The sequence below is a fragment of the Carassius auratus genome, chromosome 17 (genome assembly GCF_003368295.1).
Source record: "Carassius auratus strain Wakin chromosome 17, ASM336829v1, whole genome shotgun sequence".
NCBI lineage: Eukaryota > Metazoa > Chordata > Actinopteri > Cypriniformes > Cyprinidae > Carassius > Carassius auratus.
The window spans coordinates 5477177-5621355 of NC_039259.1; the positions used below are offsets into that span (position 1 = coordinate 5477177).

Sequence of the window (144179 nt, forward strand, 5' to 3'; positions counted from 1 at the left end):
AGGTAATTTTCATCATGCTGATGTATATCCAAGTGTTCATTTTTCGAATAAGTTTGCTTTTAGTTAATAATTTGATCCTAAAAAAAAAACCCTGATTGTGAGCTTGCAATTGGGTCTGAGGGAATTTGGGTGGGATACCCCTGCCCACCTCATGATCACTACTACGCAGACTCAGACTGCAAATGAATCACTTCCTCAACAACTCTGGCTCCAAATGATGTAATTTTTAAAAGATGACAGCAACCATACTGAGATGTTTTGGCTTTACTTTTCTATAGTGGAAGGAAATGGAGGCGAGTCACTCTTCTTTTTTTTTCTTTTTTTTTCTGCAGTCTATAGTCGTAATAGGTTGCTTGAATTTCCTTTTATAAGGCATTTCCAGTGAACTAGATCAGTCACTTTTAATTTATCCTAACTTCATCTACCCTGACCCTAATGTACCTCTCTAAAAGGGATTGACGGTTAGGACCCAAGAGAGACAGATCTGGTTGCTGGGTGTAGATTCAACATTTAGTTATTTTACTAAATTTAGATAGAAAAGAACATCTGAATGTTTTATATAATGAGTAAACCATGCAGATTAAGTAATGCATCTCAAATGAACTAGGTCAGTCACTTTCTATAAACCATTTAAGTAAACTTGTCTCTTTAATTCTAACCTGGCGGGAAAGAATAATTAAGTTATTCTAGCAATAGACTCCTATTTTAAATGAGTAGTTATTATTTTATAATACTTCTACTTCTTTTAACACAAAGCCAAGCCACATGCATGCAATTAATCACAATGTTCATTTAGTGACTAATTTAGTTATCAAGGATCAAGTTAAGGCTTAATAGAACATGAATCACCTATGAAAAATAGCTATCTTTCCATTCTTGCATACGTCGTACATGGACTGAGTTTCCCCGTTTGTGTCTTTACATAATTCTTGCTACTTTCATTTTCCAGTGTTTTTCACTCTCTGATCTGTGACTAGAGTTAATAAGTCACTATACTCTGCTGCTGTCTACTGTTGGCATTCATAATGTCTCTTCTTTTTTTCTGGGCATGTGTTTTTTTTACACAGAGCCAGCTATTACCGGAAAGGAGGCCGAGCTATGCTGCCAGTCAAATGGATGCCTCCCGAGGCCTTTATGGAGGGAATCTTTACCTCAAAAACTGATACATGGTGAGCGCTGTAATATAATTACATATTTAAGAGATTAATTTGCTTCAAGTTCTGTCACATGCTATTGCAACCCCACTGTTTTTTTCACACTCTAATACTATTCTTTCCATAATTACTATGCTTTCATTTCTCCACTCTACTCTTGACTTTCTCTCCTTTCGACTTGCTTTTCAGGTCATTTGGTGTACTGCTGTGGGAGATCTTCTCTCTGGGGTATATGCCATACCCCAGCCGAAGTAACCAAGAGGTGTTGGAGTTTGTTACTAATGGAGGCCGGATGGACCCACCTAAGAACTGCCCCGGGCCAGTGTGAGTGGACTCTTAAATTTAAATATGCAAAATATTTCCACAGCACTTCCATATAACAGAAACAGATTGTTGGCCAGCGATAATGTTTATTCTAAATGTCAAGATTTTTGTCAATGTCAATTTTGATTCTCATTTTTTCAGTCCTCATTAAAGGGGGGGTGAAATGCTATTTCATGCATACTGAGTTTTTTTACACTGTTAAAGAGTTGGATTCCCATGCTAAACATGGACAAAGTTTCAAAAATTAAGTTGTACGTTTGAATGCGTATTTTTGTTCCCAAAATACTCCTTCCGGTTTGTCACAAGTTTCGGAAAGTTTTTTTCGAGTATGGCTCTGTGTGACGTTAGATGGAGTGGAATTTCCTTATATGGGTCCTGAGGGCACTTCTGCCGGAAGAGCGCGCGCTCCCGTATAGCAAGGCTGAGCAGCACAGACATTTCACTGATCAGAGCGATTCACTGATCAGAGCGAGAGAGCCTCGCGAAAAGTCACAAAAGAAGTGTGTTTTTGGTTGCCAGGGAAAGACAACCCTGCACAGATTACCAAAAAAAAACAGCATTAAGGGACCAGTGGATGGAGTTTATTTTTACAGAGCATCAACGGAGTTGTGCAAGTGTTTTTGTTTGTTCCCTGCATTTCGAAGATGCTTGTTCACAAGGCCCAGTTTGACGACGGATTTGCGTATCGTTTATTTCTTAAGGATGATGCAATCCCAAGGAAAAAGGGTCACGATCGTGTGTTGGAACCGCAGGCGGTGAGTAAAACTGCTTCAAATATCTCTCCCTCCTTGTTAGTGAGTCCCCTCCCATGCCAGAGACTCAGGTTTGAGCCCCGCTCGGAGCGAGTCGTTGCTGCTGCTGCTCTCGTTCAGTTTCAGCCTCTGGATCTGATTCTGGATCATAAATAAATGGCTGAATCTGACTGTAAGCCATGGTTTGTTTTGGATGATGGGTTTTCCCTCACGGTAATGTCACAGCTTCCACATGCTCTCAATGCAAAAGCCTATTCGCGCTCGTGATTCTTTAGCTCCGCCCACACGTCACGCCTCCAGCCGGTCGTGTTTTTCCAGGAAAAATCGGTACAGACTATCTTTCTCTTATGAATATAATAGAACTAAAGACTTTTTGGATTTATGAAGGATGAAAACGAGCATTTCACCCCCCCCCCCCCCTTAACTATTCCACTGTTATATGTATTCTGTCTCTTAAAATAAAGTCTTCAAATAATTATAATCAAACTTCTGAAGTTTTGATGTAATTAAGTTCCTAATCTAACCTGGGGACGATCTTGCAGAGCTGCTTATTGAAATGAAAACAAATATTTTGTTTGTAAAATAGGTACCGGATAATGACACAGAGTTGGCAGCATCAACCAGAAGACAGACCAAACTTCTCAACTATTCTGGAAAGGATTGACTATTGTCTGCAGGTACTACATCTTATAACCTTGTCTGTTCATTCTGGGCAACAGTAGATTTGTCAGAAGCTGCATTTTCACATTTCAGTACTGCAATATGAATTATGTATACTGTGCACAGGGAATTTGCCAAAGCATGCAGAAAACAGCCGTGCACATCAGACAATATTCTTCTGTTTAATCAGCTTAACTCATTTATATAATTTGTGTAAAATATTTTATTTCAAATAAGGTACAATACTATCTTTTAAGTGTTTTTAATCTAATTCATTATTATGTTAGGATTTACTATTATTTTATTTTGTAACTGCTCTGATAACTAACAGATTTTCCAATTACCCCAGGACCCAGATGTGGTGAATGTGCCTTTGCCTGTCGAGTACGGCCCCATCCCTGAGGAAGAGGAAAGGGTTCCCATGCGTCCTGATGACCCATCGGCCCCCTCCTTGCTTGTAACCCCTCAGGGCACAGAGGAAGCTACATCTTCTGCCCACTCTGATCAACCTAAGAGAGATGGGGAGGCTGTTCTCATGGCCAGCCACTCCTGTGAGAGCAAACTCTCATCCGCTCCCCAATCTCAGCCTCAACCCCATCCCCACCACCAACCCCAAGTAGTCACTGCCCCCATACCAGCTGCCAAACCTTCCTCTGCAACTCCCTTGACCACCCAAGATGGAGGGCATGTGAATTTAGGCTTCATGCAGGCCCACCCGTCGGAGAAGGAAAGCCGTAATGGGAAGCCCACCAACCTGTGGAACCCCACCTATGGCTCGTGGTTTCTGCAGCAGCAACAGAAGAGACAGCAGGCCCAGGCACAAAGGCAGACAAGCGGCCCACGGATCCCAGGTGAAGGGCAGGAACAAGCAGGCCGGACTGTGACAGTAGCTGAAGCTCTGGGCCTGCAGCAACAGCACAAACAGCAGCAGTACCAACAGCAGCTCCAACGCCAACAGCAGCAGCAGCAACAACAACAAGGCCTGTGTCGACCACTTTTGCCCCCTCCTCCCCCACCTGCCCCGACCCCTTTACTTCTAGATTCGGCCAGCCTAGCACCGGTTCCACTCTACAGACTACGGCGCTTCCCATGTGGGAATATCGGGTATGGCTACCAGGAGCAGGGCTTGCCCATGGAGCCCATGGCAGGGCCCCAGCCTCCTCCGCCTCATCCTGGCCAGCAGAGGCCCATCACTATAGCTCGGGCCAGTGGCCCTGAGGACAGCCGCCCGCTTTTGGTCACCATGGGTACAGTGCAGGACTCCAGACTGCCGAAAATGGAAGGGCACAATGCCACTGTGCTGTAACCGTGCACGTTCTCTATCAGTGCCCACTTTGAAAAACACTGTACTTTCCATTTATGTCCACCTTTGGCAAGCCCCTTTGTGCTTTATCTTTGTGCTTTTCAGCCATGAGACTGGGACCAGAAAGGTTCTGCGCTGGACACTCAGAGAAATTACATTTCACTGAAAGAGAACGATTGTCCCTTGGATAAGATAACAAGACTGTTGAGTTTCTGAAAGCCACAATTGAGAGACAAAAATAAACTGATTAAGCCCTCACAAGGACTAATTCTGTAAAAAAAAAAAAAAAAAAAAAAAGACTAAATTATATCAGTGATATTTTTCCATAATGGGGGAGAAAAAAAATTAAACGGGTTTGTTGATGTTTGCTTGCCTGCTTGTTTATTTATTCATTTGTTAATTTATTATTTGGAGGTCATGTAAATTATTAATGGGTGTGCTTCAGAAAGCAAACTGCCCCCATTCATTATGGATCGTTTGTTCATTCTTGGACTTGGTTGGCTTTTAAACGCAGCTGTTTTCATGCATCATCAAACAACATGAATAACAGAAAACTCTAATGGCTCATGTATGTGAAAATTATGAGTGTTTATGGCTTTTGGTGATCAGATAACCTGTTGCTATGGTGTTGGAACTGAAACATGTAGCAAACTGGTCAGTGACTATTGAATGAAGGCTCTTTCACAGGACTCGTCTAAGGGATTTAAACCATGAAAATACCATTTAAACAACATTTATTCATTTAAACCCCGTCAGTTGCTTTGAAATATTACAAAAACTAGTCAATGGTCAAGCTTTTTTAAGGGGATGCTGTGAACCTGTTTTGGATCTGCAAAGCCAGCATAACCAAGCGGTTCACCAGCACATCTTAGCTGGCGAAGATTATTAAACAGCAAGGTATTTCTGGTAAAGTTGCTTAGCTAATGAGGTTTTGTTGGTTAAGTTATGAAGATTGGTTGGAGCATCAGCCTACCAAAACATCAAGTGATGTTCTTTTAGTATGGAACAGCCTTTGGAATTTTGCTGTACTTGATGTATCTAGTATGCCTAAACCACCCACATAATGATATATCTTGCAAATAGTTCAGTAACCATGAACTGCATTTTGAAATGCCAGCAGAAAGTGGCTTTAAAATTGTTTCGACACTCAGCATCAGAAAAAAGTCTGTCTTGCACACAACACAAGACCAGTATGACGCTGTAGACTTTAAGAGTTCAATGCATTAGAAAATGTTGATGAGTCATGTGAAAGGGCTTTGTGTTGTATGAAACTTTAGCTTTGGCTGCATAATAATACATTTCAGCATTTTATTTTAATATCCATCATTCCATTAGTTTTCAATTTGGCATTAGCATTGACAAAGAAAAAAAAAATCTGTGTAAATAAGAGCCTTACACCAGTTTGCACATAATAATAGTGTTTCATGCTCTCTTGGTTCCTGTTTCTTTAATTGTTTTAGTCCTATTGCTTACTGTTTAGTTCTATCAAGCTGCTATTTCAAAAGCAAATGTTGAATGGTCTTTTTATACTATCAGAAAGAACTCCTGTAGTGTCTTTGATAGTGAGGGTTTTACAAAGGAATATCTTTTGGCGATTTTTTTACACTATTTTTTTGTTAAATAGTGGTCTCATTGTGAAAAAAAAGAAAGAAATTGTTTTATCTTTATTTTAATTTAAATTTAATGAGAATTTTGTCTTTATTTTTAACAGTCATATAAAGTTCTATATTAATATCATTACAGAATATTAACTGAAATGTGTTTAAAATATTTGACATTTATATCCCTCTTTATAATATAATTTACAGTGTCATAGACACTTTGTTAGCATTGATTCTACACTGTTTACCATAAATGGTATATTTAAATATAAAATGCTACATTTTTTTGAAAGATAAATATGTTGACAAAAATTACATGTTCGGTTCACAGCTGAGGTTTGAAGATGTCTGATAAGGTTTTTGGAAGATTCATGAATCTGAGTGTTATTGCATGTAGAAGAAGAAAAATGTTTTTTTTTTATTTTGTTATTGCTATTATGGTTTATTTTATTTATTTTGCTTATTGCAATGACAAAATGACCACACTTGTAAAAATGTTGTAAAACCTTATTGTATCATGTATCTGTTAATCTCTGTAATTTGACATTCAATGATGAGATCTGAGAACTTAATAAATCACTATTTAATAAGTTTGGCATTGCTCTCAAAACACAACATGTGTATACAAATAAATAAATAAATTAATAATCAGAAGTATCTCACAGAAGACAATGTTGACAAGCTGAAACGGTTTTGAGTCGAAGTCATGACTTTTGGCATAAAGTGATAAATAATTAGGTAGCATCATTTACAGAAAAAAAAAATTAAATAAAAATCAGTCTATTTTGGTCAAGAAAAATAAATATATGGTATCGGGTGATTTGAAGTATGACATATTAAGACACTAGTTGTGATCAAGGCTAAGCCGTTTCATTAATTTTAGAAGGCATCATTTCAAGACGTAACTGTTAAAAAACATTACAGGTGCTTCCCAGTAAATTAGAATGTCAGGGAAAAGTTAATTTATTTCAGTTTGTGTATTAAACTTGTGTGTTAAATAAATTCAATGCACACAGACTTAAGTAGTTTAAGTCTTTGGTTCTTTAAATTTTACTTAATTGAACAACTGGCAGTGTGGATTTTCTGGAGAGGCAAACAGGTCTACCTGAGCATCTCCGAAGCATTCCCAAATCGGCTGAAACGACTGGGGGTGAAGTCTCCATACCCCGGGGCGAGACTGCTGCCATGAGAGCTCGTCGGCTGCACGATTGAGCCTGCCCGGGATGTGAATGGCACAAAGCGACCTCAGATGCTTCTGACTCCACAAGAAGAGATGGCGAGCAAGTTGCAAGATGCGGCGGGAGCATAGACCACCCTGATGGTTGATATACGCTACAGTCGCATTGTTGTCTGTATGGACCAGAACGTGCTTGTCCTTCAGCGGTGAAGGCTGCTGCTGTGGCCGAGCAGGAGTGGAGGAGACCGCAGGGGGGCGCCCTTGGCGACTAGTAGGCTGAGGTGGCTGCGCCGGCGGTAGTGTGGAGGCAGCAACAGGTCACCGGGGCAGGATGTGTTTGATGGCCTCAGACTGCTTCTCGGCGGCAGAGAACTCCTGGGCAAAATTCTCCACCACGTCGCTGAAGAGGCCAGGCTCAGAGACCGGGAAGTTGAGGAGCTGAGTCCGATCGGACTCCCATCATGTCTGCCAGGTTTAGCCATAGGTGGCACTCCTGGACCACCAAAGTGGACATCACCTGATCCAAGGAGCGCGTAGTAACCTTCGTCGCCCGGAGAGCGAGGTCGTTAGAAGTGCGCGTCTCCTGCAAAACCCCAGGGTCAGCACTGCCACCGTGCAGCTCTTTGAGCACCTTGGCCTGGTAGACCTGAAAGGTGGCCATGGTGTTTAGGGCAGAAGCAGCATGAATGAGAACTTACAGGCCTTGGAGGGAAGCTTGGGACCACCACGCCATTTGGAAGGGGCTCTGAGGACAGAGTTGCATCACAACAGACACTGGGGGAATCCCAACGGACCCCTTGGCCGCTCTGCCATCAAAGGCAGTGATTGCAGAGGAAGAACCAGAACGATTTCAGGCAGTCAAAGGAGCACTTCCTGGGGCACTTCCGGAAAGAAAGGAACCAGCGGGGGGTGCTGGCGATCAGCAAGAGGAACCAATCATCCAGCCTTGAGTGCTCGGGACAGGGTGGAGGATTCCACTCAAGCCCTCAAGAGCATGAGAGGGTCCAGCAAACTCATCCGGAAACTTAATTGGCTGCGGCATTTGTGAGGGGGGTGTGGCACGAGGAGGCTGGCTCATCGGGGAAGCCCACACAGTAACCCTCAGATCACCCTGGCCACCAGCTGAAGTAGCCCTCTTACGAGAAGAGGAGCTATAACTGGGTGTGGCAGAGGGGACTCTATGTTTTTTAAGGTAATCGAGTCTCGATCTTAACGCAGAGATGGTCATGTCCCCGCAATGAGAACATGTGTCATCCACTGAAAGACACAGCGATCGTGGCCGTCACAAGGAGCCATATATCGACCACACCCAGAGACACATGGGCGAAATTACATCTTTAAAAAGACGCAAACTCAACCCGTTTACTCTTTTAGAAATGGAAAAAGCTATTTCAGTAGTGCTGAAGCACTCAGGGGAAAACGGGAACTGAATGCAGGAAACCCAGACTAAACACTGAATTGGGCCGTCCTACCAACACCAGCTGACTCATTTGTAAACACTCCGGTGAAAGCAGCAAATGATGTGTTGGCTCCGAAGCGAACGCTTTAGTGTAAGTTGCTCGCGCTGCTCCTTATAAACCCGCACAGTGGGGCGGAGCTCGCGAAGCAAATTCTGGAGACCGAGGTACTCTGTGTACCATTGGCTCGTTTTGTTACCACTCGTAGGTTATTGGGCTCTTGGGCGAGATCACCATTCATCAGTCTCTTTCTGATGTAACATAGAATGTGACAGACTGAAAGGGAACAATGATACCTGGTTGAAAACAACTCATTTGAGCGGTTTCACTATGAGTGGAAGGAGAGAGACAGGTCTGTAGCTATATATAAGTGAAGTGTTTAATGTAAGTTTTTTGAGCAGTGGGGTTACCCGAGTCTGCCTGAGTGCAGTGGGGAAGGTGCCTGTGAGGAAAGATGTGATGATGTGTGTTAGTGCTGGTAAGAGTGCAGGAGAGATTGCTTGGAGAAGGTGTGATTGGGTCTAGACGGGCATGTTGTAGGATGGCTGGAGAGAAATTTCGATACTTCTGCCACAGTGGGTGTGGCATGTCTAAAGCATTGTTAATCTTGTTGTGGGAATATGAAGATTTGGCTGTATGGACTTCAGCAGAGAAATATAAAAGAGAGGACAATACTACAAAGGAAAGATGGGAGGGAGATGGACAGTAGGTTTTGTCTAATAGTAACCAGTATATGGTGTTGGTGGCACACAGTTAGCAAAATATTGTTTAAATGGAAAGAAATGGTCAGGGATTATGTTGGGATTCTACCAAAATGTTATCTGCAATACAATTTGCATGTGTAAATTAAGTCAAGTTGGTTGCCTGATTTGTGCATGCTTGAAGTGCTAAGGCATTTGAGATCAAATGCAGCAAGGAGTGAATTAAGTCTGTAGCATAAGGCTTGCCCAGATAAATGTTGAAGTCGCCAAATACTAAAAGTGGACTGCAACCAATTCAGCTCTTCTAGGATCTTTGCTCTACCTAGAATTTTATTATTAATATTAAATGCCCATAACCCCCTCAACCATAGGTGGTTGTTGTTGTTGACTGGTTCAGGTGTGTTTGATTGGGGTTGGAGCTGACCTCGTAGCTTTCCAGGAGCAGACAATTTAGAAAATCATATAGGCAAATGCACGTCATATTCACAATATGTCTTAGTCTCTGGAAAAAAGATTTGGATGTTTACATTTTTGCATAGTCAATGCCTTGAAAGTTTCAGAAGTTGGTGTAGAAGGTACTGACTATCTGTAACATGCAGATGGAAAAGCCTTGGGAAAGTTTGCTTTTATACATGATGTCATGTCTAGTTACTTTTTGCAAACTCCTCAAACTTTTCTTCTTTCAGAGCTCTTAGCTTTCGACTCTTTGTTTTCAGAAATAACCTCTTAATCCATCCTGAGTAGAAGGTTCTTGTGAACTGACAGCCTCCTTTTTCAGTGATCTGACTGGCTATTGATGTCAGAGCTATCTACTTGACTCACTGTGGTGTTGGACTTCTTTGCATAGCCACCTTTCACAGTGTCTTTAAGGTTTTATTCACTTTCCATTCTGACTCAGCTGGTAGCACTGTTACCTTATACAGTACCTTGATTTGAATTCCTGCTAAGCTTGGAGGCCTTAATGTGTGGAGTTTGCATATCCTCCCCATGTTGAAGTTTCTTCTGGGTGCTCTGGTGTTCCCCAGAATACAAAGACAAACAGCATAAGTGGTACACAAAGTTGTCCTTAAAACCTACCATAAGCAGAGATCTTCAACCCTGATCCTGGAGAGCTACCATCCTGCATACATCAGTTCCCAAACACCTGTCTGTAATTATCAAGTAACTCTAAACACCTTGATTAGCTCGTTCAGGTGTGTTTTATTGGGATTCGAGCTGAACTCTGCAGGGTTGGAGACCTCTGTACTAAGGACCTTCTCTAAAATGGCCCCTAATTTAAATGTGAGTGTGTATCTGTGTTAACCCTGTGATGAACTGGCAATGTCCTGCATTTCCCTGCCTTAGCTGTTATAGGCTCCAGCATCCCTACAAACCCTGAACATAGGACTGATGTAGGGTGACCATATGTTCATACAGGACACGTCCCAGCAAGGATTTTAATAATGCCTAAAACATCCAGAGCAGTTTGACCAATAACATGCAGGTATTGTACATAATCGACCAATCATAGGGCTGTGTGTGAGAAGGTGAGATCTAGAGGGAACGATCAAAGTGATGCAAATATGCGCACATGTTTGTTCGTTCGTTCGATTGACTTGAAGCTGCGCACAAATCCCCCCCCCCCCCCCCCCCCCCAAAAAAAAAAAAGAAGAAAAATCAAGAAAAATTCCACCTTCCTCCTCTAAATTATGTGAAACCATCAACTTTGGAAAAATATCTTTATCATTGAGAGTAATTTCTCCCTCGCCATGTCTTTTCCACTGTAAGGATAGTCTGTATCTTTCGTAATACTTTTTTCAATCACTCGAGTGGATCTAAACCCCAATTGTGTTGCCACCGCACCCACTTCAATAAAATATTGTCCTGCCAGACTCGTTAATTGACAAAAAGTCACCACTTCAGCCTTTACAAAGGCTTTTGTCAGTGAAATTGATGTTTTAGTAATGTCCAGTCTTGCACCATAAAGCAATGGCGCTTCCAAAAGCCAATACAACGATGTGGGATTGCTTATCCTTTGGAGTTTAAGAAGGCTCCATACTTTAAAAAGATTCAGATAAAACAAATTACATTTATCCGCATTTAAAGTTTTTGGATTCAATAAAAATAAGGATTTGTCCAGAGTTAGACCTGCAGAAGGTTTTTTTTTTTTTTTTTTTTTTTTTTTTTTAAGTAGCAATTGCCACTGGTCTCCAACTTACAGACTCTGGGCCTGTCAGGAAACGTTGTATAAATTCTACACAAACTGTTGCTGTACTACTTTGTAGATGCACAAGTCCTTGACCACCTTCTTCCTTTGGTAAGTACAAGATGTTATGAATCACCCAGCGCATCTTATCCCAGAAGAAGCCTATCAACACTGATTGTATCTTAGCTAAAAAAAAAGTGGTGGTGGGTCAACACAAGTCAGTCGATGCCAAAGAGAAGCAACAAGGTTATTAATAATAAGGGTTAGACCGCTATAGGACAATATTTGTTTGCACTTTATTTTACAGTACGTGTACTAACATGTACTTAGAGTGTACTCACCGTGTATTTATCTAAGAAAGTTCTGGTAATACAAGGTAACTACATGGGGTAGGGTTAGGTTTAGGGGTAGGTTCAGGGTTAGTACCTAGTTATTAAATAGTTATTGTAATTACTATATTAAGTACATAGTATGTACATGAGGAACAGGACTGTAAAATAAAGTGCTACCCAATATTTTCTTAATCCACTTCCATTTATCCAATGGACCCTTTATTTTTTCAATCATCCCCTCCCAATTTTTTTTTTAACTGAAAAGACAAAATAAATTCCCAAATAGTTTAACCCATCTTTTTTCCATGTCAAACCACCAGGGATTCTGGTGGACACTGTTATCCACTCTCCCACCAAAACAGATTCACTTTTTGACCAATTCACTTTTGCAGCTGATACCATTTCAAAATCATCCAAAGTTGTCATTAAAAGTTTCACATCATTTTGCTCTTTTACAATTCCAACAACATCATCAGCATGAGCTGATAGAAACAAAAGTACTTTCACAGTTCATCAATGTGAGGCCTTTCAATACCCTTCTCAACCTTTGCAAAAGTGGTTCTATTGCCAAAGTATAGAGCATACCTGATAATGAACAACCTTGCCTCACTCCATGCTGAATTTTAAAAAAGAAAACACAAGCCACCATTAAATTTCAACACACTCTCAATGTCATTATATAATACTTTAATATAACCTTTAAAAAACTAATTAAAACCAAAGGCATCTTGAGTCTTCCATAAATAATCATGCTCTACACGGTCAAATGCCTTTTCTTGATCAATGGAAATCAAGTCAAAATTAACACCACAAATCTTTGAAAAATCCACCAAATCATTTTTTGTTTTATTTTTCAAATTATATATATATATATATATATATATATATATATATATATATATATATATATATATATATATATATATATATAATTTTTTTTTTTTCAAATATAGATCTTCCAGGCACACTTTAGAACATTAAGGACACTGATCTCCAATTTTTAATACCACACAAATCTCCATTCTCTGGGAGGAGTGTAAGAACTGCTCTCCGACTACTAAGTGGTAAATAACCACCGACCAAACTATCACTAAAAACTGCAAGCAAGTCTTCTCCTATAATGCCCCAGGATGCTTTATAGAATTCAAAAGGAATCCAATCTATCCCTGGAACTTTCCCGTTTTGCGTACTCTGGAGAGCTTCATACAGTTCAAATAAAGTAATATCTTCACTAAGTTTTGCATTGGCACTTTCTGATAATTTTGACAGAACTTCAAAGAAAAAAACATCAACCTCTTGATCTATCCTATTATCAGAACTATAAAGATTTTTATAAAATGTTACTGCTCTTTTTCTCATTTCGACTGGGTCTGACAACAGAACCCCAGCTTCAGACCTTAAATTCTTAATATACCGTCTTTGACCATTCTTTTTTTTCTAATCTGAACTTTGATGGAACATCCACCTGCTCTACATCCTGGAAACATGATCTGACAAATGCCCTTTGTGCCTTTCTTTTATAGAATTCAGACAAGGCTGATCTTTTCATAAAAAGGAAATCTAAATGGTGTCGATTTCCTTTTTTTTTTTTATTAAAACTTGAATTTCAATAATTTCCTCTTCTAACTTATTTATATACTGAGTAAAAAAAAAAAAAACTAAATAATAATAATAATTGTGAGATTTAGAGAATATTGTTGACAGTTTCCTAATATTTACTTTCCCAATGTCGCACCATTCCTGTAAAGAGGTTTTTTTTTTTTTTATCTTTGTTCTCTAAAAGACTCCTAATAAAACCTAAAAACATCTTTAAACTGTAAATCTGACAACGTCACATTAAAATGCCAATAAGAACTACTTATTTTAACAGAACTAACAATCATTCTACACACAACCAAACTATGAGAGAAACCAACAGGAAAAATTGAGCCACTTACAAAATATAAAATCTATCTAATCATGCCACTGTCAACACATTTTCACGAACATTCATCCATGTGTATTGTTTAACATCATGATTAAAATTTCTCCATACGTCACCAAGCTCATTCCCTTCTATCATTTGTATCAGTTTTCGGAGTGAAGCCATATGTGGTTTTAAATGATTCCTATCTATATTTCTTTTGACACAATTAAAATCTCCTGCCACAATCAAACATTCTTCATTATGACGTTTCTATTACTGTATTCAGCTGATCTAAAAACAACATTCTTTCTAACTGTGAGGTTGGTGCATATACACAAATATAAACAAAAACATGCTCCTCAAATTTAGCTTTTATCTATAAGAATCTACCTTTCACAATCTCCTCTAATGAACAAGATGAGGGAGCAAAAATTGTTGTTAAACATAACTGCAACTCCTCCACTGAGTGAAGTATTGTGGCTTAGAAAAGAAAGAACGCTCCATTCTTTAGCCCATTCAACAGCAATTTTCACGTCACTATGTGTCTCCTGTAAAAACAGGACATCAATTTTATTCTCTTTCGCTACTTCATATATCTGAGCTCTCTTTCTGCAATCTCTAGCCCCATTCACATTTAAAGATGCAATGCGGATGTCACTCATAAATAAAAATGAAAAAGAAACTACAGCAAAGAGAGCAAAACATCCAATGAGGGCATAAATACTACTCCATTTCATCATCATTATTCAATTGGAGTTTAATTTTTGTGATGATTTTTTGTTTAAATGATATACTTCTTTATCTGTAAATCTTCCTTCACTCATTAAACACTTAATATTTTCCAGAAGTCTTCTGAGATCTGGAAAATATTCATAAATTTTCACTCCTCTCATATTTTTGGTCACCTTAAAGAATTGTTTGATCTGATCCACTCCATATTTAAGACATGGCCAATTGGACTGAGAACTAATGGAGCCACTGGAATCAGATCACTCACTCTCACTGCTTTCATTGTCCACTTTATTCTCTTCTTGGTTCTTTCTAGCCTGTTTCAGAATCATGCTCTTGTCATTTTTTTTCTTCTTCAGAGGTGTTTTAAAAACTCCCTTATCCATATCCATTAATGTGTCCTCATTTTGAATTACACTCTCCACTTGTGACTCATTATCAGAAAACTGGCTTAACCTCATTTGTATGTTACCAAGAGCTTCTCCACAATCAATACTGTTGCTTTCAACACTCTCACAGATCACAATTTTGGATTTTTTTGCGTTTCCTTCATTAAATTCAATGCTTTGTCTAGTTAGCTCAGATTCATCATTTTTTCTACAGACACTACTTTGGACCACTAGAATTCGGTGCATTTGAAGTACTTGCAACTTCTTCGTCTTCATTCTGCTCAGCGTTACCTTTTTCACCATCATTCTGCCCACTGTGATGAGCGCTGTTCCCTTTCAGTCGGTCACGTTCGACGTTACGAATGGGATCTCGCCCGAGAGCCCCATCACCTTCGAGAGGTACAAAACGAGCCAATGGTACACAAGTACCTTGGTCTGCGGAATTTGCATCGCGAGCTCCGCCCCGCAGAGCGGGTATATAAGGAGCAACGCGAGCAACTCGCATTCAAGCTTTCGCTTCGGAGCCGAGCACATCGCTTGCTGCAATCACCGGAGTGTTTACAAGCAAGAGCTGGTGTTGGTGTGACGGCGCGATTCAGCGGTTCGTCTGGGTTTCCTGCGACAGCTCCCGCGTTCCCCTGAGCGCTTCAACACCTCTAAAAGAGACAAATTTCTCTCACAAAAGAGATACGGGCCGATTTGCGTCTTTTTAAAGATGTCATTTCGCCCGTGTGTTTCTGGGTGCGGTCGATATATCGCTCCTCGTGACGGTCACGATCGCTGTGTCACGTGTCTGGGCTTCCAGCACGCTGAGACTGCGTTCGTGGATGGCTTATGTTCTCATTGCGGGGACATGACCATCTCGGCGTTGAGATCGAGACTCGATTACCTTAAAAGGTATAGAGTCCCCTCTGCCACACCCCGTTCTAGCTCTTCTTCTCGTAAGAGAGCTACTTCGGCTGGTGGCCAGGGTGATCTGAGGGTTACCGTGTGGGCTTCCCCGACGAGCGAACCTCCTCGGGCCACACCCCCCTCACATACGCCGCAGCCGGTTGAGTTCCCGGATGAGTTTGCTGGACCCTCTCAGGCTCCTGACATCTCATTCGGGGCTCGCGAAGAGGACCGTATGTCGATCGCTGCATCACAAGGCGGGCTTGAGTCCTCGGGAGATGAGGGTTCGGCTGCGTTGCCTCCCTCGGGAGTGCCAGCGTTGTCCGAGTCTGATCCCGAGCTGACGGAAGTGCTTTCCCGGGCAGCGGAGAGCATCGGGCTTGAGTGGAATCCTCCAGTCCACAGAGCGCCTCCGCTTGGCGTGGTGGTCCCAAGCTGCCCTCCAAAGCCTGTAAGTTCTCATCCACGCTTGTGGCCAAGGCTTACAGAGCTGCGGGCCAGGCCGCTTCTGCCCTGCATGCCATGGCCTCTCTGCAGGTCTATCAGGCCAAGCTGCTCCGGCAGCTGCACGAGGGCAGTGCTGACCCAGGGGTTTTGCAGGAGGCGCGCACTGCAACCGACCTCGCTCTCCGGGCGACGAAGGTCACTGCGCGCTCCTTGGGTCAGGTGATGTCCACTTTGGTGGTCCAGGAGCGCCACCTATGGCTGAACCTGGCCATAGGCTCTCTACCGACGCGGTAGAGAGCTTTGCCCAGCAGTTCTCTGCCGCCCAGAAGCAGTCTAAGGCCTTCAGACACATCCTGCCCCGGCGGCCCTCTGCTGCTTCCACCCCGCCGCCGGCGCAACCTCAGCCTGCTCGTCGCCGAGGGCGCCCCCCTGCGGCCTCCTCCACTCCCGCTCGGCCACAGCAGCAGCCTTCACCCCGGCCGCAGCGAGGAGATGGCCGCAGAAGGGCGGCGCAACCCGTCTCTGCCCCTAAACCTGCCAAACGCCAGGCCAAGCGGCGTTCCTGAGACGGGCGACCTGGAGTTGGAGACGTCAGCTCATCAGGAGATGGTAGCAGGACCACTCCTTCCCCCGTTTTCCTTTTGTTCTCGTTTTCCTTTTGTTCCGCCACTGGCCCTGCGGCCAGTGGTACCCAAATCTTCACTAAAAGAGCTGTTTCCTCTACCTCCGGGTCCCAAGAGGCCACGAATGACAGCTGGCGACGTGCTTCCTCGCCGCTCTCGTTCCCCTCTCCCCTTGCCAATTTCCATGCAAAGACGGCTCAAGAACGCTTCGCCTTCTCATGCCCTCTTTGCCACTTGGAGTCAGACGAGTGCCCGCACTCCGCCCCCGCTAAGGGACGCTATGCCTCCCATGCCGGGGCTGTCTGCTCCACCACGCTGCCCCACTGTGGGTACGCCTGTAGTCCCCTTGACCCTGCTGGTTCGGTTCCTGGGAGCCTGGCTAGAGCTCCCCAGGCCTTCCCGCTGGCTCATCCGGACGCTCAGGCTCGGCTACGCGATTCAGTTCGCCCGGCGTCCCCCCAGGTTTCGGGGTGTCCACGCGATGATGGTGGGCAAAGATGCCCCTGTCATGCGCGCGGAGGTCGCGACCCTGCTGGCAAAGGGCGCGATAGAGCCGGTCCCTCCAGCCGACATGAAGTCCGGCTTTTACAGCCCTTACTTCATAGTACCCAAGAAGACAGGTGGGATATGGCCAATCCTGGACCTGCGTGCCTTGAACCGAGCTCTGCACAGACTCCCGTTCAAGATGCTAACGCCCAAGCGCATTTTCGAATGCATTCGTCCGATGGATTGGTTTGCAGCGATCGACCTGAAGGACGCGTACTTTCATGTCTCCATTCTTCCTCGACACAGACCGTTTCTTCGGTTTGCTTTCGAGGGGCAGGCATATCAGTACAAGGTTCTCCCATTCGGGTTGGCCCTCTCTCCCCGCGTCTTTATGAAGGTTGCGGAGGGGGCCCTGGCTCCTCTCAGGGAACAGGGTGTCCGTATCCTCAACTACCTCGACGACTGGCTGATCCTAGCTCACTCTCGAGAGCGGTTGTGCGAGCACAGGGATCTGGTGCTCAGACACCTCGCCCGACTGGGTCTTCAGGTCAACTGGGAAAAGAGCAAACTCTCCCCTGTGCAGAGGATCTCTTTTCTCGGTATGGAAATAGACTCAGTCGCCATGTTCGCGCAGCTTACAAATGAGCGCGCGCAGTCACTGCTGAGTTGCCTGAGACAATTCGAGGGCAAGAGAGCGGTTCCACTGAAACTGTTTCAGAGGCTCCTGGGGCATATGGCATCCGCGGCGGCAGTCATACCGCTCGGGCTACTCCATATGAGACCGCTTCAGCACTGGCTTCACGACCGAGTCCCGAGATGGGCATGGCAACGGGGCACGCTCCGAGTGACCATCACTCCGGCCTGCCGTCGATACTTCACCCCGTGGTTGGACCCCTCGTTTCTACGGGCCGGCGTGCCCCTAGAACCGGTGTCCAGGCATGTTGTTGTGTCAACAGATGCCTCTGCCACGGGCTGGGGTGCCATGTACAATGGGCATGCTGCGTCAGGCTCCTGGCCAGGACCCCGACTTCAGTGGCATGTCAATTACCTCGAGTTGCTAGCAGTACGTCTTGCTCTGCACCGCTTCAGGGCCCTGCTGAAGGGCAAGCACATTCTGGTCCGTACGGACAACACTGCGACCGTAGCGTACATCAACCATCAGGGTGGTCTACGCTCCCGCCGCATGTCGCAACTCGCTCGCCATCTCCTCCTGTGGAGTCACAAGCATCTGAGGTCGCTTCGTGCCATTCACATTCCAGGCAGGCTCAATCGTGCAGCCGACGAGCTCTCACGACAGCAGTCTCGCCCCGGGGAATGGAGACTCCACCCCCAGTCAGTTCAGCTGATTTGGGAACACTTCGGAGACGCCCAGGTAGACCTGTTTGCCTCTCCAGAAAATTCCAACTGCCAGTTGTTTTACTCCCTGACCGAGGGCACCCTCGGCACGGACGCCCTGGCACACAGCTGGCCGCTGGGCCTGCGCAAGTATGCGTTTCCCCCAGTGAGCCTTCTTGCACAGATGTTGTGCAAGATCAGGGAGGACGGGGAGCAGGTCCTCATGGTTGCGCCTTTTTGGCCCGGCCGGACCTGGATCCCCGAACTTGTACTCCTCGCGACAGCCCCTCCCTGGCCAATTCCTCTGAGCAGGGACTTTCTTTCTCAGAGACGGGGCACCCTCTGGCACCCACGTCCCGATCTATGGAACCTACATGTGTGGGTTCTGGACGGGTCACGGAAGGTTTAGGTACCTTGCCACCACAGGTGGTAGCTACCATCACTTCAGCTAGAGCCGTGTCCACCAGACATGCCTATGCTTTGAAGTGGAACCTCTTCGTCACTTGGTGTTCTTCACGGCGTGAGGACCCCTGGAAGTGCCCGATTGGGTCAGTGCTTTCCTTTCTTCAGGAGGGGTTGGAACGAAGGCTGTCTCCTTCCACCCTCAAGGTCTATGTGGCTGCCATTTCGGCTCACCATGACCCTGTTGAAGGTAAGTCTCTTGGAAGGCACGATCTGATCATCAGGTTCCTGAGAGGAGCAAGGAGGCTCAATCCGCCTCGCCCTCAGCAAGTCCCCTCTTGGGACCTCGCTGTGGTTCTATCAGCATTGCAGAGAGCTCCCTTCGAACCCTTGCTCTCAGTAGAGCTAAAGTTTTTATCTTTGAAAACTGCGCTCCTGACGGCTTTGGCTTCGGTGAAGAGGGTCGGGGACCTGCAGGCATTTTCAGTTGACGAAGCGTGCCTGGAATTCGGGCCGGCTAACTCTCACGTTATCTTGAGACCCCGGCCTGGGTACGTGCCCAAAGTTCCCACCACTCCTTTTAGGGATCAGGTGGTGAACTTGCAAGCGCTGCCCCTGGAGGAGGCAGACCCAGCCCTGGCGCTGCTCTGTCCAGTACGTGCGCTCCGCACCTACGTGGACAGAACTCGGTGCCTTAGGACCTCAGACCAGCTCTTTGTCTGTTACGGAGGCCAGCAGAAGGGAAAGGCTGTCTCCAAGCAGAAGTTATCCCACTGGATAGTGGATGCTATTGTCCTGGCTTATCAGGCTCGAGACCTGCCATGCCCCCTAGGGGTGAGAGCTCACTCAACTAGGAGCGTAGCTTCCTCCTGGGCGCTGGCGCATGGCGCCTCGCTAGCAGACATCTGTAGAGCTGCGGGCTGGGCGACACCTAACACATTCGCAAGATTTTATAATCTCCGTGTAGAGCCCGTGTCCTCCCGGATACTCGCCCCTTCGGGCCAGTAAGGACCTGCTCGGTGTCAATCCGCTTGCTTCGCCATTCCACTCCGCGGACTGGATGCGTGCGCTATTCCCCTCAGGTGAGTTCCTCAGTCAGAACCCTGGGTTCCTCCAGCACTGTTGATGTCCAACACTTGCGTACATGCCCTTTGGTCAGCCATGTGTGGAACTAGGTGCCTCCATGTGTCGTCATTCCCCTTCTGGGTAATCCCACGTGTGTATGTCCACAGTAAGTCTCTCCGCAGCATGTGTCTTTCCCTTGGCAAGCCCTTGCCAGCTCTGTCGTTGAAAATTCCACCCTGCGGGCTGGTACCTCAGAGTTCTTATGTATCACCACCTTGGTAGATACCTGCTTCTGTAAGTCCTCCCACGGGCAGGCAGCCTGCTAGCATATGTCCAGCTGGAATATGCTACCCAGCGTATTCTGTGCGAGCTGTATAGGCCCTCACTCGTGCTGGCCTCACGACAGGGTGCTATCACTCACACGGGTCGCTGGAAGACAGCTATGTGGCGTTTTGTAAGGGACCCCATTCGTAACGTCGAACGTGACCGACTGAAAGGGAACGTCTTGGTTACATATGTAACCCTCGTTCCCTGAAGGAGGGAACGAAGACGTTACGTCCCCTTGCCACATCGCTGCTCCGCTGAACGGCCGGGTCACTGGCTCGGCTCCTCAGCGAAGACTTGAATGCGAGTTGCTCGCGTTGCTCCTTATATACCCGCTCGGCGGGGCGGAGCTCACGATGCAAATTCCGCAGACCAAGGTACTTGTGTACCATTGGCTCGTTTTGTACTACTCGAAGGTGATTGGGCTCTCGGGCGAGATCCCATTCGTAACGTCTCCGTTCCCTCCTTCAGGGAACGAGGGTTACATACGTAACCAAGACGTTTTCCGGGCACCAACTAATCAAATGACCAGACTTTCTGCAATCAAGACATCTCATTGTGTCTAGTTACAAAAAAAGTGTGAAAAATCATCCACTTTAAATTTAAAATTTACGTTAAGATCAGTTCTATTTCCATTCAGAATAATATACATGAAACGCCTGAAATACACTACATGTTTCACTAACTCTTATTTACATCCTATAGCGATCTTTTTTTATGGGAGCAATCAGTTAGCCAAAATTTGACAATTCCTTCATCAACATCTCATCTTTAATAAAGAGAGGGAACTTTTGAAATGGTGACTTTTTAGCGGGAGAAGAAAGAGGTAGTACTGGAGTAAATAAATCACGCATGTTTATTCCCTTTCTAACAACTTCATTCGCTTTCTCTACTGTATTTAAGAACAGAAAAATTTAGTTATTCATTTTGGATGCTGCTAACACACATTCATGACCCACTACATCACTGACCCCTACACTACACTCCTCCACACTCCCCGCAGCCACCACCTTCACACCATAGTGCTGCGTGAGTGAATCGAGAAACTTAACTCCTTGAGTCACCATGCTTCCAAGTGAGAAGGACTGTTTTAAGCAGGCGTTCAGTTAAGCTTCTCTGTTAATTTCACAACAAACAAACAAAAAACAAACAAAAAAAAAACACAGAAAAATATATTTTAAAGCAGCAGCGGGCACATAAAAGACCACACATTCACTCCACTCAACAAACGCCCAAACATACAGAGAGAGAGAGAGAGAGAGAGAGAGAGATTCAGAAGAGAAAAATTTCAGTTAATATTTATTTAAATGATTAATATTGAAATAATATTTTTTTTTGTATCATATTCTTTGAAAAGGGTCTATTTATTCAGCTTACTGTTTTTTTTGTAAACAGAAATGTATTTAGAATTGTATTATTTTCCATGTTTATTAAATGTGATCAGATACTAAATCATTCTAATATTGTATTAATACTGATTGTTGAAAAAAAAAAAAAAAAAATATATATATATATATATATATATATATATGTGTGTGTGTGTGTGTGTGTGTGTGTGTGTGTGTGTGTGTGTGTGTGTGTGTGTATAATTTTTTTCCCCTTCATGTATTCTGTAGAAACACTAAATCTTGCACATAATTGTAAACTGCAAGTGGGATTTTTGTTGGACCATAAGATTTGGCTTTGATGAAATTGACCTTGTCTATTCAATCTGATACAGCAGAAAGATCACAAATAAACAAAATAAACTATTTACAACTCTTGAGGTGAAGAAGGTCATCTTTGACAGTGCGGTATGCCAGACTTTAAAGCTGATGGGCTTGAGCAGCAGGACATAGTGATAGAGTTTTCTCCTATCAGACAAGGTCACAGAACCACCACACTGAATAATTGAACATTGACAAGTGGTCTGATGAATCTTAATTTCTGCTTTGACATGCAGATGGCAGGATCAGAATCTGGCACAAACGGCAGGGATCCATTGATCCACTCTATCTAAAGTCTTGGGAATATGTCCCTCTCATAAATTAGACCTATTTAACATGTAAGCCAATGTGAAAATCATAGGATACTTTAGCTTTCTCGCTGAACATGTGGGTCCTTTCATGGCCACGGTCCACCCATTTTCAAATGGATTACTAATTCAGCATGTCACAAATCATCTCAAACTGTTTCCATAAATATGACAGTCCAAGGGACCGAGCGTTCCCTTGAATTTATGATATCGAGTAAACATGGAGCAGATGGCTACCCATAGTACCGCTAATATTTTACTAACCATGTCAAGTAATTACAAATTTTGAGAAAAGCCTAGTTTTTATTTCTTCAGCATCATATTGGGCAGCACAGCCAATTGTGAAATGTCATTAATTTAAAATCATGCTTTCTGACTGGTTGTGATTGTGACGTCATGCCGTTTCCATATAAACAGCTTGTAGCTTGAAACTGATTGCATCATGCAAGGTTAATGGATAGTTCTTGTCCTGAAAAGGATGAGGAGGAGAAAAAGGGGGAGGGTTGACCTTCTACTTGATTAAGTGATTATTAAGCGGAATATGAATTTCTGTATAATAATTTAACAATATTTGTGTTTATGTAAGTGCACAAAGAGTATCGAAAACATGATGACTCATGAGTCAACAAACTGCTAACTTATTTTCTATAATTGATTACTTCTTTAGTTAGAACATTTCCAAAATGCATCAGATCTTCACATCATATTATGTAAACTTGATGGGAACTGACTTCATATAATAAGTCACACTTTTTGTGGCCAAAATTGCATACTGAGTATAGGTTCTACATTAAATGAAGAAAAAAAAAAAAAAAAACTAGTCGCTGTATATACATTTAAATAGTGTATATGAATGTGTGTAGTATGAATGAAATCCTGACATGTATGGGTGAATAAAAATAAATAAATAAAAAACTGTAAGATTGTTTTTATTGTAATCGACAAATTTGACAAACGTTCTTTGTGCATTACATTTAATGATTCAGATTCAAGTTAGTACTAAAATACTACATTTTAATTCACACAAAATATACACCCAACACTAAGCAGATAATGTACAGACAGTACAAAACACCCCTGTGGAAACAGGCCGAAATGTGCAATACGATTCCAACTTCCACTGGAAATTGTCCCCTTGTATAACCCTTATCATTAATTGGTTTTCTTGCCAACTGTAACCCTCATGAATTCCTCCTTTTTAGGATTTTCTGATACCTAGTCAATGTCATAAACATCATATTTTCATGATTTCCTCATTAGTGCAAAATGATATGATCACTGAGGAAGCATACATCTGTATTTTTCCTTCATTTACACTGACTGTAAACTCATCCTAGACATTGTTGAAATGCAAATTGGGAAAGAAATTAAAAAATGATGGAAATGGAAACTTAAGAGATTCAACAAATTAAACCTCTATTATATATAAAAAAATATATAAATAATAGTAAATAGTTGCATTTGAAAAGAAAAGAAAAAATATGCCAGTCTCATCTCATTAAGGATTTTTATGATCTAATATAAATATGGAGAAATGCTAACTTTGCCTGTGTGTTGCCTATTTGCCTGTAAATATGGAAAATACTAATTGGTTCATTATATGGACTCACTTACCAATTGTTTGATTTGTTATTACAGACTAAACTGTCCAAAACAAAAACATATCCACAAACACGTGTATGACACAAGCTTAAACCAAAAATAAAGGTAGATCTTTTCAGTTCTTGATTTAGCCCTCATTGTTTGGTCTGTGTATTATCTTTAAATGACTTCCTAAAACTGACTTCAGTTTCTATTAGGGATCTCTCAGTCGGGAGATGTTCTTTATTACAGACAAAACAAAAACCTGATTAAATCTGTCAGCGGCAACAACTGCTACATCATCTGTGGAACTATCCAGTACAATCAAGTTTTTATTCACCAAGCTGATTAGATCGTGGATTATGATAATATTAAAGTGCTTATTATTTAATTGTAACTGGTCTGGCAACAAGATGAAAGATTACAGGTTTCTGAATGTATAAGTGCCGTGTTCTGAAGGGACTCACACCTTCTGACAGGAGTAGACAAACACTAAGCGATGCTTTATTCTGTTGAGAGGACGTGTGAGGGGATTTGAGGAGCTGATACAGTCACAGTTACTGAAGTTATTAAAAATGGTCTTGACTTCTTAAATCCTGCCATTCAAGTCATTGTCTTCACCCACATTTATTAAAGTGCTCAGAGACTGCTACTGTTAACTTAATCAGAATCATCTGAATTCAAACCTCCAGCTAAAATTAAAACTTCAGAAGAATATTTGCTCCTACACATTATATTTAGTTAGTTTAGAAAATGGAGTAAACAGTTTATCAGCTGTGAACGTATGAGTCTTAGTGCAGTTTGAATGAAAATGTCTCTTCAGGTTGGCTGAAATACCACTGAAACAAAATGAAGCGAAAGCCAGATGGATGGAGAGATGGGAAGACCGATTATCGGTGTGTGACCGTCTCAGCTGCTTTCATCCACCAGCTTGGCCCCGTTGATACCACGGTATGTGACCCTGCTGGGTCGCACCAAAACCCCATGGCCAGGTCGACAACTGAAGTAGCGTCGGCTGCCCACAGAACCATCGTTTTTTCCTTTCGGGTTTCGCAGCTCAAGGCCCAGCCAGAGGCCAGGGGCAAAGTCTGCTGTGCCAATGTAGCGGAGGGTGCCCATCTCATTGGCACTAATTAGCAAGACCTGCATGCCCAGGTGGAGTTTGACATTGCCATCTGAGCCAGAGGAACTGGTGGTGCCACCCACTCGTTTAGGCCCTGGGCCAGCGCTGCTGTTTGCCCTCGATGTACCCCAGCTAGCACTGACTGAGCTCCAGCGTCGCCGCAAATTACTGGAACGGTTCCTGAGAGGTGACAAAAGACGACAGAGAATTTGACAATGAGATACATGAAACTAATTAATAATACTGATGGACCAAAATTTTGGCAGTTGAAAATTACTTTTCACCTGTTTCAGAGGGCCAAAATTGCTGACCAAAATGTTTAGTCTAATTAGTGTTTAGAGTGCGTCTGTGTCCATGGATATGTAAACTATTTAGCTGTGTGAATGCTAGAACTGGGCCAAAAATACTGATTTCTTGTTTTTCCATTTTCATTTCATTTTAAGCTGCCTTAACTTGTTTGCAGTTGATGCATACAAACTTTACTTAATATTTGTAGCATGCCATCCGATAATAGCAATAAGCTTTGTGGTTTATTACTTTTCAGACAATCTGAGCTTTAAAAATTTGTTTATTTTACCTTAATACTGTGGAATGAAATAGTTTATAAACATACATTTATTTTGTACACACACACACACACACACTAGGGCTGAACGATATGGACAAAATTTCATATCTCGATTTTCATGCCAGATATCTCGATATCGATACAATACGATATGTCTACGTGTTCTTTTGCTAAGCACGACCTGCACAACACGTCACTCTGGTTTACATCGTCTTTTCTGAATCCAAATTATGGAAGATGATTATGTTTTGGCACCAAGTCAGATTCTGCACTGCCACCGGCCGCATTATCTCCTGCAATCATTTTCTAGCATACAAAAACCCACCGACTCTTTCTTTTTACTACTAGTTACTGGTAATACAAAAAAAAAAAAAGCCTTATAGCACTAAGTCGCTTTGGATAAAAGCGTCTGCTAAATGCATAAATGTTCTAATCTAGGATCAGACATTCGAGTCATAATTTTGGACCGTATCACACAGAGATGATGTGTTATGGATGCTTCGCCGAATTTGACTTTATAACTTACAATTGCAGGTTTATTTTTTTTATTCTGAGAAACAAGACAATTTTTTTTTTTATGCCATGCAATTGTGAATTTATATCATACAATTCTGAAAAATAAACTGTAAAATACAGTCACTTTAGCATTTATTTTATTTACTGGTGGAAACAGGCTTCCATAAACAATTATAGCATTAAAAAGATGTTTATATACAAAAGTATATATTCAAATGTATTAAATCAATCTGATTGATTACCTGATTATTTATTGTGGTATAAATCCTGTTGGTCATCATTAATTAATGCTAATTAATGCATACATTTGTTTATATTGTATTAGTTTATTATTGTACAATAGTTAGTTGTCAGTTAAAACAACTTATTAGTTATGTTTTACCTGCAATTTAAATTAAATCATATTTTAAATGATTAAATATAGCTGGAAATTGACCAGAAAGTGGAATCTTAAAATACTTGAGATATGTGCTTCTTTAGATTATGGCCTAATAAGAATAGCTGGTGTTGCCAATTATCGCAAAAGCCAATGATGACACCAGTTATGACCCATCTCAAACATTATTCTCACCTGCTTGCTTGACTTTTTCGGCTTGGTTCTCTCTGTATGGTGATGGCTGACGAAGTGCTGAGAGTGCGTCGGATTCCTTATTAAACCAAACACAAACATCCACTGAAAAGTGACCAAATATCCTAAAATCTACAGTGTTATATGAAAAAGGAATGCCTTAACTGTCTTCAGTCTTAAAATCTTTGACAGAGGAGAGGAAATCAGACCGCAGACAACGGAATGGCTCACCTGTGAAGGAATAGTTCATCCGAGACGAGGACAGTTCTGACAGACAGTCCACTGAGCCATGAATCCTGCTAGTTAAAACAAAGTGAATGTTCAGTATTACTTCTTCAACTGCATCTTACAACTGATGCTCTGCCAGAAAACTGTCAAGACACATTATTTTACCCTCGCGTATACTATGTAAGCTGTCAAACAACAAATTTATCACTTCAAAATTGTGACAGTCACATGGGTTTATTTTCACAAATGCTTGTCAAAATTGTCACAAACAATTTGACATGTAAATCTGTAGCAGGAAGAAAATCACAAACCTATACATATTAGGACAGAAAAAAGCCTCAGAATGATTTTCCAATGGACAGGTAAAATCTTTGAAATGAACATCTCTGAAGTAAACATGAAATGGCACTCGGAACCCATTTTACGTCCGTAATGTGATTTATTTCAGAGTGAAATAGACTATTGGGAATAGACTGGATCGTGAATCATGATTTTTCTGTACCAGAACAGTGCCTGACTTCAATATGAGTTTCCAGTAATTGTTGAAGACTATTCCACTCCATAAAAAATCCTGCCGGCACCACACACTGATTTTACTGCCGGCACCTATCGAGGAGGTTTTTTAAAATGTAATTTATTTTTTAAGAAGATGTGGAGGCTTAAGGTCTACTTGGGCATGGAAAACTACTCCGGTATGTAGTTTTATATAGTTTTAAAGTATGGCAATTTGAAATTAATGTTTTAACAACAAATGTCTAAAGAGCTTAATTAATACCATAAATTACTATAAACAAAGTGTTTTCATGGGTTATATCTTAAAATGTACGCTTCTTTGTACCATTATTTTATGTTTTATTATTCCTGTAATCTTTGTTGACTAACATGAAGAGAGACAATACATTACAAATGCTGCCCTGACCAATAACAGGTGCCTAAAACTACATTATCATTACAATTATATTCACACCAGTCCACATACCACAGCTGTAACTATAATAGTGCATTACCTTTTTATTTATTTGATGAATAATAAAAGCACTGACAGCCAGTTAGAATCCACCAACTTCTAAAGGCTTGAACAATTAAAAAGGCAGGTGAAATAACTACAGTCTGTGGTTATAATAAACAGAATGGTATTGTCTGTTTATGTGGATGCTGATATAGTTATCTTAATAGTTAGCATCCTTGGCATGAATGGGCCTCAAAGAGATACTCCAACCAAAAATCTAAGTTCGCTTATAATTTACTAACCCTCAAAACTCTCTAGAGTCATTTTATTTTTTGAGGTTCCCTTCTACTTCCATAACATGGGCTTACAGAATTGGATTCTTTTTCTAAATATCTTGTTCCATTTTTTTCTATAGAAGAAAGCCATATACATCTGGGATGGCATTGGAATGAGTAAATGCTGAATGTAAATGTGTGGTTGGAGAATTGCTTTAAGACCAGGAGCATGCATTAAGAATGTAAATAGTGACCATTTTGATTTCAGTTTAACTTAAAATGCCAATGACCAAAAAAAAAAAAAAAAAAACTAAGTGTGTTAAAGGCATCAGTTTGAATCTTTCTTGGTTCAGCTGTGGCTGCCCCGAGGGTTAATTAAGAAGTCTGAACGAAAGAAAGCTTCTAGAACAATGTGCTTATCAGTCAGTCAGCTGCTTTACAGAAATGCAATGAGAAAGAAAGAGAGGAGTATGGCATAGGTGAATGCTTCTGAATTAAGAATATATGATTCATGACAGATGGAGAAGATATGAACATTGATCATGTGTTGAATAACCAGCAGGGGAATAAAGCTGTAAAAGGTACAGAGTGACAAATGGAGGGCATACTGCTGGTGATGGGAAGGATTAGAGCCGTAATGCAAGACTGACTGAAGAAAAATACATTTAGTAAAAAATAAAAAAGAGGCTTAATTTTAAAGCAAAAGGGAAGTAATTCCTTTCCAAATATCTTCCCATCAAAAAAAAAAAAAAAAAAAAAAGTAAAAGTCAAATATAAAGTATGTTTCATCTTCTGCATGTAAAACTTGCCCCCTTAATGCTAGGTTGGGTGGTAGTCAGATCATTTCTATGCAGTTTATAATATAATACTCTTAAGGTCTAATTCCTTTTAAAAGTAACAATAATAAGTAGAAAACACTGCCTAAAAGTTAAATTACAAAGTTAAAAGTGTGTAAAAAAAATCTGATATTTTCTCTGGGATCTAATTTTAAATGTCTTTTGAGGACAAGGGCAGGGCGGATATTTTCTGCCGGGGCCGTTATGTCCCTCATGCAGAAATTACTTGCAAATGTCGATGCACAATCCTATTAATGCTTCAGTACAGAAAGGTCTAAATGTCCATCCAACAATTAAAGACACAGTGGGCTAGAAATAATCATACTAAGAGTCAGCAAGTCACCAGAAACAAGACTCAGTTAAGATGTGATTACGGCCACAGATTCTCCATGGCACACTTGCCTCTGAACTCGTGAGGGTGGGGCGAAGACTCCGTGTTTCGGAGGACAGCTGAAGTATCGTACTCCTCCAACTGATCCGTCATTCTTTCCGCTCGGCTTGTCCAACTCGATCCCCAACCAAAATCCTGTCAGGGACACAAACACACACACACACACTGTAGCGATTTTCTCGCCGACCTGAGCTTGGGTACACAATCTCCAATCTGTCATCACTCAGTACAGCTCGAGCCTAAACAAACGAATACCAAATCCTGCGATTTGAGTAAATCCAGTTATTCCTTCCAAAAGCTTTGCAATGCAAGGACAAACAAACAGTTGCTTTTTAGTAAACAAGGCACAAAGCACAGGGTGAGTGTTATTCTATGAATGTACGAATAGCAGATGAAAAGGGCACATTGAGAGGAAGATGGATTTCACCTTAGGGCTTTCAGTACCCCATCAATAAAACTGCACGGATAAGGCAGATAAGATGTTTTTTTTTTCTTCTTCTAAAAAACATGAATGGCAAGTCATTACTGTCTGGTTGAATCTTTACTTTCAAATGAGGGCACTAAAGTGCAATTCTTCTCCAGCAGCAAACTTTAAGAGAACTACTTGCTTAGAGCAATGAGAAAATCCACTGTTCAGTAGGCTTTGGACACTATTCAACAAGTACAAAGCCTTCATAAGTGACTATCGACCCTTGGCAAACCAGAGCTCAGTTTTAAAAAAAACAAACCAAAAAAAAAAAAGTTGTTAAGCTTCACAACATGCACTACATGTGTTTCATTATAGAAGTGTGTAATAGTGTTCACACTTAGGAGGGGACAGAAGTGCTTACAGTACCATTCAGTGCATTCTGAAAGACTACTTTCACTTTGTTTCTGTTTCTTTTCAATTTTGTTATGTTGCAGCCAGATACTACAATAATTTACATCCATTAATCTACAGTCTGTACCTTATAGTGTCAAAGTGAAACATAATTTTAGAAATGTCTGCACATTTGAAAAAAAACTAAACAAAAACCTGAAATATCACATTTGCAATTATTCAAACCCTTTGCAACTACACTTGTACAGTAATTTAGCTTATGTGCCTCCCATTTCACTTGATCATTGCTGAGATGTTTCTACACCTTGATTGATGTCCAAGGCACAAACGAAAACCAAGTCATGAGGTAAAAGGAACTGCCTACAGAGCTCAGAAACATGATTGTATTGAGGCACAGATCTGGGGAAGGCTAAAAAAGAAAAAAAAAAGAAAAATGCTGTTCTGAAGTATCCCAAGAGCACAGCGGCTTCCAGAATTCTCAAATGGAAGAAGTTTGGCACAACCAGGACTTCCAAAAACTGAGCAACTGATGGAGAAGGGCCTTGTCTGGACTGGGAGCAAGAACCTGGTGGTCACTCTAGCAGACCTGCCAACCTTGGATCTTTGTCTTTTGAGTACCATCAGCGTGGCAGGCGGTCAGGCAGGCGGGTGAGGTGGGGTAGGAATGGGGGTAAACAGTTTACAGTTTTACTTTTTACGGTTTACCGCAAATGTTTAGTTAATTTTTCCTTTTTTTTTTTTTTTTTTTTTTTTTTAATAAAAAAAAGGGTATTTATTTTAAAAAGCTATTTTGATTAACCCATTATACTTTACAGTTAGTGCGATCATACAAATACACTTACTTGTAGGTTTAAAGTTCTACATATGTCACATTTATTGTTCAACTACAAATGTGCGCGGCGGCACTCAATCTAAATGAAGTCTCTGGCAGAAACTCATGCACTTCTGAGTTCTGACAGCAAAATGGAAATATTTCCATTCGTTTTTTAACATTTACAGATGGAGAATATACCTATGCAATGTAAGTTATGCATTAAGGAAAACAGCACATCTCAAACACACACGTAGTTTAGAGTGACAAATCGTACCAGTAATATTTCAGTATTCATTAAAACATTAGATTGGTAACACTAAAATAAGGTCTCATTTGAACCAAGAAGGAACAACACTTTTACAGATTTTATAGTCTTAGTTACATTTAATTTCACATTTAATAATACATATTTTTATGTTGTATCTGGTACTGGTAAAAATTACTTGCATAAACAATAAACAACTACAATTTTTATTCAATGGCATTAATACAAATTAAAGGAATGTTGTGAAAATACACTTTTGTTAGCTTATGTCAGCTAATTAAATAAAGAGTTCTGGCATGGAACTCTAGATGGCGCAGTCTAACTCAATCTGACCTAATGACTGGCACAGCTGATTTGTTCTCTCCTGTATGAGAATTGCCAATGAGCTTGCTGCTCAACGTTCAAATCTATGACTAGTGTTTGTGTATCAGTTGCAGCTTGCTTCAGACCTTCCCCACCAGTATACCGTATTTTTCGGACTATAAGTCACACCTGAGTATAAGTCGCATAAGTCCAAAAATATGTCATGACAAGGAAAAAAACATATATAAGTCGCATTTATTTAGAACCAAGCACCAAGAGAAAACATTACCGTCCACACCCTCTCGCGGCTGAAGACGGTAATGTTTTCCCTTGGTTAATTTCTCTTGGTTCATGTCAAATTAATTTTGATAAATAAGTCGCACCTGACTATAAGTCGCAGGACCAGCCAAACTATGAAAAAAAGTGTGACTTATAGTCCGGAAAATACGGTAGATCCGCCACAAGGTGATTTATGTACACTATATCAGAGATGGGGACTCGAGTTTGAGACTCGGACTCGAGTGCGACTTAAGTCGCACAAACAGTGACTTCAGACTCGACTTGAGACTCGTCCTCGAAAGACTTCAGACTCGACTCGGACTCGAGCTCCGGGACTCGTGAACAATGTTAATTTTTAGTAAACGTCAGATGAGCTCGCTGTTAGAGTTGAGACGTTCGCGAACGAACCGATTCTTTTGAACGGCTCATAAACATGAACGATGGGAGCCGAGTCACGGCTGGAGGGGAGCCGTTCTTTCTGTCGCTCTTTTTTCCTATGCGTGTTTCAGAGCGCGTGTTTCACACAGATGCACACAAATGAGCTCCTCCGCGAGACAGAACAGTTATAGGGGGAGGGGCGCACCCAGCGCAGGCCAACCCTTTATAGCGTGATGATATTAGTTATTAGTTGTGCACGCATCCTTCACGTGAGTACTCCAGTGGAAAAAAAAACCTGAGTGCCTCTGTCATTGGGTAGGAGCGGAGCCATGACGTTTTGCACATATATTCATTGCAGCCCACTTTGTTATTGTTCATTGACTTGAAGGGGCTGATGTCCTATTTGCAAAGTTTACAGTAGTAATAGTATGTAGACATTTCCATTTTATTTATTCTAATTTTATCTACTTTAAATATTTTTGGTTCTCTATCAAAATGTTCTTGTGTGATAACAATGTTCTTGTGTGGAAGTGTTTGTAGTAAAAGCTGTTTTGCACAGAAATTCATTGCAGCCAGCTTTGTTTTTGATGTTTATTTGTGAGTAGGTATTGTATTTATAACATAAGTCAGCGTAGCTTTGTTCATTCTTAAGCCAGACAAGAGGTGTGCAGCTATACAGCCAGGACAGACAGAAGGCCATTACTGAATCCATAAATGCAAAATACAGATATTAACTTAAAAGTAAAGCATTCTTTGTGTTTTTGTCATGTTGCAATAGCCTGTTTACACTGATTATATACCAAATTCAAAGTTGATATTGTATGCTAATAGATAGAGTTGTCATAATAACATATTACATGCTTTGAATTCCTTATATATAGCTATGCAGTGTTCTAAGCAGCTTGGATGGGTCGCTGTACTTGATGCAACATTTATTATAACCAGAGACTTAATATAATAAAGAGACTTGAGACTTGACTTGGACTCTAGCTCAGAGACTTGAGACTTGACTTGGACTCTAGCTCAGAGACTTGAGACTTGACTTGGACTCTAGCTCAGAGACTTGTGAGCACCTCTGCACTATATATTTCTAACCTGCTCACAGCAGCATGTTGTGAATGTATTGGCAGTAGGAAGTCTCTGTACTTGATCTGCCACAGTTGTGACTCGTTGCAGATCTACTCCGCTAAATCCAAATACATTAAAATTGTCATGTATATTACCATGCCAATCCCTTCGAGAGTTTTCATGACAGAGACAGTGTTAATAAATGAGATCATACTGTAAAGTCTAACTAAATGTTTCAAATAAATATTATTCGCTATACTAATAATATGCTTCAGAATTGTTGAGAAAGCATCCCATGTGGCACCCTGAAACTGCCTGTTAGAAATCAAGCAAAGTTGTTATCAAGGCATCCAAAAAATATAGGTTCTGATTTGTTGCTTCATTTTATGAAACATACTTTTACCATGCGTATAATGTATTTTATAATACGTTTTTTCTCCTGTGTGTGTAATTGAACATTATCCACATCTAGCCAATATAATATCTGCCATAATAAATGATGCCAGACTTCTCTCTAAATCTGTTGTTCAGTTTTTGATTTGATGAAATTGCTGAGCTGCCTGATACATTAAAGTGCTCTCCGCACAAAACTCGGAGCTGAGTTCAACAGCACTCAGCGCTCATTAATTAGCAGAAAGGAGCGAGCATGTTTAAGCTTTTTATGCCAGTAGTTCAGCTACTCTAGTTTCCAAAACCATGAACCAGCAGCATTCAGGCACAATTATTCAATCACATTTTATTAAATCAAAAGTATTTAACTTTGCGGGCAAATTTTATAAATATAAAAACACAAGCCACAGCAGTTAATAAAGTGATGTGTCAGCTCATGTGCACAATGGCATGGTGGCTTATTCAATAAAAAACAAATCAATGATGAAAATCAAACTTTTCAATAAGAATAAACTGCATATTGAGTTCTTCCCCAGCTTCAAGTATTAAATAAAGCCCATGCATCTCATTCCAAGATGATAGCCTTTAGGAAATAGGTGATATATATATATATATATATATATATATATATATATATATATATATATATATATATATATATATATATATATATATATATACATACATACATACATATATATATATGTGGTCTTTTTATAAAATACGTTTTAAACATATTATACATTTAACTAAAGGATCCTGCATGCACTTTAATTCCAAACACCCCCAACGTTTACTCGTACTGCACAAAAATTGGTTTAATAACACTAAATGTTACAGGGACTAATTATTACAAAGGCAGATTCTACTGTGTTCTGGTTAAATAATTGTTATTTACTTATTGCTAAGGTTTGCATATGGTGGTGTTATATTAAAACATACAGAACTACCAAAGTTTGATTGCATCATATAATAATTGCTGTTAATAGTGTTCATTGTCTGTTTGATTACATCTTTAATTGATTTGTCCGTACATTACTGCCATATATACATAAACTGACAGTCACCACTGATAAGTGACTACTAAATATTGTAGAAACTTATTTTTCTGTAAAGTTGCTTTGCAAAGATTTGTATTGTAAAAAGTGCCATACAAATAAACTTGGATTCAATTGTGTTCTTAATGACAGCTTTTCAAAAATATATTCTATTCCTAAAATAAGAAATATCCCAATACATCACCTTGCTTACAGTATCACAATGTATCGCAACATATTGTATCGCAACCTCTGCATCGTGATATGTATCGTATCGCCAGATTCTTGTCAAAACACAGTCCTTTACTTTCACTTTGTATCCATTTAACACACCCTTTTTGAATAAAGTATTAATTTAGTATTATATTTAGTAAGAAAGAAAGAAAGAAAGAGAGAAAGAAAGAAATATTACTGCCCAACTTCACAGTGAAGTGCAACAAGAACTGCTGAGTTCTTATGAATCCAAGTCGCATTAACTGAATAACCTTTATACTGTATACGTCGGGAAAACTGCTGCATTCAACTTAAAGACCTAGCAGCGTAGCAGACATAAAATCCCTGCAGAATGACAGGTAAAGTGTACGTTAAGCGAATCTGAGTGGCTGGCCTTTTACTCATTAATAAAATGCTTCTCTCTCCATTGTGTGATATTAGACATCTTGGAACATTTATGCTGCTACTGAAATATGGCTCATTTAGAGGTTTCATTCATCAATTCATTCAGAAGTTTCATAAAGGAGAGCGATTCAAGTACATTGGCAAAGGAGTGGCCATCAAATTTCTCTAAATGCGCAATTAACCCCAACCTATAATGCACTTTCCAGAGATAATGTACATTGCAGAAGGCTGTTAGAAAGGCAATAGTGTCATACCTGGAGCAAAACTGGTCTTGCCGTAATATCGGACAACCCCTGTCCTTTGTCCCACCACCAATACACGTTCCCCTAAATGCACCTCTAGGCTCTCTTGTGCTGTGCTGCTGGCTGAAGGGGTCCTGCTGCGAGCAATTACTGATGAGAGAATAAAAAATAAATAAAAAAAAAGGATTCAAAACATCTCAATCTCTTACACTCTATAATTGCTACTCAATGTAGTTATCATTTACAGAGGAAAAAGGCAATGAAAAAAGGAAACCTAAACACAGAAATTATGCCAAAACATCCACCAAAAAAAAAAAAAAAAAAAAAATTATATTTATATATATATATATATATATATATATATATATATATATATATATATATATATATATATATATATATATATATATATATATATATATATATATATACACACACCACTATATGGATGAACTTTCTGCTATTAATTACATTCATTACATTCATACAAATGTAGGGGAAAGTAGGGGAAACTGCATAAGTTAATGTATTATAATATTATACATTAAAATGTTAATTTTATAGTAAATTTCATTTGTCCTGTGGTCAGAAAATGTAGAAAGGTTACTTGGAAAGGGTTACAAATACTTAGCAAAGTCATAGAAAGTTAACAGACACTTAGAAGCATTGTTATGCTAAATACTTTCAACATGGTAGTAAGTAAATAAATATATTATTACAGTTTTTAAATGAAGAAAATGTATTCAAATAATCTGAGAGAGTGCAAACAATTATCAAGGATTTTCCCATAGAAGAAATAAAATAAGAAGCTACTGTAGATATGCAAATCTTGAAGAATTGCAAGGAGGGAGATACTTTAAACAACATTAAACCTTCTAATGCTTCTCAAGTTTATGGATATCTGTAAATGTTGTGAATATAGTGTATAGCAGAACAAGACTCAACAAAGGGATAATGCATTATTATTTATTTTTTGATGATCAACTCATTTACGTTCACATATTTGCTGTGGGATTAGTCGTTGCCCTTGTGGCTGATGCAAGACTGGAGTAATAATCTGATCCCTCCTCAGAGTTTATTTTGGGAAAATGTTAATGGACATTAGTTTTTACAAATACAAAATACTATTTACTGTAGATAGTAAAAACTATTGTTTGCAACAAGGACGTACCAGAGTGTGGCGTGGCGGTGAGGGAACGGGAGGGAGGAGGAGTAGATCTGGTGATAGGAGGGGTCCGTTCCTGTCTTGCCCGCAGAGGTGGTCTTTGACGTGGGAGTGGCCGTGGTGGGCGCCTGGATGTTTGTCTGGAGTCCAAAGAGGAAGAGGAAGTGGAACAACTGCGTGAAAGAAGACCTGTACAGACAGAAAGAAAAGAACTATAACAAGCTATAAGGCACTATAACAAATTCATCCATCCATCGTCTCTCAGATTTTCAAAAGCTCAACATGTCTTGGACCAGCCACTGATCATTAAGGGAAAAGTGTATAGAAACAGAAAAAATGCATAAAAAATAAATGCATCATAATTTCAAATTTGTTTTTCCGACAACTTTTTTTTTTTTGCCACGTGTCACGCAGAATAAAATAGGAAAATTACTTCCAGTTGCTATTAACCTCTCCTTCTTCTTGCCTAAATAATATCTCTTGCAAGGGAGATCACTTGCGCTCAACTATTGGTATTCGCCACATTGTGTTACTCATTTTGCGTAAACTTTAACACATCCACACTGGTTGGGCCACTCATGTCACATCATATTGCCAACTCTCAATGAAAATGACTGACTTCAGGTCACTTTGTTACTGCAAATAGCTGTCAGTATGAATGTCGCTTGATGAGCCAAGTGTTAAAGGTTCACAAGACCGCAATCAGTAATTGCAGGAGAAGCGACACATGAATTAGCGCTAGAATTAATTCAGCTCAGCTCTAGAATGTCACTAAGTGGTCAAACCAATTAATTAATTAACCAGTGATTATCATACTAAATAATTAGCATAGTAAAACAGGTGAAAACCTCTACAAATATGAGCAGCACAAAAATCAATCCATGAGACTTGCCAACATCTAAAGGTCATGTGACAAGTAATGAGAATGCTGCTAAACAACATGCTTCCCAGCTGATTGAATATCAAACTATTGCTATTTTTATTTACTACAGATTACTATGCATTTGACATTAATGTTGAACTGTGTAAAATAAAATTATATATATATATATATATATATATATATATATATATATATATATATATATTTTCAATGAAATTCTGATCCCTGTATGGCTCAAACTAGCCACATTTGATTTACCATCTTTTTACACACATGAGTAAACATTTTGTTCAAAGGTACTGCACTTAAATGACCAAGAAAATAGGCCACATGAGAGAAGCAGATTTAACCTATCAGCCCTCAGAAAGCAGTTTGGAATGAGGGCTCTCATTAAGCCATCATATTCACAGACCTTCATGGGCTGAAGAGTTCATTAATGAAACAAGTTCAGAGGCTAATTGATAAGCGAGGGCCAAGACTTTTGGAACAGACAGTAATGCCCCCAAACACAGACTGCTGTTAAAATAAAGTCCAAAAAATAATTCTCAGACCAATGTATTAGCCAACCCTCATTTAAGAGGTGGCAGTGGTGCTGGAGGAATGTAGAATTAATAAAATTCCAAGGACATCTTCTTTTAACTGTTCTTGGAGGTAGAGATGGTAAACAAAGCAAACTTCTAAAAGGTAGAGTTAAAAGGCACACTTATTACCATTATATAACACAACATCAAAATACAATAGCATTTAAATGTCAGTGAAAGAAAATTGCAAAGATAAACCATTTACTGTTTAAAATGATATCAAGATGAAAACCGTTTCAACCGTTAATGGAACTTTTCCTTAAATAATGTGATGAACTGTGTCTGTGAATACTCTGCTCTACTATGTGACGGGCTAGATATCCTTGAGGATCAATGTAAAGATAATGTGTTTGTTCATAATCAAACTCCTCAAAGCTACCCTTTAATTTAAGGTCCTGTTAAATATGTCTCCCCTGCTAAATTATGTTTTCCATTTTACTTATTTATTTTATGTATGCATGCATGCATGTAGGTATGTCTCTATGTATGTATTTATTTATTTGTTTATTTATTTATTTATGGATTCTGTGTTTTATGATTACATACAAATACATCATTAAAATTGTCTGATTAAATGAATTAATGAAACGTTAACAATTTGATTAATCTTTTAATTAATTTCAATTCTATTTCAATTTAATTTATTTTAATTCAAGTTTACTTGTATAGCCTTTTTTACGATACAAATCATTGCAAAACTACTTTACAGAAAATTAAGTTTCTACAATATTTAGTAGTAGCTTATCATTGGTGACTGTCAGTTTATGTTCGCAAAATGTAAATGTAAATATTTAAATGTAATGACAAATATTTAATGTACAACAAAACTTTTGGCTCCAAATACAATGCTGCATATTAGCACTGTATAACTGTATAAATAATAATAATAATAATAATAATAATAATAATAATAATAATAATAATAATAATAATAATAATAATAATCATAATCATAATCATCATCATCATCATTAATGCTTTATAATAATAATTTCATTCAATACAATACAATAATAATTAAATTTCTATTTAACCAGACTTTTATTTTGACAGGTTGTCGTGAAGGTATTTCAGTTTTACTTTCAGTTTCAGTTTCAATCTAATTTCTGCCATTAGATTAATCCATATTGAGTAAAAATGTTAAGAGCTTATTTTCGTTATTGGAAAACATTTTATCGCAACCTCAATATGACATTGTTTATCATGCAGCCCTATGTTAAATTACATTTCACAAAATTTTTTTTTTTCAAATAGTTTTGGAGTTCGGAGGCCACAGTTGTTCAGCATTGTATAAATCATGTAAAAGAGGGAATCTGCATCATGTTTGACATCACAAAAACAAAAGCATCAGAATCATTAGTTCTGTACACAAGGCCCACACAAAGAAGCAGCATCTATTGGAGTGTTTCGACACGCAGTCTCCAAGGACCCTTTAAAATGCTAATATATGCACAGCGAGCACACCGAAACAACCAAGATGATGTCATCCCTGACCTTTACAAACATTATTAAGACTAACCAGTTCAATATTAACACTGGAATAAATAATATGAACAGACAGATATTACTAACACAGTGGAAACACTGCACTTCATGTTAAACTTGACTAGAACAAAAGTCTGATAAAAGATAAGCAAATGTAAAATTAATGAAACAGGTAATTATTAAAACAATGATCAGCATAAACAAATCTTCCACCAACTAATATTTAAGCATTTTCACAATTACATATTTTAAACAAACAAATAAAGAAAGAAATCAATCAACCAACCAACCAACCAATCAATCCAAGATCCAGATATTTGAGAGAGAAATAAAGAGACAACACACAGAAACGAATCCAAGTGATGTGGTTATGAAGAGCTGTAGAGTGAGACACTACAGATGAATATGAAAATAATAAAGCATGGCTGAGCATGCCTTGCTTTTAGTTGCTTATATGGTCTAAGACTCACTGGAAGAGATATAGAACATATTTATTCTCAACATTTTCTCTTTTGCCCTTCAAATAAATATGCCACATAGACAGGAAAACAGATTTTCACTTTAAAACATTCTAATCAACTTTGCTATGGTGAAACTTGAGGAGAAGCAATGTCAGCATCTTTAGAATATAAAGCTTGAAAGAAAATATGTGCATTGTGCTACACATAATAAACACTAAAGAATCGCAAGTACCAGAATGGAAATGAATTATAAACGTGTCCAGGAAATCTGGTTAAGTCAATTCAAATGGGGTACACATGGAGTGTTTTAAAGATGCTCAATGTGAGTGTAACACATGCACAGCACAATCTTATGAATTCATTCTTATGCAGCCAAAACATTTATGGTCCACCCTAAAGCTAAAGCATTAAACACGCTAGACTTAACATCTGCCTTTTTGGATTGCATTGCTCAAAGATATATCCTTTTATCATACTGAAATCAACAAAACAAAATGGCCATCAAATACATATAAAACACGTTTTCTCAGTTTGCAAATTATATGGTTGTAAGTTTATAGATCTTTTAATGTGAAGTTCTTTTATTTTCTTGAAACATATCCTCCACTGAATATCAACAGTTTAAAACCAAAGTTAATTGAGATGGTTATAAAACCACATACAAATATAAAGATGTACTACAAAGGGTTACAGCAATAACAAACACACCACTTCTCCCTCATTCTTTTTCATGACAAATTACTGCCAGTCTGTTCAGCCTGATGTGAGAACTGCTCATTAAGTTTGGCTTCATTGGACAATCAATCAAGGGGGAACATGGAAATCCACCAGGGTCCACTATTTAAATCACCTCAGGAATAGAAGGGAAAAAGAACCACCTTGAAACAGCACTGATTAGAGGACAACATGCAGCTGTCGTTTCTTCTGTGGTGGCCGAGAGGACAGTGACATCGTTAAAGTGTCATTTTAAAGACACTTGGATATGGTTGCTTGGATATGGTTTTGTGAACATGCTGGAGGTGCACGCAGAGGCATTCTGGTAATTGGATGTTTGAATGTGCCTCACTCACATTTGAAGTCGGTCCACGAGTGACTCACAAGTGTCCAACAGAGCACGCTTTCTGTCCCCTTCCTTGGATGTGCATATTAGACTTAAATGCACACAGTGTGACTCAACCCCTCCCAACTAAAATGAAAATGAAGAATGGAAATGCATGAAGGTGCAGACAAGAACATGACAAATAGGTTTATGAACAATGGGTGGGAATAACAAGGCTGTAGATGAAATATAATTCTGCTTCTCTGAAAAGCTGTGATAATTCTTTCAGGTTCTACGTTCCTATTGTTTTCTCAAATAATTAATGAATTTCCAGAATTGTACGAAAAATGCAAACATCAACTGGGTTTGTTTTTGTTTAGTTTTTTCTTTCTATTTCATATGTACTGCAAGTTATAAGCCATTTATTAAAATATTGTTATAGGCGCTTCTCAGTTTAAAAAGAGGTCTATGTAGTTTACTAACAATATAGATGTGAAGATGTTTAGGTGTTCAGGAAAATGGAATTATTGTTATAACAAAACACAGTAAAATGGTGAATTTTTTCAGAAATATATTTTCAGTCTGAGTGTGAACAACAAACAAAAACCATGCAACTATTTAGTGAAAACAAATTGCAAAATTTGTCTTCTGCAACAAAAATACAAACAGTGCAAATGATTCACAAACTACACTCAAATTGAGCGAGAAATATAGTGTAACAGAAAAAAAAAAAAAAAAAAATATATATATATATATATATATATATATATATATATATATATATATATATATATATATATATATATATATATATATATATATATAGTAAAACTGATATTAATCAACTAAGAATTATTTACATAATATTTAATCGATCCGCTGGCTGTATTCTGCATCAGAATAAATTTTACCGGGACATCGCTAGTGGTCAACTGGTATATTGCCAAGACCGATATATCGGCTGATATTTTTAACTTTTCAAATAACGGCAACGGCCAATAGATATTTCTGGCCAATGCGTTCGGGGCAATCTTTGAATGGCTAATGAATTTTTTAATTTCACAAACCTTGCAAAATTAGTCAAATCTAATTGTGAGATCTTGTGAAGTATGCATGCGACCTGCATGATAGAATTTCCTCTGCAAGACTTTCGGTTTAAAAATTAAATTAATGATTTCAAATTATGCTACACTCCATCATATGAAACCAAAATAAAATTTCCACTGTGTGTAGTATGTAAAATTAGTGTTACCTTGGCTTTATAAAATAATAATAATAATAATAATAATAATAATAATAATAATAATAATAATAATAATAATAATAATAAATTATATTTAAACTTCCTAGAATACAGAGTGTTCTGTTGGGTACAGTTTACTTCCTTTTTCATTTTATATTTATTAAATATTCATTTGTGGAAAAAACTTTGTCATCTATAAGCATTTCATTTTATATTTATATATAAATATATATGTCTTAAAAATGTATTAAAATAAATAAAATTGTATTGGCTTTATACCCTGATTTCAAAGATATTGGCATCGGCTGTAAAAAAAAAAAAAAAAAAAAAAAAAAAAAAAAAAATAATAATAATAATAATAATAATAATAATAATATTATATATATATATATATATATATATATATATATATATATATATATATATATATATATATATATATATATATATATATATATATATGTCAACCACTCGACATCACCTAGCAATGAAGACATAAATTCCTGTGCTTTATTCTATATGTACTGCTGCTTCATACTTTTTTTTATGTCAAAGTACTCAGTCTTTTTAGGGCTGGTCTGAATACCATTTTTTGAGCTTCAAAGCTTCGGTAGTAATCAACATAGAATATTCCATGCTTCGGAGGGAGGGGCTGAAAATATTCTTCTCTCTAATAAAGGCAGGAATCTGTATGTCTGTCTGTTTGCATTTACATTGTGTCTAGAACCATTCATCCAATCGACTTCATGCGTGTGGGGTGTGTTGCTGCAGACCCAAGGGAGTGCAGTGTTGCATGTTGGTGCAATACGGACACGTTCAGAATGAATAAACTTTTCAATAAACTACAGAACAGTGAGAGCCCAAAGCGGCGCGCCTCATGGGGGCAGGGCTTGTATGCTCCAAAAACGGACACTGCACTAGTGATACAAAACATAGGTCTGTTAACAGCAATACTTTTAATACAAATTATTATTAGGCCGGGCTACTGTAAGATTTTTTTTTTTATGGCTGCCATATTCTCAAGTATTTTCAAAGAAAAAGCAGCTTGTTTTTTTACCCCTATAATATACTATAAGTGTACTAATCACAGATCTTTCAAAATGTATGTGCTGTTGTGGTAGGCCAGTTTCAAATTGTCTTCAAACGTTGCTCTTTGGAATACAACACAAATGCGTCAGTCGTTGCCTTGCAAAAAAGCAGAAAATATAAGAAGATTATTCGAATCTCAGAATTGAAAATCGATTGCTAAACCACCGAACGAATCTAATCGAATATTCGAATAACAGTATATTCTGGTCCAGCCATAGTGCTATTTTGTAGGGATGCACCGAATCCAGGATTCGGATTCGGCCGAATACTGGGCTTTTTGAGGGGGTTCGGTTTCGGCCGAACCTTAGGTTTTTTTTTTCACCGAACCAAACCCTAGGCTTGCGCTACGCTGGTCGACGTCACACCGTCGTTGATTAAGTGAAGGTGTTTCTATGAGGAGGAACAAGTCCCGACAGTTCGCTCTAAACTAAACTGTTCAGGAATCTTGAGCGGCTGGGACGATTTATACCGTAGCAATACAGAGCCAGCCAGTCACATCGGGTGCTGACTTGTGAGCCTTTGATTCCTCTTAGAGAGGATCCTCTTCAGTGGTGGAAGACAAACCAGCAGCGATTTCCACTGCTGGCAAAAATCTACCTATGTGCGCCAGTAAAACTCTGTGCCCAGTGAAAGAGTTTTCAGTACTGCTGGGGCCATTCATTCCCAGACTCGCAACCGGCTGTCACCTGTTAATGCAGAGCGTCTTGTTTTTTTTTTTTTTTTTTTTTTTTTTTTTTTAAATGAAACTCTCATTTCATGTAAAAGATTAGAGGTTTAACGTTAATTTAATTATGATGCAGAAGATGTGTGTGATCTTCCGTAATATTTGGCTACTGTTCTAATCGTAGCCTATCCTACTGTTATAAACGAAAACTAAACAGCCTACTATCCATGTTTATTGATTTAATGTACAATAACATTTATATCAGTTAACTCACCAAACATATTATGATTTTTGAAAAGAAAAACACTTCACTTTGCATTGCTGCACTTTTATTGAAAGGTTTTGGTTGTTTACTTGGGTCAGTGATGCACGGGTCAATGTATTAATAACCCGCACCCGACCGACGTTTTCAACTAGCCCGCAAAAAAATCAAAATAAAATATTGTACCCGACCCGCTTCCTGACCCGCATTTTTAAAAAGCAGTAAATGCTCATCGTAGCGTCTTTGGGCCAAAGAAACGAAGGCAAAACTAACCAGGCAAAAAAAAAAAAGAAAAAAAAAACTTATGTCTATTTGTATGTTTCTGCAAGGTCAGCAGACATTGAGGCTCGGGTTTTTTCCGATCAGAGCTCATGAGGGGAGAGCGCATTTATAAATATCCCTCAACACAGAATGGCCTGCTGGTTCGAAAATATGCAAGGAGTCATTTAATTGTTTAGTAATAAACTGGTGTTTTCTGTGTTGCTGCAAAGATGAAGTTGACGATGCAGACACATTTCAAATGTATTAGATCATCATAGAGTAGCACGTTTATTTTAGTTTGAATATTTTTGTTTAAAAGACATTTCAAGCTTTCTGTAATATATAGCCTATATTTCTCAAATCTGTGAGACACGCTGAGTTTAGTTCACATGCAATGCAAGTGATCCTGCCGGCGCCTTATTACTTTGTCTGCTAGGCTATATATTTGCTTCTTATTTATTAAATATGGGCAACTGATTGATAAAAGATTGATCAAAAATAAGATACAATTTATACAAAATGAAAATCTTTTAAAAAGAGTTTTCTATAAAACAAAACTTAATGAAGTCATCAAAATGATGTTTTACCAAAAACAGCAACGTTGCTCCCCATGCAGTCTTCTTTGCCGCCTCCATCTCTATGTGCAGACTGAGCTCGTGCGTCATCTTCATGCCAGTTATTCAGCCAATAAAATGTAGGCCTATGTATTTAAAAAATGTGTCTAGTACTAGGACCCGACCGACCGCGACCCGAATATCATTAAAAATATTTTTGAATGACTCATAACCACGGGCGACCGCAGGCACCCGCTCATTTTGGATCAACCCGTGCATCACTGACTTGGGTATAAGCTTGGTAATTGTCAAAAAAGTTTTCCTCACTTGTCATCCTTGCATAATGTTGCCTATTCTTTTTTTTTTTTTTTTTCATCAATGTGTTTTACTGTGTTAATGGGATATGCGAGTAGGATTTGGTATTCGGTTTCGGATTCAGCCAAATCTTAGTGGATTTGGTATTCGGCCGAACCCCAAAAATCTGGAAACGGTGCATCCCTACTATTTTTTATTTTTATTTTTTATACTCTGATGAAAAACTTCTCCCATCTCCCATGCCAATGTTTTATTTTGTGTTTGTTAGTTTTTTATGCACACATTACAGACTTTACTTCCACTTTGAGTTTGAACAAATTTATAATGAAAAACCTTAAATGGGTTTTTAGGTTTATTGGTTGAATCTCCACTTTACAACACTTTTTAAATAATTAAAATAGGATAACTGGTTCAAAAGTAATTAAACATTAAAGAACAATAGTTATTTTTAGTATTAAGAATTTTTGCATGGTGACATTTCAAGACAATTGAGAAAATGCTGCTGTCAGATTTTTTTATGAACTTTTAGACGTGTATTAAAAAAAAAACAAAAAAACGGATAGAAAACACATAAAAGGGGAATTAGAACAAACATTTGTTGTATTACAATGCCTTAAGGGCTCTTCATAAAAGCTCTATTGCCACACAAAGTTATTGAGATCCATATGTCTGCATTTAGCTGTCTGGGTGGACAATACCTGGGCCCTAGAGGAAGACAGCGTGGAAATGCTCGTCTCTGAGATAATAGGAAAACAGTTCAACAATGTTACACCAACCTGGTAAAGACCAGCCAACATTCAGCAAGCCACACAGAAAGAGAAAAGGAACATCTCTAGTTTAACTAGTCAGGTGATAAGAGGAACTGCTGTTCATCAGTATTGAGCACTAATGGAAGTCTGTGAGGGTACACTACCTCTCTCTGGAGACGTATATTATGAGAAATGAGAGTCCCAGGAGGTTACAGGATATCTAGATAGCCTATGTATGGTATACTGTACTTAAATATGATGCCCTTGGAACTGTGTGTGGGTGATATGTTCATCAGTTGAAGTTGTTGTTGTTGTTTTTTAACATTTATAGCATTTTCTTTTTATATAGAGTAATATGTCTGCATATGTGTTTTTTTTTTTTTTTTTTTTTTTACTCATTTATTTATTCAACATTATAATTTAAAAATGAGATATCTTTGGTCCTGTCACTGGTCATTATTATTTGTGTTTCACTATTTTTATTCAAATCTTTGTTTCGTAGTTAATTTCATTTGGTCCAAATGGTTTTAAAATGTAGGCTAGAATATGATCATATGAATGCAATTCATTATGCAGTATGCAAGTAATATCATATTATCAAGAGATGTTGTTTTGAAAATCAGCACAACTTTGATTCACTCGCAGATAACCACAGCCAAGATGATATTCATACAGCAACATTGATTTTCAAAAGAAAACCTGCACGTTTAATGTTGCTTTTATAAAATAGTTCAATAAAAGGAAATGCAACATTGCGTATCTTACATTTCAGGCAGTATTCACAATTAGTCTATTTCACACTGCATGTTTTAAGGCAATGCAAAGTGTTGTGATTTTTAATCCCTGAATGATTTTTTAAATGAATTAGCTGAGTGAATGATTCAGTGATCCACTTATTTATTATAAAATACTGGCCTAACAATGTAACATACAGAAACTGTCAAAAAATATGTATTAAACCTATATAACCTAGCGATTTGTTTTTAGTATAAATATTCCACCTGGTTCACAAAACCATCACAAATAATGATGAAGGTTTTTTTTTTTTTTTTTGTAATGAATATATCATCACAACAGGAATACTTTTCAAAAGTATGTCAGCTTCCCTTGAACGAAGTCCCTCTGAGGTTTTCAGTCATGTATGATAATACAGGAAGATTTTAAATTAGTCATTTGTCCTCTTTTATTTGTATACGTGACAAAAGCAGAGATTATGCATGTTAGCTTAATTCCCTCCACACATCGGTGGGTGTCACATCTGTATAAACGGGCCCCGGGGTGAAAGCTGTAATGGCACACAAGTGACATCAACTCCCTCAATGATTCCTCAGTGCTCACATGGCTTTTTATAGTCCCTACAACCCCAAAGGGGACAAAATAAAGCGGTAACGCCAAATGCTTTATCACCACCATCACAGTTCACACTTGTGTAAGTTTATTTATCAAGCAGGTCCTCTGGGATGGTAATTAGCTTTGAGTCTGTGGTGGCCGCTGGGTTCCTCCTGATATTGGGTTTGTGAGCTGTAAAGTGGATTAATAAGCAACCAGGTCAATGAGAGATGTACCTGTGTTGACCTTGGACGTGACCCGCGCCAAGTCAATCCGTCTTGGGTGGGGAACGGGAGCGGACGGTTGGCGTGGACTGCTTTTCCGGCGTTCTGATAGTTTGCTGATTTTAGAAAGGGGGGCGAAGATTCCTGGAGAGGGACAGAGAGAAATGATGATTGCCAACTATAAACATTACATGAAAATTTTGCCTGGTAGGGTGCGATGTTACATTGTAAAAAATATATATAGAAATAATAGTGTAATATTATATATATATATATATATATATATATATATATATATATGAACTTTTAGTAAAGAAAAACAACAACAAGATACTCTGTTGCTTCTAACTCTATTTTACAAGCAAGTATAGCCGACATCAGTCACAGCACAACCACTGACTTTGTTGTATGTGTATTTGATTTCATTAGAGCAGATTAACGTTTGAGAGCTGGTCTTAATGGACCACGTTTCAGTCATTGTAATATTCATTCCGTTGTTTACATAAACCTCAAAATATAGTAATAAAAAAAAATAAAGTTTTATTGAGAATTAAATTAAATGGCTAAATTAAATTGCAGTATGTGAGCATACGACGCACTTACATCATAAATATGCTAATTAGCGCATGACGTCATATAGTTCATGTTCTCATGATTTATTTTAATTAAAATGTTTCAAAACATCCCCCCTCTGTTTGTTTATTTATATATATATATATATATATATATATATATATAGTTGCATATGAAGAAATATCATCAGTGGTTCCCAAAACCAAAAACCAACTAGTTTACTATGGTCGTTATTTCTATTAAACTGTATTGGAAATGATGGAAATTGTGACCATAGTTGTTTTGGGAAACGCATCCCAGATCAAGCATGTGACTGATAAAATGCCACTCTGTGACGATTGCATGGTTGAAGCTAGCTAAAAAAAAAAAAAAAAAAAAAAAACTTCCATAAATGGTTAATTAGTAAAAAAGACAAACAATACAATTTAATAGAGACTGTTCGATGCTTAGTACACATTAGCCATTACTAGTTAAATATTATTATAACACACTTTTCAAAATCATAGCTGCTTTTGCTCCAGAATAACTAGTAAGTGAACATTACACTCTGTAGTTATCTAGTTGGGCTAAAATATCACAAGATCACACTTGTAACGTTCTGGATAAATGTAAGATTTCTATGGAACAGACATGACTCATTCCTAAATTCTGTTGCACCAGGTTAACTTATTAGTAAGCTAATTACTTGACAATTCTCTTTGCAAGTCACTATCATATCGGACATTTTTTTTTTTTCATTGATGCACTTACCATGTTTAATCGGGCAGTTGAAGTACTGAACGCCAGCAACCGATCCATCATTCTTGCCCACTGGTTGGTGAAGCTCCACTCCAGCCCAAAGACCACCAGCAAACTCTGTACTGCCACAGAACCGCAGAGTCCCGACCTTAGAAAACAAGCCAGAGCAGAAGAGTAAACTAAGATTTACACTTTTCCTTAACGCATTCAATCACGGGACCACAGGAGCATCCTGCTGAAACACTTTAACAAACGGAGGGGAGGCTCTGTGGGGACAGTGTGAGAAATAGTTTTCCGGCTGTGTGGGCTGCCGAGGCGATAATACATGTTCAATAGACCTGTTTCACGCTCTCTTTATCTCCGTCTATACTCCGGAGGGCAATGAAAAGTGATTACTTCTTTATTCCAGAAACAAACAAGCACATTCGCACACAGCGGCACGTATTTAGGCGAGCTCGACCGGTCGCCGGAGAGCCGACCTTGTTTTCTTATGTGCCGACATTCATAAACAGGCAAATGAGCTTGGATAAAAATAACGTTAAAAGTAAAATGGGGATCAAAGAAAGCCAGCGGCGCCAAGGATCCCTGAAGATAATGGGGTTTTGATTAGCCAATCTGCAGATTCTAGGCACTCTGTTCACTTTAGTCCCAATGTGGAGGAGGATTTCATTAATGGATAATTTGATGTGTAGGCAACAGAGGGCAAGAGTCAGCCAAAAAAAAAAAAAAAAAAAAAAATAGTAAAAGGAATTATTTCGGCAAGGACAATACAGATGAGCAAGCCCTGTGGTCTCTTTACTCTTATTTCAGGTTTCTGACCCACTATTGTCCTTACCCACTGCAAATGGATTTAAGAGCCCCGGCTGAATCCCTGTCCATTACTGATGATGTCACAATGGCCTACAGCTTGCAATGCAGCTGCCTTTAGCTGTAGTGAATCGTAGACAGTTATACAACATACAGGACAGATTTGATTGAGTGGCAGCTTTAGGAAACCGTTCAGTGACATCTTAGTTTTTGGCTGGGAGCAATGCATAAAGTAATTTCTTTCCAACAACTCTCATTGTGAGGAACATTGTGTGGGGGTGCACTTGGTTCTATTAAATTTGACTTCTCAACGGCTTCAATCAATATCAATCACAGCAAACCTGTTATGTTTGAACTCTAGCATCTGTAACCTGTCTTAACATTTGATGCGAGGAACAACAAGCACACACATTTCTTAGATTTTTTTCACACATATAAATCACCTTATTATTTTTTATACGCTGCCAATGTGTATATTTAAAGGGTTTAGGTTTCTTTACCCAAACAAATTTTCATATTAAACACTGCTTTTACCTTGCTGTTTGTGGTTCATTTAGACATGATAAACGAATAAATGTTTAATATTTTAAAAATGCACACATACATGCATATAAATTCTATACAAATTAAATGACCCCAGAATGTCAAAATGTTCATGGTTTTCATGATTAATCACCTCTGTGGGGATATTTGTTGCACATAGACAAAGTAGCCCCTCAAATATATTAAGACAAGCAAGCCACATCAAAAAAGGATTGTATAATAAGATATAACAGATTATTAGGATGGGAATGATACACGTATTTGTACTGAACTGTTTGGTATGAGGCTTTTTGTTTGATATGCATTACAAACTGAACAATTCGCTGGAGTAATCCTATTACATTTGGAAAATAAAAGCGCTTAAAGTGTGTAAAATATATATTTTCTCAATGCTACTGTGCTCAACAAGGCAGTCCAAAACCAGGCAATGTGCTGCCTGCTCAGTGGTGTAGCAGATGGTCACATACTGCAAAAGGCCGCGTGATAACCTCCCATTGCTGGGTTGAGTTGAAAGACGATTATCTTGTATCGACAATAGCCAGAGATATTGTCCAAAAAATCAATTATGTGTATTATACAATTGACTATATGTGACCATGGACCACAAAACCATTCACAAGGTTCATAAATTTAATAATAAAATACAATATATATACATATATATATATATATATATATATATATATATATATATATATATATATATATATATATATATATGTATATATATATATATATTTTTTTTTTTAGCACATCATCTGATAAGCTTTCCATTGATTGCCTATTGTTATGATAGGGCAATTATTTGGCTGGGATACAGCTATTTAAAAATCTGGAGTGCAAACAAATCAAAATATTGAGAAAAATGCCTTTAAAGTTGTTCAAATGTTCTTAGCAATGCATATTACAACATCAAAATTAAGTTTTGTTATATTTATGGTAGGACATTTACAAAATATCTTCATGTAACATGATCTTTACTTAATATCCTAATGATTTTTGGCTTAAAATAAAAATCCATAATTTTGACCCATACAATGTATTGTTGCTACAGATATACCTGTGCTACTTTGACTGTTTTTGTGGTTCAGGCCTATAATTAAAATATTAACACTGCAGTCAGCAATAAAAAGCAATGAAATAAAAAGCTTTAGCCTATTTAAAAGCACCGAGTTTCAAAAACAACCTGTTTACCACAAAATATGTTTTTTATTTATTTATTTTTTCCCACTATGTATGGGACACAAGAGAAATTTTAAGGGACTAAATTAAAACAGATCGCTATATATCGTTATCAGCATATGATCAAGTAGAATCAAAGAGTGGTTTAAGAAAGTGAAGATAAGGTTTGATATTTTGTAGTGAATGCCAAATAAAGCCACTGCAATAAAAATATAAATAAACTGTGTCTGTTTGACCATTACATGGTAAAAGAAATTAAGAAATATGCAGTACCTTTTGACCAGCAATGATAACTTTGTCTCCAATGTGAAGACCCATACTTGAAAGCTGGGTACGAGCTTTATCCGAGAGGAGACCTGGAGGTCGGGCTGGCAGGAGCGGGAGGAGAGCATCGGGTCTGGGGAGGACCTCCTGAAGCAGTGTGCGCAGCTCTTTAGCCTGGACCGCAGCATCAGCAATTTCAAGAGGCATGTCGAGAGGCTCTGGAACAACATCAGCCGGACACTGGCCCTTATCATTCTAAAAAGATAAGGTTCAATGAAAACATGTCTAAAAACAAACATAAATTACATACATAAAAATATCCTGAATTAAATATTAACAACTAACATAAAGTGTCTAAGTAACATGTTGGCCACCACATGGCATCACAGAATCATTGTAAAATAAGGGAGATCTCTCAGAACAACTTTAATTTCCAGGATGGATCGTCCTTTTATTAATCACCACGAGTCAGCTTTAGGGAATCTCCAGCTAACAAACTACTTATAATGTAAAGTAGTTAAGCTGCAGTCAAACAAATCTCTAAAAAATGTATTTGGATTCACTACCAGCGACTAACATAAAGTGTCTAAGAAAACTGAAGATATTTAATGAGAATTTATTTATTTATTAATTAATCATGCAAGTGACTGCATTTTTATGAAAATTTTAATTAGGATCTCAGTTAGGATGGCTGCCTCAAACTCAAACACATTAAATCACAATAAATAAAATTAGAAATTATAATTAATAGTTAATTAACTAAACTGGGGGAAAAATATCAACATGAGTATCTACCTCTAAATGTATTTATTATTAAAGCAATTACTAAAGCAATTTTATATTATTATTATTTAAAATTTATTTAAAAAAAAATATTATTTATTTAAAATTAAATTACAATTTATTTGAATGCAGCATTTAGTCATGCTAAACTGCTACCTGTTAAAGAAAACTAATTCTTTATTGGAAATGCTACACTATTTTACAAACATCTCAGCCATCATGTTATGAAAAAAATAAGTGTTACCCTATTTTTGAGAATCTGAGTCACTATCTGAAATGTGCTGCAATTTATATTCCAAAGCACCTTATATAATGCAATTATAACGTATGCCCACAAAACATAAGCAAAGTCCACACATTTGGATTTGTGCTGAATGAGAGAGGTTACATGAGCCCAAGTTTATTTCTATGGCTTATTTCCCACACACACTTAATTCAAGTTTCACCTTAAATCATTTAGGATTGGCATTTATAATAATTATATTGAATGCCACAATAATTTATGTTTTACACATTTTTTTTTTCCTTCCTGTTCTGAATTTTTTACTTTATCTTTGGAGTGTTGCAAGCTCTCGGTACATAAAAAAGATCTGTCAAGTTGCAAAAGACTAAAGCCGCCCAAACGTTCATGCAAAGAAAAAAGGTGTAACTTTTATTCTAACTGTTGCAGCAGGTGCCATGTTGTTGAGAAGTTGTGCGTTTCGTTGTGAAAGCAAAGCTACTTTGTTTGGCCTTCCAACAGAGGATAACAACTAGAAATCAGTGGTTAAGTTTTATTTACAATACTGTTCCACTGTTTGTAATGTGTTTTATTCCATTGCGGTGTTCTGACATTTTATCCTACCTGTCAGGCACCAAAGACATTAGAGTGTTAAGGTGCGTAACATTACACGATTGAGGCATTCGGCCAATCACAACGCACTAGATATCTGGTCAATCAGAGAACGCCTCATTTTTCAGAACGATGAGCTTAGTAATTTAAAAATTTTATAAAAAATTTGAGGTGAACCGATATGGGCTTTTCACTTGCCGATGACATTGCCGACATTTAGCATTTAGGGCAGCCGATGGCTGATAGATGATGCTGATATTTTGGCTGATATGTTTTGCCGATTTTCTTTGTTTGTTTTTTCATTCATCTCATAAAAGTAAGTTTGAGCAAATTATTATTGCAGGGTACGAGATAATAATATTTGTAGTAGCCCAATGTAGGGTAATAATACATGGCTCAAAACTTAACCACCCTCTCAAAACAGTTCTGAAGCACACTTTTTGTTTATGTTTAATGACAGACAGTGTTTCCCACAGACTGCAAATTAATTCTCTGCCAGCAGGAGGCGCTGTTGTAGTGGAGATATAGCGGTTTCACTGGTAAAGGCTGTAATCAAATAAGTGCTGCTCACAAATGATACTTTATCAGGTTTTACAGGAAAAATGAAATTAAAATGAGATCGAAGCTCTTTCACACATATTACACAGCCTGGAGCTCATAACTGATCAAGAGTGCACTGAACCATGAGCAATGCCATCGTGGAGGATATTGTTGGACCTCAAACACATTTCATGAGGAAAGTTAACATGCACGTTATAATCAGCCCAGAAGTTTCGTCTGAATTAAACGTGTTTCTACTTTCACACAATACTTGCAGTATGAATACTTTTTGGCATCAATTCTAGTACGGTAAAATGTAATTTTTGAAACAGGCTGTTTTGCCCTGCCATTAGCTGAAGCTGTGTGAGATAGTGATGTGTCGTTCGTGAATGAATCATTCTTTTTGAACGAATCGTTCTCGTTCACATAATCAACTGACTCATAATTCTTGTTCAGTGAAGTTCCTCCCTCCACAGCAGCGCGGCGCTATTAGCAGCGCATGCGCAGCTCAGTGAACTGGGTAACTGAACCATTTCATCCTGTCAAAGAATTACTCAACCTCGAGCCAATAGCTTTCGAGTATGAGATGCGAGGAGCATGTGATTTGTTGAATGTAGTGAACGAATACGCCCTTCAATGAACGAGTTTCATGAGTCAGAACTAGATCTAGAGAATGAAATGAATGAAATGACTGAACTGAAACATGTCATTCGTGAACGAGTTAAATGCACGGATGCATGTCGTTCATGAATGAAATGAACTGGTGCATAGCTTATCTCGTTTGAGAACGAAATTAATGAGAGTAAACTGGGTTAGTCTGCCATTTAGCATTTCAAGCTCTAAAAAATGCAAAGCGCAGTTATAGGTACTGTGCACATACGCTTGTTTTGATATTTAGCATACAGAACTCCACGTTTAATCCACGATTTATGAATGTGAACATATAATATACAAACTGTCTGACTAAACAATTAAAATGCTAATTAGGCAAGAAAATCTCATGCTTTGTTCATCTGAACAACTTAATATGACTTTATATATTGAATGCGATTGTGCACACATTTTAATAAAGCAGGATCAGTTTTTGTAACAAGTGAATACGTTCGTTGACTTAAGACATAACACTCTGTTTTTTGCCACCTGCTGGCATATTTTGTGTAATACGAAGAAATGATCACTGAACGAATCAGTGAACGATTCTGAACGAATCATTTTGGTGAAAGAACTGAAAATGAACGAATCTCTTGAAACAATCATGTGCTGAGTCCCAATTCGCATACTATCCGTCCTAAATAGTATGCGAAACTAGAATTTGTACGTCCCAAATCGTAGTATGTTGAAAAGAGTATTCCAAAGATACCCGGATGGTTACTATTTCCGGTTAGAATTCGAAGTGCAGATCAATGCACACTCTAAGTGCTAATATTGCCCACAACCCATTGCGTGCGGGAGGGAGGAGCTTTGCGATGGCTTTGCGGTGATGTAAACATGGCAGCCGGGTGCAGCAGCGGAGATGCGCCCTCAGCTTTTAAGTGTAAGAATTCAAATGTTTAACCCTAATTAAAGTTATATTTTATTGTCTCATAATATTATTGGGTTTATGTTGTGCTAAAAAAGTACCGTGTTTATCTTGTAGGGTCCGATGAAGATACTGAGTGCCTCATTAACTAGCGCATTGCCAATGATGCCCTTTTCACAGGAAAAAGAAACGCGGCAATCAAAGGTTTTGAGTAAGTAGCAGCATTACGTCATCGAAGTATGTCCCAGAACGTGCATACTCTTTTGCTACACACTCAAAAGTATGTACTTTTTCCTCACAAAAAAAGTACATACTTTTAGGTCGTAGTATAAGTAGGCGAATTGGGACTTGAATTGGGCAATAATTTCTACCACATACTCAAGCCGTTGCAGCAGACAGTGAGCTGCTCAGAGGGAGTGCCACAACAATGCTTAGCTGTCCGCCAGTGCGCCTGCCTATAAATCGGCGTAATCTGCAGCACAATCGGCCGATGCCGATTAATCGGCCGACCTCTAGTAAAATTCAACGAGTTTCAGAAAGGCGGGGCAAAGAGGAGAAACAATAACATACATTATGTGGAACATAATCTGTTTTTTTTTTTGTTTTTGTTTTTTACCTTAAACCACATACACACATTTCATTACATCAAATAATGGTCTTTTTAGCAACGTCACATGTCCCCTTTAAATTGAAATTTGTAAAATAAAATAAAATGAATCTTTGGTAATTCATTTTTTTTTTTTTTTTTTTTACATTAATGAGTTTACGTAATAATGTTTTTATTTACATTAATTCTTAATTTAGTTAACACAATGTAACTTACACAATGATGCGACGCAACTGAATTTATTTTTTTTATTTCCGCTAGCAGTGCAAAAGTTTGTAGGTTCAATTACCATCATTGAACATACTGATAAAAATAAATAATAATAAATTTAAAAAAAAAGTGTATAGCCGGAGTGCACTAGAAGTCACTTTGGACAAAAGCATTTGCTAAATACATGAATGAATGTAAATGATTTATCTATTTATTTATTTATTTATTTATTTGTTTGTTTGTTTATGATCTCTCAACAATTTGATTTTGACCCAGTGCGACTTCTGGAAAATACAGAAAATACTGGTGCAAGCTAAACTGAATCAATGAATGCAAAGACACAGCAAGAACTAGATGAATATGTTTAACAGTATGTCTCATCAGCCCCCTCCAGCCAAACAACACAATACCTCTACTGCAGCACGGCTCAATGCCATTTTTAAATGTATTGCACAGCAAACTGCTCGAGTACTGGACTTCTTGTGCCCTTCTGTCTTATCCAACAATGTGTTGTGGCAGGCACCGAGCTGGAACCAGACAAGGAAGATGGCCAAAACAAATGCGTCGTCCTTGACATGGCTTGGCTGGCGAGCGAGCAGTAACTGTGTTTCACTTTTCCTCGGCCCATTGGCTCTCTGCGGGCTTTAGGCTTAATGTGCTTGCCCATCTCTCCATTCTGAGAGCCTCTCTTCGCATCAAGAAAAGCTGAAAGGGTTTGATGTACCACACATTTCTTAGACAGCAGGGTACAGTGTTGGAGTTGCTTTCCATCTTCAGACATATATAAATGTAGAGCTCCTGACAACTGGGAACTAAGGGCTCTCAATTTGTAATGGGTTCATAGATAAACAACACCACTGGGTGGCCTCCTGCAGCTCCATACATCAAGCGAGTCTTTTACTACCACAGCATGAAGACAATAGCTCTGTTCCGAAATCTAGTGAGTGGCCTAAATAGACAGCATTTTAAGGCCTTGTGGATGAACTTCAATCAGAGGTAGAATAAAATAGTTTTGGCCAAATTATGAAGCAGCATCTGATATATGGAATTAGGAAACCATAGAATGAATTATGCCTAGTTCAGTGATTAAAAATAATAAAAAAAAAAAAACCTCCTTTGTTAGCTTAGCAACATGTTAACGTTAAACTCCCCAGTGTGGAGAAACCAAGATGGTAGAAGGAGAAGAGACAACAGCAACAACAAACCACTGGAAACCACAACAATAACAGATAATGAGTGCTTATATGAGAGGGTTAAAGGTGCCATTGAATACAAAATTCACTTTTATAAGGTGTTTGAACAAAGCTGTGTGGTCGCAGTGTGTGAAAACAACCAGCCTATAATGGTAAAAATCCACCCACTCATTGTTTTATAATTCATATAAATGATAAACAGTCTGTTCACAGAAGCAGTTCCAGATTTCTCACTACTATTTAATAGTCAGGGAAAGTCCCATCTATTTGTGACACTCTCTGCCCTATTAGCATATACATAGCCCTGAGTGAGAAACAGCAGTCCGCCATTACTGCTGCTGGAGGTACAATGTCAACGCCAAAGAGCCATTAAAAGTGTTGTGTGTTGGGATGCACCAACGAACATAAGAGTCTCCATAAACCACTGAGGACACGGTGGTTAAATTTCATTTTCAAAGGAAATGCCCTTTTTTTCGATGCATCGATTAACCTAACGATTTTTTTTTTTTTCAGACCGATTCGATTTCGATTATCTCCCCATTAATTGACTACTTACAATTACTACTAACATATAATATATAATATTATATGTTGATTTACATATCTGAATGAAAATAAGCTAATACAGAGAGTGCTTTTCCAAAAAAAAAAATAATAATAATAATAATTAACAGTTGGAGCCAGCAGCCTGTCATGGAGAAAAAAAAAAATCTCTGAATGCTCCACGTGAAATTTTGGAGTTTCGCCCTTTTTCTATCGTGTTTAATGATTTTGATTAATATGCACAAAGGAGAGAGAGAGCAAGAAGCGCTCGTGTTGTTTGAAGACTGTGAGTGCGCGCGCAGCTGGGGCTCTCTCTCGTACGCGCCCCGTCAGGCGCAGCAGTCATTCACCGATCAAATAAGGCTTTGACAGCCGCCAAAAAAAAGATCAATGCAGAAAAATACAGGTTATATAATGTTGGACAGAATGTTGATCCGGCCATCGCGTATATTCAGCGCACATAAGGTAAACGTTTTGCAAACGTTTTTTAGAGAAATAAAAACAGGTCGACGAATCGATGTGCATATTTTTCGTTGACTTATTTTTTGCGTCGACGTCATCAATGACCTCGACGCGTTGTCCCAGCCCTATACCAGACTGTTTCTTAAATATGAATGTGGTAGTTAAAAATTGCATTTGGAAGCAATGTTAGGTCAGTAACACGGTCACCACCAGTTAAACCATAACACTGGTAATGTTATGCCCGTGAGCATGTGCTCTTGAAGCTCCACACTCTACTGAAAAGGGTGTTGAGAGCACCAGCTCATTTTCATTTAAAGGGGACAAACACAAAAAACAGCGCCTTATACCCTCATGCCTTATACCCTCATACCCTAAAAGTGGAAATTTCAACAAGCTATAAAAATTATATGAGGGGTATTTCGAGATTTGAGAACTTCACATATAAATTTTTGGGGACATCAGATTAATTTAAAATGTTGTATCAATGTATTCGAAGTCGATCAAAATGTCATTAGTTGCTTAAATAAATAAAAAATCCACAGGAAGTGGCGAAATCACATAGTCCGTGATAGTGTTGTCAAAAGACCCGGTACTTCGGTACCAAGTCGGCACTAAAAAAATTAAAATGTGATGGTAGCAGGTTTCTTTAAGTACCGGTGGTACAGAGGACCCGGTCAACCTGGTTCTTGACGCATACTGCACTATTATTTCCACAAAGCAGAAAACGTGGACGGAATCCAGTCATGAAAAGGAAACTTCTGCGCATCTCTGTGTGAATGAATGAATGGCAGAGACGTACGGGTTTGTTTACATCATAGACTGAAGCGCGTGTCCATCTCAATGAAGACATATATACATAAACATCATCACCAGAACTGTTCCGAGTCACTTTACAAGCATTTTACTGTTTCATTTGAGTAAAACCAGTGTCAATTTACAGGTATTCACGGCAACCCGTCAAAATAAAAGCTCATTTTTACATAAAGGCATCGTGCTAGAAATATTACTATTATTTAGTAGAATGTATGTGATACTGCTACTACTGTTGAAAAAAAAAAAAATTCAACTTTATTTTTTAAATAAATAAATCACAAAATATTTCTTCCAAGTTTTGATTTTAATATCAAATCATCTTTTTTTCACCAAAAAATTAAATGTGTTTAAATTTCATTAATTAAAGGACAAATTAAATTTGGGTGAAACTTGTTTACTGTTTTTCGTAATTATATTACTTGTAGAAAAACTTAAACACAATTGTAAATAAGTATAAAGAATGGCATTGTTTTATTTTTAGTGATAATTATTATTTTTTTTAATTAGCATATTTCTGTATTTTGCTTTGCTACCGAAATTTGTACCAAGAACCGTGGATTTTCACTGTTATCGGTACCGAATACTGAAATTTTGGTACCGTGACAACACTAATCTGCAATGGACAGATAATTTACAGCTGGTCTTTAATTACAGTACATCCGTCAGGACATGCAAACATTTGTTCTGATCATCGACTTTAAAAGTGGCTTATCATTTGAAAGATGTAAGTAGCTCGCTCTAACATTAACCTAGAAGAATATGCCCTAATTGGAGAGAGTTTGTGTGGAAGCTGAAATAATTGCACATTACATGGTTTATTAATATAAACGTGATTAGTCAACTAATAGTTTAAATGAACGACTATTAGTTGATCAGAAAAATCTTTAGTCGAGAGCAGAACTAATGTTCAGCAAAATCTAATTAAATCAAATCAAAATAAATCAAATAATCAAAACAGGTTAACAGTTTTCAAGAAAATACTACTTTAGTCTTTCCACTTAAATTTTTCACATTTAATTCAATGAGTTACTTCTAATCTATTTGTAATTATTTGTGAAATTAACTACCAATAAATGAAACAACAGTCCTGCTATTATTATTTATTTATTTTTTTTTCTTCAGGTGTACTAATACACAAACATTTGCATCAAAACTAAAATACAATTTGACCTTAAAGAAAGTTTGTATGCTAGCTATAAAGGCAGTAGACAGCAAGGCAGCTCACTGGGTTTTGGAAGGCAGCTTTTCTACAGGTGATTCTTTTCACACAAAACTGCAAATTGTGTTTCTGCAATCACAAACACACACTACCCAAACCTTCACTTTCATCTTTTTCTTTTAGCTGAATCACAGAAAACCTAAAGGGTTCCCGACTTTGTTCGTCAGTCCAAAAAAATATCCAAGAGATGGATGATGTAGGTGCACACAGATGGGAGATATGCTGACTGTCGGTCTGAATGTCCTGACAAGTATCACCCTTCTAACCTGTGCTTAGGTTATATCCCCGTCAGCTAAAGTTAACATTGAACTGCATCCAAAATGATGCTGACTAAATGTTTATCACCATCATCGTGACAGGAGTTTGTTAGCATGACACTACTCAGCATGCAAGCAGTTTGGAAAACTCCTTGGTAGAAAAGTCGATTGCTATGTCCTTAAAATATGGTAATTTATACAATAATCAGAGGTTTATATGCATTGCTCGTCTTCTAATCCATATGCCTGTACAGTAAATCATGCATAAATTCAAACAGACATGCAAAGTAAAACCGCATACATGAACAAACACACACACACACACACACAGAGTGCCGAATCATCACTTTGTATCATCAAATGAAAGCATCTTCTGTTGAGGAGGTCTGATGGGCTTGCTTATAATGAAATAATTCTCAGAAGATAAAGTTCATGAGGCTGACCAAAGCAAGCAGGAAAATACAGCAACAGGAAGGATTGTCTTTTTTTTTTTTTTTTTTACAAAATTAGTGTGAAACGGCTCATTGCCTCAATCACTGCTTATGTCATACAGGAATTTGCACAATTAAGGTGATATTTGGTTTTGCTCCTCTGGTATCGAACAGCAAACAACAAAATGATATTTTCTGAAACTGAAGCCGACACTGCACCTTATAAAAAAAATGTTCAACCCATTTCCTTAGTGTACCTCATTTCCACTGCACAAGACTGCACCCTACTGGTTATCAAACGTGTCTGCAGAGATATCAGGTACTCCATATCAGCATCATAATGATGTAGAGCTCCATATCTGTCAGATGAAGGATGACTCACTGAGATGGTCATATAACTCCACTGGCAGGCGTATGAAATAATATCATAAGAGAAAATGAATGAAGATGAACAATCTATTTGAAATAGTCAAAAGGATCACTGTGCAGTGCAAAAATATTTTTTTAGAGGCCAGTGTAAAGCAAAACAGGTCTAAACAGATGACAGTGAACAACAAGTTTGCTATTTTCCAAACTCTTTTCCCACATTTTCTACCTTTGTTTCCTATTGTCAGTGTAGTTGCTTGGCAACAAGGCATATTTTTATGGCTAAACCTGCTCCAGAAGGTTCTTCACAGACACAAAAGTCTGCCAAGCCTGTTGTTACGACGTTATCAGATGATTTGATGTTTGTTTCCCCGCACTGACGATATCTCTATTAGAGTGTCGGTTGAGAAACAAAAAACCGAGCTAAAAAAACCCATCTCCTGACTGACGAGCAATGGACAGATGCCCAGAGAAAAACACTGGCAACAAACAAGCCGCACCACTGGCACAGATAACGCGGGGGAAAAAATGAAGGATGGAAAACTCTGGCTGCCTCACAACAGAGAAGAAAACGGCAAAGGTTGAGCATGACGCCAGTTCCTATATTATGTTCTGGCAGCAGAGCTGATAAACCCTTTACATGCAAACAAAGCTCTCTGACTAACGCCCTACTAAAAGGCCCGCTGAACTGAAATGCATGCATTTTACAAAAGTTTCAATAATATCAATAATTCAGTGACATCTGCTGTTTGTGAGGAGAATGACGCCTAGCGGTGATGCTCTGCGAGTGTAAAATGAGTTTATATATATATACACTTCCTCATGCTATATGTTGAACATTTTAAAAACATGTATAAAACAACAACAACAACAATAATAATAGTATATGTATTACAAAATATAAATATTGTAAAACATTGTCATTCTGAAATAATGTATTATTATTATTATTATTATTATTATTATTATTATTATGAGGATGTTATTGTTATTTATATATTATACAATAATTATAGTTACTGTTATTATCTAATGCACAATAATTGTAAAATATTGTATTATTTAATATTTTCCTTTTTATCTTCGAAACTGGTCTACTGGAGTAAAGTAAACGTGTGGTGTACTACCAGTGTCACGTCTCCAAAATGAGAAAGTAGGTTTACAACAAATACTTGAACAACAAAGAAACCTGGATTTCAATTGGCTTTGTTAAGTAGCCATAAAGAAAAAGACAAACCCTAAAAGCGGGGTTGGCTCCCAGCTCCAGCAGACACTTCACTGCAGAGGTACACAGATTCGAGGCGGAGATGTGCAGCGCAGTGCCAAAGTCAAAATCACTGCAGGTCGCATCTACCTCTGAAACCCAACAGACCACATACGGACATCATCACGCAAGCACTTGAGTTTGCCAAGAGATTCAAACAGCAATTTTGATTCCCACTGTCTTTCCATTATCTCTACTCACCTCCTGGCTGTGACGCCTGCAGAACCACACAGATGAGGGGAGGGACGTCGAAATATGCAGCGTAGTGGAGAGCGTTCATGTTCGTCCAACGGCTGCGCAAGGACGGCTCGGCTCCCAGAGACAACAGCTGACGGGCGAAACTGGCAGCACTCTCAGCGTCACCTGAAATCAGAAGTGACTGTCATATCGGTTCCTGTGCTGTGCTGGAGCAGTGATCTGTCCTTGAGATTTCTACTAAAGCAAACTGTCACAAAGAAATTTGAATTTTCTTTAATTAAATACAAGCTCACCTATTCCTGGAGCCCCTGCCTTGCAGCAGTAGTGTAATAAAGTCATGTCAGTAAGACCATCTCGGTCATTGACACCACAGCCTCTTTTCAGAATCTACAGAACAAAGACAAACTCACTTCAGTACATAAATCAATGACATTCAGCTGAAGATTTCACGCTGACAGAGACACACACACACTAGTGATGCGTGAGTCGTCTCATAACCCTCGGGTCGGGTTGGGGCGGGTTAAGAAATTGGCACTCTATTGCGGGGTGGGTCACTAAAAACTAAATAAATTTTTAAAAAGTGCGCGAAATTTAGTGATGGACATTTTGATTCTTTCAAGGATTCATTGATTTTCAGTTCGTTCACCAAAATGATTCGTTCAAATTCGTTCACTGATTCGTTCAGTGACCATTTCTTCAAATTATACACAAATACGCCAGCAGGTGGTGAAAAAGAGTGTCTTATGTGTTATATCTTAAGTCAACGAACCTATTTACTTGGCAAAAACTGATTTGGATTTATTAAAGTGTGTGCATGATCGCATTAAATACATAGTCTAAATAAGTTGTTTAGATGAACAAAGCGTAAGGTTTTCTTGCATAATTAAACATTTTAATTGTTTGGTCAGACTCGTTCATTCAACTCGTTCACAAACGAGAAGATCGTATTCGTTCACTACATTCAACAAATCACATGCTCCGTCACATCTGGAGTAACTCTTTGACAGGATGAAACAGTTCACAGAGCTGTTCACAAGCTGCGCATGCGCTGCTAATAACGCCGAGCTTGCGTGCTGCTGTGGAGGGAGGAACTTCGGTGATCGAGAAATATAAGTCAGTGGATTACATGAACGAGAACGATTCGTTCACCTAAAATATTAGTTCACGAACGAACCATCACTAGTACAATTCCCTATAGCCTATATTAAATATTTGGAATATATATTTTCACATTTTATTGGGTTCTTTGATAAGGTCACAATACGAAGGTCTAAGTAGCAACGTAACTTCCAGTGATGTTCCCAATGCGTGGGGCGGGTAAAGAAATGTTACTTTATTTGCAAGGTGGGCTGGGGCAGGCCAAAATTTTTTAGAAAAGTGTGTTAGCATCACTAACACACTGTCTGCAAAAAATAATATTTCAGTCAACAGAGCCTGACACTCAGGGTGGGGGAGTGTGTGGGTGTTTTTTTAATGACAGCTGCAAGAAAACATGAAATTAAAATTGACCATGTTTAGATGTTAAATGTCCCTGGCCTTGTTGCGCACAATTCCTCAATGCATGTTTTTTTTTTTTTTTTTTTTAAATGTAAATTAATTTCCTTTCATCTGAACATTTTTCAGGAAAATTAAACATACCAAATAGATTTTTGCATTGTGGTGAATGGTCCTTGAGTTAATTAGCATTGCTTCAGTGTTGATAGGGTGTTCTGAGTGTTACCTCAGCCCAAATCTTTCAGTTCTGTTCAAAACCTACGAAGCTGCTTTATGCAGACAACATAAAAGAAAGAGCTATTGAAATCTATAGAAAAAATAAAATAAAATATTTGATCCAGTTTGTATGTGCTGTGATTTTTTACACTTAGTAGTGTAGGATACAACTGGGGCCATGAGTACAACAGGTGCATTTGATTTACTGTTCTCTTAAACCACAAGATAAAAAAAACTTTACTGCGGCCGTTTTCTAAACAAGCACATTACAATGCTCTTGAAAACTTGGCTGATTCTCAATGTGATCCCTGGCATATTTTTTATGGCATATTTTTGTTGCATATTAGAATTATTAAAATTACCAAATATATTTAATTTAATTTTATTAGTTTTTTCAAAGGTCTGTTTTTCAGTATAGCACAGGTCATAGTTAACATTTTTTTTTTTTTTTACAAAAAAACCTATGAACATTAGTGGTGGGAGAAAAGCTCGATGCATCGCGATTCATTATCTAACGATCCAGAATCGATTCTCAAAAATTCAGAATCGATTATGTGTTCAATTCAAATGCGAGCGCTGTCAAGACTCACGTGACCAAACAAAAAAGACGGTGATGGACGACCGTTCATATGCTGGTGAATTAGCTTCGTTTAAGATAAAATGGACAAACTACGACCTGCACCATCTCATTTAAAATCGGATGTGTGGCAACATTTTGGATTTTCTGAAGACACCAAAGGTGTCGTTAATAAAAGCCATACTGTGTGTTCCACTCAGAGCTGGAGAAACAGCATTCTCTTCCAATCACGAACACTCCCGGTTACATTCAAAGGACCCTGGATCAAGTAGCAAAGCTTCCACCGAATTCTGAAAAGGCAAAACGAATTACCCGATCAGTGGCGGGTTTTATTGCCAAAGATCTGCGCCCGTACTCCGTTGTGGAAAACCAAGGATTTCGCACGACGTTACAGGTACTTGAGCCACGATACACTTTGCCCCCGCCTCGTTATTTTAGTGAGACGGCTGTCCCCGCACTCTACAGTGAGTGTAAAGATCACATCTTAGAATCCCTAATTCTCCCTGTCATACAAATTGAGAACTGTTTATTCTTAATGATTGTTCATTGCAATTGTATGGCTTACCATTCATTCAGAGTTTGTTAATCCTGAAAATAACTGTTATTAAATTAAAAGTATTGAAAAATAAATATTGATAATCATTTTTAATTTGGCAATACTGTCAAACAGATATTCTAACTATATACAAAAAGCATAGTAACTCCAATTTTGGTTAAAATAAAAAGTTTAGAGTATTTTTTGCACAGCAGGATAATTAATTAAGAATCGTTTTGGGAATCGGATCGTTCCTCCCAGAATCGGAATCGGATCGAATCGTTAAGTGCCTTAAGATTCCCACCTCTAATGAACATGTCAATGTATGGTATGTGATCTATAAAGTGCCCCCTTTTGTTGGTGTAAAAATGTCACATTGTTATAAATAACCAGTTGACTTCTCCATTAGTTGACATGAAATAGCACCTTATAGATAATCACCACATTTATAATAAAACCATTGTATTTAAAAAATATATATTATACTAACCATAAAAAAAAAAAAAAAATTGCTACAGAAAAGCTATATTAAATGATTACGAGATCTCCTTAATGCATGGTAGTAACCTTTATTATTTTAATTAATTATTCTTAATGTATTTTTAAAATAAATACATTTTTTCAATAAATACAGTATTATAAAAAAAAAAAAACTTTACTTAAGTTATTGTTTTGAATCAGTATTAACCAAATTAAGAGGTAAAAGGCCTCCCTCACCACTATCTGAAATTTAATTGGTTCAAGTTTGTTTGTTTATTTACATGTTTCAGGTAATGCTTGTTATTTTATTTAACATATTTATTTATTTATTTATTTATTTAGAATATGACTTTGGTCATCATTTTTATGGTATGTCAGATGATAATAAATAAATAAATAAATAAATAAATAAATAAATAAATAAATAAATAAATAAATAAATAAATAAATAAATAAATAAATAAATAAAAATTGTTTAGAAAGTAAATGTATTTTGGGTTTCATTCAAATATACATCATTACATTTCACTACATTTGATCTTTAAAGACCATGAGATTGAGACTCAGAAGAACTCTGACCTCGTTGCCAATGACACTAATATTCCGCTGAACTTGGGGAACCCACTGTCTGAGAACAGCGAAGAGCTCGGGAACAGTGGTCTGTGGATCCAGCAGAACCTCCCGACACAGAGGATCATTTGGGTCAAAGAAAGAGAACTCTGCAAAACAGAACCATCAAATCTTTAAGATCTTTAAATGAACCTCGGAAACTAAAAAATCGGCAATGTTATCAATATAAATGTATATTTAAATACCTATTCATTTTGATGTATGCCTGCTGAGCATTCCAGAACACTATCACTCAAATTCAGTTAAACAGCTCAGTTTGAAGCGAATTAAAGTGAAGTATGAGAGTGAATGAGAAGCGAGTACAGAGTGGGGATGATGTATCAGTGCTGACAAGCAGAAAATTGGAAAAGATTTTCTGTGACCTTGTCAATACTTCACTTTTACAGCAGCTTAAGCAAAGTCCACAATTTAGGGTCTAAACCTCACTTCATAAATAACGCTACACTTCAGAAAACAGCTAAATAAGTTGTTTGTTTATTGGCCAGGCTGCCTTCTGAAGAAAAAATGTAAAAAGCCATCGCTGTACAGCCGCAGACAGAATTTGATGAGATTAATAACCAGAGTGTCAGCATTTTTGGTGTGACCTACTTAAAAGCTTGCACGAGAACATTTTCACAGGAGCTAAAATGTCAAGATGAAAGCGAAACGACATTTCATGTGAAACTCGGTAAGTGTTGCACGTGTACAGACCCGCACACTCACCACAGTCTGAAGGCATGGGTGCCGATGCCACCTGATGGATCACCGGTCTCTCAGAGTTACGGGAAATAATGCTGTACCGTCCCAGGACACAGTCTCCTTCTGAAGACTCCCTCAGCACATCCTCCTTGGTCATTTCCCCTTCACCACCTAAACACAAAAATATTCAACAAAAACAATGATAGAAACATTAGAAAAAGGCTTAAAAAGCAATGGCAATGAAGAGTTACCACAAGTGTAGTTTACTTTGCTCCAACAATGCAGTGACATTAATAGATGCTATGCACAAATTAATCAAAACTATAAGTTTGCGGTCAGTAAGATGATCTTGATTACTTAAAGAGATCGAGAAAGATAGTTGGTTGTTGTGAAGAACATACGCAAGTGTGAATAGCAGAGTTCCTTTTTTTTAATTTTCTATCCAATGTCTAAGCAGAAACAATATGGCAAATGTATCAAATTACAACCATGATACATGGCATAAGCATTAATATTGAATGAAGATTTTTCCATTAACAGATTTTCCCCGGACCTTCTTTTCTCTGTAAATAATGGGTGCACGCTAACGTTGAACAACATAATCACCAGTTAGCAGTCAGATGTCTGTATGCACAAAGTCACAGATCCCTAAACAAGACTTAATCTTCAGATGAAACTTTTTTTTTTTGTATAAGCATGTTTTAAATTTGAACACCCTCCTCAAAACTACACAACATTATGCACAAGAAGCTACAAAAGAACACAGGCACAAGTGGAATGTACAAAATATGGTGACAATTTTTTAAGTAAATATAATGGGCGATATATTGTGTCACCAAAAATTATTGAGGTTATGTACATATATTGTGCAATAGGTTGATAAATGTATTATTGTGACAGGCCTACCAACACTGTCTTCATTAGAGTAATTATTGTTGCAAATGTTGATATACATAATTAACTAAGATCAATTTGATTAATAAACATATATAATTAATTCCATTAAAATGAAAATTGTCAGACCGGGTTATTAATAAAGCCATCAGCTGCTGAGCGCACAATCTCAATTTACAGACATCATTAGCCACAGTCTCATTCTGGGCCACAGCAATTACAAAGCTGCTTAAAATATCACACTCACACAGCTTTGGGTGTAATAAAAGACCCCTTATTCTGCACCCAAAAAAAGGAAAACACAAAGAACAAGGAACGCTCAACACTCACCATTACGGTAGTCTGACTGTCTGTTTTGCCTTTGCTCAATAACCGCCATTTTGGTAGTCTGTCCTTTTACAAACTTCAGCAAAGGAAAACTTTTCAAGTTGTGTATCTATGCGCTGTCTGGTTTAAACCCTGCCGTCACTGGCCACTTTCCATGGGGCTATTCAAGAAACACACCCTCCTGAAAGGATATGGTTACTCTTTGTGTGAGATAAATGTTCTTACATTATTTACTAACTATGAGGAAGAATGGTCAATAGTTTTATAACGGATCAGTGAGGTCCAACAGTCATTCACTAATGTATGTTTATAGTCATAAAAATGTGGGGTATATTATGCGTTTCAAAAACAACATACTAAAGTCACTGTGGACTTTCAGCCTGCCAGTGCACTAAAACACAAAGCTACACCCATGTGACTCATGATTTGAATGAGCTTTGCAGGTGGCACAGTAAGTACGAGTTGGCTGGTTCATTGATATATGCAAATAATACAAACATACAAATAAAAAGTAATTAGTTTGCTACGAGTTTTTAATTTGTTTTGAGTTCAAAATTTAAGCTTGACAGACGAAATAAACTTCTATAAGAGGACGAAAGAAGAAACTCGAATGCCATGTATACAAGCTAAATTGAAGTCCAGATTTAAGTCTAAAAATGTCAATTCTATCACCACTTGGCTATTCAGCATTATGTTGTTGAGATGTTACAAAACAAATAAGCTTCCTTTGTGGAAGAAAACATGGAATTTTTACCAAACAAGAAAGTCAATGGATTTCATGAATGACTTTTAAAATATCTGACCTCTGTGTTCTACAGCAGAAAGAAATCTGTAAAACACTTCCACTTATCCCAGAAAATAATCTTGACTGCAGCAGCAAATAAAAACAACATAAACTGAAAGTTCAAAAAAATAAATTCTGTTATCATTTATTTATGTCAACCTTATGTTCTAAACTGTTATGACTTTGTTTTGTGGAAGACAAAATGTGGAAAAAAATTCTAATCGACACCATATTCACCAATACCGATATATCGGCGACAGGCTTATATCGACTGATAAAATCGTTGGGCTATAATTTTATTTATTTCTTTTTTGAAGATAGTCAATGGGATTAAATTATATTTCAACACCGCTGACTTTTAAAATTTCTACTTTTGTGTTTCACAGAGGAAAGGAAGTTATACAGGTGTGGAATGAGGGTGAGTGAGTGAGAAGTTAAAAACAAAAACATATATATATATATATATATATATATATATATATGAATTATCCCCTAAAGCAGTGGTTCTCGATCCTGGTCCTGGAGAACCCCCAACACTGCACGTTTTTGATGTATCTCTTATGACACACACACATTTGAGGTTTTGGAGCATTGATCCTCAAATCACTGAGCGAGATTCCACTTTCCTGCAGAGTTTAGCTCTAACCCTAATCAAACACACCTGAGCTTGCTAATCACTGTCTTCAGGAACATTAGAGGGCTTTTACACTGGGCTCGTTTGCTGCGGTCCGAGCCCGATTGTTCCCGGCGCCACCCGCAACGTTGGTCTGCTTTCACACTCAATAGTTTTATCGAACCCAGATGCGTTTGCAGTTACCTTACGTCATCGCAAATGCACATAAGCATAATAATTAATTTCTATTCTTTAATTTTTATTAATTTAATTTTGACTTTTAGGAGTGTGTGGAATCAACCTCGGCTCTCTCGTGAGTTGAGGAAACAATGATATCGACAGTAGGGCTGTCACTTTTAATTCGAAAATCGATTGCACAATCGATCGGACCAACCAAAAAAAGTTTCGAATATGAAAATAGGGAATACATTTTAACCAAATATGTGCTCTATTAATTTTTAAAATAATTAAACAATAAAAAAAAAATTACATGTAACAAAACTCAGAAACAAGCAGAAAAAGAAAATAAAGAATTCTGAAAGTGCAGTATGCCTTGCGAAAGCTAGACAGAAAATACCAGCAATTTTACGCGCCTATGAGACCAAGTGACATAGAAAGTGACCTCTTATGCTGCGTTCACACCAAACGCGAATAGAGCGGTCTGGCGCGAATGATTTCAATGTTAAGTCAAAGTAAAGACGCGTTTACGCACGTCTGGAGGTCTCGCGGCGCGGTAGACGCGAATTCGCCTCATTCACGCATCTAGTTACAGGAGATTCTGAGTTATGAAAAGGACCATTGCAAGCTGACAGCGACCGGCTTCTGTGGTGGAGAATTGACAGTAATACCCCCACCTTGCGCAGCTGTACCTGAATGTCCCTGGGACATCAGTGCGATCGCAGCGCGTCTTCTCGACAGCTGGACATATAGTGAATAAAAAGCGCTCTGCTTCGCCTAGCCTAAGTGTCGGTTACGTTCAATAAAAAGCACACATGGCCTGTTCTCAAGTCCATTTAAAATTTCATTTTTTTGAACATTTGTTTGAAATGGATTGAATCATTATTTAAAATAATCTTGGGGATTTTTGAATTGCCTAAATCATAAATGCAGCACGGTTGAAGCCTGCAGTGATGTTTTTCTTTTGTTATGGCAGCCGTCCCCTCTGCATATATATTTTTTCGAGAATGTTGCACTCCTGTTGCTGTTTGTTATTCTGCCAGAAACTTCATGCCAAAAAATAAGAAATATTGCTGACTTGTGCGTTTCCAGTGCTCTCTTAACGTTCGTCCGTTATTTGACGTTGAAAAAGGAAACGTCTTTTTTTTTTAGAAATGTAAAATCGATTTTACAATCGATTCAGTTAACACTTATGTCTTAAAAATCAAAAATGATTTTTTCACAAAAGTGACAGCCCTGATTGACAATGTTACACATGCGGGATACTTTACTTCCTGAACAAGTGCGCACCCGAGTCCGTGTTGCTTGCACATTCATGCGAACCGCACCACAGCTCGGGAGCAAACGAACTCAGACCACCTTCTCCTGGTAGTCTCGGGTCCGGTACCTCAGTGCGCACCAGGGTCCAATGACAGCATTCACATTAGTGATTTTTCATGCGAACCATGCCCCACTAAACTGCCAGTGTGAAAGCCCCCTTAGAAAATCGCAGGTATGTTTGTTTGATTAGGGTTGGAGCTGAATCTCGCAAGCCAGATTTGAGGATCACTGTCTTGGAGTCTTCACTAATAAGCTGGTGAGTTGAATCAGGTGTGTTTGAATATGGAGACATCTAAAATGTGAAGTGTTGGGGGTTCTCCAGACCCTGGATTGGGAACCACTGCCCTAAAGAAGATAAATGTTGAAAATAATAATAATAATAATAATAATAATAATAATAATTAGGAGTGATTTGCATGAATCACTCCACAATTTCACAATGTGACTGCAAACTGAACACAGTGAAATCAAAATTAAACGAGATACCAAGCATTTTAAATGCACAAACATGATATCTGTTCATTGCATAACTATATATATATATATATATATATATATATATATATATATATATATATATATATATATATATATATTTCAATGTACATTTATACATAAGATGCTCAACTCCTCCTCTGACAAACTGTGCCATCATTACCTTTACATGGCAACCACTAACAACCAAGAATATTTGGCAATTATGTTCGTTATAAGCAAACAACATGCACAGCGCCTGCACAGCAAAAAACTCCCCAAAATGAGTGAATACTCTTCTAAAAGATCAGAGGTTTTAAAAGCAAAGACAACAGCATAATAGTGAGCAGACTGCTAAATGAGTAACAGAAAAGGTAAGACATGACAATACTGAAGTACAAAACCTGACTACACAAAGACAGGATTTAAGTTACATGTTACATCTGTTACATAAAAGAGATTTATATGTATTGAGAGCAGTTTTTGTGACTAGTGCCTTTGTTGCTTTGATAGTCAGGTCAGCTGGGCCACTCTACTAAACTTGAACAATACATATTTTGAGAAAAGGACACAAAGATGATTCCAAATGAAACACAGAATGTTCCCACAATGTAACATAGCTATAACATTCTAGAAATGTTGCTTTTAGATTGTATTTTTACAAGTATAAAATAATGATGTTACAGGGAGGTAAAACTAATAGAGAGAACATTCTCTGATGGATATTTTTGGTTGTATGTATGTAACGTTATGTATGTATTTTATAATTATATTATTTGAAAGAAAAATAACAATTAAAGGTACTTCATGGGCATTTTAGCCAGTCACTAAGCAACTATATTACATTTTCTTCTTATTCCTTTTTAAACACAAACCTGCCATGATAATACCATGGTAAGTCCATGATACTCTGTAAATTTAGCAGCGCATCTCTCTTTTCTTCACTTTCGACATCACTTTACCATGCAACTTCCACTTACAGAGTACTTTTGTAAGGTTTTTTTTTACAAGATGTGATGTTTGTTGCCAAAAATAACGTATTGCTTGTGTTTCCGGCTGACCAAAACACCTTTCAAGTAACGTTAACACCATATTACATAACACACATATGGTTTATATGCCGTGGATCAGCAGAGCACCAGTCCAGTTTAGACTGTTATCGCAAAGACTGCATAATTGCATGTATTTGCCCCGCACGATTATGTTCGTTTACTAAACAGAACCTCTCTAGAGTTATGCAAATACTGCAACAGCTTGCTTGTTGAAGGGCCATGCATCATTTCATGAATCGATTGCATTAAATGCACATCAAATACAGGCATTAGAAAGTCGAAATATTCTGACAACAGCGACTAAATACCTGTCTCTTTATGAAATAGAAAACCGCAGTTTCTCTCTTTGGATCGTCGGCTTCGTGAGTTTATCTTCTGGTTTCAGCGCCTTCGACATGGTCAGGTTCACTTCCGACATCGTGACGTAATACACGCGTCACTCAGCGTAGGGGAAGATTAAAAAACCTCGTTATTGGATCTGTAACGTTGCTATAATAATAATAATAATAATAATAATAATAATAATAATAATAATAATAATAATAATGGCTTCCATTGTCCTCATTTGTAAGTCGCTTTGGATAAAAGCAATGACTTAATGTAAATGATAAGAATAATACTATATTTTATACTACACGTTCATTGATCACCCAATGTAAAACTAAGACAATTTAGATGTGAATTGTATTACAACTCCTTTCCGAGGATAGCTCAGACTGTGATTATTATAGAGATCGTTCAAATAAAACATTAAAAAATATATAAGATTAAAAAAAGAAAATAGAGATGCACTGTTATATAAACTAAACCGTTGATTGAACATAAGGAAATTTAAATGCTAAAAAAAGTTATAAAGTTATTTAGCTAAAATACATTTTATTTATTTATGAATTAATTATTGTGCCCGTGGTATTATGCACATTAGCAACACTGACTCATTGTTATAGATTTTACTGTCAATCAGCTCTTAAAACGCAGCGACAAGTACAGACATGTGCACCATTTGTAAACATGCATTTATATTGAGAGATCTTCAAGTGCTATCAGTTATTCAGTTTTCTGACAGGCTGCATCTTCTAGAAGGTTTCTGTGATGATGATGATGATGATGATGATGATGATGATGATGATGATGGAGTGTGTATTCCTGACATTGTTCATTGAATGGTTGTTAGAAAAGTGCTGGAGATTGACAGTCTTAACCATCCATTGCAAAGTCAGACAGAAGAAGTGCAGTTCTATCACCAGGTGGTGATGCAGCATGTCAGGATACTCTCAGTGGAACGCTTACAGTGTTCAAATTGTATCAGAGCTCTTGGAGGTCCCTCTTTGAACTTCCCCAAGCAGACGTAGAGAATCATCAATCTGTCTATTGTAACACTATATGTGTATGCTTTTGGTAAACATGACATCTAAAGGTTTAAAACAAATTGAAGATGTTATCTGACAGACATTCAGACCACATTATTGAAAAATGTGCCTCATAAACAACGACCAATATGCTGCATTCACTGGACAATCATGAATATTCTCCAAGAGCATTTAGTGAAACAGAAAAGGCAGGGCATTTTAGCAGGTGTTAATGTAGGAGGTTGATTACTCTTAACTGCAGTAGACAGTTGTCATCATCCACAGTAAGTTCTTCAGGCCCGCCACTGCCCCACAGACCACCAAGCAAATCACACTGCCAAGGTCAAGAAAAGCATCAAGAGCATCATCAGAATAGTCCATCCGCAGCCCAACTGCAATGCAACAAAAGCAATCAAAATAAACAAAAGTGCAATGCAAGTGCTATAACAAGTCTCAGTTATCATAATGCTGTATATGTACAGTAGCAAGGTTTTTATTATTATTATTATTATTAGTAGTAGTAGTAGTAGTAGTAGTAGTAGTAGTATTAGTAGTATTATTATTATTATTATATAAAGATAAAGAAAACAGATAGAATAGAAAAATAATAGAGTATGTTAGAGGCTTTTTTTTTTTTTTTTTTAAATGAGATGAAAAATTTACTTAAGCCAGAATTTAAATTTTACTATGGTAAAATAAATGTTCAGCGATATCTTCAGAAGATTTTTTTTATTTTTATTTATTTTTTTTTATTTTGGCAAATTTTTATTTTCTATATAATGTTGATATGTTGACTAATAAATACTGTAAATGTTGTTATGCTAGCATGTGTGGAAATACTAACCCCACGTTACTTTGTGCCGCTCCCCTATGCCTGCTTTCTTTGTGTGAACATTTGAGCGGCATTTTGCTAATCTTCCCACGTAACGTAGACATGTGGGCTAGGTTTAAACAAGCCGTTTTAGGAGGGCGAGGACAATTCTTACCTTTTATAAAGAATATCTCTTTGGATTTGAGACTTTAGTCTTTGCAACTTTACAGATCATCTTTACACACCAAGAGCTTATTATACTCCAAAGAGAAAGGAAAAATTTAAATCACACCATATGACTCCTTTCAACTTCATACAGTAACTGACTGTTGACAAATATGATGCAGGGCAACAACCCCATGAATGAAATTAAGACATTTGGGGAAAAATGCCCCTGTATGAGTTTTTGTCTCATATTTACACAATATGATAAGCAATATTACACTAGCAGCGAGAGCAATAGCTTATCACACATTGCTTTTGTCATGAAAATCAGGAGTGCAAATCAGACACTGTATAAGGTGCAAATGTGATTTTATAGTAAATAAGCAGTTAATATTGTGTTATATTTTAAACACAACATTGTGTGTTTTTATTCTATTTTGCAAAAAAAATATATATATTACCTATAAAACCACGGCATAACTGTTGTGCATCTATGAGCAACACAGCAGTGTTTACTACTGTTTAGTTTCTAAATGAATCCACGTTTTGAATTAATCATGTGAACCAATGATTCAATGGCCCATTCATAAAGTTTGCCATTTACTTTATTCCTGAATGAATTACCAGCACCTGCTGGTTTATTTTCAAGAGTATGATTTAATGTATTTAAAATAATATATAAAAACATTAAAGGGATAGTTCACCAAAAATAAATAAATAGAGTATGTCATCATTTACTCACCCTCATTGTTTCAAGCCTGAATCTTCTTCTTCTTCTTTCGGCTTTTCCCTTCAGGGGTCGCCACAGCGAATCATCTCTATCCACCTATCCTTATCTTCTGCATCCTCAACACTTGCACCCACTAGCTTCAAATCCTCATTAATTCCATCTATATACCTCCTCTTTGGTCTTCCTCTTTGCCTCCTGCCTGACAGCTCCATGTCCAACATTCTCCTACCAATATACTCACTCTCCCTCCTCTGAACATGTCAAAACTGATGTACTCGTTCCTAATCCTGTCCAATCTGGTCACTCCCAAAGAGAACCTCAACATTTTCAGCTCTGCTACCTCTAGCTCTGATTCCTGTCTCTTCCTCGGTGCCACTGTCTCTAAACCATACAACATAGCGGGTCTCACCACTGTCCTGTACACCTTCCCCTTGATTCTCGCTGATATTTTCCTATCACAAAGAACTCCCGACACCTTTCTCCACCCATTCCAACCTGCCTGCACTCGCTTCTTTACCTCTTTCGCACACTCTCTATTACAATGGACTGTTGACCCCAAGTACTTAAATTCCTGTACCTTCTTCACCTATTCACCCTGTAACCTTACTGTTCCACTTCCCTCCCTTTCATTCACACACATGTACTCAGTCTTACTACGACTGACTTTCATTCCTCTTCTCTCCAGCGCAAACCTCCACCTCTCCAGGTTTTCCTCCACCTGCTCCCTGCTCTCACTACGGATCACAATGTCATCTGCAAACATCATTGTCCAAGGAGACTTTTTTTTTTCTTCATTAAGCGTGAGTTGAAGGTTTCTGGATGGTTTTGAGGAGTTTTGCACTGTAAGAAACACAGAACTGAGCACTGATTGCACTACTGATGAATCGAGTGTGGGTGGGCTGAGACCTTCCAAGTAAATAAACATCTCCTCTGCCTTTTTCACATAGAGACACATTTGTAAGTTGTTCCAATTTATCCCTGCAGGCCATGGTTTTTGACTCAAAGGCCACGCACTGTCAAAAACACGATTTGGAGGCCCTTTCATCCTCATCCAGTTGCATAAGTGTTCCTTTGAGAGTATCCTGACATGAAGTAAAAGGTTGACATGAAGTAAAAGAGTTTCAATGCTCAGACTTCATCTGACCAGCACACATCCAACAAGTGTTATTATACCACAACCAATAGAAATGAAGAATTACAGCTTCACAACATCATCCTGTGATGTAAAAAACTTCGAAATTGAGATATTATTGCACTCATGAACACAAATATCCCTTGAAACAACACAATCGTAAAACTAAACAAACAAATAAATAATATGCAACTAATCAATGAATAAATCAATGAAATGAGTATATAAATGGTTCAAATGATTATTATAAATATGATTAAATAGAATAATAAAATTATTAATAATGTATAAATGTATAAATTAATTAATTACATGAAATTGATTTGAAGTATAGTATTATATGTATGCACTACCACATTCAGATAGACAAAGCCAAAAACACTGGACATTTCCTGTTGGGACTTGAACAAATGCATGTGCCGAGCAAATTTCAAAAGAAGCCACTTACTATCTTAATCAGAAAGTGACGTTTGATGCATTCCAAGTGTACCACTGAGTATTTCCCTGAAAGATGGTGAGACAGATTTTTTTGTAAAAATCTCTGAACCATGAAACCTCAGACTGAATGCATAATTTGATAGTACAACACAAGATTGAAAACTCCCGGCTTAATTTACCGGTTGCACCAGTTCAACCTCTTCTGTCCAGAGTAAGCAAACATTTGAGCCTAAGAGACTACATGAATATGCACACATTTGAGTTTATAAATGTCTTAGTTGCTTTCAAGCATTGCCTGAAACCAAGAGCACTTGGGAAGCTTTGACAACATCTGTTTAGTAAAAACATTAAAACACATCCATGATGTAAGCACTGTAATGCTTCAAAGAGAATCCTTATAATCCTTATAAAATCTTTTCTTATAAATCAGCTATGCAGGTAGATTATTGTTATACTGAGGGAAATAACTGTTATACTGGTTTCAAGTGAATGTGATAGCATATTTATTTTTATTCGACATAACAAACCTGCTGGTGATGTACTACACTGCAATACTGAAACTAGGTCAACCATTGTTAACAAAAAAAAAAAAAAAAAAAAAAAATAATAATAATAATAATAAACTTATGATACAAAATTTGAAGCAAATTAGAATTTGAATATTATAAAAAGGAAACTTTTTAGGAAATGAACTCAGTCTCAAATTCTCACAATCATGATTTGTATATTTAAAATGCTGTAATAAACTTGTTGCATTTCTAGTTGCATTTAATTTATCTCCTGTTTCCTGCATCACAAAGTGCTTGAAAAAGCTGTAAACTAATTCCACATTGCACAAGGTGCAAACAACCTAACGCCTGTTTCACACATACTCCGTCTGCAGTGCGTATGCGTTGCATATGTTAACGGATTCCAGTTGCGTTTCAGGAACAGGCAGCAGTGCAGCGATCATTTACGTACCGAGTAGCGGACTGCAAACACGTCCGGTGTGAAAGCACATTGAGTCCATGCTGCACCACATACGTAATGCACACGGACTGCATACACACTGCAGACGGATTATGTGTGAAACAGGCGTGAGCAGGGCCGTAGCTGGGGTCAGCGGGGACACGGTGAATGTTGTACCAGTGGGCCCTGTTTGAAATTGTTTAATTTGTATGTTCGTTTATTTTTATTTATTTTTGATATTTACACAATGTTTAAGTTTTTTTTTTTTTTTTTGTTTTTTTTCAAGTTTGTATAACCTGTTAACTGTCACTCACGTTTTTGAAGATAGACATGAATGTGCATGATACAAACATAAATTTGTATAATTCATGACTGAAAACAATTTGTAACATGATTTTGATGTACCATTTACATGGTAATGCAATGTCTGATTTTAAATTGGGTTTTGAAGGATGAATTTTGAGATTTTATGTTTTCAAGTGATATATAACTTCTGATGATTTCTAATATGTGATAGAGAAAACAAAGGTCAAAGCTCCTTTTGTAATGTATATTTCTGAGGGTGCACTCTTGTCATAAATTCATCTATTACTTTTCCTACATAATTTTTAACAAAAAATATTGGTACAATATATATTTGGGAGTCTTAGACCTTTCCAACGATATATAGTTTGTCAAGATTAGATTAGATTTGATTGTAATATAGTATAGTCAACGTAGGCGTCCCGTATACGGGGTGACATTTAAGAGGTTAATTTACTGGATTCCTTTTGTTTTATTTAAACTAGTATCCTTTGTTTCCCATGTTCCTGCCTCTCATTGTGTATCATACTGTCCTGGTTCCCCTTTGTTATTAATTCATATCACCTGTGTCTCTTGTTTACTTTGTTGGTACCTTGCAAATACTGTATAATGCCTATGTTTGAGTTATTTTTGGTCGGTTCTCATTAATATGTTGTTTGATTGGTGTTCATGCTGTGTGTTCCTGTGATCTGATCATTTTTGGATAGTTATAAGTATAAATTTAATCTGCTGTGTCTTTGTGAGTGCTGGCCAGCAAAATGTGACAGAGCGTATTGTGAGTATTTCTCAATTTTTTTTAATTAAAGTAGGTGCTCTTCTTCATATTTCCTTTACAAAAGAATTCTATAGCTCCATCAGCTCGTATTGTTAGTGCACACAAAGACACAGGTGGAATTTCCACAGTTTTTTTTTTTTTTTTTTCTGAGCAAATGATAACTGGTTAAAATGTCAGCTCTCAGTGGAACGTAATGTGAGTTTTTGGGATTGCACAGAACCGGTCTGTGGGGGAATTATTTAAATAAAGAAAGAATAAAGGTATGTTCGGCTGGCATTTGGAGTCATTCCAGTGACACAATTGTTTTGCAACTTTTTGTGCGCTCATTAAGAATGAGCCAGCCTCCTTGCATGCTTTTCTTACTTAAACCAGTACGACTGTCAGATTACTTATGTATTTTACCCTTGTTGTTCAGGGGTAACAGATCTCTAGGGTTACAGTTGTGTTCAGTCAGATTGCATCATGCTTCTACAAGACTTTTACTGGTCCTTAATAGAATTTCTTATTTTGGCCAGTTCTGGGTCTGCCTGCGAAAACTCACCAGGCATATGTGGGGCCTGGGCAGATGGGGATATACGGATAGGAGTGCTCAGTTCCTGCCATTCTACAGTACAGACACTAAATGTGCGAGAACGTCCCGAAAAATACAACTGCACAGAGTATGTATACATCCATATTATTATTACTATTTATTTTAATGTCAAATTTGCACATAAATGTGTGCTTGGGTTTGTTACCATCAGTGTTGGGAAGGTTACTTTGGATAGGTTACAAATTACAAGTTACCCTATTTAAAATGTAATAGTAGTGTAACTTTTTAAATTACTTTATTAAACCTCTTAACCCGCATCGACTTGTCCACGGGCCGACTGGGCGTGGCTGTGAATTTTATAACCTTTGTTTTATAAAAATAGCAGATTAAATTAAATGGGCGTTGGGCTTGCCACATAATCGGTTGGTGGATTTGACTCGGGCACAGCCGGCAGGCTCGACTCAGGAACAGCTGGATGACTTGACTTGGGAACGGTTATCAGACTTGACATTGGAGTGGTCAGCGGGCTGGAGAGAGCTGCGACTGGCTGACTTGACTTGGGAATGGCCGGGAGATGGGTCCCGGATTGGGGACTTTCCATTTTGGGAGCTCTTTCCTCCATTTCAGGAGGGGAGAAACAAATGGAAAGAAAAATCAAAACACTATTCAAGAATTCTGTCTGTCTCTCAGTCTATTTATATATATATATTCCTTCACCTCCTCTGTACTCTTACATTGAGTGTATTTGTTTTTATATGTTAACCTGTAATTAATTTTAATTATAATAATACATTTTGACATTTGCAAATGTAAAAATAAAGTAAAACTTATATTTGTTATTGTCACAATTGTTACAAGTGTTACTGCTGTTCATCGTAGCAAACAGACAATATACAACAGGCCTATTGACATCATAACAAGAACATTTTAATATAACAGGACAGCTACAAAAAGCAAATTTATATAAGTTTAAAACCAGGCAATATTAAACCCTAATAATTAATCACACAAATGTAGAGTGCTTGTTTTAAACTGCACAAGACTAGGTTAAGTTTATATACAGAAAAAAATAGCAATAATCTATTTCTTTGCTTAGAACCTTAAGTTAAAGTTATATTGAATATGCTATTGTTTTCATTTCTAATCAAGATTTCCCTAATTTTCTTATAGATTAAATCTAATTTCGCTTGTAAGGACTCTAGCTGTTGTGCATACTATTGAAACGATCAATAACTCCAGCTTCCTCCCGGGTGTGCGACTGGGCTACTACATCTGTGACACTTGCTCTGATGCATCAAAGGCCATTCAGAGCACCGAGCAGCTTCTCGCTGTGAATGGCACACTGCCTGTCCAATGTGAGGTGCTTGAAAGGCCTAATGTAAAAGCAATCATTGGAGCACGTTTCTCAGAAGACTCTCTGGCAGTGGCTCGGCTTCTGAGTCTATACATGGTCCCACAGGTTAGTAACTTTGTTCATTTAGGATGAACCTTTAGGTAATTTGATTCAGTTTTGATTCAATTCTTGAAATAAACAAATCATGTTTTTTTTTGTTTTTTTAAACAGATAAGTACAACATCATCTGCACAAACGCTTAGTGATAGAGTGTGATTCCCAGCATTCCTGCGCACAATTCCAAGTGATGTTCACCAAACCAAAGCTCTGGTTAATTTCATGAAGCACTTTCACTGGGACTGGGTTGGCGTGGTCTATGGGGATGATGACTATGGGAAAAATGCCTTACAAAGTTTCTCAGCTGATTCAGAAGTTGCAGATATCTGTCATGCTTTCAAAGAAGTGTTGCCTCATTACCTAGCACACAACGAAATCGACAAAAGGATCCAAGAGGTGGCAGAAACAATCCGCTTATCCGAAGCTAAAGTTGTGGTCCTTATCTTAAAGGAAGAGCTGGTCTCTAAACTGTTCAAAGAGATGATTCGGCAGAACATCTCGCGTACTTGGATCGCAAGTGATGCTTGGTCAATGTCACGAAATATATCTCAAATGGAGGGAATCAACCAAGTAGGTGACATATTTGGGTTCACTTTCATCACTGGTCCCAATCCCGGTTTTAAGGAGTTTTTGCAGCAGCTGACTCTTTCTCCGGGCTCTGTAAACCACTTTCTTGAAGAGTATAAACAGTTAGGGAAAGATACTGGTTTTCTAACAGAAGCTGTTGACATCAGCATGACCTACGGCGAAAGGTTAGCTGTATGGTCCATTGCTCATGCTTTGAAAAATCTTCTTAACTGCAATGAAACTGATTGCCCTGGAGAACGGGATTTTCCACCATGGAAGGTAAGTAAACTGTTTACGTCCAGTTTTAGAGATAGCTTCATACTAACATGCATAACACAGAAGCAAGTGGTCCTGATAACATTTCTGTATACATTATTGCAAAACTTGGAACCTTACTTTATATGCATGTTTTCTTTTGGAAAGCTCCTCAAGGAATTGAAAAATATAAATTTTACCATGGAAAATCAAACCTTCTATTTTAATGCATCTGGAAATTTTATGAACGGATACGATCTAATAAACTGGCAACCACAAGAAGCAAGTGGCCAGAGACGATTTGTTGTTGTTGGAAATTACAATCTGACAAAAACGGAAGTTTACATTAAGGCACCCATAATATGGAGTAACCCAAGCAATACGGTGAGAATAACTAATTATAGAACTCATCAGCTATACTGAATAAAATCATAAAAAGATGCATACCCTCCTGAAAGGACCAGCACAAGTCTCAATGTGATCCAAGTGCATACAGCATGTTGTTCGAAAACAAAATATACTTCAACCGCATGGTCTTTTCAGGTTAACCAAAGGGTCATTATGTTATCTTGCAGGATAAGCTAGCCAATATATCATCTTGAACCCATTACTTCTGGTCTTTTCAACAGGGTATTATTACATATTGCATACAAGTATTAACCACACTTCCATATATGTCATTCTAGGTTCCTGTTTCCATGTGCTCTGCTATTTGCCCTCCTGGTACAGCTAAGAAACTTCTCAAAACATCATGCTGCCATAATTGTACACAATGTTTAGAGGGTACTTACTCTAATGAAACAAGTAAGTAATCAATTGTATGCATATGGTATGGTTAAAAGTTAGAGTTTTATATATTTTTTTTTGTTTGTTTGTTTGTTTGTTTCCTTATAGAGAATTTCTTTATTTATTTATTATTATTATTATTATTATTATTATTATTATTATTATTATTATTATTATTATTATTATTAAAATTATACCCTAAAATCTTATTTGTCTTTTTTTCAGACTTACCGAGTTGCCTTCCTTGTGAAAGTGATACCTGGTCTTTAAAAGGATGGACTTCCTGTAAGCCAAAGGAAGAGGATTACTGGAAATGGGATGGGTCTCATGCTATAGTTCTACTTACATTTACTGCAATAGGTTGTCTGTTGTTGTTGTTCACCCTTATCATCTTCTTGGTCTTTTATGGAAAACCAGTCATGAAACAGGCAGGGGGAACCCTATGTTTTGTAATGATGGTAGGGTTAGCACTCAGCTTTACTAGTGTCATATTGTTCATTGGCAAACCCAATGTTCACATTTGCAGGGGTCGACAGATCTTGTACGCCTTAGGGTTCTCTCTCACAGTTTCATGTATTTTGGTTAAAGCTCTGCGCACCTTTGTATCCTTTCTTCCGCTGTATCGCCAGGACCATGCTAAAAGGTTTTACAAGCCCCCTGTCATCATAACCTGTGTTACTCTCATTCAAGTCCTCATCTGCATCTTGTGGTTGATATTTGATTCTCCAGCTGTAGAGGGGCTTCAGTCTGACCAAAGCATGATAATTACCATACAGTGCAATGAAGGTTCTGGAATTGGATTTGGCATCATGCTTTGCTATATTGCACTGCTAGCATTTGTCTGCTTTTTGTTGGCATTCAAAGGGAGAAAGGTACCTCAGGCTTTCAATGAGACTGGACACATCATCCTAAGCATGCTCATTTATCTTTTTGTGTGGGTCTGTTTCACCCCTGTATACATTGCAAAGGTCAATGAGCGGTATTCAATTCAAGCAGCTGCCATCTTGGTGTCATGTTATGGAGTAATTTTCTGTCACTTTGCACCTAAATGGTACATGGCTCTCTGCAAGAAGAAAGAACAGCTTACTCGAGAGGCATATATTGCAAGAGCCAATAATCACATCGACTTGATCCCAGAGATAACACTGGAACCTGATTTAATAACGGGGTCACAGAATACCATTAACTCAATTGATACTGGTTTGGGTTCAATTAATATAGAATTCCCTTACCAGACATTACGGAAAAGAACTAGGAGCAAATCCATTTAATAAGTGGTACACACATTAATCTTAAAAGGTTTAAATCATGCCACATCTAATTTTCTTTAAAAGAACTTGAACAAGTGGTTTACTGCTGACATTATTACATATATTTTAATTAGTAAACTGACAAGAAAAACAATATATCCGCAACTTCCTAGGATTGTAATATTAATGCTATTGCATTACATATGTTGGTGAAGGTCAATAAAGCATTCATAAGACATAAAATCAAATGTTATGAATTACATAACACTCACAACACATCACTCTTGTTTGTGTTTTATTGCTTAATTATGAGCAACTTGCATGTAATATGTTGTATTTAATATGTTAAATGTATTTTTGTTGCAATATTATCAGAGTAGCATTTGGACATGAACAAAGGTAAACTCTTCAATAAAAGACAATGGCCTTTCTTGACTTAACACATGGCTTGAGGAGATTGTTGTGAGATCCAGAGATTGCAGTAATACATTGTTGTGGTGCATAACTTCAGCTCCCCGCACAGAACCTGTCAATCAGGCAAGAACAGGAAAGGGAAGGCATCACCCTCTCTATCATTGATGTCAGAATGCCAGTCAGCGACTGAATATAGGTTATTGTGTTACTGTGGTAATACAAAAGTATTAAAAGAAGAGAAAAAAAGCATCAAATTCTGAAACAACAAACAACGTGCTGCATTAAAATATATGCTTGGAATACATATATTTCTCATTTCAAAAGGTTGAAACAAATTACCCTAAAGCAAATGGAATATTATAATTTACAGGAGTCCACTGAATAACATTTTATTTTAGATATTTTTTTCTATGACACTGGGTTTGAGCTATAAAAAGCTACAGTACCTGAAAACAACTGTGATTACCTTAATGAGCTTAAAGTCTTGAGACTGTGTGTTTCATTTGCTCTAAGGTGACATATGTGCATGCTTAGGACAACTCTCAAATCCTTATTAATCTCTTCAGCTGCTTATCCTCCAGAAGATACAGAGGGACTCTACAGCATTAGACAAAATGCTTGACAATGCTTGCTTCAAAATAAATACAATCACGTTAGATCAGTGGTGGAATATACACAGGTAGCAGTAAACAGGAAGAAAGAAAATTAAATTAAAAAATAATAATAAAGAGAAAGTAGACTTTCCAGAGGCATTTGTGAAAGCTCATCATGGAGCTTATGCATATCTAAACCCCAGCATCAGTAAATATGAAGATCTCTTGGGTTTACTTGATCATGCAGCCCAAACTCAAATTTCCTTGCAACCCATGGTGGCATTGAGGAAACTTTGAAGTGACTCGGTGGCGCCACACACGTTTTTCCGGAACACACCACAGGATATTTTTCTGGATTTCAATTCTACAGACGTTTTTCTGAACATTGTTATCGGAGGAGCAGTGGCGCTGATCAAACGCTTCAGGACGCGCAGACGGGGAAAGCGAGCAGGAGCGCTCGTCAGACTCAGGAAGTGCGGATTTCGAACGCCGTTGCCTAGCATCCATATTTCTCACACTCTGCTGCTCTGTGTCACGGTAACCTGGCTGAATGACGCCATACTGAACAGTGCGCTCCATCTTCCGGGCTTTCAGCTGTTTAGAGCGGATCGCGAAGCAGAATCAACTGGGAAATCGCGCGGCGGCGGGACATGTTTTTACATCAATGAACGGTGCTGTCCTCATGAAGATGTGCTGTCCTGATTTAGACATGCAGTTTGTCAACTACAAGCCGTTCTATTCGCCGTGTGAGTTTCACTCGTTCATTCTGTTGAGTGTTTACATCCCTCCGCAAGCGCACGTGAGCTCAGCTTTACAGAAACTCGCTGATCAGATCAAAGACACAGAACAACAACACCCGGACTCTGTTTTAATCATTCTTGCGGACTTTAATAAAGCCAATCTCTCCCGTGAACTGCCAAAATACAGACAGCATGTTACATGTCCCACCAGAGACAGTAATATATTGGATCACTGTTACACCACAATAAAGGATGCATATCACTCTGTTCCACGAACAGCTTTGGGATGTTCTGATCACTGTCTGGTTCATGTTATACCGACCTACAGGCAGAAACTAAAATCTGTTAAACCTGTAGTAAAGACTGTGAAGAGATGGGCCAGCGAAACACAGCAGGAGTTACAAGCTTGTTTTGACCTCACTGATTGGAGTGTTTTTGAAGCTGCTACCGCCGATCTGGACAGACTCACAGAGACTGTAACATCCTATATTAGTTTCTGTGAGGATATATGCATTCCTACCAGGACTTATTTAACATTCAACAAATGATAAGCCATGGTTTACAGTAAAACTCAGACATCTTTGTCAGGCCAAAGAGGATGACTACAAAAATGGGGTCATGGTCTTGTACAATCAGGCCAGGAACACACTGAACAAAGAGATTAGAGCAGCTAAAAAGACCTACGCTAAAAAGTTGGAAGACCAGTTTACTTCCAACGACTCAACTTCAGTTTGGAGAGGACTGAGAGCCATCACTAACTACATGGCATCATCCCCTTGCACTGAGGCTAATCAATGACTTGCATGAATGAGTTTTATTGTAGATTTGAAACCCCCAACACCCATTCTGTCCATCTCCCTACATATCCGTTAACACCTCCTGCAATCCCCCTCTCCATACCTCCTGCTCTTCAAATCTGTGAAGATGATGTGCGCCAGGTCTTCAAGAAGAACAAAAGAAGAAAAGCACCAGGCCCAGATGGCGTTACACCAGCCTGACTGAAAATCTGTGCTGACCAGCTGGCCCCCATCTTTTCACAGATCTTTAACAGATCCCTGGAGTTGTGTGAAGTGCCTTCCTGCTTCAAACGCTCCACCATAATCCCCATTCCAAAGAAACCCGAGATAACTGGACTTAACGACTACAGACCTGTGGCTCTAACGTCTTTCGTCATGAAGTCGTTTGAAAAACTGGTTCTGGCTTATCTGAAGGACATCACTGGACCCTAACTGGACCCCCTGCAGTTTGCTTACCGAGCAAACATGTCCGTGGATGATGCAATCAACATGAGATTGCACTTCATCCTGCAACATCTGGACAAAACAGGGACTTATGTGAGGATCCTGTTTGTGGACTTTAGTTTGGCTTTCAACACCATTATCCCAACAGCCCTTCAGACCAAACTGAACCAGCTCTTTGTTCCTAGCTCTATCTGTCAGTGGATCACCAGCTTTCTGACAGATATGCAACAGTTAGTGAGACTGGGGAAATTCATGTCAAACAGCTGCTCCACCAACACTGGTGCCCCTCAAGGATGTGTTCTGTCCCATGACTGCACCACTAAAGACCCCTCTGTCAAGCTCCTGAAGTTTGCAGGCGACACTACAGTCATCGGCCTCATTCAGGACGGTGATGAGTCTGCTTACAGACAAGAGGTTGAGCAGCTGTCTGTCTGGTGCAGTCTTAACAACCTGGATCCCTCTAGATCCCTCACATCCAAGTTACCCCATCTTTGATTTTTTGCCATCTGGCCGGCGCCTCAGAGCCGCAGATACCAGAACAGTCAGGCACAAGAACAGTTTCTTCCCCCAGGCAATCTACCTCATGAACAGTTAAATGTTCCCCACTTATGCTTATGCAATAAAAATGTGCAATATCCTTATATTTATTTGTTACCCCTCCATCCTAGTACATCCCTGCATCTTACTCAATCATATTTCATTATCATGTATTGCACAATTGTTTATACACTTATTTATTTATTTATTTTTATTTTTTGGTCTGTGTGTTGTTGTCTCTGTGTACTGGAAGCTTATGTCACTAAAACAAATTCCTTGTATGCGCAAGAATACTTGGCAATAAAGCTCTTTCTGATTCTGATTCTGAAATGAACAAAGGGCTGCAGGAAATAGTGGAAGAAGGGGGAGTTGATGTTAAAAGGTCATGGAGAGCATCTGGCTTGGACTAAAAGACCAACTCAGCAAAACATGTGACCTGTCCCACCTGCAGTGAATCCCCACCAGATCTAGTACAACAACTCCTTCAGTACACCGTACAGAGGATACATCAGGTAGGTCAATCAGTGTGTGGAAGTGGGGATACTAAACTTGAGGAGGCAATGGATTACTTTTCCTCCATTACTGAAATTCTAGATGAGAAGCTCAGGACAAAACGTGCATCCGAATCTAGACTAATGCGGCTACTGTCTTGGATTGAGGCACCATCACAGAAAAAAAAAACCTGGCATAGAAGCATCTGCTTTATTTAATGAATACAGTGGACTTGGGGCAGAAAGCGAGTCCCTGGCAGGTTCAGACAGACAACACCAACAGAGAGAAAGTTACAATTAGCTTCTTCTAGTCGCACTCCCGGAAGAGAGGAGGGCAGAAGGCCTGCAGTACTATCGGTTGTGGTGTGAGAGAGGAAACTTTAGGAACACATACCGCTCGAGGGTATAGAAGTGCTTTGGCCATGCTGGGCGCAACGTGAAATGAGTAGGGGCCACTGAGAGGGACTGAAGATCTCCAACTCTTCTCAGAGAGGACATAGCAAACAGGTCAGATGTCTATCTGATATATCTTGGATCGACTCGAATGGAGCTTTACAGAGCATCTAACACCACAACCAAATCCCAGGGGGGGGCATGGGACCAAACTGGAGGCCTCAGCCTCCGTGAACCGCGGAGGAAATGTATCAGTAGGGGGTGTCTTTCAACTGATTGTCCACCAAGATGGACATGGTAGGCCGCAATGACTGCCACGTAAACCCTTAAAGTGGAGTGGGTCAACCCTGCAGAGAACCTGGCTTGTAGAAACTCCAGAACTGTACCGACTGGGCAATTAGCTGGGTCAAGCTGGCAGTCTCTGCACCATGAGGTGAAGAGTTTACACCTCGGGGCGTACATCTTCCTCATTGAGGGAGCTCTGGACTGGAGGATGGTCTCAAAAACCTCGGTTGAGAAACCAGATGCTATGAGCTGTGCCCCCTCAGGGGCCACACTATAGTCTACGTAACTCCAAGCAAGGGTGAACTATTGTGCCCTGCGCCTGAGAGAGTAGATCTGCCCTGATCGAAATCTCCCATGGAGAGCTGTCGAAGAGATTAGATCTGAGAGCAATAATCAGCCCATCCAAAATTCCCGGGAGCAGAGCAATTGGGGAAAAAAGTACAGACAAAGCCTCGGCCAATTCTATATCATAGCATCCAGTCCAAGAGGAGCTGGATGAACTAGAGAGAACCAGAGGGGACATTGTGATGTGTCTTGAGTCACAAAGAGGTCCAAAAACTCTCCATATCCATTCCCCGGGCCTTGGCCCTTGTCTCAGCAGTATGTCTGCTCCCACAAAATACCGACTGTTAGAAACCCGGATCCCTGTCTTGAGGAAGAACCACCTCAATGGCCTCCTTCCCTAATAGGGTATTCACTTCTTGTTCCAGTAGGGGGAATAACCCTGTGAATTTCGGCGGAAAGAGCCGAACTGAATGCGATAGCCTTATTGCCATATGCAAGAACCTTTGAGATACATTTGGTTGTCCAAATGCTGCTAAATAATCTACTAAGGAAATCAGTATCTTGCGACTAATCTCTGTTATAACTGAGGCAGCTAAATCGATGTCTCAAAGTAGAACACCATTTCCAGCAATTGATCTAACTGTTTTAGAGACCCCCGAAAGGGTAGCGAGCCTGTCAGCACCGCTACGGTCGCTGGTGGAACAAAATGAGAGCAGCTCTCGCTGGAAACTATTTCACTATTTCACTAAACTGCTGTGCCCTGGAGCTCTGGCAGGTTTGGCAGACTGATTTCCCGAGGGCACTGAGGAGAGACGGGCACCATGCAATGCATGTAAACACCACTCTACCCCAGTAGGGGCCGCCCTCTGCAGTCGTGACCGACACGTGTCAGGATTGCGAGCTGCGAGCTGTGCTCCTCATTAATGCTGCTCGTTATAATATTTAGGCATAATATGCTTGTGAAACTGATGCTTGTGCAACTGATGTCTGTGAAACAAATTAATATGCAGCCGTTACTCGGGGGGGAAGGACTGCAGCTTGAGCTTCCGAACAAAGTGATTGGGCAGATCTGGCAGGTGAGGTAGGAGATGCCAAAGTCTGCACAAGAGCACCAGCCATTCATCTGGCACAGCCAGTCAGACAGAAGGCCCAGCTCAAGCCTGCTGCCCAGGGTGCAAGTCTTTTCTGTGGCAGAGACATGTGGAAGTGAATCAGCAATTAGCACCCATGGGTGAGTATAACACTTGTTCTGATATTAAACATAAGGCTAAAGTAAAACTGCTTACAATTACATTTGCATTTGAATAAAGCATGTATATACATACAGAATAGACAGTCAACTTATAACTGTGATAATATCTTTCTTAACATTTCAACATTTCTACATGGCTGCTTATCCAAAACATGAGGAAAATTATGATAATGATTGTGATTTAATGAACCATAATGAAACATAAATATGTAAATGTAGTGAAGAAGATACTGGAAAAAAAAAGTATGAGAAATAGTTATGAGATAGTTGCAGAACAGTCCTGTGACCAGAGGTGAAAAATGTTTCAGGTTACTTATGTAACCATGGTTCCCTGAGTCCCCTAGTCCTCTAGGGATCACTATGGGGAAAGCTAGAGGATGCAATGTCTCGTTCCTTACTCAGAAAACTGTGGTTACATAAGTAACCTGAGACATTCCATTTCAAGGGAACTTCAGACTGCATCCTCTAGGGGATGCTATGGGGAATGGTATACTCACACCACAATGCTGAGGGGAGTGTATGCCAGTACCATGGTGAGCACTAAGTACCAACTCCCTGGGACGTAAAGATGGCTGTCAGTGATATTATCCCCTACAGTCAAAGACCTAGGCTACATACACCAAAACTTACCTGTTAGGGCCAGAGCTCCTGGGCCCAGGGTAGAGCTCAAGGCTTGGATTTAGGAATAGATTCCTTTAAGAGGATATGACCAAGAGCCTAGCATCATACTAAGGCCCTCTCCCAAATGGCACCTTAAACCCTTCTTCCTCTGAGTCCACACTTTTGTGACGTAATGCTGCATTGACTGTCAGGTAGAAGTCTGCTGCGGAGCTCGCCCCAGTGCAGGCTCAGCAGAAGTGCTTATCGAGGGTGCATAACAGCACCCTTTTGAATGCTAAAACGATGAATGGGACACCCTATGGTCTCTTGGACTTAACTGACATGAGCACACAGCATCCATTGTAAGTCAAGAAGAAAGAAAGTGCACATGAAGTGTTCCATTTGGGACAGGGCCTAAGTCTTGGCCCATCACACAGGGGCTACAACTTGCTCTGCATGAGCTTGCTGAAGGAACTGTCTCAATAGAACCATGGTAGCAACACCCTGTTAAAATAGGTATTCATAGAATACATAGGTGGAGTTGTGCTCAGGGTGCCCAGTGCTGTACTGTAACCATTAATTGACTTGATGAATAGAAAGTTCAAATGAAAAGCATTTCAATCTTTTGTAACACTGTAAATGTCTGTATTGTCACTTTTGATCAGTATAATGGTCAGTGTAATGGTCACAGAATAAAAACATTTAAAATCATATTGACCCCAAGCTTTTGAATAGTAGCGTATATTTAAAAACTTTCCATTGACCCACAAACTGATACAATTTGTGAACAGACTGAACAGAACTATTTACACAGTTTCTAAAAAACACTTGGTTTGGTTCTATGGACTGTTTAGTTGCTTTTATTTTGTACTGGTTATTGGTGTACTGTAGGCAAAGGATCAAGAATCAAAGTACATTCATACATCAGCCGACCAGTTTCATCAGCCCACATCCCTACAGACATACACAAGCATGTTTAAAGTGCTTAAAATATACATGCATTCGTAAAATAGCCTTCTTTTAAATCACTTCTTTTCTGGGCTATTTTGGAGGTTTGAAGTCATAGCACCAGGCGCCTGTAAGAGCACCAACTACTGCTTTGACACTCCGCAAATGCTGAGCTACTAAACGAACCCTTGGGCTCCACTCAACAAGTGTGTGTGTGAGCTGTAAATGTCTGTATATATAAGGGTAATGTGCTGGCAGCAGAGTCACCAGCAATCTACTGTAATTCTACAATATTCATACTGTGAAATATTTAACAGCTTTTTCCTGTTAAAAAAAATTACAGTACATTTCTATGATTATTTACAACATCATTATGGTTAGTTTAAATGTATTTCTTTATTGTACAAAAGCATGCGATAATAGATATAAATAATTTGATTGATTCATTACTTATTTAATTTGTTTCAAAACTTTTTTAATTTTAAGTCTTATTTAATTTTATGCCTTTGTAAAGAGTGAATATATATATATATATATATATATATATATATATATATATATATATATGTGTGTGTGTGTGTGTGTGTGTGTGTGTGTGTGTGTGTGTGTGTGTGTGTGTGTGTGTGTCAGAAACTACTTATGAAGGTAGAGCAAGACAAGGCTCAAGTCAGAATGCTTTCATTTATGTGGGAAAACTTGTTTACTTAAATTTATTTTATGTTTTTTTTTATTTGTATTTTTTTAAACAGTTTCAGTGAAACAATGATTGACTGATGGGCAAATCCCACAAAACAGCTTACAGGGGAATGTGGGTATGGCCCATGTTATAGTTAAAGTGTGGGAAATACAGTCATAACACAACAACAACAAAACCGATGGCCTTTTTTGTGACTATGGTCATGTGACATACAGTAAATCAAAAGATGTGTTTAGGAATGCTAGAAATGTTGTCCGATTTGAAACAGTGCTGATGTTTATAAAGGACACAAACACAATACTGTCACTACGGGAAGCAGAAAGTGTCCAACTTCATGTCTCAGTTTTCAAATACAATAGCAAATCTCACTGAACTTTTTTAATACAGTCACAACCTACGTCAAATGTATAATATTTATGCACCCAAGAGTAGAGGTTAGTTCAAACTACCTGGATAGATGGAAAGAAAATGAAGATGTCGGCCAGATACAAAAAATTTAAATACTGAACATATCTCTCAAGATGTCATGAACTAGATACTGCAAAACTGCAGGTGAATAAACAAGCCTGATTGGAATTTCTCTAATATTTCCTGAGGGCTTTGTACTCCAGTATGGACAAGGAATACAATCTCCCGTGAGGTGGGGTAGTGTCAGAGAGAAGATTAATGCCACAGTCATGATGTCGATGAGGAGAGTGATAAGCAGCAAGGGAATAACTAAACACAGCTCACAGATCCTGATACTCCTGCGGCTCTTCTGACATATCACCAGGGTTCTCCTGAAACACAGAAGCAGAAAAAACGCCAGTCCAGCAGAGAACAGCCGTGAGTCTTAGGAGATGAGGAGAGGGCAGAATAACTCACAAGTAACCCCTGATCTACTGGCGAGCCTGAGCTTTTTGTGGAAAAGCAGTGACAAAATGTCCAGAGGCACCGCAGTATAAATAGTCTATTGAAGATGATGTGCTGTCATTCAGCAGCAGAGATTTGAATCCCACCCAGTTGCATGGGCTAAAGTTCCTCAGTTTAGACAGCAGCTGTGGGCCATCAGGGACCATGCCCGAGCTTGGTGGCACAGTTCAAAACACTTGTCAAGTCGAATTGCTAACTCCACCAACTAATCCAGGGGGCTCACAAGCATTGATCTCATCCTTAAGATTGGGCTTTACGATTAATTGCATGTGATAGCCATGCATGTCTTGTCAGTTAAGCCAGTTCTGTGATTAGCAGTAGATGTCCATCACCTGCTTTCAAATGGAGTGGCATTTACTACAGAGCCATAGTTTGCTGACAACTACGTAATATGATTATGATGGAATATTGCATAGCTTGTCAGTGAACTACAGCTCTGTGTAGTAAATGCTGCTCCATTTGAAAGCAGGTGATCGACATTTGCTATTAATCACAGAACCAGCTTTACTGATGCGATTAATCGTGCAGCCCTACTTAAGATATATTTTCAGCCACTCCAAGAAGCATGCCACCAAGGACAGCTCATTCCACTCACATGTGGCCGCCAGCATAGACAAAACTCTATGGCATAGTCCGCGACAGAGCATCTCCAGAAGTTTAGCAGACAGAAAGCCTCTCATCTGTAAACAGATCGGTCAAATACCTTAATCATATTCACCTTGAACAGGGTGAACTGCTCACAGCACACAGCCTCAATCTCAAACTTGACAGGAGAGGTTAGGAGTGCGGGACCTGGGGAGGACAGGGGGCATGCAGAGGACAGAGCACGATCAGGAGTTGCAGGTCCGGGGCTTGGCAGAAGGCACACAGAAAGAGAGAGCACAGTCAGGATTACGGGTTAGAGGATTAGTTATGGCCACGCAGAGAGAGAGCACAATCCCCAACCGGGGATTTTCCTTTGCGTTCCACCGCAACTCTAAACAACTTTTATCCATTTTGTCCATCATCAGTAAACAGGGCTCTGAAATAAACCCAGCATGTCACTGTCAGTTTTACGATATGTATTTTATTCAACAGGACAATTAACATTCTTGATTTCCCTGAGGGCAAAGCCCTATTTTTTTCTTGGATGCATCCAATAATTGCATCCAGCTACCGCTGATCACAGTGTGAGCATAAAAAGGCATTGGTGATTGGGTGATGGGGTGATGGTCATGATTACTGCCTCACATGTCTATGCATTAAGTATGTTGAGGTGGCGTTCATGGATGAGTCATGTTCCCATTGCAGGAAGATCTTCTTGGAGTTGCGGGACAAGTTCTGTTGGATCAAATGGGGTGGAGCTCCGTTGCCTCTGCCTCAATCTAGTTCTTGTCATGGCGGCAGTCAGGCAAGGACTACTTCAGGTAGTAGCACGGACAGTCTGAGAACAGCCTCGAACAAGCGCGCCAGGGTGCTGGGCATAGGCAGGCCACCCTTCCTGTACTGGCCCCCGTCAAACCTGGCAGTGAGCAGAAGAGCAAGAGGCCCAGGGACGGGCGACCTGGAGAGAGAGGGAACTGCTCTTTGGGGGATGGTGAATGCACCTCTCCCTACCCCGGAGTAAGGCAGGGTGGATAATATGGTTTCTAAAAATCTTGACAGGAGAGCAGTTTTCTCTGTCTCTGGGTGCCAAGAGAGCATGGACAGTCATGAACGGACCAACAATGTACCATAATCATCCTCCTCTCTTGCCAGCTGGCAGCAGCGGGCAGTTTGAGAGCATCATCAAAGGCCCTACTCACGCTCCCTTTGCCAAACCATGGAACCAGGTAAGCTTTGCACCGCACACTCAGACACCTCTTCAGTCCTCCCACGAACTAGGTCCCTGTGTTATACATTGCTGCCCCTCCTCAGGTATGTCGGTGGTCCCGCTGGTTCAGCTTGTACAGTGTCTGGGTGCCTGGCTACTCAAATGTCTAGCTGGCACCTGCGTACCATCAGACTCTGCTATGCGATTCAGTTTGCCTGGCATTCCCCCAAATTCAGAAGCATCTGCTTCACATCATTGAAGGCAGCTGATGCTCCTGTCTTGCATACAGATATCACACTCCTACTGGCAAAGGATGCGATAGAGCTCATCCCTCCAGCTGATGGGGTTTTAAAGCCCCTACTTTATTGAACCCAAGAAAGGTGGTGGGTTAAGACCGATCTTGGACCGGCATGTCTTGAACCGGGCCGTTCACCTGTTACCGTTCAAGATGTTGACGCAGAAACACATCTTTGGGTGCATCTGTCCCTGAGATTGGTTTGCAGCCACCGCCCTGAAGGATGTATACTTTCATGTGTGTCAATCTTTCCGTGGCACAAACCATTGGTGTGGTTCACATTCAAAGGACAAGCATATCAGTACAAGGTCTTGGCCTCTGGACTGTCCCTGTCATCCTGTGTCCCGAGGTGGGTGTAGCATACGGCACTAACTAAGTCCAAGACACACACTCTGTGGTTTACATGAATACACCCACAACCAGCTGGGGGGGCAAATACAACTTGTCTACCACTTCCTCTTCTGGAGTCAGAAGCATCTAAAGTTGCTTTGTGCCATTCACATTCTGAGCCTGCACAACCATGCAGCTGATGAGATGTCATGAGCTGTGCTCTCTGGAGAGTGGAGACTCCATCCCCAGACATTCCAGCTGATTTTGAGGTTTTTGGAGCCGCTCATGTAGAGCTGTTTTCCTCTCCAGAGACCTCTCACTACCATTTGTTTTACTCCCTGACTGAGGGAACACTTGGCATGGATGCACTGGCACACAGCTGGCTGTGTTTCCCCCAGTGAGTCTTCTTGTGCAGATGCTGTGAAACATCAGGGTGGATGAGGAGCAGGTCCTGTTTGTGGCTCCTTACTGTCCCACTCGGACCTGGTTCCTGGAACTAATACGACTCATAACAACTCTTCCCTGGCAGATTACTCTGAAGAGGGTTCTACTCACTCAGAGCAAGGAACTCTGTGGCACCAGCGTCCAGACCTCTAGAAACTTTCCAGAGATGCCTAATCAGGGTTGTTCAAGATTTGGAACGAAGGCTATCTCCATCCCACTTAACCCTCTTGGCGCCACGGTCGAGTTTACTCGACAAGATGAAGCACTGAATAAAATGGCAGATTTTGTCAAATAGGGTGTCAAAATTCATGCGACCTCCCCTGCACCAGATAGCAGACATGTAATAGTTCATCTATGACTCAAAAAAACGTCATGCTTCTATACAAAATCTTCGAGCTAGAGCTCACTGAATCAGTGCGAACAAAAGCGGAGCTAGTGTGAGAGTGAGCCATGTTATCAGAGCAATATTGTCAACGTCAGAGAGTATTGGCATTAAATTATTATTATTATTATTATTATTATTATTATTATTATTATTATGACTAATGACTTATGACTTATAACTAATGGCATCAATAAAGCTTCAATAAACCTTCAATGAAGTGTTGGGACTTCTATTCGCAGACCCTGATTCTGAAGGGAAATATCTTCATTCAGAAGATGACGGTGAGAATGCAAGTGAAAGTACAGCCCTACACCAAACGGTGAATCCTTTCCTTTGCCCAATGTAGATGGTCCTTTGCCCAATATCAGTGGTGTGAACAATGTTTGCCGGGGTCAGAGTGTTCATCGAGTGTTCATGTGCCCCATACATCCCTTATGAAACAAAAATATATTGCATTATATTGGAAAATATCATGTAATATATTAGGCATATATTCTTATATATATATATTTATTTTTTCCAATATATTGCAATATATTGAAAGCGGCAATCATTTGTATATTTTGCAATATATTATATAATATATGTATCATCAATATATTATTAAATGTATTCAAATATATAAAATATTAGAAAATTAAAAAGGGAAAATAATATATTACAATATATTTTAAGAAATATATTGGTAAATATATTTTCTTTTCGTAAGGGATGGAATCAGAGTGCCTGCTGTATGTAGTAAATTGAAACTCTACAGCAAAAGGCCAACCGCTACATGCATTTGGTTTGTTTCTACCATTTATTAGTATGATTTACACAGTTTGTTTACTACTTACTATTTACCTGAGCATTCAGTATTGTGTAATATAGCACACAGAAGGTAAGGGACATTTTGGGGGGAAAGAAGTGCTGAATTTTATCATTTAAACATGTGACTTTTCATGAAAATTCTATAATTCAAGATGGCCACCACCATATGAGTTCATTAGGGAAGCAATTAAGTTAATTCCTCCCTGGCTCCCAAAGGGACCTTTTTCTTGTGCTCAAAGCACTACAGTAGGACCTATTTAAGCCTTTGCAATCAGTTGACCTAAAGTTTCTTTCAATGAAAAATCCATCAAGAGGGCAGGGGACCGGCATTCATTTTTGGGCATAAAGTTTGGGCCTGCTGACTCACAGGTAATCCTGAGACCCCAGCCCAGCTATGTACCCAGGGTCCCCACTATTCCTTTCAGGGATCTTGTGGTGAGCCTGCAAGTGCTGCCCCAAAATGAGGCAGACCCAGCACTAGCTTTGCTTTGTCCTTGCCTTGATATGGTATGTAGATCAGACACAAAGCTTTAGGACCTCAGACCATCTCTTAGTTTGGTACGGAGGCCGGCAGAAGGAGAAGGCCATCTCTAAGCTAAAAAAGTCCACCGGATAATGGACGCAATCACCCTGACATATTAGGGACAGAATGTGCCCTCCCTGTTCAGGTTGCATTCTCACTGTACTTGAAGTGTTGCATCCTCCTGGGCATTGTCTCCTATTTGTTTAGCTGTGGGCTGGGCGACCCTCAACATGTTCGCTAGAATCTATAGCCTTTATGTGAAGCCGATATCCTCCTGTGATCTCACCTCAAATGGGTAGAAGCACTGAGAAGCCACGGTTTAATCTTGGCTTGCTAAAACCTCTTCAAAGTCCATACTGTGGATCCTGTTGAACTCCTCCATCCCCTCGGTAGCCAAACATGGTGGAACATCTGGTGACAGGACCTGGCTTGATGAATCTGTAAGAAGCAGTAGAGGGCTGGGTTCTATATGTAGAGACCTAAGTGGATCCCACATGACTAAAGTTCAAGGTATAGCCTCAGAGCCCGTGTTTCCTTGGCAGTCACAAGGAGGAGCTGTTGTGTGGAGCATTAGTTCCGGGAATCAGGGAGTAGACCAATATGGTGCAACCAATATGGTGTCTGTGTGACCATATCCAACTCCATACCGAAAAACAAGATCTTCTGCAATGGGAAGAGTTTACTCTTTTCCCAGTTGATCCGAAGACCCAACTGGCTGATGGGCCAGAGCTCCAGGTCTCTGTGCTTGCACAACTGATCGCAAGACTGTACTAGTATAAGCCAATCTTTAAGGTTGAGGATGAGAACACCTTGCTGTCTGAGGGGGAACAAGAGCCCCCTTCATGCGAAAACCCTGGTGTCTGAGGGAATCAAGATCAGCCCTCCATGACTTTCGTGAAGACACGGGGAGACAAGGACAGCCCTTGTGCTGGTATGCACATCCTTCGAATGTGAACCGCAGAAATGGTCAGTTGTGCAGAAGGATCGACACATGGAAGTATAGGTCCTTCAGGTCATTCACTTTCAATCATTCTTGGGGATGGATACACCTGAAGATGTGTTTCTGCATCAACATCTACAACTGTAACCTGTGAAGATGTCCAGCATGGATACACCTGCTAGGAAGGCCTTGGAGGCCGCCATACCCCGAGTAAAGTGAGCCATGGCTCCCGACAGCGGGGGACGACCAGAGGACTTATAGGTGGCGTTGATAGCCTCGACTATCCAACGACTAATAGTCTGCTTAGAAGCAGGAGAACCCCTCTTGGGGGGACCGTAGCATACAAGCAATTGGTCAGTTTTTCTCCACAGAGCAGCTCTGTGGACGTATGCGTCGAGCGCTCGAACTGGACACATACAATTTAGCTTCCCTTGGTCGGGCTCCCGGAAGGGAGGAGGACAGAAGGCCTACAGCACTACAAGTCATGGTGTAACAAAGGGAACATGGGAACATATCCCGCTCGAGGGTATATGAACGCTTTGGTCATGCCAGGTGCTAACTCAAGATAAGTGGGGGCCACACAGAGGGCCTGAAGATCTCCTACTCTCTGCAGAGAGGTGATAGCCAACAGAAAGGAGGTTTTAAGTGTAAGATGTCTGTCTGAAATATCTTGAATGGGTTCAAACGGGGGTTTGCACATTGCCTCTAACACCACAATCAAGTCCCATGGGGGAATACACGACCATACTGGAGGTCTCAGCCTCAGTGCACCGCGGAGGAAACGTGTAACTAGGGAGTGTCTTCCCAGAGACTGGCCATCAAGAAGGGCGTGGTAGGCCGCAATGGCCGCCACGTAAACCTTCAGCGTGGAGTGGGTCAACCCTGCAGAGAGCCTAGCCTGTAAAAACTCCAGAACTGTACCAACTGGGCAGTTTGCTGGGTCTAGCTGGCAGTCTCTGAACCCTGAGGTGAAGAGTTTCCACCTCAGGGCGTACAGTTTCCTCTGGATGAACTACAGAGAACCAAAGGGGACATTGTGATGTCTCTTGAGTCGCAAATAGGTCTACTTGAGCCCTGCCAAATACTCTCCATATCTGCTTCACCAAATCTGGGTGAAATCTCCATTCCCTGGTCCTCGCTCCCTGCCTCGACAGTATGTCTGCTCCCATATTTAGTTTCCCAGGAATATATACTGCTCTTAATGAGAGGAGTTTGCTCTGGGACCACACCAGGATCTGGTGCGCCAGCTTGTACAAAGGGCGCGAACGTAAACCTCCCTGGTGGTTGATGTAAGAGACCACTGTTGTGTTGTCGGTGCGCACCAACACATGGTGACCCCTTAGGTCTGGGAGGAAGTGCTTCAGTGCACGATAAACTACTAGCATTTCTAGACAATTGATATGCCATGTTAGATGGCGACCGCTCCACAGACCACAGGCAGGGTGGCCACTCATGACTGCACCCCAGCCGGTGAGAGACGCGTCCGTCGCTAGTATTACACGGCAACAAGAAGCTCCCAGCACCAGGCCCTAATTCAAGAACCAAGGTGTCTTCCACATGTCTAAGGCATGGAGGCAGCGCCGCGTGACCTTGATAGTGCGAAGTAGATTGCCCATCGGGGGAAATCCCTTGGTCTTGAGCCACCACTGTAGGGGTCTCATGTACAGCAGGCCAAGAGGTATCACGATGGACACAGCTGCCATCAGACCCAACCATATCTTAAAATGTTTGACAGTAAGTGACTGGCCTTCTCTGACTCTCTTGACTGAGATGAGGATTGACTCGATACGAGCAGGGCTTGCATCGCGGTCGAATCCCATACTACGCCCAGATAGGTGGTTCTCTGAACCGGAGGAAGTACACATTTCTTGGCGTTCAGTCTCAAACCCAGCTCCCCCATATTTGCGGGAATGACATCTCGATGCCGAGCCGCAACCTGCTCTGACTGAGCTAAAATCAACCAATTGTTGATGTAGTTGAGAATGCGGATGCCCTGCATGCGCAGGGGAACCAGAGCAGCGTCTACACATTTTGTGAACGTGCAGGGTGAGAGTGCAAGGCCAAAGGGAAGTACTCGATATTGGTAGGCTTCGCCCCCGAAAGCGAACCTCAGAAACTTGTGGAAGGATGGATATGTGGAAGTATTCTTCTTTGAGATCTATTGTGACAAACCAGTCCTCGGACCTGATCTGAGCTACAACATGCTTGATTGTGAGCATTCTGAACTTTAATCTCATAACTGAACGATTTAAGACCCTCAAGTCTATAATCAGACGCAACCCCCCATCCTTCTTTGGAACTACGAAATACCAGCTGTAAAATCCGGACTCCTTGTCTTGAGGAGGGACCCCCTCGATGGCCACCTTCTCTAATAGGGTTTTCACTTCCTGTTCCATAACCAGACCCTGCCTGGTCCCGATTATCATCGGGATGACCCCGTTGAATTTTGGCGGCACAGGGCTGAATTGAATACGGTAGCCTTTTTCTACTGTCTGCAGGACCCATCAAGATACATTTGGCTGTAGTTTCCACGCTGCTAAATAATCTACTCTTGAGACTGACTTCTGGTGTAAGAGGGTTGGCAGACTGGCCCCCAGAGGGTGCTGAGGCGAGACGGGCACCGTGTACTGTGGTGTGTACCGTTCTACCCCAGCAGAGGCTGCCCTCTGAAACCCTGGGCTTTTGGCGTCAGGGTTTCTTGGCTGAGGACTTCTTAGATTCTATAACTGCCCTAAGATCTTGTTTGGGCTTAGAAGACCTCGGTCAAGAGCTTCGCTGGGACTCTAGTTCCCGACGTGGAGGAGCATGAGAGGCGACGCTCTATTTCTGGGCCTCGGGATACCAGGAGCTAGGGTGCGGCTGGGGCATCTCTCGCCCAGATGCCCAGAGAGAGCGATGAGGGAGGAACTTATTGAACGCCGCTGCTTGTTTGCCGGCCTCCTGAAACCTGTCGATGACAGAATTGACTGCATCGCCGAACAGGCCAGTCGGCTGAATCGGGTCGTAGAGTGGCTGACTCACGCACAGGAAGCATTCATCAAGCTTGCTTCACTGCGGTTCGGTCGTTTTTTCGGCGAACCATTCAATGCTTAATTTGGCCACCGCGTGAGTAACCAACTCTAAGAGCTCCTCATATTGCGGCGAATGGGATGGCGAATCCCTGTCGACCGACTTCACATCGACCTCCTCGGAGGAAGAGAGGCGGATCGTCAATCCCTCTCCCTGGGTGGAAGGACCCGCAGAGCGTGCTTCTGACTCCAGAGATTGGGCGCCAGATCTGGTGGAAGTGGAAGGAGATAGGGACTGGCCCGTCTCCATTCCCTCCACCAAATCCACTTGCGAACCCCACGAGTGCAGCCGCCGTTCTGCCTTGGCAGAAGCGGGACCAGCACCGCGTGGAATGCTGGCGAAGGCCCCCTCCTCGAAGAGGGCCCTACAGGAACGAAGCAGCCGCACCGACATTCGCTCACAGTGCGGACAGTCAGTCCCCTCGAGAGCCGACTAAGCGTGCTTCGTTCCCAGGCAAACCACGCATAAGCTGTGTGTATCACCACCCGTTATATATCGCGGGCAGGGAGGAAAACACAATCGCCATAACAATGCTTAGATTTCGCCTTGCTCTTCGGCATGTCTAGGAGCTCTAACTGGACAGACAACAGTAAATAAGACTCACAAGACAAACAAGTGACAAGTTTTTTGTTTTAGTTTGAAAATGTAAAGGTGTGTCCTTTTCAGAAACTGATAGACAGAAAGGACATCCTCAGTTAAGATCAAGTTTTTGACAACATTAAATTATGACTTATTCAAGAAACATGGCAGCATTTCATGTGTGCAATTAAGCAACAAGTCATTAATGCTGGATAAACCATAGTAGAGCATAATGTTTTACTGGCAACACACAATTGAAATGGTAGAAAAAGTATGTTGAAAGTACTGGAAAGTACATCAGGTAAAAATAGGATTGAAAAGAGCACATGTTATACTAAGTTTGTGATTTCATTATGTTCTCCTTATTTGTTATACACACTTTGTTTTTGTTTTTTGACATTAAATTATGACTCATTCAAGAAACATGGCAGCTATTCATGTGTGCAATTAAAAAAACAAGTCATTATTGCTGGATAAACCATAGTAGTGCATAATGTTTTACTGGCAACACAATTGAAATGGTAGAAATTACGTTGAAAGTACTGGAAAGTACATCAGGTAAAAATAGGATTGAAAAGAGCACATGCTATACTAAGTTTGTGATTTCATTATGTTCTCCTTATTTGTTATACACACTTTTTTAAGCATTAAAATGTAATTTCAACACACCTGATCTAGCATTACACATGATATAGTTTTAACTTCATTTCACATGTAATAACATGTGGTGGGAAGTTTGATATATATCACTAAACTCAAGTGTTTTGAATCCATTCACTAAAAAGATTTGTTCACTGAATCGTTCAATGACCATATTACACTGACAAAAAATTGCATGACATGACTAAAATTCTTGACTGAAATGTGCATTGTCTAAAATCAGATGATGATACAGCAGATCTCCATAATGTAAATGAATAAACATTTATGTCTTTGATTGGCAACAGTTCAATGCTGCAAGACAATGTATTTAGAAACCTTTGATGCTCTTCAGAGCACAAACACAGGAGGTTGCCATATATGTTTCCCTGGGGCCCCTATGCACCCACTTACCTAAATCCATCCCCGATTCTTTAGTTCCCTTTCAGTCGGTCACTCTCGACGCCACGTCGGATGACCGACGAATATGGGATATCGCTTCGATAGACCAATCTACTTTGAGTGTAAACTAAACGAGCCAATGCACATTGGCATGCAATTATTGCATCCAGCTGCCGCTGATCACTGCTTGAGTATAAGAGGGCAGCAGGTGCAATGCATACCAGCTTTTCGCTTCGAAGCCGAGCGACAGTATCGTTCTGCTTACCTTGAACTGTGTCTACGGTGAACTGCGAGTTCAGCACGCTCTGGGAAGCTTCCTGTGTTGGCGGGACGGCGCTACAGCGGCGGTCGTTCCAGTATCGAGTGGGTTGCACACTTCAGGCTGCACTATCCCCTGTAGTGTGGCAAGCGGCCATCTCCCCTGTGCGCCTCAGCACTGAAGAGCATTTCCTAAAAGAGCAAATTCTCTCTAAAAGAGCTTCACGGGTGCGTCTTTGTAAAGACGACGGATCGTCCTTTTAAGGATGCCGCAACTCGCTCGCCACCTCCTCCTTTGGAGTCAGAAGGTTCTGAGGTCACTTCGTGCCGTTCACATTCCAGGCCTGCTCAATCGTACAGCCAACGAGCTGTCTCGAGCAATGCTCCCGGGAGAATGGCGACTCCATCCCCTGATGGTCCAGCTGATTTGGAGATGGTTCGGAGCCGCTCAGGTAGACTTGTTTGCTTCTCCAGAGACCTCTCACTGCCAGTTATTCTACTCCCTGACCGAGGTTACTATTGGCTCGGACGCACTGGCACACAGCTGGCCGCGGGACCTACGCAAGTATGCGTTTCCCCCAGTGAGCCTTCTTGCACAGACACTGTGCAAAGTCCGGGAGGACGAGAAGCAAGTCTTGCTAGTAGCGCCATATTGGCCTACTCGGACCTGGTTCCCCGAACTAGTGCTCCTCTCGACAGCCCCTCCTTGGCCGGTTCCTCTGAGGAGGGATTTACTGACTCAGAGACGGGGCACCATTTGGCACCCACGTCCAGACCTTTGGAAACTCCATGTTTGGTCCCTGGACGGGACGCGGAGGTTCTAGGTGACCTGCCCCAAGAGGTAGTGAACACCATCACTTCGGCAAGAGCACCGTCTACGAGACACGCCTATGCCTTGAAGTGGAACCTGTTCGTTGAGTGGTGTTCTTCTCGCCGAGAAGACCCCCGAAGATGCCCGATTGCGGTCGTGCTATCCTTTCTGCAGCAAGGGTTGGAGCGAAGGCTGTCTCCCTCCACCTTCAAAGTCCAGGTTGCTGCTATTGCTGCGTACCATGACCCTGTGAATGGGAAGACTTTGGGTAAGCATGACCTCATCATCAGGTTCCTTAGAGTGGCCAGGAGGTTAAATCCATCCCGGCCCCCCTGTATACCCTCTTGGGACCTGTCTCTAGTGCTTAAATCACTACAGCAGGGCCCATTCGAGCCTTTGCATTCAGTTGAGCTTTCATTGAAAACTCTGCTCCTGCTTGCACTGGCCTCCATCAAGAGGGTAGGGGACCTGCATGCATTTTCGGTCGACGATTCGTGCTTAGAGTTCGGGCCGGCTGACTCCCAGGTAATCCTGAGGCCCCGGCCTGGCTACGTGCCCAAGGTTCCCACTACATCCTTCAAAGACCAAGTGGTGAACCTGCAAGCGCTGCCCCTGGAGGAGGTAGACCAAGCCCTGGCTTTGCTTTGTCCTGTTCGAGCATTAAGATGCTACGTAGACCGGACGCAAAGCTTCAGGACCTCAGACCAGCTCTTTGTCTGTTACGGAGGCCGGCAGAAGGGGAATGCCGTCTCTAAGCAGAAGATGGCCCTCTGGATTGTGGATGCCATAACCCTGGCTTATCAGGCTCAGGATGTGCCCTGCCCGTTCAGGTTGCGAGCTCATTCAACTAGAAGTGTTGCATCCTCCTGGGCGCTGGCTCGTGGTGCCTCGCTGACAGATATTTGTAGAGCTGCGGAATGGGCGACCCCTAACATGTTCGCTAGGTTCTATAGCCTTCGTGTAGAGCCGTTATCCTCCTGTGTTCTCACCTCAAATGGGTAGTGGCACTGAGAGGCCCCGGTTAGTGTCGGCTTGCTAAAACTGCTCCAGAGTGTCTGTACTGTAGACCCTGTTGAGATCCTCCATCACCCTAGGCAGCTGGAAGCGGCGGAACGTCCGGCGCCAGACCTTCATGATGAATCCGTGAGAAACCATGGAAGGCTGGGTTCCATGTTGAGACCTAAGCGGTACTCGTATGTATATAGTCCACGGTATAGTCTTAGAGCCCGTGTTTCCCCGGCAGACTTCTGCCTTCCCAAGAGGGTTTTAATCACCTCAAATTTCTCTGTATACTCTTAAACGGATGCTATATGTGTATTTGCCTCCGAGACCTCCTTCGGGAAGGATGGGGCTTCCGCAGCGTCCCGGCTCCAAGCGGACCGGGTACGTTTTCCCAGTGTTATCCAATCTCACCCAGTGAGGTAGTGCTTTGACAATGGTGAGTGGAGCTACTTGTTCTGAGCCCCGGCCTACACCTAATAGGGGCGCAGGCGGCTCGCACAGGGCACTGGAAGGGGCAGCACCCATGGCGCTTTGATAGGGATCCCATATTCGTCGGTCATCCGACGTGGCGTCGAGAGTGACCGACTGAAAGGGAATGTCTCGGTTACGTATGGTAACCCTCGTTCCCTGAAGGGATATCCCATATTCGTCGGTCATCCGACGTGGCGTCTCCGTTCCCTCCTTCAGGGAACGAGGGTTACCATACGTAACCGAGACGTTTCTGTGAACGGAAGGTCTCACATGCTTGAGCAAACAGTTCAATTGAGCAATCAGGATAATGTTTTTTTTACGAATTTCAAAATGAGTAGAAGAGAGAGAGAGAGAGACCGATTGTAGCAATCAAAAGAGAGAACAATGTCAAATTTGCAGTCGATCCCCCAGACGCTTTTTTACACATATCCTCACAGCTGCGTTAACTAGTATCATGTCATGCAAAGGTAATGTAGTGTTATAATTGTAAAAAAAGGGTCCAATGATTTAAAAGCTATACAAAATGTTGTACAAATTAAAAATTGCATGACATGAAAAATTTGTTGTTAAACTTTTATTTATGGGAATAATCAAGAGATCACATTAGATCACAGTAACAAAATATGGTCTGAAATATATTTAAAACAATTGCTACTCTGTAAAGGAGAAATTAATATGCACTGACCATTACTGTCCACAAGAGGGAGGTCTTACAATGCACAAACATTTCTATGCCGGTTATTGGTAATGGGAAAGAATGTGAAGGTATCTATTTGTGTGTCTGCAGGCCTGATTTCATCTCTTAGATGGATTTATCAGTAGATGGCAGATTCCCCTGTCGGTTATGATTTTGACTTTGAATTTAGGGGATGTATATTCCCTAAATAGGGAATATAGATGAATTCTATCTAAAATGTGTAGTTTAGATAAACTACTATCATCAAGCAGAGATGATTTACTTGACAACTTTTTTTTTTTTTTACAAAGATAAGGACAACCAAAATAAAAAGAAAAACGACAAAGTAAATTTAATTAAGTACTTAAATTTTTGAACAAACAAACATATTTCATTTTAAGCCATTTTAAGTAATTGTCATTTAAGTCATTCTTAACCGTTTTGCTGCAACTACTGGTAAATTAACCTATTCATTTAGTATTATGACTAATAAATCAATCATAAGATTTTCCAACCAAACTGTACTTATTCATTTATTGCATAAAATATGATATTACAATAAAGTCTTTCTCAGTATAAACATTTTAACGACCCTAGCATGGATTGAACACATACTGTATATATTTATTTTACCACAGAATTGTAATACTATGTCAGTAATAAAGGAAAGTGTACACAATTTTAGAATTGGCCACAGTGTCCCTACTGACTCATCTTTGGGCAGCAAGTGCTGAGGAAGAGAATGTCATGAATATAAATTAGAAGACATAGTGGACTAAAAGCAACCCTAGACTAAGAGGAAATATTTGTCAAGCTGTAGTTCACTTCATTTGTAATATATTTAATGTCCATAAATAAATGAATGGACCTAAAGGCAGTACCTAGTAATTATTTTATTCATCCCATCACTCAATAGCATGAGCAATACAACATTTTTGATGTAATTCATGGTAAGAAACAATCATGCAGTTCACATTCATTCAAAAATGATTAAGCATACTACTTGCATTTGCAGCATATTTCAAGCCATTTACTGTCATAGAAAATCTTTTGTACACAAATGCCACACCTGAAAGCATTGCTAACATGCCTGTGGAAATGCACAAACATTTGCTTTCATTTTTAACAACAAAGTGTTGTTAATTCGGTCACACACAATAAAATCATGACAACAATTAGCATTTATCAGTAATTATTGGTTATTGCTTATTTGAAAGATATTCAATGAGACAGTTGCTTACATAATACAAATATATGTAAATACACTCAAAAATGCAATGCAATATATTACATAATACATTCCTATATATACAATAAACTAGTAATATATATATATATAATATATATATATATATATATATGTGTGTGTGTGTGTTTATATATATATATATATATATATATATATATATATAAACACACACACACACACACACACACAAACATATGAATAAATATATTGTTGCATTAATGATGTGAAAAAAAAAACTTGCATTAAAAAATATTATTCTATATAATTTTAACACAACATATTATTCTATATATTTTCAAAATTAAATAATTTAATATACTTATTGTTCACATATAAGACTGAATGAGTATTTCCATAATCTATTTTTTTGTCTTTACAATACAATTTTAAGATCTGTTCCTTGGCAATGCTGTCTCTATTTCTAAGCACCCCACATACATGGACTATACTGAATATTTGACAGGTGTCTAAATTGTTTAAAAATACTAACGTTTTAAAATCTGACATCTGCCCGAATCTTGTTTTTCTTTTTGACAAATACATCTAGATAATTCAGCCAAAGACAGACAGTCCAAATGGATAAAGGAACCACTATGGTTATTAGTAGAGTACATGTTGTTCAGAAGCACACCAGCAAACAGTGAGACTCAACTTATGTATGATTTGATCAAACTCAAGCAAGATAAGTTAAATATGGATTTGCACAGTGCAGTTTCAAGGTTTTGTCTATTCATTTTGATACTAAATAAACAACAAGAACAAAAAAGTATATCTTTATTAAATTAAAATGACATTGTATCAGACATGCAGCACTGCTAGTGGATATTGCATGCTCCTGGTTGTTGCTGTGGAAGTGGGAATACTCTGTTCATGAAACATTTGTAAGGAACATTAATTAAACATGATCTTTGTCTCTTATGTACAGAGTTTGAAGAGCATTCTGATTCAGATCTGAGCTACAAAACTGGACAGAGGTTCAATGGCTCTTAGACAATCCTGTTGTAAAGATCAGCTTAGACTAGCATTAATTTAAATGCTGTTTTATTTTTTGGCTTGACTAGAACTGGTCTAGTTGGCTAACTGGTCATTGGTCAAGTAGATTATTATTGTTTTTAAAGGTAGAGCTGCTTGTCAGAGAGTTTTTTTTGTGTGTGTGTGTGCTGTGCTTTAGCAGGTTAACACACACAATGACTGTTAGACTCTCAGCATGCTCTCAGAGAAGATGCATCTCTATTCATCCCCTTCTATGTACCATTGCTAAATCCGTCAAAGCACCACTTTTGTAGCAAATCAGCCATCTAAAATAACAAATTTGGAGGAAATTGCTGTCAGGCTCCAAATATTGTTTATATATATATATATATATATATATATATATATAGTATGTACACATTTAGACGTATGTCTTCAACTGTTTGTATTTTTCATAATCTTGTGCCATGAGTGTTGCATGTTTAAGACAACATATCAAGTAAAAAATTGTGCTTTAAAAAATAAAAGGCATCTAAACACTTACTTGTTTCAGTTTTTGAATTTAAGAGGGCATCCTGTGTGAATAGCCCCTTATACTGATAAATGAAAATATATATATATATATATATATATATATATATATATATATATATATATATATATATATATATATATATATATATATATATATATTACAATATAATAATAAAAATAATAGTTCAGTGATGCGAAGTGATTCTGCTGTGAAGCTCTAAAAAGACAATAGTAAACAATAGTAAATCAGTCATATTTGGTTCCCTGCTGATTCAGTTTGTTTCAATGAATGTAAAGTGAATCAATTATGGAATGACTTAATTCATCTACAAAGCAGCTCTGAAGAAAACAGCGATGTCATCATCCAGCTCAATTCTCATCCAAATAGTGTCTGTGCAGTCAAGTCAAAAATATTGCCAAATATTAAGTTTTACCAAGCAAGACAAAACACGACAGTAGCAAGGGGCCTAAACTCCATCAGTGACAGAAATAGAGTGCTTTCACATTGACTTGCAGTTCTTTTCTGGCCAGATGAATGAACATAGTGCGGTTTAATTCCAGGCTTCCTCAAGTCACACCGGGATTGGTATCATTCAGTATATTTTATCGAGCTCTTTCTCCTTGAAGACTGGGATTAATTATGGCAGTTTTGGTGGGGGGAATTGGAGTTGACCATGAGGTCTATGCACGTGACTTATCTGATTCATGAGGTCTTCCCTGAAGATCTGTGCCAATGTCTATTTAGTCAATGAGGTCTTCGCAAAGGATCTGTCTCTATAACTTATGTAGTTGTCATTGTCTCTCCGCTGACATTGAAAGATATTGTGGTTGTCTGTAGGTGCTGATCCACCATCTGGTCTGGATACGGACTATACCCGGGTGACTACAGTAATCTGAGAATATAAATTAGACAGACCAGTTAATATTAGCATAGATGCCTGTAACAATGTTCAAGTTCAGGGAAGAAAAGGGCAGGAATGGAAGATGTTTAACATAAATTGTAATAATAAATTAAACAAATAGCAAAATGAAAGTAAGCGGCAGCCCCTAATGGATGACTGTGACCAAAGCATAAACAAGACAGCAATGTATATGTCCCAGGCCTGGTCCTCTCTTGTTCTTCACTGTTGTTCCCCTTTTATCTTCCCATATCTTAATGGGGCTCGAGACCGGTGTGTGGCACAGGTGTTGCTCATTATCATTTTCTTCATCAGCCTCGCTCTGCTCCCATGGTCCTTGACTCATCACAATGCCATTCCACTTGCAATATATCAAGTACATCGGATGTTTTGGAAAGTTCTTGTTGACCTAATTTATGCAGCCTAATAATCCTTTAAGGGATTTGAATTATTAAACAGCATGTTATAAGAATGCTATTTTAATCTAGAATTAAAATATAATTGTGTGCCTGCCTCCCAAACAAGGTTAGGAAGCAGATTTAACAGCATGATCTCAGAGAAGCTGCATCTATATTCATCCCCTTCAAATCATTTTCAAAGCGAAGTGTGTGTGTGTGTGTGTGTGTTTCCATCAAGTTTTTTTGAGTGTATGGCAGTGGTATTGGTAATCTAGTAATTTACAGTTTGTGAATAACTTTTTTTTTTTTTTTTTACTTGGAATTTCCATCACTTTCTGATTGCAATACATACAAATGTGCAAAACAACATTGAGATGCATCTGAGATCTGAGATGCCACTGCTCTGCTGCAGACTTTCTACGCCATCAACACTGATTCCATGTGACAATATTAAATAACAAAAACAACAAAAACGTGGGTCCTGACACATGTTGTGTAATTTTAGAAGGCCTATAATTGCTTATACCAGTTCACTATTTTTACGTTTTGTAATTGCCAGGTTTTAGCCAGGATTCCTTAAGACTTCAACAGACTGTGCTATTTCAGCAATCTCATAAGATAAATACCAATCATATTGTATGACATGGATCATTAAACTTGTGTAAGACATGCTTGCAGACTGTCTGAACATGGCACTCTTTGACTCATTCGCTATGACACACATTATGAAGAAGATAACATCATAAATATAATGGTAAACATAAAGAGCATGATGAATCAAACTTTGGCAGTTGTAGTTTTTATGTGTGGTGTAAAAAGAGGAAGTTCACTCGTTCATTCTGGGGAGTGTTTACATTCCTCCGCACGCACACGTAAGTCTGGCTTTTAAGCAGTTAAAATGAGCAGGTTAAAATGTTGTTGCAACTCAACCCTTGTTAGCAGCATCTCATCGCTCCTATATTGAAATTAGTGACCTTGATATTCTTCAGAAATTCACGTTTACGTTTCACGTAGTTTCAAAAGTCATGCAAATTACTTTTTTTTTTTTTTTAACTATTCCTTTAAGAAGCCTTGCAGGGACATCAGCACAGAAGAGCTTTTACAGTAAGCCTTCCTTTGATAGCATCTCATTGAAACTGCCTCAAGCACTATCTGAGAACAAACATTTTTCTACTGTAGGACTATGCAGACTGCATGCTAACGTAAAGAGCTACACGTGTTGATTCTACCCATCACGTTGCACAAAAGTTCATAATATATTTTTCATTTTTATTTTGCATTATATAACAATCTTAATTTTGCATGAGCTCAACAAAGTTGCTTTGCCTCAAGGAGCAGAAATATGATAGAGCTGTAGTCTTAGAGCTGTAAAGTATTGGATCTCCTAAAATGTTCAACATTATTTTGACCTCTGCCTCCAAATAAATATCAATAAACTGCCTCATGTCCACCCAGGACATTCATTTGGCAGTAATACCTACATAAATCACTTGATGGCACTGTTGGAGAAATGATTTGGAACAGTCTTATCTGCACAAGTGATTGCAACAGGACTCGAACATCTAGTGATGTCCAATGATGAATACAGATGTGATTTCAGAAACTGGTCAGATTCATCAGATATTTAAATATAATAGACATTTGCATGCTAAGGGTCTTAAATGTAGATTTATTCAATAAAATGTATTGTAACCAAAAAAAAAAAAAAAAAAAAAGAATGATACTAGGGGCGAAAAAGAGTTTTAGAGAGACTAATACACAGACCAATATAAGCTGTTTTATTCTACATGGAGTGGCCTAATGGGGGCAGACATATTGAGGTTGCATGACCAGAGGAATACTACTCGCTTTATCTCAGTGACACCCTGTAATACATAAATAATGGCTGACTGTGAATACCACAATTCTACAAAAGAATTGTCAATAGAAATCTTTTCCAGTAAGGTATATATGCCTTATTATTATTATTCTTACTTTATTGAATGTGCTGTATTTTATGTCAAATACTTAAATTTAACTAGTTACTTCAATCAATCAGAATACTGTATTAATATTGTTTTCTGAATTACACCTGCTCTCTATGTGCCTTTCTCAAACTGCACATTTTGCAGTAACATTCCCTAATCTTGTAGGAATTTCACTGTATCCTCTAAGAATCCTATTGGATATTGTGTGATCCGTTACATAACCCATCTTGTTTCGTGTGGGTATAATATATTGCTGCTGGACAGGTAAAAGAAATCACAGGGGGAGATTTTCAGTAAATCTTTTAAAATCTACCGGAAGACTTTATTCTATTGGTGTCATAATAGTCCTTTTGGAAAAATGCATTTCTCTTTGCTCTATCCCCCTCTCTCTCTGTATGTGGTATGTTTGCATATATATATATATATATATATATATATATATAAAATGACAACAGAGCTGAGACTGTTTATAATGTTTAGTCTCCTCATTTACAGTCTGTCAAGAGTGCACTTTCATCTGGAGTTTAGGTGAAAGATCACTCACTCTCTAAACTTGAGTGATAGTGGCACAGTAGCCCATTGAAATGTCACTGACTCCCTAGGGTCGAGCTGAGGAGCACCGAACTCTATCGTTCTGCTTCTTTCTCTTTATCCACCAGCTAATTGTGTACGCCTGCAGAAAGGGCCACTTCCTGTCTCATTTACACTATATTCAAATAGACCTTCATTAATTCAGTACTCAAGACTTGCTTCATTACCAGGTCTGTATTAAAAAATACACATAAAAGAGAGAGAAAGCGAAGAAATGTGATATCATTGCCTACTCACTGGACTGATGGAATCACTTGTTTGTGCTATTAAAGTTTCTTGCCATTCTGCTGATACATGCAAATTGGTTACAATGCTATAATTTTAGGGCTAATCCCAGGAGCTTCATTCACCTATTTATTTCTAGCAGGCACAAGCTGCAGTCCTATTTAACTTGATACCTTAGGTATATACACTGGAAAAACGTATTAATCATAGTATAACATTAAGCCAGTTGAACTTCATGGATATCAGTCTAACCAGTTAGGAAGCATAAGTGATTGTGAATCTGTTTCACCTGTGCACTGGAGAGGCAACAGCAAGACAGCCCCCAGGTGGTGGGCAGAGGCAATTGCTCGCTCTCGCAAGAGCATGGAGGAGATACTACCTCAAGATGGGTCTTTGGCCAAGGAGAGCTGGAAAAGACCATAAAATGCAACAACCCAGCAGCAGGACTGGTATCTGCTCCTTTGTGGAATAAGAGGAGCACTGCCAGACACCTTCAAAATGATCTCCAACAGGCTACTGGTGTGCATTTTTTTGGCCAAACTGTCAATAGCAGGCTCCAAGAGCGTGGCATGAGGACCTGACATCCTGTGCTTACAGCCCAGCACTGTGAAACTCGATTGGCATTTGCCAGAGAACACCAGTACTGGCGCCTCTTTGGGTCAGTGATGGTCCAGAGAGGAATATCCATGGACGTTTGCACAGATGCTGGTGCACTGGGCATCGGGTTCCTCCTGGTGCATGACAATGCCTGGCCTCATGTGGCCAAAATGCGTAGACAGTTTCTGAATGACGAATGCATTGAGGTCACTCACTGGTCCTCAAATTCTCTAGGCTTTAATCCAACTGTGAATATCTGGGAAGTTATGTATCAGAGCATCCAAATTCACTAAGTAGCACCACAGCTGTCTAGGATCTCATTGAGGCCCTTATCCAGGTCTGGCAGGAGATCCCCCAGGACATCATCTGCCATCTCATCAGGAACATGCCTAGATGTTCAGGAGTGCATGCAGGAATGTGGGGGCCTGTAATTATATATAGTTGAATGGCCTGTAATTTCAAATTTAAAATAATAAACACATTTTTTTTATTATTTTTTTTTTTTACTTTGATTAACACTATGATTTTGAATCCTGCCCTTGTGTGCAATGCATTTAGCAGACACTTTCATCCAACGTGACTTATAGTGCATTCAGGCTATACATTAATTTATGTTTTTAATAGTAGGCTATGTGTGTTCCCTGGGAAACAAACCCACACCTTTTGCACTGCTAACACAATGGTCTACCACTCAAACAAACTTAAAATGAATTAAGTATATTATTGACATTACAGTGTCATTCTTGATGTATTTTATTTATGTATTTATGTTTTGGCATTTGTATGCACAAACAAGTGCTATTCTGTAATTCTTACTTGAATTGACCCACATAAAGTAGTTTTGTAAGAATAAGTGAATGTATTTAGATTGATTTAACATATATTTAATATATATTATGGAAAACCCTGTCATGATACTTGTAAAAGAATACAGCTGCTCAAGCAGTATTGTGGCTTCAGCAGTTTTTCTCTTCTTCTCTACCTGGGACTTGTGCTGCATCCGCTGTGATGCTGTGATCAGTAACCATTAGGCTGCTGCTATTCACTAAAGACAAGTTGGCAGTATATGATCTGAAACCTGAAAAATACAGTAATGGAAAGGGCCGGAAAGAGCAATTTATTGGGCCAGTACAGGTCAAGACAACCTGTTTCATGAGCTTTCAGTGATGAGTCCAGCTGCAATTGAGATCAAGATAAGAAATATCAGACATACCAAGGATTTCAGGTCAGGACAACATGTTTCATCATCTTTCAGAATAATGCTTTTTTCCATAAAACTCAGACCCAGTGAAAAGACTTGATAAATACAATTACATTTACTGTGTTGTTGATACATTACCAATTGGACATTGGATCACATGCCTCGTTTTCAAATATGCAGTAGTTTTTATTTTATTTCACAACAATATGTTGCTGGCCAGTAATAGTCTATGGCAGGTGGTATAATGGGGAGGGACATTCTAATGTTAGAGAGCTTTGATTTAACAGACATTTACTGCTAATAAGAGTAACTAGTTAATTTGACATATTTAGAATACAGGTATACTAGTGAGACATTATATTTCATTATAGATTTATTCATGTGTATTTTATTTTTTATTTTTTGGCATTTTTGCCAGACAACATTCAGTTATTTATAACTTATAACTTAAATTATAAAAAAAAATGAAAAAAAAAAATGTAATCTTACGTGTTTATTAAATGAAAATAAGACCATGTGACTACATAACATATGACATGTACATTTAATGTAATATGTGCCCTGCCAAAGGAGGCTGCACAACCCCCCGCTCCCACAGAGTATGCTTCTTCCCAAAGATTTTCACCCTTTTCACCTCAACATCTTATTGATTTTTTTCCCATTTTGTCATAGTCACCTTAAACTTGCTCAATCTGGGATTTGTAGAGATCTATGTTCTGTAAAGCTGCTGTGAAACAATATGTGAGTGTGAAAAGTGCAATAAAAATCGACATGCTCCTGAATCAAAGCTGTTTGGTCCTGGAACAACATTCCTATCAATCAATCAGCTTGCATGTTAAAGGTAAGGGTTGGCTCTTACCAATCACATCAGTTTAAGGGTAGCTAAAGTTTAGAGCTGAGGTTTGAAAAAAATAATAATAATAATTAATAATAATAATAAAAAAAACATAAGAATAATAGTATTATTATTATTTATTTTTTTATTTTTTTAGAAAAAGTAAAAAAAAAAAGGAGAAATAAGATATAGCCAGAGAGAAAAACAAAATGTCAGTCTGTTTCTGTGATGTTAGACTATTGACCACACATTAGTTGAGTTTGTACAAAAGAGATTCCAACTGAGGGTTGTGTTATTGGATTATTGTTTGCTGCTTTTATTGCCTACAATTTCTCATGCTGTTTGCTTGCTCCTGAATGAGAACTTCAATAGCGAGTAATTACACTTGGGGTATTAATGCATTTGGGTGAGCAATTATATTGGAAAATAATGTGTTGATCAATAGATCTGCCTGTTGAGCGCTGTGTGCTCTGCTGAAACAAACAATCCAAGCAAGATTCAGTGAGGCTTTGCTCCAGTGGTAGTGATATTTAGTTGAAATGGAAGAAATAAAATATTCTCTCAGAGAGCAGGGACATAAAAAAAAAAAAAAAAAAAAAAAAAAAAAAAAAAAACCTCCTTGCTGTGTTTGTTTTTGCATTCATTGCATATGGCTTCGCACCCTAATTTGGAATCATCTGTAGACAAATTATGTTCAATTGGGGGTCAATGTGTGAGTCTGTTTAATACAACTCTGTCAGACTAAAGGATTGATAACTAAGTAAATGTGCATTTAATATTAAAGTCATGTATCAAATGAGATTAAGAAATCCACCAGTGTGCTTCAAGTCTCATTACAATTCATGAAGTCTCATTTCAAAGCATTCATTGGTTTTAATTAGGTTGTACACCTATCCAGGTAACATATATTATTTTCATATATCACCCATTTTTTCCCCCATTTGAAATGATTCAAATATGACCAAAAAAGCAACCCAAAAAAAAACACTGATATTGTGGAGGGATATGAATTTCATAGTCTGATCAGACTGCATTGAAACATGGGCTGAAGTATGTTGTGCATCTATTCAAGCTAAGCAAATTTGTGTGATAAGCCCAAACCCTGTTGAATAAGATTGTTTTTTACACAAGAACAAATATGTGTGTTTGTGTGGAAACCTAAAATCAATAAAACCAATCCCAGCTCAAGTCTGACCAAACTACCAGAAAATCTTCTACACACAGGTTTTGTTTTGTTTTTTTTCTCAGATGACCGGATGGCCTTTTAAATAAATGAATGTGTTTGAGTGTGTCATATATATCCCAACCAGTTTTGGAAAAGTTACTCTGAATATGTAACCAAATTACTGATTACTCCTTTTAAAATAATCACTTTACTGTTCTGATTACTTTATTTCAAAAGTAATTATTAATTAGTTACATTACTAGTTAAGTTTTTTCTCCATTAAATTTATGAAATCCACGCATCCATGCTCCTGATAAATATTTGTTATTAAAGCATCAACATTCACATAACACTGTTATTTTTAACCTTAGCATGTGGCTGCTGCGTTGGCATGGCAGAATACTAGCAAAGAGCACTGCATTTATAATCTCTAAAATACATCTCAGTTCATCGCAATCTCACAAGTCTCTGTTATATCAATAAATATATGGATAATGATTATTTAATAATGTCTACAATTTGTGTGTTTTAATGAGAGGTTTCATGAGCACTGCATTGCTCAATGCTGCAAACACATGTTATTGTCACAATGCCACTGTGAGAGAGCACGGAAAGTGGAACGAGGACACCAGGAGTACATTAACAAAAGCAGTCTTTAATTCCATCAAAGGGGACCAGGAAAACACATGTAGCAAGGGGTGAACATGAACAATACCAGACAAAGGAATTCAAAACAGGGAACATTATTTAAACACATGACAGGATGAGGAGATGTTGAGACACACCTGGGATCAATAGAAATAAACAGGTAAAACCTGGAACAAATGCTAAACAATCATGGAGCAGGAACAGGAAGACCAAAAAGGCATGGAAGGTACATGGGGAGCAAAACACAAAAGAAAGTCTGATTTTACTCTCCTGGAAGGCACGTCCTCATGCCACACAACATCCAGTAATTATTATTTATTTTTTAAACCCTGCCTTATGCACAGAGACATTGTCGTGTTAGAATGGAAAAGAGTCCTGTCCAAACTATGGGTATAAAATTAGAACCACACTATTCCCTAGAATATCATTATATACTTAAACATTAAGATTGGACAAGCCAACCTAGCTATTCAAATTCAGCAATTTAATAATTTAAATTAATAACTGTTGTTATTTCTTTTGATCATAAGGTATCAGTAACATAATTCATTCTGAACCTTTTCTATGGACATAACATTTCTGTACCTCACTATTCTGTTGACATGGAATGAGTTTGACTACTTAATCAGTTATTTTAATAGAAAAGCTTCACTGGGGCAAACATCATAGGATTGGATACCCCATAGCAGCATTTCCAGCAGTATCCAACATTTCCCAATCATCTGATCTTACTCAGCTAAATGTAAAACTATTAGTTTAACAGCTGGCTTCCTTATTTGCCAGCTGCCTATGCACATACAACATAAAATGTAAAAAAAAAAAATAATAATAATTCTACATTACATTATGCCAAAAACCTTTAGCATCATAAAATGTAGATAACTGTGACCCTGCTTGTGAAAACCCCTCAAATAGTGGATGAGTAATTCACTCCTTGATTTGCTTAATAAAAACCTCATTTGAGATCGTTTTGACAGACATGTTTATTGTGTATTATTTTCAATGTGTTTATTGCTAAGTTTAGTGTGGAAAAATAGAAGCACAGCCGTAATTCTCATGCAGTGTATCTGGTTGCCATGACAGCCTCACACGCTTCCTGCTTCTGCTGTATGTAATCAGAGTGTGTATTTGTTGATTTTCTATAACAAAACTTAAATGTGAATTCGGAGACATCTCTAATTTGACAGTTTACCGTCTGATCTCACTCAGTGACTCTAGGACTCTAATGTAGGACTGGAGAAAACCATTCAGTGGATGGGGGAGATAATTTTGCTATAAATGCAGAAATAAGCCGTAATTTAGTTTTAACTTTTTGGTAGATACATTTCTAATTTATATTACATCACTACTACTGTTACTACTAATACCACAGATCTATGGAGGCCTCAAAAGTGTGTGGGCCCTTAGAATTGTAGAAACCTCAGCTTTTAACTATACTTTAATTGCTATTTTGAAAATTATGACGCATTAATTTACTCTGTTACTGAAAAAGTAATACAATTACAGTAACACGTTACTAAGTAATGTGTTACTGTCCATCACTGATCCCAACTAAACAAAAGGTTGGGATTAATTTTATTGATTTATTTTGTATTATTTTAAAACTGTTACATTATTTGCATAATGTATTGTAATTTAAGAGACAGAAGATGCTACTACATATTATTATGTAAATACAGTTGATATCTGAGGTGCAAAATGATAGCAGTTGTTTCCGAATAAAATGACTGAGACTGTGGCAGAGAAGTGAAAAAGAAGCACTGTTTTTTTTGAAAATCATTTTCAGGTCAAAAGGAGCAGAAGGACGGATGAAGGTAAATAGTGAATGCACTTGCACTCATCTGTTCATCCATGGGCTTGCTGGTCTGAGAAAGAGGTGTGTTCAGTGTTCAAGCTCATCGTTGGCATACTGCTTTTTTAGGCAACTGAAAATGATTGTTTCATCCATCCATCCATCCATCCATCCATCTATCTATCTATCTATCTATCTATCTATCTATCTATCTATCTATCTATCTATCTATCTATCTATCTATCTATCTATCTATCTATCTATCTATCTATCTATCTATTTATTTATTTATTTATTTATTTATTTATTTATTTAAAGGGCATGTTAGTAATATGCACCTATAGGCAGGTGCAAAACGTGTGTAAAACCTGCTTACTAAACACACACTATTTTAAGGACCAATTCTCAGTATTAACTAGCTGCTTATTAGTATGTCTATAACTAGCATATTAGCTGTTTATGAATAATGAATAATAATAATTACTTACATTCGTATAGCACTTTTCTAAGCTCTCAAAGTCAGGGGGTAGCTCCTCATCCACCACCAGTGTGCAGCATCCACCTAGATGAAGTATTACTTATAAAACACATGCCTTATTCTGCATGATCATATTTTAGATCCCTTAATCCTACCCATAAACTTAACAACTCATTTACTAACTATTAATGAGCAGCAAATAAGAAGTTTCTTCAGGGAAAACTCTTAATTGTAAATATTTGTTACCTATTCTAAATTCATGCTAATTAAACAGATAAAAAAAAAGGGAAATGGATATTTAATATTTTTATGTTAGTATGCTTATCAGTCTATTTTTTTATTTTTTATTATTATTATTATTATTATTATTATTATTATTATTATTATTATTATTATTATTATTATTATTATTATTTTAACATGTTACATGTAAACTTTTATGTAAAAGCATATTACCAGGGGGGTCCACATCATAATGGTTACTAAACTGTTTGAACATGACCTAAATTGTGTATGGGCCATCAGCATCTAAAAAAGGAACTATTGTTTTTTTCTAATGTATGTTATTCAACAAGCTAATCATCACAATAACCAATACTTAACAATTGTGTCAGTTTTTTTCTTAAATATGTAAATGTCTCTCTGCTGTTATTAGTGTGTTTTTCTTTCTGCCCTTAAGAAGCTCCTGCTCAGAATAATTACTGAAAAGAAACATTTAGTCTGTCAGTTGTCCATTCTTTTAATTCAAGCACAGTGCTTGGAAGCTGTCACTTATTATTTTACTGCCAAAGGGCTCTAATAATACCCCATTGCTATTATCACTTCAAGAGCATTTGAAAATTACTTTTTCAATTAAACAAACAAGTCATAAAACAAATAACACTACCGCACTGTCTCTGTAATTAGACAATACATAAAATAGTACTGCACATTTCTTTCATTCTGAGAGTAAGGTCGCCTTGGGTGTTCAGCTTGTAAGATGTCTTCAAGGTTCTGGGAAACTAACTTTCTCTTCTTGGCTTGCTGTCAGTCAGCTTTTTCACAGTCCCTCTTTGTCTATCTCTGCTGTGTCAAAGAAGCTGCAGAATCTTTAAAGTAGACTTGAATATTTCACAAGCGGCACCACATGGCCAGGACCTCCTTTCAACAACATTGTTTAAGTTCTGTTTTGATGTTGTTAAAAAAAAAAAAAAAAAAAAAAAAAAAAAGATTAATAATCCCTTTTATTGTTTTCAGAATGTATTTGTTTATAATGACCTATTTTGTACAAACGAGAGTCTTTCAGATTCTTTTTGAAAACTATCCAGGTTATGTGTGAGTGAGGAACACATACATCTTAGTAAAATATGTAGTGATGTCTGTTTTAAAGCTGAGAACATTTTGATTATAGCTTCCATTAAACTCTAAAATCCATACCAAATTTATATTATCACACTACCACATCTGAAGGTTAAATTTTGCAGGGACTGTCAAACATTTGTGATGCTATGGCATCTAAATATACCATAAGAACCTATGGTGTCTCTAATATTTGTTACAAACAGGCAATAGCACTCTTAAGAAAATCAAAGCTCAAAGCAAGAACAGTTAACTGTGCATGCTGGAGACATCAGTTAGCCATGCTCATGTTACATTACATATATCATTAGGTGAGTCATTCAACGAAATCTGTACGATGAGTATCTATAACCTTTTTAAGTGTATTTTATCTATTGGGTCATCAAAAACTATTTTTAAAAGCGATATTTTTTTGTGTATTACTAGAAATGTATCATTTAATAAGGTTCGAAAACATTACATACATTTTATCTTTATATTAGAAAGTAAATTCATGTTTGTTCATTGCAATCATATTATTTAGTTACATATCTCAGTAATCCCTCAACCCCGTTACACAACCACCCAAACACAACCACACAAATGATCTTTATTATTTCAACAATATACATGATTTCTTAATGCCATGCATGCCATGTGCTCTCCTCTTATTTACTACGTTTAGAGCCGTGGTCATTTTGAGGAAAAAATTACACTCAACCCTGTTACCTATTTGATCATAATTGGGTTGTGAGATTGTGATGGGGTTGTGTTTTTAACACAATGGTTCTGAATTTATCCAGTATTTTAAATTAATTATTATATTTGATCAAGAGTATTATACCACATACATATGTTGAATGTAGTGATGTCCATGTTAAAGCTGTGTGTGTGTTCTGCCTAGACAGTCTGTAAATTTTAAATTGCTCTGAAAGAAGGTTTGATTTAATAGTATCAATTTAAACATCTACAGACATCTATGGGTATCGTGCATGACTAATTGCTGATCCTGAAAAAAAAGGGAGAAATACCTGCAGAATAAATGCCAGAGATGGAGAAAAAAATTAGAGACAGGGAAAAAGAGGAATCAGAGCAGCTTACAAAAGAAGCAAGGAGAGGAAAGATGCACTGAGGGAGATCATGCCACGGAGCAGTATCCATGTCCAGGATCTACAAGGTAGGAAGGCAATGAACAGTTAAAAAAATAAAAATAAAAAAAAATAAAATAAATACAGGTTTTGTGGAATATAGTCTTCAAACAACTTTACCCATAGTAATATACTGAGAAAAAAATAATTATTATCTTTTGACATGTTATTAACTAAGAAGCCAAATGCTATTGCACAGCTATTCATAGATCTGTCAACCAGTTGCCAGATGGATGTTCATGAAAATTATTATTATTAGGCCTGTTTCGCACCACACGTAAGAACTGCATGTTTATTTTGGTTCCCATATTAACAGGTTACAGTATTCACACTGCCCTCAAAAGCAGCTCTACTCTGTGTTGCAGGAGCTGTAAAAGTGCATCTGCAATTACAGTTCCGGTTATTACAGTATCCGGTTAGTTCAAGGTTATTTTTACACATATCACACTGAACTGAAGTATAAGACAAGTTAGAAATGCATTTTAAACTACAAAATATAGGCCTTTATAAAGTAATATAAATTAATTAAACTAGATATATTTTCTTTGTTGCTTTTCTCAGCATATTAGTATGGGTCAGGTTAAATTACCTATTAGATTAGGCTATCATTAGGTAGAATCCATTGACATAAATGACTGGATTCCTCATTGTGTACTACACTGTTAGCAGACGGTAAGATACTGTATGTGTATGCAAATCCATTGTTGTACAAGTGTTATCTCTAATGTTTATGGACATTTCTAGCAGGATAAACAATACATACATACTTCTTAAGCAGGAAAATATTAAGAAGTAATTATTAAACATGAACATATATCTGGTATTAGTAGCAAATAATTATTCAAACAGAATTACAATTTCCATAACTGTAAAGTGTTATGTATTTGTGGCTTAATTAAATAATAATTTGACCAATTTTTAAAAGGTTAGTTCATCCAAAATGAAAATCAGCCTGTGTTTTATTCACTCTCAAGGCATCCTAGGTGAATATGACTTTCTTCTTTCAGACAACCCCAAACTGAGTTATATTAAAAATTGTCCTGGCTCTTCCAAGTGTTATAATCTTGGGTGGAGGTTCTGTTCAACAGTCCACAAGACGTCAAATAAAGCATGCACATCAATAAAAAATGTGCCTCACACGGCTCAGGGGGATGCATAAAGTCAGCAAATCCATGCATTTTTTTTGTAAAAAAAACTATCCATATTTCAATTATGGCAATAAACACTTATTTTTCACTAAATCTAATGATGACATAGGATGCTTGCATTAAATGAAACATGACCAACACAGAGAGAGAACAAAACAAAATGCTGGTCAAGAATTAAAAGTACAAACCGAAGGTTTGTAAAGAAAAAGGTCAGAGGATTTTCTATATAAGCTCATGAAACTAGCATATCTCAGAGGCATGCATGCAACACATATGTCCTATGTTATCTGCCCGGAGCGGCTTCCATGTACAACAGATACTGTACCGGAAGTAAGACTAAAGTGTTTATTACATTTGAAATATGGATATTTTTCTTACAAAAATCATGGATTCACTACAGCAGGACTTATTTTTAACCCCGAAAAGAACTTAAATTACACTTTCAGTTTTGATCGTACAGATAAGAGCAATACATCATTCGAATCTGTAAAGGGTCTACTTTTTTGAATACAGACATAATAACAACAAAACTTTGTGCATTTATAAAATAAAGATAACAAACAAGGTGTGCTGTCTGCAGCCTTGGTCTGTGCTGATCTTCATTTACAAATGCGTCATTAAAATGAACTGTAACTCTGTGAATACTTAACGAAGAGACATGAGAGATATATTTATAGAAAGCTTGACATGTCAACGCGATGCCCATTTTCACGTCTCCCTTCATTATCTTCTAATGCGACCATGCCCCCGCGCTGAACGGCCTATTCAGATTCTAATGTTTCACTGAAGCGCGCGGTTTGAATACGCCCTTACAACAGAAGACAACGCAGCGAGACTGTTCAAGTTTTGTTTATTTTACTGTTTGTTTTGCGATGAGAGGAATAAGACATAATTCACCTATTGTTCTATTATCAAAAGCTTTTAAATATTGAATGCTCTCTCTCTCTCTCAAAAAAAAAAAAAAAAGTTGCAACACGTCTTTCACTAAATCCTCAATCTCAACCACTGATTCACCTCTTTGGCAGCTTTCAGACCTACTGATTCAACCCAGCAGAGACGGTGTTCAATTAGTGCGACAGATTGTCTGCTTTCTCTAGGGTGGCCTTCAGACTTTCTAATGCTTTCTAATGCTCTGATGTGCCCACCAGCAGACCTTTTTTCTTCCTTCATTGTGCATGTCTGAATTGGACATGAACCACAACCATGGGAAAGAGAACCATGCAAGCTAAACTAATTAGCCTTTCACATAACTGCTGCCTTAAACATAACTGAATTGCATTAGCTGGGTGGCTATACACACCAATGGAAATGAAACTCAGGATGGGCAGATAAGTTACTTGGGACTTTAGCAATGTACTGTTAGTATCACGTGAAGTGTGCACATTACCTGCTTTATTATTGGAGTGTTTTAACTGACAAAATATTTATCTATATCACTTAATAAAGGCCTGTCTAACTAAAAAGTACAACAAAGCAGATTTATGTATTTATTTAACAGTGACTTACTGAACAAACTATTACTATGTCTTTAAATATAAATATAAGCACTTTTAGATTCATAGTTGTGTCATTTTTGTTACATCCAATGCTTCTGTATTCTGAGTCTTCTCAAGAGCAATTTTGCAAGGGGACACAAATAATACAGCTAAAATAGTATACACAGAGGAATGGTTTGCAACTATTAGTACAGTAGGGAGACAACTAAATTAGACAATTTAAAGCTGTTGTGGTCGGGTCATGACAGCGCTCGTGTCAATTGTAGACAATACTATTTGTCACAGTATTGCCAAGTCTGTGGTTTTCCTGTGGAATTGTGCTACTTTGTCATTTTTGCCAAGGGGTTGATTTTCATGTCCATGGGTTGAAAAGACCAGAATAATTTGTATTTTAACTCCCAGAACATGATTTCTACCAGTGGACCCCTCAAAATGCGGATAATTTGTTCTTGTTTTGAGCAGTGGGTTTTGTAGTGAAAACCTTGCAACCCTTTCCCTCAAGCATGTAACATTATTAGCACTTTTTTTACTGTATGGTATGGCACGATACGGTTAACGTTTGCATTTCCATCATTTACAGTACCTGGTACCTGGTATTTTTAGTACCACTTTGTTTGAGGTTCTATTGGCATTTTTCCACTGAATGGTACAACTCGGCTCAGCACAGCTCAGTACGGTACAGCTCGGCTCGGTTTGCATTTGCACTGGAGTACCGCTTTAGAGTGGGCAGGATTATTCACATATCGTTACAGTTGCGACACCTCTACTATCGCAACTCCCGAAAAACTTTTTCATTCCACATTTCCCCATCAAGCTCTCTCAGTATATTCTCTTCTGCTATCAACAAGATGAACGTCTGTACTTCCTCAACAGACAAACATCAGCTTTCGCCAGTGACTACTGACTACTGAGAAGCTACGAGGCCTCTGTCTGGTGCTGAAGCCAAACCCCAAGATCGTGGAATAGGTGCCCCACAAGGCTATGTGCTTAGCCCGCTGTTCTTCACACTGCTGACCCACGACTGCACTGCCAAGTTCAGCTCCAACCACATCATCAAGTTCACAGATGACACAACTGTGGTGGGTCTCATCAGCAACAGCGATGAACCGCACTACAGAGAGGAAGTGGCACAGCTGGCTGAATGGTGTGGCACTAACAACCTGTCCCTCAATGTGATTAAGACAAAGGAAGTTGTGTTGGACTTCAGGAGAAACTCTGTTGACTTGTGGATAGAGTAAGCAGCACTTAATTCCTGAGGGATGCACATCACAGAAGATCTCACCTGGACCACCAACACCATGTCACTCACCAAGAAGGCACAACATAGCCTACATTTTACACCAGCTGAAGAAAAAAACAAGTCTCCCTCCACCCATCCTCACCACTTTCTACAGGGGCACCATATACAGTGTGCTGATCAGCTGCATCACTGTCTGGTAAGGGAACTGTAGTACAGCAGACCACAAGATCCTCCAGCGGACAGCTGCAAAGATCACCAATGGAAACTCTGCTGGACCAAGCCCAGGAGGAGGCCGTTCCTCTAATGAAATGGGCCCTCACTCCAATAAGACATTGTAAGTCCACAAATAAAAATAAAAATAAGGCTATGAAATCAACCAGGTAAGACAGTCTGTACTTCATGACTCAAATAATCATATTTGCATATTTACATACATGAATACATATTTACAAAACAAGTTTTCTAAATGAAAGTTATATAGGCCTTAAAGTGTGAAAAAAAAATATCCGTGGATCTTGACGATGTATGATAGGTAAAAATTTATAGTCTGAATGCACTGTAAGTCGATTTGGATAAAAGCGTCTGCTAAATGCATAAATTTAAATTATACAGGTTATACATTTAAATTATAACCCAAAATTCCTATCTCAAAAAATTAGCATATCATGAAAAGGTTCTCTAAACGAGCTATTAACCTAATCATCTGAATCAACTAATTAACTCTAAACACCTGCAAAAGATTCCTGAGGCTTTTAAAAACTCCCAGCCTGGTTCATTACTCAAAACTGTAATCATGGGTAAGACTGCCGACCTGACCGCTGTCCAGAAAGCCATCATTGACACCCTCAAGCGAGAGGGTAAGACACAGAAAGAAATTTCTGCACGAATAAGCTGTTCCCAGAGTGCTGTATCAAGGCACCTTAGTGGGAAGTCTGTGGGAAGGAGAAAGTGTGGCAAAAAACGCTGCAAAACGAGAAGAGGTGACCGGACCCTGAGGAAGATTTTGGAGAAGGACCGATTCCAGACCTTGGGGGACCTGTGGAAGCAGTGGACTGAGACTGGAGTAGAAACATCCAGAGCCACCGTGCACAGGCGTGAGCAGGAAATGGGCTACAGAGAAGCAGCACTGGATTGTTGCTCAGTGGTCCAAAGTACTTTTTTCGGATGAAAGCAAATTTTGCATGTCATTCGAAATGAAGGTGCCAGAGTCTGGAGGAAGACTGGGGAGAAGGAAATGCCAAAATGCCTGAAGTCCAGTGTCAAGTATGGACAGTCAGTGATGGTCTGGGGTGCCATGTCAGCTGCTGGTGTTGGTCCACTGTGTTTTATCAAGGGCAGGGTCAATGCAGCTAGTTATCAGGAGATTTTGGAGCACTTCATGTTTCCATCTGCTGAAAAGCTTTATGGAGATGAAGATTTCGTTTTTCAGCACGACCTGGCACCTGCTCACAGTGCCAAAACCACTGGTAAATGGTTTACTGACCATGGTATTACTGTGCTCAATTTGCCTGCCAACTCTCCTGACCTGAACCCCATAGAGAATCTGTGGGATATTGTGAAGAGAAAGTTGAGAGACGCAAGACCCAACACTCTGGATGAGCTTAAGGCCGCTATCGAAGCATCCTGGGCCTCCATAACACCTCAGCAGTGCCACAGGCTGATTGCCTCCATGTCACGCCGCATTGAAGCAGTCATTTCTGCAAAAGGATTCCCGACCAAGTATTGAGTGCATAACTGAACATAATTATTTGAAGGTTGGCTTTTTTTGTATTAAAAACACTTTTCTTTTATTGGTCAGATGAAATATGCAAATTTTTTGAGATAGGAATTTTGGGTTTTCATGAGCTGTATGCCAAAATCATCAGTATTAAAACAATAATAGACCTGCAATATTTCAGTTGGTGTGCAATGAATCTAAAATATATGAAAGTTGAATTTTTATCATTACATTATGGAAAATAATGAACTTTATCACAATATGCTAATTTGTTTAAGAAGGACCTATATATATAATTTTATTTTTTTACAAGCACATTTTAGCAATTTGAAACCACGTCGATATTAATAACTACTATTATTTTTGTATTTAATCATTTATAAGTGATACATAATTGCCCATGAATGCTGAAATTAAGGCATGACCATTGGATAACTCATTGGGTAAGCAGGGAAAAACTGAATAAAATAAAGAACAGGTGGAGAAGAAAAGACACGCTAAATGCAAAATAATTAAAGGGGTCATTTGATGGCATTTCAATTTTTCCTTTCCATTTGGAGTGTAACAAGTTCTTGATGCATAAAGAAGATCTGTAACGTTGCAAAGACTAAAATCTTAAATCCAAAGATATTATTTATAAAAGTTAAGACCTGTTTTAACACACCATCATGTCTATGTCACTGTGTGGGACGATTTGCATAACACAGCCCAAATGTCCACGCAAAGAAAGAAGGCGCACCTTTTATTCTCGCTTTTGCTTCCAGCGCCATGTTGTGGAGTCGCTGTGTGTTTCATTGTGAAAGCGAACCTACTTTGTTTTGGCCTTCTGAAAGAGGACGATATTTGCTTCGTCATGCCTAGAACTGATCTTTGCTGGTCGCTGAAGAAATACATCAACTTTGCGCTGTGGATAGCCAGATCGGCTTTCACAGTTGTTGAAGCCAGCCTGGGTCGTCACATGTGGTTTTTGCAAGCCCAAAGCCACTCAATATATTAAGAAAACAAAATGATTAGATAATCTAATGTGTGTGTGTGTTTTAAGAAACAATATGTTTTTTGAATAAAATAGAACAGAACAGAATTAGAATTGAAATGCAGAGTGCTAGAGTTAGAAGGTCAAACAAAAATGGAAGAAATGTGTTTTAGCCAATTCTTGAAGATGGTTAAGGACTGCTCAGATTGAGTTGGGCAGGTCATTCCACCAGAAGGGAACATTTGTGTGATAATGATATTGTGCCTCTTTGGGATGGCACAATAAATTAAAATGAATATTCTTAAAGGTTACATATTGACAAAACTGAAATTTCCTGGCTTTTTTCATGATAATTGAGGTCTAGTGGCAATGCAACTACCATATAAGTTTCAAAACTTCAATCCACAAATGAACACAACCTGGTAACACACGTCTCTCTCACAAAAATATTGCTTTACAGGTTTATCACTTTTGCCGCTCACAAATATTAATGCAATCATGCAGCACGTATCAGAAGATCTGCAATCCAGTGCAGTTAGCGCTCACGCTCACTGATCTATATGAACTGCGCTCTAGCCAACCAGTTCCAACTGAGCCAGGGACTGCTAAATGGAGCAATCACACTAGTCAAACGAACCAGGCTTTGGGGGTCAAACGTACTATGGAACGGTTAAGATTGCCTAGTGTGAGCAAACCCTAATTATTCTCCCACATCCTGCACACACGAGTCTCTACCCACCCATCAAGTGTTGTCCTGCGCCACACTCTGCTGCGATGGGTCCTGCGATCATGCAGGTCTTTAATATTAAGGTGCCTGTTATAATATTATGATCGAGGCTCTGGACTCTGAGCATAACCTGTTTTTCTATAACAAACTATAAAATATTTTCTCTAAAAACATGAATGTCCTAGCAGTGACAAACGTATTTTAATTTAATTACATTAATGTTATAAGTTGAGATTCAGGCTACAATAAATATTGTGACTATGTAAAAGGACCACTGCTGTAAAAAGCACCTTATTTGTTTAAAGTGTTAGCAAACCAAATGTTATTACACTTTTGTTCATATAGCAGTAGGCCTACGTTTAAATGAAAAAAAAAGCGCACAATACACAGAGAATAATGTGATTAATCGTGATTTTAAAAAGTTAAAAGATTCCCAGCACTTATACATATATTTATTTATTAATTGTATAATATATACAGTTTATTGCATCACACTGTTCTGTGCCATTACTGCATCCAGCTGAAAGTCACCTTGTGCAGTGTTGAAGCAAATTGCTGTTGATGAATCAGGATGCAGAATACAGAGTCAGAAGACAAGGAAATATCCTGACTGATGCAGAGAAACAATAGTGCTGTTCAGTTTGTAAAAAGGTTTAATCTATGAGGCCTTTCTTAGGTCCTAAAAATTACCACAATAATGTGTTAAGAAGAGTCACTTTTGGAAGAGCAGGCCAGGCAAAGACTGGCAGTTCAAGAACTTTTCAGTGCCAGTGGATGAGGTGTTAATGATACAGACCAGATCTTTCCACATGGAGAAGTAATGGAGGAGGAAATGTGTCAAATGGAGTGTTACCTGCCTTCAGTCATGCTTAACATTGCTTCGATGCATTACACTAGGTTGAGTCACTGTTTGCAGAAGCAAGAACTGTATTTTAGAAATCTTACTTCAGTGATAACACTTCAACCTACTAAAATCAGTTTCATTTAGTACAAAACCTGCCTTTCTACAGTATTAGTAGTATTAGATATCGACTTTGTGATGGGCCTTTCAACACATCATATGTGTGCATGTCTGTGAAGAGCGCTCTCAATATGCCTCTGCAATTAACATACTCCCATATACTGTTGATTTGTGTGAAAGGAATGTTTCACTAAAAAAATAACTTCTGTATCTTTACATTGATTGTGAAAATATATAAAAAATTGATCGTAGACTATAAACAAACTATACCAAGGTTGCTTGACTCCACCATTACCACCGTTAAGCCTAAGACAACTCTGTTTTTTTCTTTCTCATTTAAATAATTTGTTTGTTGATGCTTTTTTATTATTTATTTATTTATTTTATGTTTTGTGTTTGTGAACCTTTTTTTTCCGTTATGTGTGGAATTTTGTTTCTGTGAAACACATTAGGTAAGATTAGGTCACCCCATTTATTGTTGCTGGAGAGTAATGTTAGTTATTGCATATTTTACACTAAAGATGTTTCTCTATGTGTTGATTTTTTTTACGAACAGACTACTGGGGAGTATAATAATTAGCGTTTGTTTTGATTAGTAATAGTTATCTTTGGTGTTCCATCTCTACCTATCGACCTCTACCCGTGCTGTCCTTTCATCAGTTCACCATTAGTGCATTTTAGAAGAACAATAATATTTACTACACTAGGGGTGTAACTGATGCAAAATATGAAATAATCAATAATCTATATTTTTTCCCGCACTGCAGATTAATTTGTATTTAATTCCTACAGTGAAGACTATGGAGACTGTTTTACATTTGATTACTTAATTACATTTCGGTAAAGGCTACCTGAAAATGTCTCTGTTACGAATGTAACCCTTATTCCCTGATGGAGGGAATGGAGATGTTATGTTGTGACAACATTAGGGGTCTTACTTGGGAGCCCGAACACTCTCTGATTAAAAGGGTTATATGATGTTGCTAAAAAGAACATAATTTTGTTTAGTTAGTTTGCAAATAACTTATTCCTCCGCACTGCATGATGAAGGTGGATCTGCACTGATTCCCATACCCTCTAAGCTGACGGTGACTCCTAGGAGCCGGAAGAAGGCATTCAAACAGAATGCTTTCATGAGACTGTGGATGGCATCGTGAGCATCTGGGTTCCAGGACAGAGACTGTGGATAAAACCTAATACTAATTTTCAGACAGAAGACATAACATGAGCTCTGGCAAATTTTCAAGGAACTCATTACCACTAAGTAATGTGCCATGCAACGGATGTGGTCATGATTAGTCATGCCCCTAATCATATTGCTGGTGTAATCAGTAACAAAATCCACCACTGAGATTATTTCCCTCAAATCTGATGTAGAAATATAACATCTGATCAATACGTTAGTGAATGTTGGCAGGATGTGACCCTCGTTTAACAAATCCAGTTGTAGAAGTGCTGTCATGTTACAGAACCTGCCTCACTGACTGCATGGCACAGTGGCCTCTCAAGGGCTAATACAAAGTTTTCCTATCCAGATGTCAGATGTACAAAGGACAGTTTGACCCACCACAGATTCAGTTGTCTCTTTCACCTTATTGTGGACCTGTGCACTATGAGCTGAGACAACTTTAGGTGAAAAGCATGCCAGAAAGGATATTTTGTTGTGTTGGATGACAAAAGCGACATCATAAACACTCGAAAGTAGTAATAAATCAGTGCAAATCATATCACAGATGGCGCTGGTGATTTGGATTGCCTCTAGGTGACTGGGGTTGTATGTTTTTGCATCAAATACAGGCATGGATTAGAAAGAGGTAGCATTAATGTATGGCTGTGTGCTTTTAGTAGAAGAGCTGGGCGTATGATCTAGTGGCAGGGCAGTAGGGTGCTTAAAATCCATATGATAATGTTCTACATAAAATAAGTAGTTGTATGTATATGTATGTATATTAATATCCTTATTGTTGCTAATGGTGTACTTGCACTAGTTGGTTCAGTCTTTGCTGCTAAAAAGTAAAATTATTGAATATATTATTGCATGTACTCCTACAAACTGAGCTTAGAGTAGTGGTTACTGTGGCTCAGGGGTAGAACATTGTGTTAGCAGCACAGAAGGTTGTGGGTTTGATTCCCAGGGAACACATGTTAGTTAAATAAAAAAATAAAAATAAGGTAACACTTTAGAATAAGGTTCCATTAGTTAATGTTAGTTAACTACTTTCGTTAACATGAACTAAGCAAGAACAATCCTTCTACAGCATTTATAAGTCTTAGTTCATGTTAATTTCAACATTTACTAATGCATTATTCAAATCAAAAGTTGTGCTTGTTAACATTAGTTAATGCACTCTGAATTACCATGAACTAACAATGAATAACTGTATTTTCATTAACTAACATTAACGAAGATGAATAAATACAGTAATAAATGTATTATTCATTGTTTGTTCATGTTAATTAATACATTAACTAACATTAACTAATGGAACCTTATTCTAAAGTGTTACCAAAAATAATAATAAATATGTACACTGTGAGTTGCTTTGGAAAAAAGCATCTGTTAAATTTATGTGTACGTGTAGTAGTTGTCTGCTGTACAGTAGATTGCTCTGCCTCACCATTTTCAAATTATTCTATAACTGTTAGTATAGAGTGGCCATCATGAATAATGTTCACACTAATGGAAATGGTAAATAAAAATATTTTTGAAACTTAGTCTAAAAGTTGTGCAAATGTTTAGAAACTGTACAGTTATTTTTCTTTATATGTATCTTAGTTAATTATAATAAATGGTGGAATGATCTTCCATTCCCTATCCGGAATGCTGAATCCCTGACCCTTTTCAAGCGACAGCTTGAAAAACGTAAAAAAAATAAATAAAAAACTAAAACCTGCTCACACTTTCTATGAAGCCCAAATTTAGAATACATTATAAGTGTATTCTTAAGGCATTATAATGAATGCATAATGCATATATATATATATATATATATATATATATATATATATATATATATATATATATATATATATATATATATATATATATATATATATATATATATATATATATATATATATATATATTAAACACCTTTTAATATGTTAGTATATCAACTCATGAATAATCATAACAACGACTATAATACATCATAATACTTACGTATTTGTGGTTGTAAGTTTAACACAAAATGAACACTTTATTAAATCTACTTAATTTTCAGTATAATGGACTGTATCATATCTTGACATTGTTTAAGATCTGCACAGTACACAGTATAAGCAACTTTGTAACTATATGCCAACTAACTCTCATCAGAGTATTAGTATGCTCAAGAATGGTCGAATCTAGTATGGCTGAATAAGCTGACGTACTTTCTAAAGACACTTATAGTCAGTTCATCTGTTGGTTGACCATCAAAATAAAATTGCAGACATACTAATACTCTAATGACCGCTAGTTAGATATTTGCAGAGTTACTTATCAACAGCTGTCTAAAGGGTACCATCACAATAATCAAACTGATATTTCACCAAAAATAGTTTAAATCAAATGTGTCATATTACACATTCATCTGATCTGATATCTGTTCTTATGGCTGTTTGAAAGAAACATTTATTATTATTATTATTATTACTTATAAGTTGTCATTGTCTGCTTTAAGTAAAGTAGCATAAGAAAAACGGCAAGATATGAGACTTATAATAAATTATAACTATGAGAAAGATGCAGCGTGTTCAATGTCTTATAAATCATCATACTCTTAAAAGCTATAACCACAAATAAGTAAATATTATTATATATTAAAACTGTTCTTATGAATATTCATGAGATGATACAACATATTATAAGGTTTCTTATAATGCATAATGCATTCATTATAATGACTTAAGAATACCCTTATAATGTATCATAAATACAGGCTTCATAGAGAGTGTTACCAAAAACCTTTCTCTTTATTTATTTCAAATTTTTCTAGCTTGTACTTATTTGAACAATGTCTAAAACTTGGTATTACAAGCACTTTCTGTGTCTAATGGCCTCTTTAAGAAGAATAACTTTATGTATCCCCCAATTGTAAGTCGCTTTAGATAAAAGAATCTGCAAAATGACTAAATGTAAATGTAAATGTAAATAATCTAAAAATGGAATGTGGTGTAACCATCAAGTAAAAAGTAAAATAAATAAATAAATAAATAAATATGTTAAAATATTTATCTGATGTTTTGACTTATTAAATAAAAACATAATTATGTTTTTGAAGAGTTGCACTATATATATATATATATATATATATATATATATATATATATATATATATATATATATATATATATATATATATATATATATATATATATATATAATAAAAGATCTGAGGTTTAAAATGCTACTGCTACTACTACTATTACTACTACTACTAATAATAATAATAATAACTTGGGAGATACTGTATGAAGTCTCAGTGAAAACCACAGATGCTGATTATATTGACTTTAAAGACTTTTCTCTGTATTTTTGTATTCATTTTTTCATTTTGAATTCAGTATATGCAGAAGCAGATGTGTCATTCTGTAATTTTACTTAAGAAGTTAGAAATAATTTTATTGTGTGTGTGTGTGTGTGTGCAACCTGTTTGGAATGCTTCTGCAGCTTTAAAACGAATTATGTTTGTCATGTATGCAGTCCAAACACATTCATACACACACTAAATACATATACAGATATGCAGACACATTCAAACACTCTTCTTTATTTTGCAATTTGCCTGGAGACAGAATGATTGCAGGTGTTATTCAGGGGTCTGTGAAATCTGAACTGTGGTTCAGAGTTTGTTCAGGACTTACAGCATACTGTACTGTTAATTAGCATTCCGTATCAGAGAAACACGGACACCTGCCAAGACATCTTATGTCAAAACTATCGTCTTGAATCACTGGGGATAAAAAAGAGCCCTTTTGAGTGTTTCCATGGAGACAGTGTAGCCTCCAACAGTGTTTTTAGACACCATGGTCCGCTTGAAAACAGCTGAATAATTGTGAAGCTTCAGTAAACTAATGGGAAAATCACTATTATAACACATCAAAATAAATTACAAGGCATTACAATTATCTACTTGCCAACAGAATCAACTGCTAAGCAAAACTTAGCCTGAGGAAATTACCTTGAAATTGGAATTTATGCTCAGAAAACATCATCATTGCCAGCAAGGACAATTTCTGACACAGATGAACAGATAAACATTTTATGTGCAAGACTACTAGCAATGATAGTATGAGTAAACCAGTACATTTCTTGAAAATGCTATAAATTCTTTCAGTGCAGCAAGCACAATTTGAATTTAGATTCATTGTTTTATTTATATGTATTTTTTTTTTCTTTTTCTAAGACATTATTACTGTATATGCTGAATGATGAAAGCAGATAGAGCTCTCCCAAAAACAATACATCTCATACATCTCAATAAATTATCTTCATTTAGTGAATACAACACGAGTGTGGACAATATGCGCAAATAAACTGTGCAGTTTGAGTTTCTTATTTATTATATTATTAACTGCATAACACATTCCCTGAAGACACAGGTTAAACAGGACATCTGTTATTTTATTTATTTATTGTATCTCCCTAGAATTCAAAGACCTTAACAATGAGGATGCAAAGGAATACTCATTTATTTGACTAAATGCAGCTGCTCTGTTCTGCATAGTGCCCTGAGCATCTGCTCTTAAGCTCCTGTCTGCATGTGTGGCCTCACTGGTGCTCCTCCAAGAAACCAAACTGGATTGTTAATAAACAGGAATACTTCTCAAAGGACCTAAAAAGCCAGATAGCATGTTTGTGAAATGGCCTGTGGCTCAGTATGGTGGTGGTGGGGGGGCATATTTACCAAGCATTTTGAGTGTTGATTAGCAGAATGAAAGGCATCCTCTGGCATTAAGTTTTCTCTGCCGTTAAATTTCTCATTCTGTCAAAATAAATTATGTGCTCTCTACATTAAATAATTGGCGCCCTGAACACATTTTTTTATTTTTTCTTCAGCAGAAGTGGTTTGTTTGTTTGCTTAGTTTGAAGGCGATTTACTTGATTTGATCCTGATTTATAGCATTCACATATTTGTTTAGGACAATCTATATGACAATTCCATGTAAAGTTTTGTATTTTAAACAACTACTACCATGCATGCTAGTGATTACGCAGCCCAAATTAGCGAATCATTGTTACTTTTAATTAAGAGAATAAACCAAACTGACTAATGGACCTATAAGGCATTTTATAGGCCCATTAGTCAGTTTGGTTTATTCTCTTTGTGTAGCTTTTTATACTGTATTTAAACCATAGTCTCCAACATCATGCATTTTTCAGTAATTCTATTGACAATTCTTTTACATGCAATCACCTCATCGTTTTTTGGGGTATTTAACCGCGGAGACACATCATCAGGAACGTGGACCATGGATCCCATTATCATTGTGGAGGATGAATAGAAGAGAGAGTTAAACGTTTCACTAGGGCAAAGAGTTTTACTTGATATCTGCCCATTCCATGTCCAAACAGTCTTTACACACATGAAGTGAGAACTGTGTGAAATTCAAGCTAATTATCTAATGTAAAAACCAGCCAGAATCTGAGAACTGCTGCATGTCAGGGCCACAGGGATTGTATGTGGGTGTTTACATCATTCCCTGCAGGAAAAGGCTTGCGTGTCTATTTATACTGATGTTCTGCAGAACTAATCACAGAAAACTTGTTGACAAGACTTGAACCATCTTGGTAGGTTTGTAGCGATCATCTAAAAAGCAAGTTACAAAGTGTTTCTAATTAAATTAGTTGCTGAATGTCTTTTAGTTTGTGCTGTTACTTTCAAATTAGGGATATCAAAGATACCGATGTACTTCAAGGCAAAAAAAAAAAAAAAAAAAGGCAGCGATAATTTTCTGCTAGAACATTATTCACTGTTCACTGAAATTGTATATATATAGGTCAATATTTGGTCTATAATTGGTTCAGATGTAAATCATTTTATATATATTTTATAAGATACCATTTTTATGTTTATACTTAGATCTCTGGATAAATTTTCTACTTGAGCCATGGTACGCAAATAGTAGTCTCTGAACATAACATTTTAAAATATATAAAACTTTACTACATAGACACATCAAAGACTTGGTGGTGAAATCATGATAATCTGTTTTGCTCTAACATACATGCAAGGAAGAAAGTAGGAAAGATTTTTAAAAGTAGAGGATCATCATAACAAAGCAGTTTTGATTACTTTAAGACTAGTTCGAAAACCATGCATTAGAATTGCACCAAATAATGTATAGATAAGCCATGTAAAGTAGGCTCTATTTGGCTACTTTTGTGCAATTCATTATTTGAACGAATAAATAGTGCAAATATTGTCACAGTATAATAAATTATATTGGGCTAATCACAGTCTGTTTTAATCTAATTACTGAAAGTATGCTTCGAGTCTCTGGTAAATCCTGTAAGATAAGACTATAATTAGCAAAATAAGGTTGTGTGCCTACAGTTTTAATATACATATTGAGCAAATATTGCATTTTGATATGCGTAGATGATGTAAGATCTAATTAAGATGGACTGATATTATATTAAAGGTAACATTATTGTACAGGTGAAATCTCCAGAGAGTGACATGTGATGAAATTTTTGGCGACTGTGAAATTAACCGCTATGAGCTGAGTGGATGAGATTAAATTCATTGATTCAATGTTATTCAAACATCTCCTGAACAGCGTACAATTTGTCTCATGACAGTCAGAGCTTTCAAATGCCACCTAGCGTATAGGTTTGACAGAAGGAAATGTATCTAATTAAGAATAAATAATACACTTGTTTACTTGATATTGAATTTCTCTATTGCTGTATAGCATGCCTAGTTTTGAGGATTCCTGTCAGTCTTTTTAGACATTTATTTCCCTGCCTTCTAAGATTTAGCTAATATTTGAGTACAAAGTGTATTTGATGCTAATCATAGTATTATGTCATTCCTTTAGCAACATGATAATATATTCAAGTTTATTGGAATCAGTGTTCATATGCATTTAACGTGAGAATTGCTATTTTAAATTTGCCGTCTTCACAGCATTCACGTATGAAGTTCTATATATGAGCGCAGGTTTTGCTGTTCTTGTGGATATTATGAAAATGCCTAAATAAAAATTGCAAAACCTGATGAAATCACCTTGTCAGAATTTTTTTTATAAAAAAGTTGTACCTGTAAAGGGCAAAAGGTAGAGTAAGAGAGAGAAACAAATCCCTTGATTTTCCCCTGTGGTTTAAAAATGGGTCGTGGGGTTGTCCCCAGTCCTCAGCAGATACCAGTGTTGCCCTCTGAAATAATGTTCTTTCAGAGTATGTACTGTTTGCGATAGAGAACAAGCTTCTTGACTGTAAATAAAAACATTTCATAAGCATATGACTCACATTTATGCTCTGCTTTTCTGAGAAATCAACGTATGAATGGTTTACGTAGTTATTTCTTCATATTTAGCAGAGATGTGCACTTCAGTGTTGAAAAAAAATGCACACATCATCTTCAAGTTCTCTACAACAGGAAGTGCAGAAATACTTGAGAGGGCTAGGGATTCAATTAGTCACCTAAGTCATGTGAGGCATCATAATGGGGATTCAATATATGAGTCTCATGAATGCACCCCACCAAAGCTCATTTGAGTTGGTGAGACCAATTATACTTCCCTCCTACCACCACTTGTGTTATCCTCTTAGCTCAAAAACCCTGGGTTGATGGGAGCATCTCCAGCCTTCCTGAAAACGGCTCTAAAGATTATTCAAATGAGTGTATTAAATCTATTCTATTTTAAGACCTCTAACCCTCTGTGTCCTGTTTACTTCAAGATTTTGAACTCCATCTGTAATCTACTATCTGAGGCCGGTCTTGGTTGATTAGTGTTTCTTTATTGATTACAGTTCTCTTTGTGGGCCTGGCAGTTGCAGCTTAGATGCAATCAAGTCAGATTTAATGAGTCCATGCATACAAATAGATTTTCCCTCTGCCTTTTTTTGACCAGTATCGATTAACTCTCCTGAGTTATCAGGCCGATCCGCAAAAAGGATCATTCATTTGTTTGCATCATGACACTTTTTCTGATTCCTGTGACTGTGATTGACCACCCTTTCCATGGGGATCTTAGGCAAAACTAACAAGGAATAGCATATGACTATGTTTAGCTTCACACTTCTGCATGGGCAAGGTCATAAGTAAGTTTTATAAACAGTGAGGAAAAGGATGAATAATCCATGACCACAACTGAAATCATAAGAAGAGTTTCTACAATCTCATTATTCAGTTGCCACCAGGCAAATTCCCTCTAATATTAATGCTGTAAGCAATCATATTACTTTACATCAGTAACTCTTAAGTCAAATTCCTGTTTCCAATTACATTTATTGATCATCTTGTTAGTGTGACTGGAAATGTTAATCAGTTTCTTTTTTCCATACCTACTTTCATGGTGCTTCTCAGAATTACATTATTAACCAATCAATATTATGCTATTATTGACCGCTGGTCCAGAGAGGAGAGAGAATATCGTAACTCTGACACAATATCAGTAGAAGGAAAAATAAAAATCAGATTGAAGTAAGATCTAAATATTTATTCTTATTTTTGCAGATCATTATAATTGTCAATTATTTTAAAAACCATTTGTCTCTTGTGTTTAGAACACACAGGGAAACATGTTTGATGGCTAGCTAGTTCATCACATTAACATAAACACACAAACAAATACACCAATTCACTTACTGTTGCGTGTCTTTGGATAGAAAGGAGCTCATGCCCATGCAACCATGCAAACTCCACACAAAAAGTCCTGGTTCAGCTTGGACTAAAACCAGGGACCTACTTGCTGTGATGTGGCCCACTAATGCCAGGCACACACTGCACAATTTTAGCCCTGATTTTCAGTCTCCAACAGTTTTGTGAAAACCGCAGACAACTGCCCAAAATCAGATGCAGTTTATCAAAGATGCGATCTGAGGAAAGTGCCAATGTCTTGCCTATGCCTGAGATATGATAAATATCTGGACCTGTCAGCAACTCACAGTTCTGCAGAGTAAAATGTATTTTCACTGAAAATGACGTCATTCCCTACAGCCAATGAGAGAGTACAATACAGGGCAAGGGAAAGTTCAAGTGGCAGAAACATAAATCTGTAACAAATCACCAACATACATGACATATGCAATCTGTCCTTCATATTATTATTCTTCCTTTTTATTTATTTATTTGTATTATTATTATTATTATTATTATTATTTTTATTTTTATTTTTTTTGCAAACTAGCATAGACATCTTGTATGGCAAGCTTCTCGAGAGCTACAATTTCTACAAGGAAGAAATTCATTAATTATGAGGGAGAGCTGTGTGCCCCTGGTGGACAAGAGAACAAAACAAAAACAATCCAAAAGAATTACATCAGGGGTTAGCATGCCATTGTCAAGCATGTCATTACTGGTCAGGCAAAGGAGTAATCAGCTCATGAGTGATATGAGCAAAAGTGATTATTATAAAAGGGATTCTCCACCCCAAAATGAAAATGTTGTCATTAATCTCACTTACCCTTATGTCGTTCCAAACCCATAAAAGCATCTTCGGAACGAAGTGGTAATGTGAATATATCTCTCCTGAGTTTTGAAGGAAACAGAAAAATAAAACAATATATAAAGAGACAGCAGTATTGTTTTGTTTCCCCCTCTTTTCTGATGTCATGCTGTTTCAATAGCTGTGGGCAATTCACAGATCCCTTGGTGGAAAATAAAAAGACTTTGGAACACAGTTCTTCACTGAGTTTGCAACAATCTTTGATGTGTGATTTTTGAAGAATAATTTAGTTTTCAGTTCATAATAAAAATATTGAACGTCTGTCAGTAACATTTCTCACATTTAAAGGACAAATACATTACTCAGCACTGGGAAAACTGCAGTGAAAGGACTAAAAACTAGGTCATTGTAGTAGAATACAAATAGTTAAGAACAAGTAACTCTCAAACTCTTTCAACCAAATTTTCAGGTTTATATGCACTAGGAATACACAACAACATGGCTGGTTATCAAACTTTTTTAGATACTGTGTTTAGAACACCTTTCATATAGTGCAAACAAAGTGTAAATAAATTATGTAAATGATGTAAATGAAAATATGCAAATGATAACATATATTTCATTTGAGCACAGTTTAGTTTATTCTTTGGTAAAGCAATAGAGTAATTCAGAACAAGATACATCATTAGAGTGACTGGTTTTACACGATAAAAGTGGTTAGACTAACATTTATTTGGTTCAGGGGTGTCCAAATCTGTTCCTGGAAGGCTACCACCGTCCTGCAGAATTTAGCACTAAACTTATATAAACACACCTCAACCAGCTAATCAAGGTCTTCAGACTTCCTAGAAACATCTCTAGGTTTCGCATGTAACCATGGTTCCCAGAGTGAACAAGATGCTGCGTCAAAATGCTATAGGAGCGCCTTCAGCTTGACCATGCTCTAAATCATGTGTAATCAATTCAGTGGATGGATGATACGTCATGGGCGGGGTGACGTAGAGACCAGGGATCTCAAAAGCATGTGGATATAGCAGCAGTTTCTTGTAGAATAAAGGAAATTCTCGCAGAGATGCTGGAAATATGGCAATGAGTCTCAATGTCTCGTTCCCTCAGGGAACCATGGTTACATGCGTAACCTAAAGACGTTCCCCTTCAGGAACCTGAGTTGTATCAAAACGTGTGTGGTCCCAGCAACCTCAGTTGAGAGACCGGAACCTATGAGCTGTGCCTCCTCAGGGGCCACATGTTCCAAACACTGGATCGGGGGAAAGGCCTGCCTGAAAGAGGAGATCCCTCCTGATGAAAATCTCCAAAGGAGAGCCATCAAGAAGGGAAATCAGGTCAGAGAATCATACTTTGCCCCGACAGAACGGTGCTACAAAGAGAAGACAGACCCCATTCCAGCATACTCTCTCCAGAACTCCCTGGAGCAGAGCAGTTGGGGGAAAGGCGCACAGATGAAGCCTTGGCCACATCTGCATTATGGAATCCAACCCAAGTGGAGCTGGGTGCATGTGGGAGAACCAGAGTGGACAGTGCAAGGTGTCTTGAGTTGAGAACAAGTAAAGTTGAGACTGGCCGAACTCCCT

General features: G+C 38.4%; 3 protein-coding genes across 6 annotated transcripts in view; 2 read left to right on the forward strand and 1 right to left on the reverse strand.

Moving 5' to 3' along the window:
* Positions 1-4490, forward strand: part of LOC113117028 (ALK tyrosine kinase receptor) — a 374362-nt gene extending 369872 nt beyond the window's left edge. For both annotated transcript variants that reach the window (XM_026285385.1, XM_026285386.1), the window contains exons 26-29: positions 1068-1169; positions 1344-1478; positions 2817-2907; positions 3240-4490. In XM_026285385.1, the coding sequence (XP_026141170.1) occupies positions 1068-1169; positions 1344-1478; positions 2817-2907; positions 3240-4196 (1285 nt within the window). In that variant the 3' untranslated portion in view covers positions 4197-4490. The remainder of the gene's footprint in view (positions 1-1067; positions 1170-1343; positions 1479-2816; positions 2908-3239) is intronic.
* An 18680-nt stretch (positions 4491-23170) lies between these two features.
* On the reverse strand, positions 23171-73835 carry LOC113117032 (CAP-Gly domain-containing linker protein 4). 3 transcript variants are annotated; one of them, XM_026285397.1, is made up of 15 exons: positions 73714-73835; positions 67789-67935; positions 67036-67175; positions 63448-63541; positions 63158-63319; positions 62930-63048; positions 51927-52172; positions 49134-49269; positions 47823-47954; positions 36678-36860; positions 35519-35656; positions 29304-29427; positions 26845-26909; positions 26617-26692; positions 23171-25141 (listed from the first exon to the last, which is right to left on the reverse strand). In XM_026285397.1, the coding sequence occupies exons 2-15, from the start codon at positions 67919-67921 to the stop codon at positions 24748-24750; spliced, it is 2142 nt and encodes a 713-aa protein (XP_026141182.1). In that variant the 5' UTR covers positions 67922-67935; positions 73714-73835; the 3' UTR covers positions 23171-24747. The 3 variants fall into 3 exon arrangements, with proteins under 3 accessions (XP_026141182.1, XP_026141180.1, XP_026141183.1); XM_026285395.1 differs by having other exon boundaries at positions 26845-26912; XM_026285398.1 differs by lacking the exon at positions 23171-25141 and having other exon boundaries at positions 26613-26692.
* A 6391-nt stretch (positions 73836-80226) lies between these two features.
* Positions 80227-85052, forward strand: LOC113117846 (G-protein coupled receptor family C group 6 member A-like). The gene is given in 6 exon segments (XM_026286772.1): positions 80227-80246; positions 81759-82047; positions 82153-82884; positions 83029-83244; positions 83547-83664; positions 83872-85052. Coding segments are annotated over 6 exon segments (2421 nt in total). The 3' UTR covers positions 84918-85052.
* Positions 85053-144179: the final 59127 nt, after the last annotated feature.

What these genes read in the sequence shown, in the direction of transcription:
- LOC113117032 (XM_026285395.1), bottom strand. Translation starts at nt 67,921, where the DNA reads ATGACCAAGGAGGATGTGCTGAGGGAGTCTTCAGAAGGAGACTGTGTC. An exon ending in TTAGTGTCATTGGCAACGAG is followed by an intron (nt 63,542 to 67,035) that starts GTCAGAGTTCTT and finishes TTTGTTCTGTAG; the next exon opens with ATTCTGAAAAGAGGCTGTGG. An exon ending in CACCGCCACGCCACACTCTG is followed by an intron (nt 35,657 to 36,677) that starts GTACGTCCTTGT and finishes TTCTCTCATCAG; the next exon opens with TAATTGCTCGCAGCAGGACC.